The sequence below is a fragment of the Callionymus lyra genome, chromosome 19 (assembly GCF_982586985.1).
Source record: "Callionymus lyra chromosome 19, fCalLyr1.hap1.1, whole genome shotgun sequence".
In the NCBI taxonomy this organism is placed as follows: domain Eukaryota; kingdom Metazoa; phylum Chordata; class Actinopteri; order Syngnathiformes; family Callionymidae; genus Callionymus; species Callionymus lyra.
In genome coordinates, this window is record NC_141836.1 from 14,654,781 (window position 1) to 14,795,057 (window position 140,277).

The window sequence follows — 140,277 nt, forward strand, 5'->3', positions numbered from 1 at the left end:
ATGTTCAAGCCCGATGTAAGACAAAAAAAAACAGCACTTGGGAATGAACTTCTCCGGCAGCGGCGGAGTGTCATGTTAGCAAGAGCGGCCATTAGTTTCCGGTGCAGCGGTGGCATGAGCGGGATTATCTTTGAGACCTAATTAGCAGAAGAAGCTATTACACAGGAGTGACCTTTGAAGACAGAACCATTAGCGCTGCAAGGATGAACTTGTAACACGCCCATGAATGCATGATGAACATGTCACGAGTCAGCATGTGGCATGTTCCAGATCTCACTTCCAAAACTCCAGGGTCATCGTAAACATGTCCTGCTGAGATATTATTGAATGGGATGTTTATAATATGTTATATGTTCATTTGTATACTCAAGAAGGATCTGTCTCGCCTGCAGTTGATACAAAACTCTGCAGCGAAGAATTCTGACTTGCTCTAGTAGGAGAACTCACATTTCCCCGATCCTTAAAACTCTTCACTTGCTGCCAGTTTCTTTCAGTATCAATTTTAAAATTATGGTTCTTATTTTCAGAGCTATTCATGGTCAGGCTCCACCTTTTTATTTGTGCAGGCTTTTTCCTAATTTTCTGGTAAAATGTGTTCTGTTTTTGATTGTTAAAGCTTAAAATGAATGTTTAATGTTTAAAATTACATGTATTTGTGAAGTAAATAATGATATGGTGTAAAAAAAAAGTGTAAGGAAATAAAAAATTGGTAAAGATAAGTGGTTAATTTCTTATTTCAATATCATTACTGTAAAATAAACCTGATATAGAAGTTACCTTAACCCTTGTGTTATCTCAGGGTCAAGGTTACCAGGAGGCAAAAAATAAATTTGTGTTCACCTTCACCCAGAGGCAACACAAGGGATACCACAATAACATTTGTTTTTCGAGTCCCCTTGACACTGAGGTAACACAAGGGTTTTTTCCGCCTCCGGGTCACCTTGACCCTCATGTTATAAAAGGGTTATGATGGCAAAAAACGACAAAAAATGATTTAGTATTTAGCATCACAATCGCTAGCTACTTGCGCTATTGAATTGTTCTATGTAAGCTCGTATCAAATTGCATTTATATACATTTTATTTGTTGTCTTATGTTGGAATCATGTGTAGTTTATTGTCAACTATGCTGGTGAGGTCCGTGAGAAACATCTTTAAGGGATGCAGATTATTTTTTTATTCTTAAATAAATCTGATCAAAAATGTGTGAATGTGTTTCTTGGATTAGGCTTCCATTTTTTAGATGGTGACAAAAATATTTTGAATAATTGATTTTAATGTTGACCATTATATTAATAATTATCGGTTTTGTTGGCCGTTTTTATTGGCAACATATTTGTTTGTCCTCAAGACAAATATCATCCCTAGAATAGAATAATCAGAAGCACCATTCGAGATCTTCTAGACATGTCTGCTGAGTCACAGCCATAAATAAAAGCCACAATCTCACAGATATTCTTCTGCTGGTTATTATGCAATAGAGAGATTAGAGTTTGTGACGCCAAAAAAACACTGGACTCTGCACTTAAAAGAGAAATAACAATAGACGGGGAGGCATGACAAACATCACTCTGACGCTCAAGCAGACGCCATCGTTGGAGTTTTTCACGGCGTCAAGGCCGAAGAATTCTCCCAGCGAACACGAAATAATCAGCAAGTCCATGTTCCGCCTTCCCCTCTTTTCTCACAACACACGTCTGCAGCTGCAGCCTGACAGACCTAGTCGAGCATTGCCGGTACAAACTGCCGTCCTCCTGAGAAGTGTTTCATGTGCACCCTGTAATTTGTGGCCGGGCCGGCTACAGCGGAATAATGATGTCTTTGGGAGATTTATCACATCGGTGGGCACGACTTCACTGGTGGCTGTTTTCAAGGAGCTTTTTTTCTAAATGGCTTTATTATAAGATAAGAAAAATGGCAAAAAATAAGAGAAACACACAACACTTAGATAAGTGAGTTATGACTTAGAAATAGATGATTTGAATTTAAATTATTTTTTCTAAAAACAACAGCTTTCGCCGAGGGGAATGTACGTGACTTTACTTTTTAAATAAACCTCAGGTTTGTTGAAGGCACAAGATGGAGGCTCACATTCTGGAACCACAATTTGTTCCACCCCCCAGTAAACACTTGTTGCAATTCCAGCTGGTTCGTAAACCTCAGGTGTAGATGGCTCCGTACGGCTTTATTAACAATCCAAATAGTCTCCTGATGCAAGTTCTCGTGGTCCACTCGGAGCTTGAAAGATTCCTAAAATATCTTTGTTAAAAAATCACCTGTGAGGTCATTCAACACTTCATCAAAAACCCTGTGCTTTGTCCCGAATCGTGCACTTCTCTAAGGGCACTGCTTCGTTGGAACACTATCGTTGACACATGCTTTTCGCCAATGATAACACATTATCAAGTTTTTGTTGTGGTCAAATAAGTGTTTTCTCGCTACATTTACGCCGGTATCTGCTCAAGGACGCGTCGCCAGTGACGCAGCTTCCATTTAGCGTCACCAATATGGCGGCCTTTAAGGGTGGAAAGTGTCCATCAATCCACACTCAATTCTCTGCCCAATTGAGTGCTCATTGCACACTACATTTTGGCACACTGCTCATTGGGCCGCACTTGTGCGCTCAAGATAAATGGCTCGAGTTATAAGCGCTTGACTATTTGTATTATCGCCTCACGGTGAAAGTTTCTCTCCAGAGCTTGACCTAGCATGACACGTATTGCACGTTTCTCACATGCAGTCTGCTATCGTGGTCCGATAAACGAGGCCCGTTGCCGTGGAGACCCGTGTTTGTTTGACCTCTTTGGGTCAACACGAGGGCACCTTAGAGTTGCACGACAACATGCCCGAAAAATTATAGCTGTCTTTTAATCCGGGGTTCTACTACGAGTCTCTCCTGGATGACCAAGCGTATCTGTATGATTGGTTAATGGTTGGGCATAAGCTCTCTTGGTAAACTTGAGAATGTTGTCAATAAAACATATTTACTTGTTGAATTTAGGGGATCTGTAACTTACAAATTGAACATGAAGCTGTTGAAATTGTTTTCCAGCTGTTTTTTTTGTTCAAAGCAAAATCATTTTGCATGGAAATAATTGAATATCATCTCATGGTCTTCAAATAATGAACCTCATGTTCAGAAGCCTGATCAATTCTAAGCAAAATTTGACTTCATTCTTTTGGGGTATTTTTTCCAGAGCATCAAGAAGGAATTGTAGGCGAAATGGATGATTGACCTGCAGAAGAAAGTGGTATATTTTTAGTAAAAAGGAGGAATTCGTAGTTGTTAAACTGATTATTGCAGTGCCACCTTCATCACTCTGGTGTTTCAGTGAATCATTTTTGATCATTCTGAGATTCATTTATCATTCTTCACCAAAAAAAAAAGAGCTAAAGATTTTAATTATGTAACAGCCTTTTAGGTTGTGGCGAACGTCCAAGAAAAAGGTAAACTCAGTGAACTTGAACGCCTCATCACGGGACACAATTCCCAGGATTTCACATTTAATCAGGAAAATCAAGTTGATTGGTTGCGAGTTAAAGAAATGAAAAAAAAGCAGTTGAGTGATATGAAAACCAGAGTGTTTCCGATCCTTTTGTGTTTTTTACACATCAGCACTTCTTTGCTTTCAATCCGTCACATCCCATGAGAAATCTCTCTCTCTCTCTCTTTTTTCTTTCTCACCTCAAACTCTGGCCGTCCTCCAAATCGGGATCGACCGAACTGTAAATCTAATTTCCATGATTCTCTGTTGGGCTTTTAGTTTTACAGCCTCGCAGCAAAGCAAACATGTCTGTTTGGGAGGGCACTCTGTAGCGCCGTGGCACTCAGAAAATGAAAACTCTCTCTGGGTCAAGACGGGAATGCTGCAGTGCCGAGCTTACTGCTTAATCAGAAAGAAATATAGTCGACAATGTGCTGACGCTGTAATCTGACGCGCGGTCTTGGGTTTCGATGCAACAAAGGAAGAGATATTAAAAGCTTGTGGAGAGTCTTTGTGCTCCCTTGACCCGATTCAGTTCCTATTGGCTCTCCTCAGTGATCGACAGCGGTCGTGTTGTTGGGTCACGGATGGATCAGCTTTTAGTTATACCATGAAAAAACAATTGAGAAAACAAGTTGTTTTAATTGTAGTCTAAATTATTCAGGGTATTTTGTTTTCGACTTGACCCTGATAACACAAGAGTTAAACAGAGTTTTATTTATTTTATTTTGGTCTTTATTCTCCGCCATCTCTGCCTTAACACTAAAATGTTTTCTCTCTACAAAAAGTAACTTTTATGTCATACATTAAGTGTTTTTTTTGGTACAATATAAACTTCAGATTAGTGTCAACTTTTCTGTCAAGCTCTCTGAGGCCATACAGAAGTCACACGGTAGTCTGGATTTGGCCCTCAGGCCATAGGTTTTGACATGCTAAGAAACTTAAAGAGACAGTTTGATTTATTGTTTTCATTTTTATTTCTCTCTTTTTTTGAAGACTCTGGTTTTAGTTAGTTAGTTGGATATAGGATTCATAGGGTTAATACATGCCAGTTTAGCTACCAATACCTATTCTTTTATGGAAACATTTTTGACATAAATGGTGTTAACCAGATCGAAAAGCAACCATTTTTGAAGAATTTGGCGTCACTGAATCCTAGCACTCGTCATCGGAACTCCCCCGAGAAAATCCCCTTTTTCATGTTTTCTCACGGACTATTTATCCTTAAACATATACTGACAGAACATAAGTTTCATTTTATTCTCTCAAAGTTTTAAGCACCTTTGCTGTTCCAAAGTTCCCAGTTTGAGCCCAGTATCAGATACAATCTATACAATAACCATCACTATTGAAGACCTGGAGGTTTGGCTTCACTGAAGCCGAATCCACTGTCACTTTTTTAGCACTTTGTTGCTATTTAGGCATTTTATTAAAACAAATAACAACTAAATAAACCCAACCCAAAAAAGAGATTATTTCTGCCTATCAGTATGTGAAATGATTTCATTAAAACTGACTCATGCACATGAAACTCATAATACTTTCTATTCGATTTTAACAGGTTGTCCCAGAGAGCCAGGGTCACAAGGTGACATACAGACAACATTCTGGAAAGTTTATAGCATCGTTAATGCTTTTATTTCCTTCCTCCTCATAAATATTTCGCATTAATTTGTAAGTTATCGCGATGACACACTATTCCCCCTCCCGCTTAATAATAGACTGCTTTTTATTGCTATCACAACAGCATATATATATATATATATATATATATATATATATATATATATATATATATATATATATATATATGTTATATATAACAGCACGTAATATTGCTACACAAAACAGTCATAAACAAGCGACAACAACTCAGGAAGACGTTTTGTAAAACACAAGTGAACACCGAGGTGGAAACAAAGAGGCATTCATTATTTATGAGGTCACTCGGGTGCCAACAATTCTTTACTCCTCGACAGTCATCTGACTGACATGTCTAGAAACAGTCCCCAAGTGACAGATCTAGGGGCTGCTGTTACCTCAACAGGTGTGAAAACAGAACCAGGTGAGTTATATATACTTCAACAAAATCCCGCTTTCATTTTGTTTTCATTTGTGGAGCATTGTTTCCTCCATAAAAAATCACTTTCCGCTCTTCTATAAAGTAATTAAAGGTTAGTTTTTGCAGGGGATTCCATTTGAAAGGAAAAATAATTGTTTTATTAGATGCCATTTTCACTTGACTTCACGTTGCTTTAACACTTTCCTTTATTTACGAGCTTTGTCTTGGAATCCCTTTCGCCCAACAAAACTTTAATTTGCCTCATAAAAGAGCAAAGGTGGGAAAGTACAGAGCGAGCGCTTTGGCAGAAATCGCTTTGGAAATAAAGGTGACTGTGATAAGTCACATGACCATCAGGTCTCCTGATTCAACCCTTCCAAACACAACACTTGTCAGATAAGGTATCAAAGTGTTACGTGCGTGACTTTTACTTTTCCTGGTTCCGTTACCTTCTTTATCTCGGCCTTTGTCCACCTCTTTCTATTGTTTGCAGAAATGGAAATAACTCCACTGTCGAGGACAAATCATAACTGACATGTTTTTCTCATAAAAATAGTTTCAAAAAATCTCTCCTTCTCTAGCTCAGCATTAAACCCGAAAAGCAAAAAATTCCAGTTGAAAATGTGATCAATATTGTTTCATCTACATACATTTAAATGTAAGAACAAATCATTCTAATTAATGTTATCTCAATTCATGTTCTTTTCATTCACGCAACTTTTGTTTTAATGCCAGTTATTGCATTTTATTCTTGGAGATTTTGTCAGATGGTTGGTTCCTTGAAAGTTCCTTGAACTGATGAATCATTTTAAGATTTTGCTGGTAATCGATTGATTCCTTGGTTGCCCGGATATCAAGACTGATCTTTATTCTGGTTCTTACTTTCATAGCTATTCATGGTCAGGCTCTATATAAATACAAATTACTTACTTACTTACTTATACACCGGGGGAAAAAATGACAGTTCAAAGTTTGATGAATCACATTTACTTCCACACTTCTTCCAGCCCAGCTTTGTTTATACAACGAGTCCCTTGGAGGTGGAGGATTCCGGTGAAGCGGAACCTTAAAGATTGACCAATCACAGCCGAGTGGGTTATAGTAAACGAGATTTCAACTCCAGAAGAACAAAGTGTGTTTAGTGGACGGGGCTCTAGTAGGAGAACTCACATTTCTCCGATCCTAAAATCTCTTCACTGGCTGCCAGTTTCTTTCAAGATCAATTTTAAAATTCTGGTTCTTACTTTCAGAGCTAATCATGGTCAGGCTCATCCATATATCAGTGATCTGATCCAGCCTTACACCCCTCTTGCAGGCTTTTCCTTAACTCTCTGAGACTCCTGTGTTGTTCTCAATGTTATCTTGATCTAATGTAAATATTTCAATTAAAAGTGAGTTTTGTAAAAAACAGACACATACTGATAAGTAGAATAGAGGTCCAACATCTATTTAAAAGAAACTTAAATAAACCAAATAGTTGCCCTTTAACCCTTGTGTTATCTCTGGGTCACAGTGACCCCCTGGCCTGGAAAAAAAAACGTTTTGAGGAATCCCAGAAGACAAGGGATACCACAATACACATTTTTATTTGTTCAGGCTTTTCCTTGATTTTCTGGAACTCCTTTTGTGTTATCAGTTTTATCTTGACCTTTAAAGTATATACTTTATTGAATATTGTTTTGATTGTTTAAGCGCTTTGTGACCCTGGTCTGGAAAAGCGCTCTATAAATAAAAATTACTTACTTACTTACTTACTTACACATTTGTTTTTGGGCCTTTGGGTCACCTTGACCCAGAGATAAGACAAGGGTTAACAAAGGTAATTCAAAATAATGTAAATTATAAAGAAAGGATTAAGATGAATAAGCCAATACTATTTAATAATTCCCATCTATTCAGGGTGTCCCCCCACTTTTATATTATGTTTTTAGTGTAAATGGATACATATCAGGACACGCTTTTTTCCAGTGCATCTAATAACCTGCTGGTGTCGATCCGAACACCCCATCTTTGTTTAAAAAACGGGGTGTATTCCCAGCAGAACTCCCCGGTGCAGCAGCAGCATGTGTGTGTGTGTGTGTGTGTGTGTTGCTCAGGCTGGGCTGTGATTGGCCGCGGGCTGCAGTCGCTTCCATGGGCGTGGAAGCCTCAGCGAGGCTGAATGAGACACATTTCTGAGCCACACCGGTGCGCGGACCTGGCGAAAGAGGAGAGGATGACGAGCTAAAAACCGGGTCGTCGACACAAACCAACGCCGTCCAGGAACACGTCGTTTTGAAAAAGCGTAGAGAGAGAGAGAGACGCCCGGCTGCAGGAGGGGATGCGAACCCTCCGGAGGAGGAACAACATTTTCACGTTTAATATCCTCAAGTATGCGGCTTTTCTGTCGATGAATATCGAGCAGACTGTGGTCTCAACGAGGTTTTATCGTCAGATAAGGGCGTTTTTTTTGTTTGTTTTTTAGAACTCACTGTTTGTCGTGAGCGGTAGCAGCGAGCTAGCGTTAGCGGGGTTCTCGAGCTGCCACTTCGGATTTTTATGTCGCAAGCGTCCGCTTCACCGGGCTCTTCTTTTCCATCGTCCTCGCCCACAGGTAAAGCGTGTTCGCACCGTTGTTTTAAACGCCATATTCCCCCTCGTTTTTTCAATGCGATAAGTTGGACAAAACGCATTTAAAATGTCAATGTAGCGCAAAGTTAACATTTAAGCTAACTTGTAACGTTAGCATCTCGCGTGCTAATAATAATATTGCTTAATTGTTTACATGCACCTGTTTTTTATGTATACTTTTTTATACCGTGTTCAACTTGTAACCAATCACTTGTTTAAGACCCCTTTAATAATATTTATTAATAGTTTATTAATTTCTTATATTTTACCCGCAGACCTTTTATAAATTGGAAACAACCTGGAGTCTAACATCCATGCCAGAGTTGTCGGAGGCCTCACTGCGTCACCTCGTGGACGAAGCGGGTATCGTTGTCTATTCTGGATGATGGAGCACATGACTTGGAAACCAAAGTGAGTGAACCTTTTTTTGCGGCGTCACCATGGAGGGCTGTGCAAACTCAGGAGAGACCCACGATCGTAAATCCACCCTGGCACCCAAGCCTCCGTGTGAACTGAGCGTCAGCATGAATGAGGTCGGGGGAGACGGGAACGCCGGCCTTCTGGAGCCGGTCGTCAGAGGCGGGAGCGATCCCAGTTCCTACCCGTCGTCCTCTAGTTATCAGAGGATCGTTCACCAGAGATTCATCCGGAGGAGCCTGTGGTTCTCGGAGAACGACGAGCAGACATTCGAAGTAGGCGAATGTGACGACAAGAGTAAGATCTTCAACATAAATCTGCGAACGATAGTCGACCGAACGCGGGAGACTGACTGTCGCCTGCAGGAAAGCTCCAGCACTGAAAGTCAAGGCGGGCAGAAGGATAGCGCTACTGAAAGTGTCGCTGCAGATGAAGAGAGGGGGAAAACTGGAGGTGCCTTAAATGTTACTTGCAACGATGGCGGGAAAGCCGCCGTCAAAGCCGTGAGCGAGGAGAACGAAGAGGAGGCCGAGATGAAGGCCGTGTCCACTTCTCCGGGAGGACGCTTTCTCAAGTTTGACATCGAGCTCGGGAGAGGATCTTTCAAGACGGTCTACAAGGGCCTGGATACAGAGACCTGGGTGGAGGTAGCCTGGTGCGAGTTGCAGGTAAATATGAGAAACCAAATGAATGACCAGATTTTATGTTATACTAAATTTGACTTTCAGTGTATTTAAAATGAACCATAAATTCACAACTTTATTTTAAAAATGTAGATATTCAATCCTCATGTATATTCCTCATTCATCAAGTAGCTTTCCACTAAAAAAACCCTACATTTATTTTAACTGTTTTTTATTGTGAATCAAGTTTAATCAGTTTTGTTACATGTTTCACTTTATTGAGCCAACCTTCAGAGAGAGTGGAAGACAAGAAGTCTAGTGTTGCTTAACTTTTAATCATAAACTAACCACATTTGTAGACATGTTTTTTTCCTTGCAGGCTGTTTAGCAGGAAGTTTATACGACTCTGCAGTAATTCTGTTCTCTAGTATCTAGATAAGCCTCTCAATAGACGTCATGTCTAGATAATTCACTTGTTGCTCGGTCATGCTATCAGTTCCATTTATGTAATACATGTAAATAATACAGTGAACATGCTCGTTATTAACCAAACAACAGTGACGTTTATTGGTGTATTAAAATGGTTTGGTAATGACCAGAAATATTTACCATTCTACCTAAAACTTGCTTCTCTAATGGGGATGTCTTCAGCTGTCCATCAAGTAGTCCCTGGAGGCAGTAGACCTGAGTCGGGAAAGGCAGTTTTTCTATAGCTTGACACTGGACAGAATACCAGACAGTAGTGGTGTCAACAAAAAAAAATTGTAATGACCAGAAACTTCCCCAGTCTGTATTTTGTACGGCGCTACACATACGCATGAACCTCATCAGCTTAGACGGCGCGAAAGGAATTAACTAATTATTTTCGTCCGTTTGAGACTACAGCAGGGATTATCTGTCTCTCTCTCTCTCCCAGGAAGCTTAAGGGGGACCACAGTCAGCATGACTGGCCCTCTTTGAAATTGAGAAAAATCTGCGCTCTGATTCCTTCATGATTCAGATGAAAGTGTTCCTGCATTCTTTAGTCACTCGCTCAGCTGATTCTCAAGTGACGGTGAGGAGATTTATCGGGCCGGGCAGGAGATCTTTGCGTGTTTTTTTTTTTTCTCGCAGTATTCGTGTACGTTCTGAGACCCCCCCTTCCTGTGCAACAGGAGGTTGCCTGACAGGAAGCAGCTGAATTGCTCTGTCGCCTGCTGGGAGCCGTGTGGCTGTCCTCGAGATTCAATGATGCTTAATCTGGGCAACCGAACCAGTGAGCCAAGAAAATTCAGATACCACCCACGGCATGTTTTTTATGTTGCCACGTCACATTTTTCATAGCACAAAATCGCATTAGAACTACCACTCGTGTGCCTGACGCTCACTGGATGACTTCATGGGTATGATGATGTCATGCTGAGTGATAGTAGTGATGAGCAGTCCCGTGTCTGTCAGCATAATAACGCTGAGCTCCAATTGAACTCAGAAGATGAAAGCATGTAATGCAGGAAGCAATTTACTGTCTTTTATTCTTCCCCTGTGGCCCGTGGTGAAACTCCCTCTAGTGGACTGCCAATAATGGATGTTAATCACAACTCAACTGGTCCTTTTGGAGTTTTGACAAATGGTAGATGGTAAAGTAACATCAGCTAGTTTATTGGGTTGGGCCCCAATCAATATGTTTTTTTAACCTATAAAACGAATATCTAGTTTTACAATAAAATATGTAATTTATATATTTTTATTTAACAGTAAGCGTAAAGCTTTTCTCTGTAAAACTACTTTATTCGTCAAAATATTGTCCTAATAAAACGTCTTTTTAGTTGCGTTAATAGATGATTCAATAAAGAGTGAGATTTAAAGGTCTTGAAAGTAAAACTCTGTTTGTTCTTAATCCTGTTAACTAAATTGAACCCTGGTAAACAGCATATATTTAGGTGGTGGAATTCCCGGAGCTTAAATTAATTAAATGTTTGGAATCAAAGCAAGATAAAAGGGTTGTTTTTGAGGCATCTTGTGTCGTCGTCTTGTTCTCACAATTCTCATTTGAATTCTTTGGCCATAAATATAATCCCTTTACCTATAATCCAATATCTTGTATAATTGAAATCAAATGTTTAGTGAATTATTCAAGGTAGAATCCACATCAATAAGGGCCTATTACGACAGAATATTTTTCACTATAATGGTTCCAAATAATGGTATCTTATTTTTTTCAACTTAATGTGGCTTTATTAATTATAAGCCTGTTACAGCTTTGCTCCAAAATGAATCCTGAAGCCTATTTGTCTAAAAATAGCATGTGATCAATAGGGCTGGTTATCCAACGGCTGTTCTTTTGTGGCACAAAAAACAAAATTCTAGTAATATCGAAACATGCTTTATCTTTTGGTGCCAAGTTTCAACACTTTAAGGATATGACAACTTTACTGTAATCAATCATCTAGATATAACACTCATTTCAAAACGGAAAACCCCCACAATACCCATGCATGATCAAACATGATAACAAATTTAGAAGCAAAGGCGATAACTGACAACTGACTGAGAGTGAACATAAGATTCATTTGTTTCTTTTGCAATGTCAATTATTTTTCATTTGTTTTTTTCTTCAAGAAAACGGCTTGGAGTGGAACTTTACCAAAGATTTAACATGTAACTCAAGATTTGTACTAGGTGTAGTATGATTTTCCTTTTGTTAGAAAACGGTTGGGGAAAAAAGAATGCTATTAAAAAATGTACCATTCAGTAACCGGTATGTAATAAAGTAATATCAGTTTTTGATCAATACCCAGCCCTTTGGACCATAGATCAATTTGAAGGCAGGAGACTCAAGGTGTAAACTACAATCTTTGGTTAGATACATCAAAGGATAACATTTTTATTGTACTTAGTCCCTTTACATACAAGCAAACAAATAAAAGAAATAAGCTTTTGAAAATGTTTTTGAAGCCTCTAGTTTAGCAGATTAGGTTAAAAATGTGATTTATGTCAGTTACTGTAAAGAACTGTTCCTTCCTTCTTGCAACAGACTAGGAAGTTTGTTTTTAGTGTAGTCACATTTAAAGCTGGTTAATTTAAGATGTTTGTTTATAAAGAAGCGGTATAAGCTTGTTTTCTCTTGTTTATTGTGAAAATCAATTGTGTAATTCAAAGGTTATGGCCTCATTAACCAAACTTTAAGATTCCTCGCCTCGATCCTAATGGTGTGGAAGTAAATTGGAAGATTTTAATTGTTTTAATTTGAATCGATTTGCAACTTGTTCTCGCACTTCCTTTACATGCAGCTGTGTTTATGTTTAAGTATTTTATTGATCGAGTTTAAGAGATATGCTGAAGCTCGATGGCTGCCCTGGGATTAATTAGATTGCTCAACGTTGAATGTAAGATGTGGTTGTAAAACACTATTGTAGTTGTATACACTGATCAATAATTTCAGTCGGAGTAGAACCACCTGGCAGGGTGGGTGGATGATGATCGGATGAAAAAGCACTCGGTTGTTAAAATGGCTACTCCCTCTGCTTTGTGGTCTCATAGGCTGCTATCATGATGTTTTCATACTTTGAGGATCTTTGTGTGCCAACTGTTGATTCTAATCTTGCGATGGAGGCCTTCTGTCTACTGTCTTGTTAAAGGGCTGGCTTACTGTGCTGACTTTGTTATGATGTTTTGTGGGCAGGCTTAAATTCAGGTTTCAGCCTGCGTACCTATTTGACAAAGGATTCCTGACGGCCAGATTTTCAGGAAGCTCTCTGGAATATGGTCAATGTTAACAAATACAAATGATACAAAATGTAACAAACAATATTGGCACTTAATTATTGAAATGGGAAAGTCTTATTTCTAGAAAAAAGGTAACAAACAAACCAAAATTCACATACAGTACAATTTGCTTGAAAAAGCTAAAATGGTACGACCAAATTTCCAGGTATGTTTACAATTGGCTCTTATTTAAAACTACAAGGATTAAGATGCATACAAAATAATGGTGAAAAGGCCCCAATCTGTACTTTTTAACATTTTATAAATGTAAAGTAGGGACAACTGCTCAGGTGGCTCTTGGTGAAAAAAAAAAATGCTTACCAACAGAAGCTGCCTAAGAATGCAACTATAGAAGTTTCAAAGTAACTTGAATTCCACTTTGATTCTTTCTGAAAGAAGCATGTTGTTTCCTACTGAACGGGAGCTGATCGGCTTCCAGTAAGACCGCCATTTACTACAAAGTGACTTAAAGTATCTCAAAGTGCTGTGAATCAACAAGGCTGCAGCTTTTTAAAAATAATGTATTTTCGGTCCAACGAGCAGTAAATTGAATTGGCCCCGGATTTAATTGCCTTTCATGGCCAACCGTGTTTTCCTCTTTGATTTCATTGAAGAACAATCCCGACTTGAGCTTTTGTCAATGAGGATGAGACAATGCTTATCAATATTCAATTTGGCTTGAAGTGTCGTCACCTCAAGAAATGGATCAATATAAGATAACCTTTTGGAACTAACTAATAACAGAGAGGGGTAATCTCCTTGTTAAATGGATGGTTCAAACCCATCTATTACTGTTGTCGGTAAAAGTCTGTTAGTCCAATAAAAGGACAACAGTTTCATGATTACTTATTCTTTCATTTTGGTGAATTTAATAAATATAATGTATAAATAAAGCTGCTCTTAAATTCGATTTTGTTGGACCACTTATGAAGAGCCTGAATCCTTTTTCTGACACTCGCAAATACAATAATTGGTAACTCTAACTCATGGATGACAAACTCAATCACACAGAAAGTCTTTAACAGGAAATCTCTTTTCTAAGCTAATCCTAGCATAAACCAACTCGTGTTTAGTTCCACAAAATATCAATGTCCTCATGATCTTCTCCTCTAATCTCTGTGGATTACTTAAGCGATATGAACTGAAGGTGATCTGCAATTGGCAATGAGTTTGTTGACCAGATTTAGCCCCCAGCCTTTTATGTTTGAAACATGTACAACTTTTTTTTATAATAAGTATCACCTGTAGCCGATTTAATATGAGGATAAAGCATATGTTGTTGTTGCAGATCTTTCCTTTCACTGGTCATTTTTAAACGGTGACTCATTTCGGAAAGTGGAACACATAATAATTTTTCATTCTGTGTTTGATTTCATGGCAGCTTTTAACCACCGAATGAACAAGATTTTCCATCAGTGGGTGAAGTTCTCCGTGCACACTATTGTCTTTTTCCTCAATCTTATCCCCATTGCTGCTCCTAAAATAATCCTCATTATATAATTGATTTCCTAAGCTACTGTTTTCACATTTTCTCTGATGGTATGAGAGTTCAGTCGACACCCTCCGGAGTTGTTCTTTATCCAATTTTCCAAATAGCTTCTTTCTTTCAAAGTCTTTTTTTTCCCCCCCCAACAATAGCAGTGTCACAACATCTCATTAGCAGCCGTAATCCTTCTTGGAATTCAAAAAGGTAATTTGTAAATGAACTTTCAGCACCTCGGCTTCCTGCTTAAACCTTTTGGTATGAGGTTTCCTTCTCGTAAACATTCAGTTGTTATCTTCGTTACTAATCTAGTTAAGCAACGGTGAGTGAAAATGGGAACATTAGTTTACCTTAACCTGTTTTTCAAATTATGTTGATGCCTCATGCTGTTGTTGCACAGGTTTTCTCTTGGTTCCTGTAAAAAGACAGAACACAAACTGGCATGGCTGCTTTTTAGATCCTTTTTTTTTTTCTCTCATGGACTTTTTCTGCAGAGTCACTGTTGGGCTGAATGCACCTTTACTTTCTTGTAACAACCACTACCGGAATAATGATGGGCTGGCAGTGAATCCTGGATCACAGTGTTCCTAACTTTTATGCTAAATCTTCCGTGTTCACGTGGAGGAAATCTGAAGTTGCATTTTAAATCCCTTCAATCTTGGAAAAGTGGAAAACAAACTCTTCTCTCCCCTGTGTTTGGTTGGTCAGAGTATTTTGCTGAATAAGGTCTGTCTCTGGCTCGGTGCCCCCACTGCAGCAGCTGATGAAGTGGTCGCAAGAGGAATGACCAGCCTGCAGAGTTCAGGTCGGGACATTGGTTTCCCCCCCCGAATATTTGCTTTTGAAATAAGTTGTAAATCTTGATTGATATCAGGGAAATTATTGTTATTGATGGGTTTATCTGTAAGGGTATAATTGCTGAATCATGATTAAATCATAACCATTGGCAAACAATCGAGTTCATTTTAAATGAATGACTTTCCAGTTGACTGGAGGGTATGAATAAGATTGTTCCTCTGGAAGGTTGTTTGATCTTTATCCATATTCAACAGATGAACAGTAAATGTGGAACAAATTTCTATAGAGGGAAATTAGAATTGTTTTTTTCTGCCGTCCCATTGAGCTCATTTGCCTCTTGTTGAGGTCATTTCTTAAAGAGGACTTGTTTGTTGTTTTTTTTACATGAAATTAATGTTGTCCAATAATATTGGGTTAAAATGAGGGCTGTGTATTGGAAAGAATCTGGCGCAACAATACGTATTACGATCCAGGAACAAAAGATAGAACATTGCGATACTGTAGGAACAAGAATATATTTGCAGTACTGCTCAAGTACTTAATTCTAGTTTGACAGCATGTGTCTTGACACAGTTTTAACTGCCTTCATTTGTTTTGGAACCAGAATATGTCCAAACGTCAGCTGTAAATGACTGTATCCTCTCGTCCTCAGTCATTGCCGGGAACTCGCTGGATTTCATTGTTGCTCTAGCTGCAGAGCCACTTGATGGCAGTCACTGGAAATTTAATTGCAACACAAAAAAAGGAACAAACACATTGAATGTTTCCGTGTTAATTTTAATTAACCAATCAAATGATTTAATTTTAAACCAATAATGTACTGAGGTGAACAATACAATAATATGTTAAGCCAAAAAACTTTTAAAACACTTTTTTGATGCAGTGCTGTCGAATATCGATTCAAATAATCTGATCTTTTCCCTTTGATGAATTAAAAGATTTAAACTATTTTGTAGCCACAAGTTTAGTTTATAATGAAATTGATTTTTTTTTTTTTTTACCATGTCATGTCTAGGGCTGTAGACCTGTTCTTCCTAAACCTAAAATATTTTTTTTTAACTTGGGATCTCTTATTTTAAGAAAATCAAAACATGTTTTTGCTATGCATTTTGTTTTAAATATGGTTTTGAAAAGGTTTGAAAATGTAAACTTTGCTATGTTACACTTAAAGATAATAATATTCTGATAAATTATGTTTGTGAGCTGTCGCTGGTAATAAATTAAATTCAAAATGTTTTAATGTGTTTTAAATAAAGTGGGTGTGTGTGTGTATATATATACTGTGTGTATATATATATATATATATATATATATATATATATATATATACTCCGCATTCTCAAGGTGCACCATTTTCCTAGAATACACACATTATAGTGTTTAAATCTTTTTGAAAAATGTATGCCATCTGTTGTAATACTATACTCCAGGAAAGTTGCTGGACTAGCCAAAGTCTACTTGTGTAAACAATATAATACAGAATCTTAACCTTGAGCAGCTGCACTAGTCTGTCGTCTGTTGCATAATAAGAATTAGTCTGAAGCAACAAGTTTTTGTTTCTTGTATCTGTGTCACTGAAAGATTTGTTTGCTTGCATTTTAAGACTTTGAAAGAAAAGAGGTTTACAAGAGGTTTACATGCTTTAATGTTTAATCCATGTTGGCTGACTAGCGGTCACAGTCAGCCAGACACATTACAGACGACAAGCGCACCTTTATTCAGTTTAACTAGGTCAACCTGGCATCTGACATGTCTAGTGATAAGATATTACTTTACCTCTGACAACTGGACTGTCTCAGATTGTATTTCCTCCTCCTGGAGTCCAAATTCATAGTCACAACATTTTATTTATTTTCATACTTTTCCTTTCAAGCTTTATGCTGCTGCTCATACCAAGCAGTTCCACCGTTTCTTTTTTAAGAACATGACGTCAACTGTACTTCAATTATTCATTAAGAATTTGAACATGAAATCTGAGATTGTCATTGTTAAACTTTTTTTTTTCAGCTTTTAAACACTGTTTAAATCCTCATGGGATTTGAGCACACATGAATGAACTTGTCACATCTGGAAAGTAGGTCAAGCTCGTGAGGATGAGTAGTACCTGCATCCATCTTTAGCATTGTCTGCCTTGACCATTCGGGGGAAAATATAGCTGCATTGTTGGGTGGCAAAACAAAGAGATAGAATATGCTCTTTTACAATGTATATAATAATAATAATAATAATACATTTTATTTGTATGGCGGCGCCTTTCAGGTCACCCAAGGTCACCTTACAAAACAGGAGTGACAGATCGTATCATCAATAAAAACAAAACAGAACAGGTCCTTCAACGTTAAGCAGATTACTTATTTACATGCTTGATGAACAACATCCAGAGAATGGTTAAAATTTCTATATAATTTGGACTATTGCTTTTTAATCTGTTTTTTTCAAGTAGGACTGTTCGTTGACCTTTAAGGCTTATTCAATTTAATTAATTAAATACTCCCCTCCCCCCCATCATTTGTTGACTCTTTTCTTACCCTACCAAACACCTTTTTGATCTAGTATTCTACAAATGTATTTTAGTAATCAAATAATCAGTAATGGTGTATCTTTAGAAGGCAAATTACACATATAAAATGAAAGACCTTGCACTTCATAATAAATGACCAACTGGTTACCCTTTACAGATACAGCTTTAGTACACAACATTTGAACTAAAAGTTAAAAAGAAAAGAAAAAGATTAACACGATAGCGCCAAGTATTAAATAGCACAAGACATTTTGTAAGAAGAAAAGCAAAGTGACTTAAACCTTTTAAGCAATATAGTAGAAGTGTTCCAGGGAAAGGAAATCTAACAATTTGAAAATCGAAATTAGAATTTTAACCTTTAATTACTGAAGGCAGATTTTTCTTTTCTTTGTGATGCTTATGAAATGCAGCTAAAATAATTTGAACCGGCTGAATGTGGATGAATAAATCCTCTGCCTTGGCTATTGAAAAAGGAATAATATCTTTATCTCGACGGACATCCAGGTGGCTAATATTGGTGCCTAAACTATCTATAATCAGTTGTGACACGTTTGTTTGGCTTAGCAGTCTAGGATTTTATGCTCGACTGATATGTGTTGAAATGTTGTTTGAGTCGTAATCTCTTCCACATCATTGTTGCCAAACACTATTGGCACTAATATGCACATTGTTGACTTGGATCAAGGAAACAAAGGGCTGAAAGGGTCACTCAATGTAAAGGATTTTGAAGAATGTGAAGTAGTTTTTTTTTTTTTAAAACCATTTATGCAATCATGGTACATTCAGTCATGAAGTTTTAAATAAACCTGTTATTTTGGTGATTAAAATAATACTTAATCATGGCCTTGCTTGGTCTCTATGGTAAACAATCACAAAGACACAGGGATCTCCTATAGGAGATACTGCTGGAGGAAAAAAAGCAAAAGGGCGCTTAAAAAAATATTGGCCACTTGTAGAGTCCAGTCTGTTTAAGGCTAACATACATTGTTGGTTGTTTGCAAAATGTATTACTCAAAGGACATTAATAGTGCAGTACAAGTGGTACATTTAAAGGGGTAAAACATTCTCTAATAGTCTAAAAAAGGTTATTGTTCCTTGATATTTCTGTCTGAAACCATTTCTTGTTCTACTTGAACACAGTTCCTGGAAATTGTTCCCCTCAGAATGTCTGTTCTGAGGTGGTTGACAGTTTTAGTTCACAGGTCAGGCACCAGGGCAAGACGAGCAACAGAACAGAAGGTACTTGTACATCCAGAATAAGGCCTTACAAAGGCAGGTTTAAAAGAAGACTGGCCTTTCAAAATGATCATCTTGCAGTACATACTGTATGCGATAATAAATGCATAAATGTTGAATTATTTTGTTTTGTTACATTCACTTTCAAGCTCTACTTTTCCTTTTAAAATCTTAAACATTGAATTTCTCATTCAAGAGTAATACATTCTTTTAGGTTTGTGGGTATGGTTGTTTTTCTCCAAAAAAACTATAATTTAAATCCAGTTTGTGTCGCACAAGAGATTCTCAGTGTTGATATTTGTGATTTCTATGTTTTGGAAGTACAGCTAATAAAGTAGAGATCTTGATATTTGGCTACTGACCTCTGCAAGTTACAAAAAGTCGCAATATTTAGCGTTCTAATATTGTCAATGTTTATTTTCTTGTCACTTCATGTCCCAATAGCCACCCCACCTTTTGAGTGCACTGTGATAAATGCAAGCTGCAGTCCTTTCCTGTTTGCATTGCAACTCACTTTCAATCATCAAGTCTTGCCCGCAGAAGGTTACCTGATATTCTTGTCGTGTGCCTGTCTGGAGGTGACTTTCCTCTGGCGTTTTCCTGATGTTTTAGCTCTGGTGCGATCCCAGAAAGCCTTAAAATATACGAAATTAAACTGTTGCTCTACCTACATCTTTCAACAGTCTTCAACAGTCCAGTGTTGCCTGTGATCTGCAGAGAGCAAGTGGGGATAACCCTGAACTACTTGGGCGGGCTCTGCCTTTCACTGCCGCTTGTCTCAGAAAAGGTTCACTGCAGAAGTGAATAATTCATGGGACTTCAGAAGAGTGCTGCGAAATTCCCCACCCCCCACACATACTTGCACAGAAAACCTGATATGCCACAGTCACGTGCACACGGCAAACGTTGCCATCATCACCACACAGTAATGACCGGACACAGTGTAACATTTTTTACCCTTTTCTATGTATCCCTCTTTGGCCAAAACCCAAATGGTGAAATAATCCAATTTTTGAAATCTGATTAGTTTGTTTTCAACAAGTCATGAGCTTCTTATTAATGTGATTTCCCCTATCGAAGCACTTTTCTGGTGGTAAACTGTTGCAACCAACATCTCTTACTCTGAAGTGGAGGAAAATTTGGCTCCACACATGGGAAGTGAATTGTCAGCGATGTCGGCAACAGAAGTGCATCTTTTGTGCAGGGGGGTTAGCCTGGTGATGGAGAAGGGAGTGGTCGGCTTGAGGGGTGCAAAGAGCGAGATAGTTGCAGATGTGGGGGATGGGGAGGAAGTGCAAAAGGAAGGAGGAAGAGAGGGCGAGGGAGAGGAAGATGGATGTGTGCGATCGATGACATGTAGCGTTTAGCTGCAGCGTGTAAAGGGTGTGACCATGGTAATGTCTGGCATCTCTCTCCCCACTGGCTTTGCGGATGAGATGTGGAGGTTATTGCTTATTAATTACACATGATAAATTTATTTCCTGATTTAGAAAGCTACCCATCTGGATCCGACCGTTGCCGCCTCATCCTTCTGGCTGTACACTAATTGTCAGTTTTTATAGACACATGTCCTTATAAAACATTGCAGCTTGGACACATTCTTCCTTCAGTAAAACTGCTGCTAAATCGATACTCTTCATAAAGTCGGGGTCAACTTATTCAATACTAAATGCTTCTGGCTGTAAATGGAGGCGTCCTAATAAAGAATGATATAATGTAGTTATAAGCAAATATTTATACTTTGCATGGTGTCCTTAAGTTGTGTACTTGTAGATATATTTTGTGACAGTACTGGGTCAGAAAGTCCAGAGCGACCTAAAGAATACACTCGCCTTGAAGACGCGGCTATAAATAAGTGAGATTAAAGTGTTTTTCTTTTTTACTCGGGGCACAGTTTGTTCCAAGCGGAACAAAATTCAAACAAACCAACATATTTCAACACACCTGAATCCAACCACTTCACTGCTTAATCCCCACAGAATACCAAGATATAACCTATATGCCCTACTTTTATCATTTCATGTTCCAACCTTCACTGACAGACACCCCCGATCCAGAGCGTTAAGTGTTGAGGTGCTCCAAGTTATTCCCACTGCAGTGGTATCATCGTCTGTTCTTGACTCTCCTTGAAGGTTGAAATATTCCTAGTACTACAGGTGGCAGACATGTTCTTTGTCTGTAGATGGAAATGGCGGTTATGACTATAAATCGCACCATCTTTACAGGGTTCCCAGCCACCAATCTAGTAAAACTTTAATCATTTATTTTCAATATTTGTTTAGTTTTATCAACCTCTATACAGAAGCACAACATATCTTGGCTACAATAATGAAAATGCACACGCACACAAAAAAGAAATTGTAAAAGTGTATAGTGTACATACAAAAGAAAAAGACAAAAAAAAATTCTCCATAAACCAATTTATTTCCATATCCACTTTTTGTTGACCCCCAAACCCTTTTTCAAAAGGTCCAGGGGTCATTGCTTCTCAGGGAAAAGTCAGATGCTCGTAACACAATAAAAATAAATATTTCTGTCTTTGCCAGGATCGCAAACTGTCCAAAGTGGAACGCCAGCGATTCAAAGAAGAGGCTGAGATGTTAAAAGGTCTTCAACATCCAAATATCGTCCGTTTCTATGACTTCTGGGAGTCGCCTCTTAAGGGAAAGAAGTGCATCGTGTTGGTGACGGAGCTAATGACGTCCGGAACGCTCAAAACGTGAATAACAATAAGATTCCGTGTACTTTATAAAATGTGCAACGTAGTTCAACATTTTCTTTCCTTCTGCTTGCGCAGCTATTTGAAGCGCTTCAAAGTAATGAAGCCTAAGGTCCTGAGAAGCTGGTGCAGACAGATCTTGAAAGGCCTTCACTTTCTGCACACAAGGACACCTCCAATCATCCACAGAGACCTTAAATGTGATAACATCTTCATCACTGGACCAACTGGGTCAGTAAAGATCGGGGATTTAGGCCTGGCAACGCTTAAGGCCGCCTCGTTTGCTAAAAGTGTCATCGGTAAGAATGCATTTCTGCCCAGTTGTGTGTGTGAAAATATTTAACTGTAGCCTTCCTTTGTTCGCAGGGACCCCGGAGTTCATGGCTCCGGAGATGTATGAGGAGCACTACGATGAAGCAGTAGATGTCTATGCTTTTGGCATGTGTATGCTTGAGATGGCCACGTCAGAGTATCCTTATGCGGAGTGTCAAAATGCCGCTCAAATTTACCGTAAAGTCACAAGTGTAAGTAAATATAAAATTGGATTAACTACAACGTACATTTTGTTTAGTAGGTAATTGGTACTGACCAATCATTATGACCTTAATGTTTGCTTTATTTAATATTTTATTTAAATATAGTAACAAATACAAGCCAAATGTTCAATTCCGTTTGTTGGCAATAAATATTCCTAGAATAGAATCTCTTTAATCCAGGTAAACCTATGAGACAATTTTGGGAGAGTGGTCCGACATTCATCTTGACAGCTCATTAATCCTGCGTAACGTTTTTTCAACGGCTAACATTTGCCTTCCTTGCTGCTACAAGAAGATTCTCCTCTGTGAAACAAGATTCTAATGAGCCATATGGCAGCCATGAGGGAGTCCAACGCTTCATGTTAGTTAGAATAAAGCCTGCAGGCTTCACTCCATCCTGCTTGAATTACATCTTTACTGCTTGATAATGTTGGACGTGACGATTGTTTTAGCTCTAAAGGAAAGCAATCCTACCCAGTAGCCTCTCTGGATGTAATTCTCAACACATGTGTATCTATTCAAACGCACCGAGGGGACCACTGCGGATATTAATAGGATATTGATCAAAGCCAAATAAGTTATTCCCTGTGCGTGTATTTCAGTTGCATAATAAGATCTCTGTAGGATGTTTGTATTTTTAACTGCTGGGTGCAGAGTGTCTCTGCTCACACGCCAGTGAATCTCTCAGCCTGTGTATATGTATAGAAGTGTGGCACAGTAGTGAGGAAATGTCAAGGAAAAGAAAGAAAGAACCTTGGAAAGTAGGTCATGTGAAAAAGTGCCGTTACTGCTGTAGAATCTCTTGTGAATTCAGAACTAAAGTTACATTATTCATGTTAAGCTTGTATTTTTTTTCTTAGCGAGAATCCCAAAATATTTGGAAACGGTCTGTTTAATGCGTCTTTTCTGTATTTGTTGTAGGGAGTCAAGCCAGCCAGCTACAACAAAGTTGTAGATCCTGAAATCAAGGAAATCATTGGCGAGTGTATTTGTCAAAAGAAAGAGGAGCGGTGAGTGTCTGTCAATCAAGAGATTTTTTTTAAATGTTTTTATAGATGACGCAAGTTCTGATTTAGATACTGTAATTGTGGAACAAGCACCACATTTTTCACACTATAAGACCCACTTAAAATACTTTAACTTTTAAAAAATTGACAGTGCACCTTATAATCCAGTGCTCCTTATTTATAAATTATAAATTTATAAGTTGTGCTTACTGACCTCAAAGTAATTTTATTTGGTACACGGTGCTCAAAATCTCTAAAAGTTTTGGTACGATTCTGTTAAGCATCAAAAGCCACAACCGCCAGACTGTTCTATTGCCATGTTACCACACAGCACTTAATGCTGTAACGCCCATTTATCGGTTGGCCAAAACAATAATCAAATGAGGATGAAGCAACTGAAAAAATGTTTTCAAATCACTTGATTGTCATGCTGTTGGATACGTGACTCACAAGAAGCACAACTGGAAATGCATTTTCTTGAACCTTTATTTGCTATAATACTGAATATCATGCTGAGGAAGGAAACGCCTTATAAATTCTCCCCTGATTTAGGTAATTTATATTACTTAACGTTCCGGAAACTCATCCAAAATGTTTAACCGCTATAAATGAAACGCACCAAATATCTCCTCTTAAGTCTGTTGTCAATCTTTAAAGCCATATCAGTCGCACACTTTTAGGTGTTGTCTCCGTATGTTATTGCATAAATGGATCAGCGGCAGAACAAGGTCAATCCATCACTTTATTAGCATCCGTCTATTCCCCGGCATGGATAAGCTTGCTGTCACAAGGTGATTATAGAATACATGCTTCAACTTGGCTGATCCCCTCCTCCAGGTACACCATCAAGGACCTCCTCAATCATGCCTTCTTCGCGGAGGACACGGGCGTACGAGTGGAGCTAGCCGAGGAGGACGATGGCAAGAAGTCATCGATAGCTCTTAAACTGTGGGTGGAGGACCACAAGAAATTAAAGGGGAAGTACAAGGAGACCGGAGCCATCGAGTTCATGTTCGACCTGGAAAAGGACGTTCCAGAGGTGGTGGCACAAGAGATGGTGAGCATAAAGACGGTGACCTTGACCCCTGGTGCTATAACTCTACATCCATAAAAGTGACATAATGAGTTTAGTGCCTTTTAAAAGTTGTTGTCAGTCATTTATTCTTAGAAATTGAATCAATATATCAACTGATGCTATAAGTCTTATTTTTTGATGGCGCACATTTAGAGGAATAATGGATGCAGTTTTTTTTTAATACCCTCTTAGTCATGCTCTCTTTTCATATTCTCAGGTGGAGTCTGGATTCTTCCATGACAGTGACACCAAAACCGTGGGGAAGTCTATCAAGGACCGTGTGGCACTGATCAAGTGGAGGCGGGAGAGAAATGTGTCGGCTACAATCACAGCAGATCAGGGGGAAGTGGGGCACGGCGTCCAGATGGCAGGATCTCAGGTCGTCGCCGCTGGGGGCACGCAAATACGACCGCCTCTCCTGCCCGAACCGGATGAGTTGGAGGCTGACCAGAGCAATCGTCTGCATCACCTCCCCACTAGTACCACGTCCGTGACATGTAAGAGCATCTGCTGCGTTCAAAGCTGCTGGAATCTTTATTTTTGTAACAAGAGTGCGGTTTGTGTGTCTCTGCAGCAGACTGCACTGTTGACAGTGGTGTGGGCTCCACGGTGTACTCCGACTCCCACAGCAGTCAGCATAGTGTCCTTTACCAGTCCCTCTTGGAGCCTATTACCATGGCAACACAGCAGGTCTGTATTCTGGTGTTAACCATGCAAATTTGTCTTCAATGAAACGTTGACCTTGAGGCTGATCTTTGGCTTCTTTGTGTAGCGAGAGAACATGCAAGATCACCCCAATACATTTCCAGTGGCAATAACAAATGTTTTTTTTTTTTCTTTGCTCCTCGATTAGTCGTGCGATCAGAGAAGTAGCCAGTCTCATACTGATCAGCCTCACTCCTGTGAAAAGGGGGAAGTTTGGGGGGCGGTGCTGGGCCAAGAGCTCAGGTCCGCCGCGGGAGCCGCTGCTCGGAGAGGAAGTGCTCCCGTTATTGACACCCACAGGGCGAAGCACATCGCCCAACTCCACGCTCTCATTCAGTCACGGCGGTCGATCACCCCCACCCCTGTAATACAGGAGAACCAGGGGGAGCTCAGTGCCTCAGAAGACGATTCCGAGACCATGGACAGCTTTTTCTCTCAGAGCACCTCGTTTCAAGAATCCTCTCAAACTCATGAATCCGCCCACCAAACCAGCAGCAAATCTTCATTAGGGGTACCTGGTGACTTGCCTCTCCCGCCACAAGGTGGACGCCGACACTCGGACCTGTACGGTCTTCCAAGTCTAACCAGTCATCATAACCACCATGTTTCTATGCACCGAGGCCAGATGTGCCAGGCCTGCCTCTCCATGGTTCTTCTTAAGTCGCTGGAAGGAAGCCACCGCGCTCCTTCTCACACACCCCACTGTCCCTGCCACTTCAGGTACCAGCGGGCTTCAGGGGGGACCTTGACACCTCCTGGTTACGGCCGACAGAAGGGGTCAAGCGATTGTTCGGATTTCTCAGTGCTGCAGAAGTCTCTGCTGGATATAATCAACGGCAAAGCGGCACCGTATCACAGCACTTCCACCCCACTGCTGTACTCCGCGGCGGAACACAGGGCTGGAGACGGTAGCGTGAAGAGCCACGTCCTGGACAAACAAATCAGCCAAGATCATGAAGATTGTCTAAATATCAGAGGGCAGCAAGTAACCGGTGCTGCTGGAGTGGTAGGTGACATCAGTTGACGAGTAATCCTCTTTGACGCCAATCCTGCTTCACTGATAACACCAAGCCTGTAGAAATGAAAGTGTTTCTGCATGGAGACGACCAAAAATAACCACCTCTTGTTTTTCCGAATCCTGCGCTTGCTTCTCCTGGAGGGTAGTGGGGCACTCTGCTGCTGATCATGTTTCCCTGCTGATTTTCCTTCGCCAACCTTCTGGAATCAATTCAAGATTTCAAACATCTTCCTCTCTGCTCCAGAGTTCCAGTTGCTAGTAGATGAGGAGTAGCTCCCAGTGGTTGAGGGATGATGATTTAATCCTCATCATTTATATCTTTAAATGATCTGGTAACAATTCAAATAATCATGCTTTTAACCTGCCTCTCTTGATTAGGACGCTACACTCACCCTTTAAGTCGTGGTGTTTCTCCTTTATTTAACTCGTTGTTTTGTTCCCTTAGGTCACTTCTTCAGGTCACCCAGGTCAATCGACCAGTACAACAATCCACACGCCGCTGCACTATCTGCAACCTGGACACGGCCTAACGGCAGCACAATACGCTTCCCAGTCCAATCCTGCTGCAGCACCTCTCATGGCCAACATCACAGAGGCCAGCATGGAGGGTCACCTGCACAACTACCAAGCTCTGGGTGAACAGCAGCAACAACAACAACAACAACAACAGCTGCCAAGTTCAACATTTCCCCTGCAAGTTCTGCAGAACCACGTGACCCTTAATCAACACGCCCCAAACTACCCCCTTACTTCAATGGCCCCGACCATGGACCAATGTTATCCAGACCAAAGCTCAATGGCCCCAGGACAAACTGAACTGTCGAGTCAGCAGATTGGTCTGAGCTCCTCCGCGTCATCAGCACTTTACGGCCAACAGAATACCTTTCAAGACCAGCAGAACTCCGTCATGCACAACGTACAATCCAGCATCCAACAAAATACTTCGTACGGTCACCCTCAGCTCCAGCAAGACGCAGTGCATGCCAGTCACCAACAACATGCCTCCTACCAAGCTGCTCTCCTGCCCGACACGTATGCAGCGATTCTCCAACAGAGCCATGAAGTGTGTTTCTCTAAGGGACCACAGGGTGATACTGCAGTCATCCAGGGTAGTCACTCCTTGACCCCGAAAGGACAAGTTGTGAATCATTCGGCCACAAACATCCTGCACCAACAGGCTTTGGCTGCACAGGGCCAGTCGGTCAACCCGACGACTTACACCGGGGCCACTCCTCAGAGCTTCCCAGCATCTCCACTCCACAATCAAGCTCCTCATGCCTCCAAACAGGTAAGTTGATCTAAGTCATACTTTATTTCAGATTTATCTCAAGGTTTCCTCTCTACTACATTAAAACAAACCAATTTAAAAGGTAAAATCGAATTTATAAGATGTTTTAACCTTATTTAAGAAAGTTGATCCATTTCAGACTTAACATTAAGTTGTTGTTTTTTATAATCACACAGCAAAAATAACCTAAAATGTAAATATTAAATAAAGTACTTTTTATTTCATTCCGGCACTTAATTTTTATATATATTTAATTATTTGCTCACATTTCCTTGAATTACTGGTTTAACAGTCGTGGCTCATGTTGTTAAAGGGAAATATTAAACTCCAACGAGATAAATTATTGTTTACCATAATCACGCCAACTCTGGTGATGTTTGTCAAGCAGGGTCGTCAATCATGAAAGTCTCCATCTACTAGGGACTTGTTGTATAAACAAAGCTGGGTGTGATTACAGCTGGCTGGAGGAGGGGTGAAGGCATTATTACGTCATAATGGGCTCCGCTTGTAACCTCTTGTTGCCTGAGATTTTAGACGGATGGAAACTTTCTAAAGTAATAACTTCAAAATATGGTCATGATGAGGAACTTGCTTGTTTCAAATGTTGAAGTCTTTCTTTCAAAGATGCGTTGAGTAAGTCAGGAGAGTTGAGTTTCCACATAATTTGCCCTTTACGCAAGTATAAATGCACTGTGGCCCCTAAGGAAATTATAAAATCAAACGAAGCATTAAGTAATGATAAAATGCAACGGTAAAAGCTGACATGTTTGCAAAGAAGTTTATGTGCATCTTAGATAAGTAAAGTATCATAAATAATGAAGGTTGCATTACACATATTATATTTATTGTCATCACATGTGTTTTGGAACGGTCTTCAGTCATGTCCTAAATACTTATTGGTTTGATGCTTTGAATTTAAAGTACCGGGGTCAATGTTTGCATCATTGCTGCTGTGCCACGACTGAACAGAGAGTTCTTGCTGCAGAATTGAAAACATCTGCGTTTGTTGACATTACTCAAAATATCTAATATAAACAAACTAATGAAAAACAATAAGAGTGGGTTTAGCTGCTCCTCTCTGCATTACACTCTCCTCCTCCTCCACGCAGCTGAGTGACTCCAGAGCTTCAGCAAAGAAAGGTGACCTTCCTGACCTGACTCGATGACAAGAATACATGATAAAATAAGACTTTCTTCCTTTTTGTGTTTCCTTGTAGGAAGCCCAGATGTCGCAGCTGGGCAGAGAGCATCTAAGTCAGACATTGTCCAGTTTCCCAGCACAGTCACTTCCTCCTCAGCAAACAGCTGTCCACCCGCAGCAGTCCGTCACCTCTCTTCCACCATCCCAGGTATTGTCCGTTTTAATCTGAAAAAAATATCTCACCAGCTCGCTCCTTTTATTTGGGTTACAATGCTCTTCCTGTTCCTCTTGATTATTCCTTTTTTTGTCTGCTTTTCCTTTTCCCCCTTTCGTCTCAGTTCCCCTCACAGTATCCCACAGTCCAGGTGGTGGCAGCTGTGACGGACTGTGAATCCTCCTACTCTCAGTCCTGCACTGCCTCTCACCCAGCCTCCTCTTCTCTTAACACTATTTACCTTTCGCCTGGACCGGCATCCTCTGCACCCCACTCTGTCTCACCTCTCTCCCCGATTCGTATTGACAGTTTCTTGGTTTCACCGATCGCTTGTGCTGCAGCTTTTAAAATGGGAGCCACGTCCCCACTTAATCAGCCCACTTTGCTTATCAGAACCGACACTACTCTCACTCAAACTGCAGCTACACGCCCCTTGCACACACACACAAATGGCAGCCAGCAGCCCCTGACACAGGTAACTAGAGGGTCTGTTGAATGGGTTTGTGTGAACTATAATGCTTTATAAAGATGGAGAAAAGGTCTGACATTTTTTTCCAGCCTTCATTGTGAAACTTTTTTTTGTTGCAGGATACGTTCAGTCACCCAGAGCTCCCACCCTCCTCTCAGCTCTCCCAGTCTGCAGGTTTTTCCTCACCTCTACACGGCCCATCTCAGCACGAGCACACAAAAGGTCTGGATCAGAACCAGGTGGCTGCTCCGCCACCCTCTGACTCTCAGAAACCCACACCCGGATCTGCTGGTGTGACGCAGCAGAAACCACTTACAGGAGCAGCTGGTCCACATGATGCCATTGTTGAGGTATTAGACCTTTTTTTAATTTTATTATTTATGATTCTCTTAACTAGACATGCTCATTAATTTGTAATTTGATCCTTAAGTGTGCAGGTTCAACTACTTAAGGTTAAGCTTTCAGTTTAGGTAATGATTTTGTTCTGTGTGTAGGATCATGTTGCAGAAAAACACACAAGTGGACAAAGCTATGACAGGTACTCGAGCGCTTTTATTCAAACCTGAATGCACAGATTTAATTTGGATTCATCAAACATGTGTTTCTGTCATAAAATCCATGTCTAAAATATGTTGATGACTGTTTTGCCCAAGGAGCCTTTATCCCTGTGCAAATTAGCAATTTTGAGCTCATTTATAATTTCAGAAATCTCATTTGTTTCCTGATAAGACTTCTAATCCCCCTCTTATTTATATCCTTATTAAGATCATAATGAGTTTAGTGTGGCCCGAGCTCACAAATCAGGCTTTAATATGCATTCCAGACCCCGATAAACTTCAAATCCTTCGCTGCCTTCCGATTCTTACAACTATAAGCCTCTATTAGTTTGGAACCTGTCAATCATTTATTTGACATGACCTATCTCTCCACTATTTAAAAAAAATGTCTTTATTTCCTCCCTCGAAACCAGTGTCAACTCTGATGCTACATCTGGGAAAGAAATGAGTGACGGCTATGAAGGCACCCACGGAGCCAAAGGTGAAGCGAAAATTCGCAAACACCACCGCAGGTCAACGCGAACCCGGTCTCGGCAGGAGAAGATCAGCAGACCAAAGCTGAGCATGCTAAATGTGGGTACTTGTTAGCTTTTGCCATCACTTGATGTCTAACTACATGGTTTTGTTGACAGGTTTGCAACACCGGGGACAAGATGGTGGAGTGCCAGTTGGAAACTCACAATCACAAAATGGTCACTTTCAAGTTTGACCTGGACGGAGATGCTCCTGAGGAGATCGCAACATACATGGTACTGGGAGACATTTCATGAATGCAAGTCAAAATCTCTGTAAAAACAGGTGTTCAAAATAAAAGTCAGCCCAATTTGAGGTTAATAAAAAAACATTAGTGAGTCATAATAACCAGATAAGTGAAGGATTCATCTAACAGTCTTATTTATTTCATGCTATGGACAATTGACAATTAAAAATGAGAGGAAATAAGAGTTTTTAATAGAAAACAATTGCAGAAAACTCCATATTGTAGCTTTAAAGTTATATCAACTGAAAAAATGGGGGGTAAATCTTTTCTGGTTATTACCATCAGTCATTTCCAAGGTTTGCGGGAGGCAGGTTCTTGAGTGCCGCTTCAATTAAGTGAGGTTTTCTTTGGCTTAGTGGACTTTACGTTGTATCTTCTGGCAGTTTTCCAGACATGGCTTCAAAACATGCAAGACATCAGTGTGTGTGAGGTCACCATCTTGATTCTCTCTCAGGTGGAAAATGACTTCATCTTGACTCTAGAGAGGGAAATGTTCATCGAGCAACTCAAAGACATCGTGGACAAAGCGGAGGACATGCTGAGCGAAGACACCGAGGGCGAGAAGGACTCGGCTCAGGGCTGCAGTCCCAAAAAGTGCGACGGAGCGAATGCCCCAGGAGCGGAGGTGAGAACACGGCTGGTGACGGCGTCAATGGAGCAAATTGGCTTTGAGTGCTTTGTCATCCTGGCAATACTTTTGGGTGACTGTGCAGTTTTTATTGCCAAGTAAACCTTTATTGCTGAGGTTCTGCAAAAGATGCCCTCTTGTGATTTATAATCGTATCTATTAACCTTGTGTTTTTTAGGGAACAAAAGGCTCAACCCCCAGCACCCCACAGCTCGTCTACCAGCAAAATGGTATGAAACCTAATAATAGTGTTAAATATAATGTAGATAATTAAGTGTTTAACATCTGTAAAAAGAGTAAAATGACCAACAATTTTAATTGTATCATGTATTTATTAAATATAAACACAAACAAACAGTTTTAATAAGTGTATCCTTATTTCAGGTTAATTGCAGATTCAAATGTTCTTATTTTGGGTGATGTGTATCGGGATGTTACACACACTGAATGATTGTATGTGTGTGACCGGTGTTCCTCTCGTGTGCTTTGTCCTTTCACCAGCTGGTGTATACGTGATTGACAGTAGACTGCTGCCAGTAATCCACTCACCAGACTGTGGCTGCCCTGCTAAATGACCTTAGACCTGTAGAACACATGAGACTTACCTGTCTGAATGTAAATCCATGTGGAAACTAGAAACTCTCTCCCACCCTTTGTTGTGATTCGTTTCTTCATTAAATATTTGGGCGTTACAATTATGTTATCTGTATGATTTTATATAATGTGCTTAATGAAGAACTGGCTCGCACAACACTCTCTGCAGCTCCTTATCGAGAGTGATAGAATGTATTCTCCTGTGCATTGTTGGATTTCCCCAAAAATCTAAATGGAATCTATAACCCGAAAAACAAAGACAATCCCATAATCCTCATTGAGTTAACACGTGGGGATTAAGAGTTTCGAAACGCTTTTTTTTTTTTTAATGCTTTTATTTCCATTTTTTTGTTTTCACTCTGGGGGTTTTCTTTATTTTTATTTTTTTTAATTATTTTCGTTACGATTTTAATAATTATTTATCTTTATAATTGTTTCCTTAATTTCTGCTGCTATTCCATCTAAATGTTTTCATAACTTTAGTTTCATTATACTTTAATTGCAATATCACTATGCAAATTATAATCAATACCGGATAAAAATCAAAATAAATAAGAAATTCACGACACCCACAAATAATTAATAGACTTTTTAGTAGAATAAATACATTTAACAATGAGTTTAAAGTCGATATGTGTTATAATAAATCCTCCTTTGTTGTATGTTTGGCAGTTCTCCACACAGGCAAGCGCTGGTTCATCATCTGCCCTGTGGCTGAGACACCCATACAAGATGAGGAGAAGACTGGCCCTGACTCCTCCACATCACTGGGTATGTTTATGGACTCCTCAATGCAGAAGCATAAATTATTATAATCATTAAAAGTGAAGTCTCTTTAACCCTAGTTTGTACTTGCAGTTGTGCACTTCATTGTGGTTCAAGCTCTGCTGATGTTTGTACGGAAGCAGCTTTCGCAAATGCAATAAAAACATGTCTGTGTGGTCGATCTATTGGTCAGTTATATAATGGCTGCAGTTGTTCCCGGCACAAACGAGGGGCAGGATTTATCCTCCCGCCCTAATGGGCGACAAATGATACCAAACTGAGACGCCAACGTTCCACCACTTTTGTTGTTGTTACTCTGGTTTCTCATTTTCACAGAACCTGAAAAGGCACATTCAAGCAGAACTGACGGCACAGCTGCACTGGACGTGTTTGTCTCTACACCACCCCCGGCTCAGACCACACCACAACCTCAAGAACCCTCAATCGGCAAAGCCAAAATACAGCAGGCAGATCCCGGCTTGTCCAGCAAGCCTCCTTCAGCCGCGAGCATTCCCAACTCCCTCCTTGTGGAAGAGCCCTGCATCCCGGCTGTCTCCATGGTTACAGACATGCCTTGCTGTGCGATTGTGCCACCCGCCGCCCTGGATGTGAATCTCTTGGAAAGGAGGAAGGCCTGTGACCTGGGTCCCCTGCCAAAGAGCCAGTCTTATCAAATAGCCAGTCCGACCGGAGAGTTGCCCCCCCAGCTGGGCTCGCACCCCCCCGTGGTTCTCCAACAACCGTATCCCATGTCCATGCAACATGGCGCGGTCTCTTCCCAGCCACAGAGCCCGGCTCATCTTCCATCGCAGGGCCATCCTCAGCCTGCAGCCGGCGGGGTCCCGGGGGAGTCGGACAGCGAGGGCCCACGGAGGGTGGAGTTTGTGGACCGGACCATCAAGACGCTGGACGAGAAGCTGAGAAACCTTTTGTACCAGGAGCACGCCCCGTCCCAGCCCTCCAGTACCGGAGCAGATGCTCTCGGCTCGGGCACAGAGGGAGTTGGATCTCCACAAGTGTCGGACGGCCAGAGCGAGGGGCCACTTTCAAAGAAGAAGGGAGAGACGCTGGTAATGAAAAACATCTTCCAAATGCTTAAAAACGACATACTAATCTTTTCTTTTTTTTCTCTTTCAGCCTCTGATCCCTGAAAGTGCTGATTGTTTAGGTGAACAAAGAGATTCTGCTGGTAAGCTTCCTTCATCCCAGTCCCTCAATGTTGAACATGTTAACCCTTGTTATCTCAGGGTCAAGGTGACCCGAAGGGCCAAAAACAAATGTGTTTGAGGTATCCTTACTGTTGTCTCTGGTTCAAAATGAAGCACCTCCACAACTGCATATGTATTGATGGAAGCCAGGAAGGTTGTTCAACCCCATGGATACCACAAACACATTTGTTTGGGGACTTCAGGTCACCTTGACCCTGAGATAACACAATATATATATCTCGCCTAATAATGCATTTATTTTCTGACAGCCAAAAGAGATTTATCTGCCAGCTCTGCATCAACTGGTTCAAAAGGCCGTTTTCAAGTAAGACAAAAACAAAAACTTATTCCAAGAACACTTATCTCAGTTTAATATGTGCAGGAAAAACTGCATGAATAACATTTAAATTTTGGATAAAAACACGGAAATTCCACTGAGCTCATGCATGGCACACAGACATTAGAAAGGATCCTCCAGTTCCTCGAGGTAATGTTAACCAACTTTATTTCTTCCAGATTGTACCAACGTCGTCAGACGTGATCTGTAGTTTGGAAAAAGGCAAAACCAACTACAACACAAGCAGCTCCACGGCACCCTCTAGTGGTTCCGGAGGGTCCTGCATCTGGACTCAGAGCCTCACTAATAAGGATGTTGCAACGGTGGGCAATTCCTCCGAAGCCAATGTAGACAACACAAGTAAACCCCACAGTAGAAATCGCTACTCGGCTCCTCCAAATTTCTACAAATCAACCCCGACTTCCAGCACTGACGTCACCCCCAAACACATCCCAAGGGCCCGAACAATGGACACTCCGACCCATCTTCAGTACCAACACTCCGCTCAGCAGTACTCCGACTCGGCTGACGATGACAGCAGCAGCTTCGCCCCCCCGCCGTCCCAGAAAGCTCTGTCGGAGCACAGCGGGGGCGACTTCATGAAGAGGGCAGTGGCGTTTCTGCGGCGCTCGGGTCGCAGCAAAAGTGAGCAGAGCTCTGACTCGACCAGCCGCCCCCCTGTGGCAATGAACGGCCACATTCCCTCGCCCCCCGCCGGACAGGCGCTCTCCTCCTACATCAGCAGCGACAACGACTCCGAGTTTGAGGACGGGGATATGAAGAAGGAGCTGCAGAAACTGAGAGAGAAGTAAACGACTAAACTAACCTTCACAGAAAATATGATGTCATCTGACCTTTTGTTCTTGAACAGACATATGAAGGAGATCTCTGAGCTGCAGGCGTTTCAGCGGAGTGAGATCGAGCATCTGTACAAAGAACTGGGGAAAACGCTTCCTCCGAATGTTGGCCTTCTACACGCAGCCCCTCCCAGCGGCCGCAGGCGGCGGGCCAGCAAACACAAGCTGAAGCCTGGGAAACTGCTCAATCCAATGGTGCAGCAACTGAAAAACAACCTCAACTCCTCAGCTGAGAGAAAAGGTGTGTGGGCTGCCATCGTGAGACCACAAGTGGGTTCGTGTGATGATTCTTTGTGAGAGGAGATTCGCATGGTCCTCTTTTTTTAAAGCAAATACAGGAATAGTACAGAAAAAGCACCAAAAAAAAGTATTAGTCACCAGACCTATTTTTCATATTTCACTCTCTTCCTGTAGGCGAGAGCGCCCCCAGCTCTTCAGGGTCTCCGGCTAAAAGTTCACTTCTGTCGGATGGCTCCGTCTTCTCCAGCGGTGGCTCCACCTCCGGGAGTCAGACCAACACGGGCCCAGAGCAGGTTCACACACAACAGCCGTGCTCACTGAAGGGCTCTTTTTCCTCAGACAACATCTATGCTGGTCAACACAGTGACGGGACGGCCCGACAAGGAGGTCCTGCTCAAGGTAGACGAGAACGCTGATTCGGTTTCATTGTCTGTTGTATGCTGTGTTCATGAATACTTTAGGATGCCACTAGCTCTTAGTGTGGACTTAAAAGGATAGTTCCCCCCCAAAATTCAAACTTCACTCATTTTCTACTCACCCTCATGTGTAAATAAGGGTTGGGATTATTTTTGAGTAATTTGTTCCTTTTTAGAGTTATTGACAAAAATGTTCATTCAGCGACTGGAGCTCAGTTTGTCACTTAAAAACATCCAAATAACTCCATAAACATCCAAATACCGCCATACTGCTTGTCTGTAACATCTATTTTGTATTGAAGCCTCAACTTAATAACCTTTCTAAAAAAGAAAAAAAAATCTATATTTTAAGATTATTTTTTGGCGGAATCTCGGACACCGTCAATGTGTTCCAATGCTTAGAGACTGAAGCATCTAAAGCTGATATCCTGGGATCTTGTGCTAAAAACAAGCTTAAAATATACACTTATTTGAATTTTTTTGGAACAATTCCTTGTGTCGAGGCTTCAATACAAGAGGGACGTTACAGACAGGCAGTATGGAGATATTTGGATGTTTTAAATCTTTCTTTTTGGACGAAAACAAAGACAACTGATCTTCAATTGCTACATTAAAATGAACAAACATTTTTGTGTATAATTCTAAAAAGGAACAGATTAATCCCAACCTTTAGTTGACACGAGGGTGAATAGTATATGAGCGAAACGTGGGTGAACTATCGATTTAGGAGATGATACAAACATAATTTAATGCTCAATGTATTTAAGTGTTTCGTATGAATTTAGCTTTAAATGACACACCAACGGAGAACAACACATCATCGTCATATCAGGCACATGTGTCTCAGATCTATAACTGACATATTTCCATCTCATCGCCACCACATAATCTCTCCTGTACAGTCCTTTTTCTGATGCTTTTGTTGGTTGGGGGTTTTCTCATCTCAGTGGCTGTGCCCTTTTTGAAAGTGTCTCTCTTTGTTTCTTCTCTTCTTTCCTCCTATATTCACTTTCGCAGGCTGGACGGTTTACCACCAAACGTCAGAGAGAGTCACCTATAAATCTAGTAGCAAACCACGCACTAGATTCCTCAGTGGGCCTGTGTCTCTGTCCATCTGTTTGTATTTGTTCTTTCTATTTCCATTTACTCATTCCCATGTTTGTTTTGACTTCCCTCTCTTTACCTTGCTTAGTGGTTTTATGCCCCCCCCCTTTCAACTTACTACTTTACTTTCATCTATATCAGTTTTTACTCGCATTTTCTTTCCAAAATGAAAATTCAAACCAATGTTCTATGAAAGTATGCTTTGTTTCATCTTCAGGCCACTATAAGATCACAGTTAAATTGTGAAACAAGTGATCTGCTTTATCACTTTAGCTGGATAAGAAATAGTTTCTCTAAATCGTATGAGCTTACAGGAAGTGATGCCAGAGTAAGAACATTCTCTGAGCACAAGTTAAAGTTTATTGATGTTGTTAGTTCCATGGTGGCGGTTATTTTCATCTCCTACTGATGCACCATCTGAGCCTGGAGATGAAACATCTTCCGTCCGTGTGAGCACACGAGTGAACAGTTCTTCATTATCATCTCATAAACGCACTCCAAGCGACGCCGCTGGCTTTATAAACCTTAGAAGCTCAGTGAGTTCTTTCCAAACATGGGCCTGAGGATACTTTGTCCATAGACCTTTTGAGATGCTAATTAACAATTTTATATTCCTTTTCTTTTATTATTATTGTGCGTTTCCATTCACAGTTTTTGTAGAGACCCTCACTCTCTTTTCCCAAGTCCTCCCCGAGTCATTTGTGTGACAGAGATGCTCACTGTGTCTCATGTTTGGATGGAGAAGAAGGTGCATGGTGCAGCAGCCAGGCACAGCACTGCGGGACGCTTGCTCCACCATACGAAGGGCTGTATCATCACAATTACTTTTACCTTTGTCTTCCTGCGTAACCTGCATGTTTTGACAAGTCTTCCAAATCCTTATATTCTCTCGCTTTTATCTTCAGCAGCTCACATTCAAAATTAGGGAAGTTTTAGAGAAGTTTAATTGTGATTTTTTTTTTTTCTTGACGTTTTCTACTCTAAGTAGATGACGGGCGCCTTCCTTCAGTCTTCCAGAATACTCCACACCCCCTCTGTCTTCCTTTCCTCGTCCTCCCTGACAAATGTTTTGATAGTTGAATGTGCTTTTGAAGCAGCCAGTCCTCATTCATGTAGCGTTGTCTGGCCTAACTCTCTCTGTCTTGTGCTGTTCTACCTCTCTATAGGGTCCACTCTGAAACGACTTTGTCTAGGCAAAGAGCGCAGTCGTAGTAGTAACTATCTCATTTACTTTCCTACACTCTGTCTCTTCTGTCCTCACAAGTCTTACTGTACACGTGTCTTGATTTGATGGCTTGAAAAAGTGTCACAATTGTGAACTGTTGTTTTGTGTTTTTGGCATGACGTTGTGTGACCTCATTCGCTGAAAGTCGTCACTGCTTGCAAAACATTTTTATCTTCAATAAGTCACACGTTTAAATTGATAGTGTCATGTGATAGTGTTAACTTCCAGAGCCATTGTGTCAGTGAGGCTTTCGTAGGTGTGAAACTCATGGTCAACTCTGGAGTTTTTCTAAATCCTCCTCCTGCTCTCCAGGGTCGTCTCTGGCCACCGCCGCCGCTCAGACTCCCTCCAGCCAAGCACAGCCCGCCGTCACCTCGTCCTCGCCGGCGCCCTCTTCTAACCTCATCCCGAGACTGGCTCAGGTCCAAACCAACAACAGCAACAACAAGAGAGGCACGTTCACCGACGACCTACACAAGCTGGTCGACGACTGGGCCAAGGAGACCGTGGCGGCACAGCAGTCGCGTCCCTCCCTCAACCAGATCAAACAGGAAAAACGACAACAGGATCTGGCATGTGGTGCTAAAACGACTCGAGCAAGTACAAATGTGAGTATAAAAGTTTAGTGTTGATCAGTTAGCTGTAGCTGCTTGCGTTTTTTGATTCGGGGAGAACATAGGACTTCAGACCTCAAACCAGGACTTGCAGGGGCAACAGAGGAAAGATGAGATTTCTTGCTGTTTCTAAGAGACATGTCGCAATACCTCAGCTGCACCTGTTGTCATCAGTGGCAACAATTGGTGCTTCATCAGCAGATGTACAGACAACCACACAATGACCCTTAAAGCGGTAGAGGTAGAACATGTAAATATAAATAAATGCATTTTACAGATGAGTATGCTTCAGGTTTAGTTTGACACTTTTGAAACGTGCTGTTGCTCAGACGGTGTTTAAAGAATGTAAGACAAGTAAACTTTGCCCTGAAACAGACTGCATGGACAAAAAATGTGTTAAAAGCTATGTTCTGTCAGAATTATTTAGGGGCTAAACTGTCTTGAATATCTAAAACTGAGCTGTAATGCAATAGCAAAACCTGTGCTGCTATATTTTGTTTTAATGTGAATGTTCAAGTCATCCATCCTTCATTTTTTGCTAAAAAGGAAACTGCAACGATAATGGAACTTACTGATGCTGCCGATAGTAGATTCATCTCAGCGTCTATCCAGAAGACAGTTGAAATAAAATGTATTCTTTCACATTATTCAGGTCTAAACTAAACTAAATTAAACTTTTATTTCATTGGTTATTGCTGCAATGTTGGAGTAAGTTTAGAATCAGTAAAACGATACTAAATTGTCATTGTTAGAAAGATGGATAGTTACTTTATTCATCCCTTGAAGGAGAAATTCCATACAAACCTCCACAAATGCATGTAAGGACAATCAAAATAAATGCAATAAATGCATACAAAACGTACAGAAATACATAGTTCTTAAGTTACCAACAAATTATAAAACCCCCCAAAAAAATCTGAATTAAAAGCGGACGTAGGAGGGATTTGTAGGAGCAGCTGTTTCTTGGATTTAACTTTATTTAACATGTATTAAAACACAAAATCATATTTTCTTGATTTTGTAAATAGTTTCCAGAAGATTTCTAATGATTGATTTTTCAATTGCCCTATATTTTATTTTTGACATCTGCTCAATATTTTAAGTTTTAATTGTTATTCTATATTTTGTGCACCGTCCTGTTTAATGAGGCCATTTTGTTGACTTCAGGTGTCTTTTGTTTTTTTTAGGTTAAATGTCAAGGTGGACGCAGTCGTTTCCAGCTGCCTATTCCTTGTCCCCTTACCGCTCCTTATAACCCTTCTATTTCCCCCAAGAGTGGTCCGAGCTCATCTCCAGCACCCCCGCCTGGATATCTGACGCCCGCGGGCTCGTACAGCAGGATGCCTCCCGGGGCCGTCTATCCTCAGCAGTGGTCCGGTTTACAGAGCCAAGTTGCATCTCTGGGCCCGAGCGGTGCGGCGAGAATGATGCCCACGGCCAAACGGGGGATCCAAAGGATTCCTATGCACAACACGGAACATGGCCCGAAACCCTCTCGGACTTCGTTTTCCGATCACTGATCTGTCGTGGCACTTGAAGCGAGATGTACATAGTTGATACTGTAAATAAGGCAAACTGTTGATATTCTTATATCTGTGTGTGTACGTCCGAGCGTTTCCAGTCTTGAGTGAATTCAGCCATACGAGGCAGTTTGGTCCCCCCCGCCCCCCCCCCAAGAGATTCTCTCACGTTCAGCCTTATTTGATCGTCATTCTTCCCACAAACACTACATCGGATTTCAAACACTAGTGGCTTTTGAGAAACTGTGACATGGCCGTGATTAGCGGCGAATGCCGTTGAAGGAATGTAGTGCCTTAAACATTGTCTATATAGTTTTCTTTCTTTCTGTGGAAGACATTCTTTTTTGCATCGACATCGTTTTATTTGATGCTGGCTTGAGTGCAGTCGATACGTTTTAATGAAGCATTACAGACACTTTAGTTTTTTTTTGGTTTACATACAAATGCACTTGCAGTACTGCACTATAAACATTTTACTAATAAACTTGTTTTAACCCCTTAATTACTTTCCCAGCTCCGCGGCGAGCGGAATGCCATAGTGGTGTGAGCTATTGTTGCCTTGCAGAAGCAAACGGCTGCTGTACGACCGGACGAAAAAGCATAAACGCCATCAGCCAAAATCCCCTCTTTCAGGTCACATGGTTCAGGTGGATGCAGCCTCTTTAGCGAAAGCAGATTTTGCTGGGCAGCCCAAGACTCTCTTGTGCCCCGGTTGAAAGTGTCCAGAGTCCGGTACTAAGCTACCGCTCTGACTAGAATGTAGCAACTAATATGAACGCTTGAGGCTTCAAAGTGCAATTTCTTTCCACAAAAGCTTTTTGACGGTGGCCTTTGCCACAAGCCTTATCTCTCATGTGCGCAAGTTAAGAGAGTCCATTGACCAGTTTTCACAACAAACGTTTAATAACCTACAAGATCATCTTCCAGCTTTGCTGACTTGTTACTAACCCGAGTTTTGATGTTTTTTGACGCTGCTATCTTTGTTGTGATTTCACTGTACAGTTTCCGCTTCTAGACACTTGACAAGGTATGTTAAAAGTACAGCTCAGTTTCAGTTCCGAGCGCAGTGTTATTGGCCTTGATCACTCGTTGATTCCGTTCCATGTCTTTAGATATCGGCAAAACTTGATGTAGGGGATTTGCACAACATATTTTCTCCTATCGTTCTGCTTTATTGTGGCGTTTACAACACTGTACATAGTTGGCTTGACCGTTTTATTTCTGACCAGCATGGCCAACGTTTAGTTTTTGCACAACTAAAAAAAGATCTCACTTGCTTCACGTTTGAAAGGTTTTTTTTTGTTTCGTTTTTTTCGCACCCCAAAAATCTTACCAAGCTGTGAATTGTACAGTTTTCTCGTGGTCTAAATTTGTATGTTTGTTGACTGACGGGTTGCAGAGGGGTCGCTTTAATGTACATTATTCCGTCAATTCGGTTTGAATTGGACTTTTCTAGGATATTATGCAGAGTCTTCTGCTTGGGTGAAATACTTCCTATAGTAAGAGATTTCTGTTCTCTGTCACAAACAACAGGTGTTTTTATTTTAATTTTATCTGCCTCCCCTTCTGACGCTATCTAATGGTCAGCTCAGCCGGGGAGACGTCTATTTCTGACATAGTCCTACGGATGCTGTGAGTCGTACGGGGATGAAATTTGACGTTTTCTCACCTAGTGATGTCTGGACAACATTGCCCCCCCTTTGTGAAGTCTGTGGTGACTCATTGGAGATCTGGTGTTCAGTTTGTGTGGGATTGCTTCTGCCTGCTGTTTGTCATGGTGCAATTCCCCTGCACTGCCCTGCTGCACTCAACCACTGTTGACCAATAAATATTATTTTGTGCTTGAAGCGTTTGTCTCTTTGTTTTTATTACGTTGAAATCACACTCGGATTAAATGATAATAATCTCGGCAATCCAATTATAGGATGGAGAGTAGTGGCTGCTACTGTTTACTATATTAAAGTGTGCAAGTTAAATTAATCTTTGTTTGTGGTATAAAATAAACTAGCAATTTAACTGAATATTTTAGTGTAAATTGGTCTTTGATTTATAGTGTTTGTTTTAAAGGGGCCCACTCTCTGTTACTCAAAGCAAGGACAAAAATAAAACATTTTATTAAATCAGAAGAGCTTGTGGGAACCACTAGAACAGCCAAAAAAAGCCAGTGAAATAGGCCTATTATTGGGTTTTCCCCCATTTGGTTGAGAGGTAATCCGTGAGAGGCTCGGAGTTGAGCCATACTTTCTCTATAGAGCCCTCTTGTGTATAATTTAAGGAAGAACATGTGACTATGTGAAAGTTATGTTGTGGAACTATGTTTTATTAAATGATCCGTCTAATAATAAAAGTGTGTAAAAGTATAGCACATACTCTAAGAATGTGTTGTTCATTCCTACTGTTTGTTGCCCACACTTTTGCATATTGTTTAGCTAGCCGATTCGACACAACGTGAACCGTAAATTAAAATCGAAATATGTATATAATAATTAAGTTTAGTAACACATACTAGTTGAAGCGGTGAAGATTTCCAAGGGTCTTAGTATTTTTTTTTTTAAATAAACGACGTTGATTTGCGTTTTGGTTCGTGTGGCGAAAGTGCCGCAACCGTGTCCCGGGCTCCAGCGTTTCCCCAACAATGGTTGTCTCTTTTGTTCAAAAGAGTTCCCGAATAACGCCAAACACGCTGAAATGGTCTGGATATTAGAATGCGTATTAAAACCATCACTCTCTCAACAGCCCCCTTTGTCGGATTGTTTTCATGAATTGAGCTCGAGCTGCAGGCGTTAGGATCCCGCCGAGCGGTGAAGAATCTTGAGGAACGTGGAGTAGTAAGTGTTTATTAGCAGATCTTGTTGTGTTTCCACTGGCGATTCGTTTGGAAAATGGATGTCGAGGATTAAATCGGGGGGTGTAACTTTTCTCACGTTAAGTTTGCTTCTGAACTACAAATGTTGTTTTTTCCCCCCCTTCAGTCTTTTTAAAAAAGAGTCGAACCCATCATTTCTGTTGAGAGCAGGTTGAGCTAATGTGGAGGGAAACACCGCAGAGTGTTGTGTTTCTACAACCGCCTGCTAATACCTTTTTATTTTCGCCTCTAAACTCGCTTATTCTTTGGGAAAAATGTCGCATTCGTTGATGTTTTAATCGCGAGAGCTAACCTCTGTTTACCCGTTTTTATTTTAGCGCTGCGTGTAAATTAAGCGTTAAAACGGTGGATAAATAACTGGGGAAAATCGGCGAAACGTGTGTCAAAAGGCGGGAGATAAAACCAAGAACATGTTGCGTTTGTAAGTATTTGTTGTGTTTGTGTAATTTAGAAAAAAAGGGGTGTGTTGTTGTTTGCTAGCTATAGCTAGTGTTAGCATGCAGGCTCGTAGCGCCAGACTCGAACCCTCTCTCATCGTTTCAGCAACTCTGGACCAACATGATAAATAATTCACTCAGTGGCTGTAAATATAGATCTTAAATTCTAAATAATATCCGTAAATGCTTTGGTTTAGATGTAAACAACGTGTGTGTCTCAATATACTGAGGAATATGTGATAAATCATGAGTTAGCTTTGTGTATATGTTATTTCAGAACCTTATTTATAGGTATGTGTGTAAAAATGTAAATATTATTTGGTTTGTATGAAGCCAAAATTGCCTGGGATAAATATTAAGAAAGTTATGGATTATTAAAACGGGTGAAAATGCACTAACTTCTCAGTCAATAGGGTGCATTATTTAAGGTGGCCTTTTTTTGTTAAGTCCAGCTTTCAAAATAACTTAAAATGTTACTTTTTTAAAAGGTTATCATTGGAAGGTTTGCTAGACAAAGAATCAGAAACATATGTTTCATTATGTAATAAAGATGTTAATCATTTTAAATCAAATTTATGTTTATTAAAATGTTTATGTACAAACTTCGATATTCTCGATAAACTAGGACATGTGTGTCTGCTTCATCGGTAATGTTGTACTACTGTATGACCAATGTAGATTTCCAACAAGTGGTAAATGCACACATACCTATTAATAACAGTTTGTTCAAAACTATAGGCGTAAGTTACGTTGTTGTCCAGCATAACAAACAAGCATGGTCAAAGCGGGAGGTTGTCATCAATGAGTCAGGTTCCGCTCGAGGTTTCTATCTTCTAAAAGGAAGTTTTTCCTCGCCATAGCTCACTGTTCAGCTCACTGTACAGTGTTTCACTTCTTGCTCTTTGTTGAATTGCTGGGATCTATTTTTCCTTAATCAACTATAGTCTTACTTCAACTGTATAGTGTCTTGAGATAACTTTGTTATGATAAGACACTTTAAATAAAATTGAATTGAACAGGGGCTGGCATATTATCATGACCTTTTTGATTTTGTTGTGTTTCAGATGTAAGCCCCAAAAGTATCTCTCCCAGCCCTTGGCACAATGGGGCTGGACTTTGACGTTAAGACGTACTGTCACAATTTGAGGGCCACCAAGCCCCCGTACGAGTGTCCCGTGGAGACGTGTGGAAAGGTTTACAAGAGCTACAGTGGCATCGAGTACCACCTATACCACTACGACCATGACAACCCCACTCCGGCGCCGGCTTTGCCTCAGAAGAAGAAGAAGGGAAGGCCGCCCCGTGCGTCTCTAGCTGGTTCCGGAGATACAGACGATGGTGGTAACGGCGGGACGATGGGGAACGAGGACAACACGCCCGGCAGCCCGGCACGATCGGACGTCTCTCAGTCTCCCACCCGAGACACAATGACTTATGCACAGGCACAGCGCATGGTGGAGTTGGACATTCAAGGCCGGATACACCGCATTAACATTTTCGAGAGCATCGACGTCGTGTCAGAGGAGGACAGCGACGTGGAGGACGCTCCTCAGTCGGGGGCTGCCGGCGGCGGCGCGGGGGTGTGCAACGGCAGCGACAGCGGCGCCGGCGGAGGCGAGCTGGGCGGGAGCTGCAAGGATCGGACTGATATCTCTTCATCTAATGGTGGGAAATCGACGCCAAAGTCCGGGAAGCATAAGAGTAAAGAAAAGAAAAAGGATGGTTCGTCACACTATCACAGCAGTCAGGGGCCGGCAGTCAAACTGCCAGAGGTGGTTTTCAGAGAGCTGGACCAGGACAGACCTGATGCTCCACCACGGCCGTCGTCTTACTACAGGTGAGATTGTTAAAAGGCGAAAAAACTTATTATGTATATTAAAAATGGTTTTGTGTGGGAAAATACATGTAAGTAATTTTTATTTGTATAGCGCTTTTCCAGGCCAGGGTCACAAAGCGCTTAAACAATCAAAACAATATTCAATAAAGTATATACTTTAAAGATCAAGATAAAAACTGATAACATAACAGGAGTTCCAGAAAATCAAGGAAAAGCCTGAACAAATAAAGATGTTTCTTGAAGGAGTCATTAGTGCATTTTTTATGATGAAGACCGAAAGCAGGGAGTGACTTGATGAGATAAAGTATGTTTATTACATTAACTTGTATAACATTATTGTATCAAATTTATCACTGCATGTGTGATGAATTTATCTGAGGATTAGATATGTCTTCGTGCCAGGAACCGGTCTTTGAAATGGGTAAGCGCCACCTCCAACCTTGAGGGTAATAATCCAAGTTTATTTTTGGTGGAAACCTTTGAAGTAAGATAATTTATGGCTTGTGAAATGGCGACAGAGATATAACAGGGAACTAACAGCTCTGTGCTTCCGAAAGGATTCAGACATGCAAACTGTGTTGTTCTACTTTCTCACTATATACAAGTGAAATGTTTGTTTTTAAACCAGATCTGATTACTATTCTTTGTTTAATTAAATTGTGAGTACGATCCTTAACCTCTGATTTTATGTTAAAATAAAAAGGGCTACACAAACCTTAGATTGTTAAATTCAAATTATTTATGTGGTAAAGATATCATGGGTGACTTTTTATCTTCTCAACCTCACTTCAGGTACATTGATAAGTCCGTGGAGGAGCTGGACGAGGAGGTGGAGTACGACATCGACGAGGAAGACTACATCTGGCTGGACATCATGAACGACAAGAGGCGACGCGACGGTGTGACGCCCATCCCTCAGGAGGTCTTTGAGTACCTCATGGACCGTTTGGAAAAGGAGTCCTACTTTGAGAGTCACAACAAGGTAACAAATAAGTTTTGACAGGGGTTTTCTGAAAGGAGCACCACAGTATTTAGTTGCAATTCTATTCAAATAAAGGTTTTGGAATCCTCCGTCAGCACTTTTACTTTTTCAGTTTGTTTTCGTGAGACAATAAACAAAACGAAAGCATTAAAATGAACATTAGTGTATTTTAAAAGATGACTAAATAACAGTATGTAATATATTAACAAGGTGTAACAATATGTCACAGCGAGGTATAAGGTAAGGTAAGGTAAAACTTTATTGAAATTGTTTTTTTCCAATAGCCACAGAAAATACAGCAATTTTTATATAAAGAGAAAGAACAAGATGACACAATCTAAGAATGTATGTAGTATGGGGTTTTAAATAAAATGTTTTTAATATACTAATACTGAACAAAATAATAAAGAATATAGTAAATATAAAAACTTTCCTTTTTTTTTTTTTAAACAGAGGGGATTTAATGGGCGTTTATAAATATATTAGGATACAATTAAATTAAGCTGAAGTTATTTAATTATTCATTAATATTCATTTAATTGTTAAGAATCAGTGTTTATTTCTAATAATCCTCAATATAAATGACAAAAGAAAATAGACCAAACTATAGGTTTTCCATCACTTTGTTTGATGTGGCCATCGGTGCATCTCGTAACTACTTTTGTTAAGTCTCCCTCTGACTCTTCCAGGCCGACCCCAGCACGCTGATCGATGAAGACGCAGTCTGCTGCATCTGTAACGACGGCGAGTGTCAGAACAGCAACGTCATCTTGTTCTGCGACATGTGCAACTTGGCAGTCCACCAGGAGTGCTACGGCGTCCCCTACATCCCGGAGGGACAGTGGCTGTGTCGCCGCTGCCTGCAGTCGCCGAGTCGAGCCGTGGACTGTGCGCTGTGTCCCAACAAGGGAGGCGCCTTCAAGCAGACGGACGACTCGCGCTGGGCTCACGTGGTGTGTGCACTCTGGATCCCAGAGGTGAGTAGAAAAACATCTAGGAGTGTGTGTTGGGAAGAGTCTAGTGATATGATGCGTATCACGATACAGGGGCAACGATACAATATATTGTGATACTGTAGGAACGTTTTATATACACGTTTTAATATCTTTGTAGTATTGTCGAGTACTTGATTCTGGTTTTGCAGAATTTACAGACCACATGACTCTTGACCAAGTCGTAAATGCTTTGATTTGTTTTAAGCTTTAAAAACAGGTGGAATGGACTGTATCATCTCGTCCTCAGTCATTGCCGGGATCTTACGGGATGAATATTTTCCTGTTATTGTAAAATAAAAAATAGACTGATTTATTTAACACACACTTAATTGAAATATAAACCATGAAACAACTATGCTAAAAGTAAAATGTGATAAATAAAAACAATTAATTTATTTTTATATTTATTTATATATATATATATATATATATATATATATATATATATATATATATATTTAAACTTTTCTTTTTTTTTCCCGGTACAATCATTTGAACAAAACTAAATATTGGGATGTTGATCTATCATTATTTTCTCACAGTCCTATCAGAACTAGTTCAAAACACATATTCTAAAATTGAAGGTCTGTTTTGAATCATGATAAGTGAAATCATACTCCGTCGGTTTGCTTCTTTTCCTCACTCTTAGGTCTGTTTTGCAAACACGGTGTTCCTGGAGCCCATCGACAGCATCGAGCACATCCCCCCCGCCCGCTGGAAACTCACCTGCTACATCTGCAAGCAGCGCGGCTCCGGCGCCTGCATCCAGTGTCACAAGGCCAACTGCTACACGGCCTTCCACGTCACGTGCGCCCAGCAGGCCGGCCTCTACATGAAGATGGAGCCCGTGAGGGAGACCGGGGCCAACGGGACCTCCTTCAGCGTACGCAAGACGGCCTACTGCGACATCCACACGCCGCCGGGCTCCGCCAGACCCCTGGCCGGAGTCGGCGGCGCGAGCATGGGTTCGTCGAACAGCGAGGGGGAGCTGGAGGAAGACGACGAGCCCAGTATTTGTCAGGACGAAGACTCCAAAGGCTGGAGCTCCGAGCGCTCCAAGAGAGCCAAGGCCAAGTCCAGGCTGAAGATGAAGAGGGCGAGGAAGATTTTAGCGGAGAGGAGAGCAGCGGCTCCGGTGGTGTCTGTCCCGTGCATACCTCCACACAAGTGAGCACTATTTTCTACCATTTAAAAATGAATTCAATTGATGGTTTTGTTGTGATGATTTGTCACCAGGTTGAGCAAAATCACCAGTAACCTGACGGTGCCCAGAAAGAGTCAGTTCATGCAGCGACTGCACAGCTACTGGACGCTGAAGAGGCAAAGTCGTAACGGCGTTCCTTTGCTGCGGCGACTGCAAACACACCTGCAGTCGCAGAGACACGTCGACCCGCTTCCATCGACACCCACCGCCCAGGTCCCTCCGGTAACTTTAATGATTATTACCTCTCACCTGCATTTTCAGACTCTCGCTTCTGTATTCCCGTTGTGTTAATGTTTTATTGTTCAGTTAGTAACGTGCAGGCTGGATTTAAAAGATGAAAATGAAGAAGTCTTTAGCCTTTCTATGGAGGTAAATCAAAAATATTTAATAGTTCAATTAAACCTTTTCAAATGTTGAAACTTTGTTTTTATTATCTTTACTTGAGCTACATGAATGTGTGCTTCTATCTCGTCACAAGATTTTATATTGTATATAAAAAGAATTGTTTTTTTTTTTTAATCTGATTTTTTTTTTAAGTTTCTAAAGTTTTTTTTTTTCAATACTGTTTATATTCAAAATTGAATAAGCCAAAGAAACGACCTTCAACCTTTCAATATAATAATAAGTGAATTCAATTATTTTAAAACAATAATGAATCAATACTTATTATTGTTAAGATTTTAGAAACGTAGCTTTTTTAATGAAATAAAAGGTGTATTTTTGTATTTTTTGGGGTTGAAAGTTGAGCCAAATTATGAAGCATTTTGTGAAATCTGATCAGGGGCTAAGATTGGCTTAGGACATGCTTGGTCTAGCTTCTCTACTTTACCCGGATGTGTGTTTTTCCGCTATGCTGGTACTGCAGAGGGACAGCGAGGAGAAACAGAGTGCTCTGAAGGAGCAGCTGAAGGCCTGGCAAAGACTAAGACATGACCTGGAGCGGGCCCGGCTGCTGGTGGAGCTGATTCGCAAGAGGGAGAAACTCAAGAGAGAGACGGTACAACTCACTTCAAAACTTGCCTTTTTTGTTTTAAATTATGTTCATGCTTGACGTTGTCTTCTCTATGGGAACTACTTATGAATCTTTTCATAAACAGTTTCAACATGTGTGCTGGATTCATTTCAAAACCTCCTTTGTGTTGTAGATCAAAGTGCAGCAGATGACGATGGAGATGCAGCTGACGCCTCTGCTGGTTCTACTAAGGTCTACGCTGGAGCAGCTGCAAGAAAGAGACGTCAATAACTTCTTCACGGAGCCAGTGCCCCTGGCAGAGGTAGACAAACAACCTTATACAACATTTAGAAATATATTTTTCCTTATTTACTGTGGCGATTGATTTTATATTCAACAATCAAGTGCTGTCTCTAGCTACTATTTCAGTGATGCCCCTCTACGCTTGTTTCCACCTTGTTGCTTTTAATCACTGTTTTAACTCAAAATTCACATTAATGACATGGTAATTACACTTTTCTAACTCTAGGCGGAGCAGAATAGTATGTAGGGACACTTTAAGTCTCTGTCAGGTATTTTTAATGGTGTTTTGAATTTGTCCTCATGATCTGTTCCCACTTTAGGTGCCAGACTACCTGGACCACATTGACACTCCGATGGACTTCCAGACCATGTGGAACCTGTTGAAGTCCCACCGCTACCTCACGTTCGAGGCCTTCGAGTCCGATTTCGGCCTCATCGTCAACAACTGCCTCAAGTACAACGCCAAGGACACCGTCTTCTACAGGGCCGCGCTGCGACTCCGGGAAATGGGCAGCGTTGTCTTGAAGGCGGCCCGGCGCCAAGCCGAGCGGATCGGCTTCGACTACGAGTCCGGCCTGCACCTGCCGCGAGAAACCAGCCCTGAGTCCAGACGCGAGCAAGAGAGGGACAGAGACCGTGACAGAGAGCGGGAGCGAGAAAGAGAGCGCCATTTGTCTTCTAATGAAGAAGGTGAGTCGTTTACAGAAAATATTATTATTATATTAAAACTCTCTTTGATATCGTATATTGTTCCCTCAGAGCTGGTCATGCCAGAAAACCGACGTCGGCTCCCCCTGCAGGAGCAGCTGCACTACATGCAGGTGTGTCTGGACGAGGTCAACGCCGGGAAGCACAGCATCGGCCAGTCGCGGCGAGCCAAAGCTCTACGGAAGGAGATCAGCATCCTCAAGAGGAAACTGGCCCACCAGAGGGAAGGGGGGTCGGGGATGGGCGGATCCAGGGAATCCCTGGGAGGCTTGGATCGAAACATGTCCCTGTCACATCACCAGTCGTCTTCAGGACACCATGACGAGGGAGGGGAGAGCAGCAGCCAGGAGACCGGGGGCAAAGGTCAGGCCAGTTGAACACATTATTTTAATGATTTGGTCTCTAGTCTTAATTATGTCAACATTCAACATCACTGTATGGATTTTATGTCGGCTTTCAAATTATTTTATTTTCATAAATATTGTTAATTTTTGTGTTGTATTAAACCTCTGGCCACTAGATGGCAGTCATTATGTCCTCTGCAGCTAAAGTTACAATGAAATACCCAGAGACCCTCGTGATGACTGAGAACGAGAGGATACAGTCGGCTCGATTTTGAAGCTGATGTTTTGGTTTCAAAACAAATGAAAGTAGTTACGACTTTGTCAAGAGTTTAGTGGTCTGTCAATTCTAAAAACCAGAGTCAAGTACTCGACAATACTACAAATATATCCTTGTTCCTACAGTATCGCTTTATATTGTATCGTTGACCCTGTATCTAGCTAACACAAAATCCGTACTTGTTTTAATGCAAATCTGCTGTGACAGTCATTTACCAGTAGGGGGGAACATTCATGTAATTAGAATCAGAATCATAAACTTTTATTGCCAGTGTTGTAAACGCAACATATGATTTCCTGTGGTGTCGGTACAGAATAAAAGAATGAAACGAAACAACACACAAAATAAGTAATAAGAAAAACAGGACGAGGCAAAAAAGGTAGTCATTCTGCAGTCGTTTTATTTTTCCCAACTTCCTCTTTCAATTTAGTTCCAACATCTTCTCTCCTTCCTCCCACACAGACATGAGTGTGTCGTCGTCGGCTCTGGCACCGGAGGTCGGTCGACGCACTTCTGTTCTCTTCTCTAAGAAGAACCAGAAAATGGCCGGTCCGCCCAAAAGACCCGGGCGACCGCCAAAAAACCGCGACGCGGCCTACGCCGGCACGAGAGTGAGTCCGAGTCCGATCGGCCCCCCGCAGCTGCCCCTGATGTCCCCGTCCAGGCAGCGGAAGAGACCCCGGAGCCCCCACACCAGCTCCAGCTCCGACAGCGACAGCGACAATGAAGACATGCTGCCAGGTACAGTTCCAGCGTTAGGCTGCTTTTACCTTCTGCTCTACAACCATCCGTCTCATCCGCTCAGGGTTGCCTAGCAACGGCTTTGACGGGGGAAACCAGCCTGTGACGGAGAGCTTTCGCGTCTACAGAAACGACGCACGTCTTCCTCGCTCCAGCTCCGACTCCGAGTCCACGACCAGCAGCAGCAGCAGCGCCGCGTCCGACCGAACCAGGTGAGCGTCTCCGCGCTCAGGCGAGCCGTTTACGAAGACACTTTTGATGACGACGGTTCGTTTGCAGCACGACGCCGTCGAAACAGAGCAGAGGAAAGGCGTCGTTCCCTCGCTCTACTTTTCAGGAGGACAGCAGCGAGGAAACATCCGGGACCGAGAACGATTCCTACTCGGTCGGAGGGTCACGAGGAGTGTCACACTGTACGTAAATACACACACACACACACATCAGTGCATAAAGGGTTGCATATGTGTGACTCTCTGTTTTCCCCAGCAGTCCGGAGTCGTTCCCGGTCGGGATGCTGGATGTCCTCTGATGACTACTCGTCGCTGGACGCTCTAGACCTGGTGTGGGCCAAGTGCAGAGGATACCCATCGTATCCAGCCTTGGTAAGACCCCAGCCCAAGCGAGTTCTCGACCATGGAGCCCTAATGACATCCCCCCGACAACAGATCATCGACCCCAAAATGCCAAGAGAGGGAGTGTTCCACCGCGGGGTCCCCATCCCTGTACCCCCTTTAGATGTGCTGAAACTTGGAGAGCAGATGACCCAGGAGGCGAGAGAGCACCTGTTCCTGGTTCTGTTCTTCGACAACAAGAGAACGTGGTGAGTGATTTGAGTTTGAATCTAAAAGTCAACCTCAGTCTCGATAATTTGCTCTTAAAACTGAAATAAAAAGACTATAAAGTGGATCTTATGTATAGATTGTTGTGACACAACATTGATTTTGTGTCATGAGTGAAGGAAAAATGCATTGAAATGATGAAACTGGGCTTTCATTGTACACGTGGTCAATAGGTGGTTCTGCGGCGGCAGCTTTATGATCTTTCAACATGTCTTATCTCTGATCTACTTCTTTTTGCTGACGTCAATCATGAGTCATCTTGAGTCTTTCCAAACTTGATCATGACTTGATAATTGAAAGTAAATGTCAAGAAGTGCACTTGAAAAACATTTATCAGAGACTTCTTCCACTGATAGTTGTGAAAATGAAGAAGGAAACTCTCGTGAGGTTAGATTGTGTGATAAGAAGGTTCAGTAAAAGTAGGACAAGTGTGTTTTTTAAGGAAATGACTGAGAAGAGAAAAAAAACCACTTGTGGTTTCTCATTGCTGCGTGGTCGTTATTCGAGCTGTCATTCTTTAAGACTTGAACCCGTTTGAACAACTTCTTTTCACATGATAAACCAAGAAAATGGATTTTGTTACTTCTGTTGTTGATCTCACCACCTTATCTATATTATCTGTTTTTCTTTACGTAAAATGTTAGAAAATGTATTTTAATTTGAAATGTAGATGAACATTTTAGTGATGGTCGAATGAAGCTTCATGAAGCAATGTCATGTTCTTTAGAGGTCAGTAGGTGGCGCCATCAGAACAGTTGTTTAAAACAAAGGAAAATGGTGTAGAGACTGCCATCTAGTGCACTCTGAAAATAGTGACACAGCTTCATGAAGCTTCATCAGACCATAACTAGCTGATGAAGCTTCATAAAAACGGTGTCATGTTGTTTAGAGGTCAGCAGGTGGCGCCATCAGTTTAAAAATAATGTGACGTTTCATAAGAACAGTTCAAAACAAACGAGAATAGTACAGATACCGCCATCTAGTGGCTCTGAAAATAATGACACTGCCTCATGAAGCTTCATCAAACCAGCACTAGCTGATGGAGCTTTATAAAAACAGTGTCATGTTGTTTAGAGATCAGTAGGTGGCGCCATCAGTTTAATAATTATGTGATGCGTCATTGGAACAGTTGTTTAAAACAAAGGGAAATGGTGTAGAGACCGCCATCTAGTGGACTCTGAACATAATGACAGTTTCATGAAGCTTTTACAGACCATCACTAGCTGATAAAGATTCATGAAACAGTGTCATGTTGTTTAGAGGTCAGTAGGTGGCGCCATCAGTTTAAAAATGATGTTTCATTAGAACAGTTGTTCAAAACAAATGGTGTAGAGACCGCCATCTAGTGTCTCTGAAAATAATGACACTGTTACATGAAGCTTCATCAGACCATCACTAAAAAAAATATTTAACGGCAAGAATAATTTCTGAAACTTTGACGCCCTAAACTTTAATTTGTTTTTAATCTGTGTTGGATTATGTTCTTGCAGGCAGTGGTTGCCGCGCTCTAAGCTGGTGCCCCTCGGGGTGGACCAGGAGCTGGACAAGGAGAAAATGCTGGAGGGACGGAAATCCAACATCCGCAAGTCGGTCCAGGTGGCCTATCACAGAGCGATGCAGCACCGCAGCAAAGTGCAGGGAGACCCCAGCAGCGAGACCAGCGACAGCGATTGAGCCCCTCCACTCTCTCTCTCTCACACACACACACACACACACACACACACATAAAAAAAGGCACTTCTCACATCATGGATCCCAAGTTGACGATCCAAAACAAGTGGCCCCAATCATGAAACTGTATTTAATCTGACATGTGAAAAAAAAATTGTATTTAAGTCAAACAGAACTGTTTTGTATTATTGCAGGAAGCTAATATTGAAGAAATTATTCCTCGTCTGTGCGTCTAGATGTTTAAATGAGAGGACGGTTTACATGTGGGAGAAACGCTCGAGAAAGATCATTCATACGCCTGTTTTTTTAACCTGACAAATGCATGCTGACACACACACTTTGGGAGCAGCTGCGAAACGCCAAAACACCCCCCAAACAGATCATGTCCGGAAGCAGAAACTGCTTGAACCTAAAAACGTGGGTGAAATGTTGTTTGTTTTTATTTATTCCGGTTAGTTTCGATCCACACTCATCATCGATGACTTCTCTTCACTCTGTAGTCGACCATCTATCAGGTCGGTCAGTTCTTAACGCGCCACGCAGACTCTGTGGGTCATAAACTTGAACACTGTCTTTTTAGTTTCAGACTGGTGGCTGTAGAATGTTTTTATATCAACAGATTGCATAAAGATAGAACTTTAATAAAAAAAAAAAATGGAGGTTTTTTTTTGTACCATTCTCGTGCTTTTGTCAGTTTGTTGTGTGGATGTGGCAATGATAACTATCTCCTTCTGATGATCTCAAATATCTAGAACTATCTGGGTTACTACGTTTGTCTCCAACACAAGCTTCGTCAATAACCTACACAACCCATCTGACTAATTTCCTGTTTGTGACTGAAAACCTTTGTCAGTAGTTTCTTCTTTGTGGTAACCTCATTTTTTTTAAGTAAAAAAAAACACTTTTTCTATGCTTTAAATATAGGATCCTTGTGCTAGTTTTGAGTGCTTATGTCAGTACTTTTTGAGTACTGTTAGCAAACAAACAAACCTCAGCCACGTGTGAGAATAATATTAAAAGTCGTTTTTGAACGTCCTGATAGTATCAGATGAGAAACTTGTGTTATAAACACAATTTTATTTTGGTGGCATTGCAGGATGTAAAAAGGAATAATACGAATAAAATATAAATAAATCAATACAATTAAAAATAATACATCAAAATAAAAGATTGAATACCTTTAGTGACATATATATTGATAGTTAATAATAAAAAAAGTAGGTTAAGTAGAAACACTACCGGAAGTCATTCTAAATTTTGGGATTTTACCGGAAGTCATTGTAAACATTGGGATTTTACAGGAAGTCATTTTAAACCTCGGGATTTTACAGGAAGTCAATGTAAACATTGGGATTTTACAGGAAGTCTAGTGAAGTCGCTGCGGGGTGTTTTATTTTTCTTTCAGTGATTCTGTAGTTCTCACTCCTTTTTGGACGCCCTCGTCAAAAAAAAACTTTTTTTTCATCTCACTTAATATGACCGGAGGAAACTATTGCGTCACTGCTGTGCCCCGCTTCTCTCCACGAAGATCGCGCTCAGGATGGTTCAGTGAATCGAATTTTCGAACGTGAAACGTGCGGAAGAAATAGTTTTTTAGAAAATGTTTCTCGTCATCGGACTGATATTTGCGGCATTTTTGTCGCCTCTGGATTCCACTAAGAACACCTGCAAGGTAGGCTTCATGTTCCGCGCCATAAGTATATACAACACTTTTAGCTTAATATTTATTATTTATTCATTTTTGTTGGGTCGGTTAAGAATTTCTTTACTGTTTTTAAAGAAGAACTTAAGGAAAACATAATTTAAAACGTGATAATAAAAATATAATACTAAAAGCACTGACATTATTATTATTATTATATTCACATGTGTGTGTGTTTGTGTTTCTTCTGAATTTACTAATATATTATTGAAAAGCTTATGAATATTTTTAATTAAATGAAATCTATTTTTATTTATTTATAAATTATTTATTTATATGCCATTTTATAGCTATGTCTCTTATTTGAATTTAATGTATTCTATGTAATTGTAATTTATTATTTTCAACTCTTTTCATTTCATTCACATCGTTTAATCTTTATATCCAGTAATGCCACCACAACCCATTCCTGCATTGTGATGTTATTTTAATACATTTTCTTGTGTAGCTATAGATCGGACACAATAACATGTTTTTAATCGTTTTGTTCCCTTTGATCTCCTGCATCTAGAGGCGGAAAACTTATGGTGAGTTTCACAATTTCGCAGAGGTTCCCTCGGGTTTATGTAACTGTCTGTCTCCCGACAGAATTTAAGGAGGGTCAGTGCCCCGTCAGATTTTCCCCCTGTAAAGATACAGATCCTTTTTATTTGGATTGTGTCACGGTCAGTGTGTGGATCACAGGTAAGAACGCACCATCAGGATGAACGACCTCTTTGTTCTATCAAAAAATAGTTGACATTTTAACTGTTTTCCTTTTTGCAGACTTAAGTCAAGCTCCGGTGATTGACATAAACAAAGGACTGACACTGCAGCCGACTCTCAGGGGAAATAAAAGGGTGTGACCTCTGGTCAGCTGGGAACTAAACTGAGGTCATTTCATTCTGAGTCTTCCTTGTTCCTTCACAGGGCAGGCGTGACATTCATCTAAGTAAAAGAATCAGCTGTAAAGGCTCCGCTGATAACAGCAGCTCCAGCGTGGTGAGAGCTCTGCACTCCTGGTTATTGATCTGGACTCTGTAACCGTGGGTCTTGCAGTGGGAGGTGAAGACCGTGCCTATGAAGTTGAAAAGGTCGGAGGTCATCAGCGTCTTCTTTAAAACGAACGCCACCAGCTGCAGTTTCAACTACACAAGTCCAGGTGTGTTTACATGCCAGCTTTTACTCGGCGGAATACCCAAAAAGGATTTAACTATTTATAATTCCCAGATCCCGTTCCGAATTTCCATCTGTCAATCGATCGCACGTCCAAATCCGTCTTTGTCTCCGTGGAGATGGATGGACCGGTGATTATACGTTGGTGCTACAAACTCGGTGAAACCATCAGGACTAGGACTGTAAGTATTTTTTTTTTTGACTGATTTAAAGGTCATTTGGATTAAAGAGTATAAATCTGTGCTTTTTTTTTCTCCAGCTAGATCCGGGTCAGAACACGTCGGTCCAGGTCACGCTGCCCCACATGCTGCCCTGCGTCTGTGTGGAGGTACTTTTCGGTGTGTCCACCAGTGTGTCCGAAATGTGTTCAAGTAAGATGTGTTCTCGCAGGTCTACTACACCTTCCCTGATGCCAGGAGGAATATCAAGTGTCCCTTTGAGAACGACACCGTCTCTGGTGATATGTCATTTGTTGTTATGGAATAATAACAGATTTACTGCGATGTTAAATGTTTTTACGATATTTTGCTCCACCTTTATAGCTGCCAGAGATGTTCTGCTCAGCTCTGAGTTCACACCGTTTCACTTCGGGTTGCAGTGGAACTCAAAGTGTCCGACTGCAAACCTGGAGATCTCTGCCTCCCTCTGCTGGAGGAATGGCGCAGGACTCTGCATACTTTCCTCAGACTCGACTCTGAAAGGGACCAAAAGGAATAAAACCATCGTAAGTGTGGAAGATTGCTGGTGCAGGAAAAAGACTCGAGGGTGCCTGATGACTTTTTTTGGTCCCCACAGATGTACGGCACCTCCACTGTGGACAAACACCCTCAGATGTGTCTGCAGGTGAGGACTCCACCGGGTTTCTTGGAATAACATGGGTTTGATTCTTATGTCCTCATCTGCAGTTGTCGCTTCACCAGAACAACAAAATCTCTTGCCACTTCAAAGCAGGTAAACAAAAGCCTAGTTGCTTTATTTATTCATGTTTGTATTGTTGTTGGTTGTAGTAGTGTTTATAAAAACGTGGTACCCCACAGATGCACCATCCTGGGAGGCTTCCATCGAACCGAGCAGGCGGAGCATGATGGTGCATCTCACACCGTCTACCTCAGCAAACTTCTCGGCACAGTTGTGTGTGCTCAAGGGTCGTGTCTGTGAGGCGAGAGGACCCATCGTCTCAGCAAGACTGGTACGTTTCTTTAGGAGCTTCAGTCTTTTTTTTTTTTTTTTTAAAGTCACAATTTCACTTTTTTTGTAGGAAGTAAACGGAAGTGTTAGCAGACTCGTAGTCTCTCTCCATGACATTTCGGAGCAGCCATGTGTGCAGGTGAGATTCTCATCACCACAATGTGCAATACAGGTAATTTGACCATTTTCTTGAACCTCTCAAGGTGTGGCAGTCAGATCCCGCCCTCCTGGGGAGACGCATTCTGTGTCCGAACTGTGAGTCTTAAATCCTTTAACCCTTTGAATACTTGAATTATATCCATGATCCACTGTTTTATTTAAGCATTTGCAAACATTTTCGGTCCTTTTTAACGATTTATATGGTAAAACCTAATGTTTTAGCTGCTGTTAAAGGACTTGAAACAGTTCCTAAACTAAAACAAATATATTTTTATGTGTAGGTTTGAGTCACACTTACATTTAAATGCTTATTCACTTGTACACTTGATAAAAATTCAAACATCTGGATAAAAATGAAGTAACAACTGTTGCTGATATTATGTAAAGCTAAATAAATATCTTATTTTCTAAACAAAACTCTGATGTAATATTGACGCTAGTATAAAGTGGATTTGTTTAGGACGTGTGTTTGAGTATGACGTCACTGATATTAACTAGAAATAAAGGAGACAAAGCAAACTCCATCAATCTTATAAACCCAAAGTTCATTACCTAGTACACTGCCCCCTGCTGGCCGTCCCTATTTACTACAAATAGAAGAAAAAAGTAAAAGTACTTTAAGAAACTGCTCTGGAAATAGGAATAATGAGTCATAATATTAATGTTAAATGTTAAATTATTACATCACCATTTTAATCAAAAGTTAAGCCTCTGTTACTGTCTACGCAGATGATCCCTCTGGAGGTCTCTTTCGGGAAAACGTTTAGTGTCAAATCTCGTCAAATAAGCCGTTGTTTGACGTTATCAAAACAGCTAAATATAAATTATTTTGCAGACTCAGCCAGCAAAAGTGGTCTTGTAGCAGTGGCAGCTCTTTTTGTGGTCACTTTACTGATCCTCGTGGTGATCTGGTGCCACTCTTCTGCCAAGAACAGCAGCACAGCAGGTCAGTCTTCTGGACTACAAAGGTTTTTTTTTATACATGTACTTTTAATAGTACAAGTGTCTCCTCTAGATTGGTTGCTGGTCCAGAAGCCCGTGTTGCTGGTGTGTTCATCGGATCAGGCGCCACACGTCTCTGCCGCCTGCGCTCTGGCCTCCATCCTGCAGGGGGAGCTGAGAGCCGCAGTGCACATGACACTGTGGACCCAAAATTCAGGAAGCTGGTCTGGCATCGGACCCGGAGTGGCCGATCTGGGTCCTATTCCCTGGTTGTACGGGCAGTGGGATGCGGTTCAGGAAGCCGACGGGAGGATCTTGATCATCTGGAGTCCAGAGGCCAAACAGTCGTACAGAAAGTGGAAGCAGCTGAAGAAGAAGAGGGACGTAATAAATCCCGAGATCAAAGAAGAAGAAGAAGAAGTTCACGAAAGGCAGAGCGAGGCTGAGTGTCACGACACTGCTGTGATACAGCCCGTGTTTACCGCTGCCCTCTCCTGCCTCAAGGGGGCGCTGCAGGAGGGTAATTCCCAAGGAGTTTCCATCGTCTACTTCGAAGGCCTCGGACACAGCAGGGACATCCCCAAAGCTTTCCGGAGTTTCCCGAGTTACTGCATACCCCAACATTTCAGGGGTTTACTGCAGGAGCTCGGAGGAACGAGAAGGCCCTCGGACAGCAGGTGGCGCTGTTGGACGGGACTGGTCATAAAGATGCTGTCTTTTTGGCTCTCGCGTCAGCTGGAAAGAAAATTAAAGACACTGTTGTCTCAAACCAAAGATGAGAAAACAAAGGAAAAGTGCCCTCTAGTGGCCAAACGGGCACCTGCAGAACATGTGACACTTTAGAAGCACCTGTAGTGTCAGATGTCTCAGGTGTAGAAACATGAGCGTTCTGCTCACTCCAAGTCTGTATCTGACACCTGAAAAAAAAGCATGTTTGTGAGTTGAACCCACGTGTAGATACAATTTTAAATAGTATTTATTACAATGTATTTATTAAGTATTTATTGTTGTTATGTTTAGTTTAGATTTTAAATAAAGTGTTTCATGCAAATGTTTCTCTCGCACTATCTGCAATAATTCAAGCACGGGTTCAAATCTAAATGAATAACTAAAATCTTAAAGTTTTCAGTCTAAACAGGTTACATTTGAACCAGGAATACGCATCGAGCAAGTTTTGACTAAAGGTTATACATTGTTGTCTCATTTATGAATCATAGATGGGATATTGTAAAATGATTTTCCACAGTTATATTTAAAATATATAAATATGAAATTCAGTTTTAGATTCCAATGTTTATAATGTTACAGGGAGTTGAATTTTCATGTCAGAATCACTACAGCTAGTTATTGGTTAACTAAGCTAACAAGTATAGCATCTAGTTTAATACCTATTTATATAATTTTTTCTTGTGTCATGTTAAGTTTAAGGATCAACTAATGTGTTAATTAAATTGGGTCTTAAATAGATGTTGGACTCTATTGTACTCATCAGTATGTGTCTGTTTGTACAAAACTTTATTTTAATTGAAATATTTACATTAGAAAATCTTTTTAAGCTCCGCCCACTAAAAATACTTTTTCTTGAGATTAAATCTTGTTTACCATAACCACACCCACTCTGCTGTGATTGGTCAAGCACTGAGGTTCGTCACCACGTGTCATCAATCCCAGAAGTCTCCACCTCCAAGGGACTCATTGTATAAACAAAGCGTGCGTGATAACATCTTCCTGGAGGAGGAGTGAAGCATTTATTACGTTATAATGTACTCCACTCTTGTAACCTCTCGTTCGCCAAGATTTCAGACGGGGGGGGGGGGGCCTTTATAAAGTAATAAGTTCAAATCATGGTCATGATGAGGGACTGACTGCATCTTGGAGAGGAAGACTTCAACATTTGAAACATTTAAGTCAGGAGAGTTGGGTTTTGACATTGGTTGCCCTTTAACTGACCTTGGCTCCTGCTAGGGTTTGAGTGATGTCATCTGCTACAAGTGATGTCGCTGACATCTTTGTAATAATCACAACGCGACAGCGTTACTTAAGTTGTTGTTTCAATGATGAAGATATGGTTAATTTATTAATATATTTATATATATTATATTTAATTTATTTTGGTAAAAATATATTTTATATTTACATGGACATGGAAACGATTGGTTCATCGCTCTTAAATAAACAGTTTATCAGTTTAAAAACATAATTAAAAAAGACGCATCAGTTGGTTCCTGACATGTCCTGCCAGGTCAGGTAAGCCAAGTTTAACAAGAAAAACTTGGGCTTATCATCTATCGCTTCAGGCTGAAATATGTCGCGGTGGTTGGCAGCGATTCAACGTCTCACATCATGCATAAGAAGATTCCTCAAACGAGAGTGGTTGTCGGCCTGAATGACAAACATAAATCGCTGATGTCTTTGACCTAGATTCAGCCGGACGCTAGTTGATGATAAACTAGTGACCAATCGGTTCATAAAAGTGTTGCCGACGACATACCATAAGAACTCCCACATGAACATGTCACTCTCGCACCTGCTTGTCTTCTGACTAGATAAACACGGTAGGCGGGCGGTTGGTTGAGCTGAAACATGAGCTGATCTCACCTGAGCATGTTTGGTCACATCCACCCCGTGAGTGGAACTAAGTAATCAGTCAGAGCCGGGATCCTGTCCCTCCATCCACGTGTCCGCCGGCCTGCTTCTCATGAGGACCGGCGAGGGGTCTCCGTCCACCTGGAGATGGATTTCAGGGTCCTGCAGGTGTTAGTCCTGGTGCTGCTGGCGGCCAGTGGAGTCCTCATCGACCGAGACCCTCGGGAACTCACCTGTAGTGAGGTAAGTGTTGTTGACTACTCAGATATATAGTCGGTAAAATGAGTTAGTATTGACTTTTACTGCATTTATTGTATTTATTCATGTGCAGCTTCTACAAAAGTACAACACAATCAGATCGTTTGTTTTATTGCTGGTTGCGAAATTTTAAAAAAACAACCTCCAACCTTAAAAACACATCAATAAAAATCTTAACATGCAGAAACAAAATCTACCTTTTAAAACCTCTCAACAAATCACTCAAGCATTTGTTGTTAGTTTAACCTCCTCTCACACGTTAAACTCTCGCTAACGTAATTTTAAAACCTCTCGCGAATGGAAATGATACGTGAAAATCTCTCGCTAACTCAAGTGAAACGTTAACAATAATATAAACCTCTCACTGAAAATCTTGTCACTCACCACACACACACTGATAACGACGTCTTTTTCAAAACAGGTGAGAACCTCCCACGTGAATTTGAACCTCTCGACGAAACCGCTTGAACACAACAAACCTCACAACGTTCCACGCTCTTCTGTGGAAGTAATAAAATGTGTTTGCATTCATATGGGACTCGACTCTTAAACCTCTCGTTCAGTTCAAGGATAACATGCATTTAGGCAATGAATTGAGCCACAAATGAAAACCTCTCATTCATAAAATGTAAGTCCTCATACGAGTACGAACTACATTTTCGTTCAGTGGAATAAATGTGCTCTTAAAGAGGATTTAAGAAGCATTTTCACTCAAACCTCTTGATGTATTATTAATGGTGCAATAAGAGAATAACTCAGTCAAACATTTAAACTCAATTAAGGTTAAGATGTTGCTTTTAATTGTTTTATAGTTATAGCGAGTCCTCCCGTTTTATTGCATTCTAATGCCTTCTTATCTCATCAGGGTTTGACCGACTGCAACGTGAGCTCAGGTACATCAACAATTTATCGCGCTAACCTTTACAGCCGCCTAGAGTAACCTCGGTTCCGTCTACAGTATTCATGCACGGCGTGGCGCCGGAGGATTCGGTGGACGTTACGCAACTGAGGCTGAGTTTCGTCCTGCGCTGCCCGGCCGGACGCAAGTGCGAGCCGAGCCTGAGGACCAGCATCACGGTGCGAGGTACGAACAAATGCTTCTGATTTGCACATGATTTTTGTTTATTCAAATGATGATTTGCAGAACTGGAAAACACTCCTGATGTTTCTGAGGAATCTGGGGGTGATGATGAAGGTCAAAGGTCAGGCGGGAGCGGTGATTCGGCGCCCTCTGAACTGAGAGGTATCAATGTGAAGGAGCCTCCATGCTCGGGTTTCCTCGTCTCTTACGTAAACCTCTTCTCGTTGCCCAGTGAAAGTTTGTCGCAGCTCTCCGGGCGCCGGTGAATGGTGCAGGATTCTGGGATTCAAACCCAGCGACTCGGGGTCGCGGCGACCGCGCACTCATCTGGTGAAGGATCCGACCTCACTCTATCACTTCTATGTTCCAGTCGTGTTTATTTTATTTTAATTTTTAAAAACATTTCAGCTGCACCTCACGGAGACGGTGAGTCTCGGCGATCCTGTCGTGGTTCACACGAGCTCCAGGAGAACGTCACTCGTTCGAAATGTCACGATCCCGTCCTTAGAAAAAGGTGAGGCTTCATGGATGATGCTAGCATGATGCTAACTCAATGCTAATTGGTAATATATGCTACTTTTTTAGCTCAACAACATTAAACACTAAATACATGTATACACTGTAAATGTTATCCCTAACATCTTCATTTACAAATTAATTGAAACTGGTTAATTTTAAACTTTTTAAACTGGTTAAAACGAGTTTTAAAGGAGTTTTTCTTAATTTAGCTTTAGCGTGAGCCGCTGCTATCGATAGTACTTTATCTTTGCAGTTTCGATCTGCCAAAGAAAACGACAAAAGTTATACAATAACATTTCTTTGACATGCTTTTACGAATATGGTGGCTGGGAAATTAAAAATTAACTAAATACAATCTTAAAACAAACTCATAAATATATGAATATATAAAAGTATTTGCAGTTAACTAAAATAAAAAATGCTTTGTTAGTTTGTACATTTGTGTTGTACTTCAGAAAAAAAAAGCTAATATCATTTAAAAAATAAAGGAATTTCATCTGTTTTTACTTAAGTTAAAATTGTTTCAAGTACAAAATAAATATGTTCTGAGCCCCCCACATTAAAGAAAATCTGCGAATTAGCAAATTTTCACTTTAGTTAACAACTAACAATTGATCTACAAACATTTATTTGAACTTGCAAACTCAATCCTCTCAGATACGTTGACCTAAACAGCGCCCGTAATGCTTTGCCGCCCAGTCAACCGACCACAGCCTTCGATCACGTTTGATGCAGCTACGTATACTTTGAATTTAAACACAGTATTGTAGCGTCCAAAAAGTCGTCACATGACTGGTGTGTATAAAGTTCACTGGCACTTTAAAACTAAGGTTGGTGAGGTAATTAAATCTGTAGATGTGTTAATGATTATCTACTGTTCAAATAGGCAGCTGTTTGTAACACACACACACACACACACACACACACACACACACACACACACGATTGTATATATAAATAGATTGAAGAGTGTGTAGTTCAAGTTTTTGGGAATGTGTAGTACTTCAAGAGATAAGACTGGCGGCTACACACATGAAGTGGGAATATGAAGTGTCAGGATCAGAGTTGACAATTTTGTAATAATAATTCACATGTAAGTCAAGTTCCATTGTGTACTTTGAATTATTTTAGGATCTTAAAATAATCTCTTTCTTCACAGTTTGCACTAAGAACCTACAGGTGGTGGTGGAGGGTTGTGAAGGTGAGTCAACACAGTCTAAAGGTTAACCCTCTTGTTTTAGTTTCACTTTTTAAATACTTGTTATTTAGTCCCAAGAATTCACGTGGTGATGGATCCACAGAGGAATGTGGCTCGGCTGCAGGTGGAGAACATGGCCGACAGCAACAAAGAGCTGATGTATCTGATGGTTTGGAATGAGATACCAGGAAATGTTTCAAAATGGGTGAGTGGAAAAAAAAAAAAATGAAATGATATTTAATAAAAATAAAAAATGACACGTGTTGTATCTTGCAGCCTGAAGAGGAGTCGGAAATCGTCATCTCCTTGGATCTGGTCGCACCATGTCTGTGTTTCCAGGTAACGTGTCGTAATGAATCATCGAAAAGACTGGTTTTAACAAAGTTTATCTCGCACTGACAGGCGTGGTGGAAGGGACAAGGCATCAGGAGTCAGTTGTGTCCGTTTAAAAAGCTTCAAGGTGAGTTCTGGAGAACTCAAAAGTTAAAGTAGACATTAAAAATGTTTCTTGATTTAGTGGCTCTCGAGAGAATGCAGAGCAAGGTGTCAGTGTCTGTGGTGGAGGCTCAGGTGTTAAATGGGGATATGATCCTCATTTGGAACATGAGCGCCCCCTGCAGGCTGGAGGCTGAGCTGTGGCTGTGTAAGAAAGATCTTTCGGGCGGGGGGTGCGAGGAGGTCGCCGGCTCCAAGCGAAAGCTCGACAACCGTGAGCACTGGGGCGCCACACGCAGTGGACACTGGGTAAAAAAAGTCACATGATATGGATCTATTTTTATAGGTTTATTAATTTAACTTTTTATTCTTTAGATGTCTGGAACATTCAATGCGTCCTCTCATCCTCAGCTCTGTGTTCAGGTAACTGGGTTGGATATTTATATTGATTATCACTTAAGCCGCTTTTCAATTTTAGTTAAAGGTGGGAGGTATGCAGTCGTATATGGAACCACTGTGTCCTTTTGAAGGTATAGATTTTACTTTAATGCTCATTTTGAGACGATCGTTTTCTTGATGGTTGCATTTTTTCAGCCCCTCGGTGGAGATGGAGTCTACTAATCTTGGCGGGATTATTCCTGATATGCCTGGTTGGACTGGCGGCCTATTTCATACGAGTTATCCTGAAAGGTCAGTGTGTGATCTTTATGAGATTAAAATGCATTTATTAAGAATTTGACAGTTAATAACTACATATTTTTGTGTGATTTTACACAGATTACGTGTGTCGTTGGCTGAAAGACAATGATGTTAAAGGTAAGAATTTATTTACAGTAGGAAGAAAATTCAGAATTTTTAATTGTTGATTGATTCTGGAAGTAAATGTTTATTAGATTATTGAATGGAAATTTTTTTTTTAATGTTGAAACTTTGAACATTCTTTATTGAAAGGCATTGAATTTTAATATTTGAGTAATTTAATATGTAATTAATAAATTAAAACGTTGCATTTTTTATATAATTATATATATATATATATATATATATAATTTTCGAATATTTTCAAAACAAATAATTTCTTTACACTTAGTGTTGGATATTCAAATTTCAACAATTAAAAAATAAATGTATTTAATTTGATGTCTCTTGAATTCAATATAAAAGGTCACCATGGTACTTGAACTTCTACGTGTCCCATCAAGTTACTCTTTTTGTATTGTCTGAACATTTTTATACTGAATCAATAAAGCTAAGAGTTAAAAAAAACCCATTGAATTTAGAAAAGTATTTTTGAATTATTGGAATAAGAACATCAAACTCAAAGTGAATCAAACTCTAAATAAATTAATTCATTTTAAAATATTCCATGTTTTTAAATTTCAAGTAGAAAAACAATTCAAATATAGAATATATATATATATATATAAATATAGAAATTATTGAATTTAATTATTTCAATGTTTTAACAACAACCTTACAATTAATAAATACAAAGTGTCAACATTTCATGTTCTGCTGTCGCTCAAATACTTCTATAAACTTCCATCCATCCAGGAGCTGTGGGCGGTTGTCACGTGATCTTGCTGTACCCCACCGCCAACGACCAGACGTTGTGTGAGCTGGTGTGTCATCTGGGCTCGTCCCTCCAGACCCTGGGCTTCAGCGTGTCTCTGGATCTGTGGTGTCGGAGGGAGCTCAGTGAACTGGGGCCGGTCCCGTGGCTGCACTCTCGACTGGACCGCCTGCGGAGACAGGGAGGCAAGGTGGTGGTGGTCCTCTCTAAAGCGGCCTGGGCGAGGGCTGAGGAGTGGGGAGCAGGAAGCTGGGAGAAGAACACCCCCAAGGAGATCAGGAGCAGCTCGGACAGGGTGGACTCCCCAGATGTTTTCAGCGCCTCCCTGAGCTGCATCCTGGCCGACTACCTCCAAGGCCGGGCGGGCGAGCGCTTCATGTTGGTGCAGTTCGAATCCCTGCCGGTGGAGCCGCCCGGAGGCTGCAAGATGGTTCCAGAACTTTTCCGCGGCCTCCACGTCTACAGCCTTCCCTCGCAGAGCTTGGGTTTCCTGACCGAGCTGGCCGGAGCCCGACAAACCTCCACCGGGACCACCAGACGGAGGAGAGCGGGGGGGATCAGGAGGGCGTCCCAAGCGCTCGCACGTGGGCTGTTGGGGTTCACGGCGGGGGGCCCCGTGTTACAGACTTGTGTCGGGGTGGAAATGGAAGACGTTGGAGAATCGGTTCCGCTGCAGCCGGGTCCAGTTTCAACCTCCTTCGTACCTGAACCACACCTTTAGGATCTGATGATGAAATGTTACAGCTTTGAGTGGAAAGACAAACAGCTTTTGTTTGTGCAGACATATTTAAATCTGGATTAAATCTGCAATTCTTCCTGTTCACTTAATTTCCTGTTTGGTATCTACGTGACGGTAATGTAAGCACAATGTGCAAAGTCAACGTGAATGAAGTATATGTGCAACAAATGTATTGTATATATTTTGTTATCTTTAAATAAATCATTTAAAAATACAATTTCTATGATTTTTTTTTTTTTTTCCTCCCTGGAACAACGTTGATGCATTTGAGTACGTCACAGGATAATATAATAATAATAATAATAATAATAGATAAATAAGCCGTTTCCCGGATGCGGTCCAGGGATGAGCTCGAGGTCAGCAGGTTGTGGGCGGAGCCTAACATCCCAGATTCAGAGAAACCACTGGGACTCCTCCATTCATCCTTTCGTCCCCACACCCATAACCCCGGCGTCGTATCTTCGTTCGTCGCTCATTTTTTTTTGTGGTGAATCGCTGAACCAGAATGGCGCAGAGTTAAGTTAAAAAAAACAAACCGAAATATGAAACTCTGTCTGCGGAGCCAGGACAGGTCAACATCAAAGGAGCGGCGGCTAGGCAACAAGGTAATGCTAGGCTAACCGTTAGCTTTACGCTCAAGGCGCAAAAACCTCGATTTCTATGCGCTTATTAAGTAGATTATGTTGTGTATAGGTCGTCGTTGAAAGTACACTCGAAAGCTACGCCAAATATGGTCGCTTTAGATCCAAACATTAACCCAGGCTACATGCTAACTGTGGCAACCTTGCTCAGCTAAACTAAACCTGGTGCTGATGCTGCGAAGGCTACGATGCATCCACGTTAGCTTTTAAACAACACTGAATTTATCAAATACTACTATAGGAATTAATTATAATTTGATGAGATTCCCTTTTAAGAATCATTTAAATGCAGTCTTAACGTAAATCTTGCATTTGTTATTCCATTCTTTTTTTTATTATTTATAACTCATTTTATTTGTTCAGGCTTTTCCTTTATTTTCTGGAACTCTTGTGTTGTTCTCAGTATTATCTTGACCTTTAAAGTATGTATTTTACTGGGTATTGTTTTGATTGTTTAAGCACTTTGTCACCCTGGTCTGGAAAAGCACTATATAAATACAAATTACTTACTTACATTCTCTACAAGTCATTCCTAAAGGTTATAAATACATATTATGACAATTCTCCTTTTGTGTCATCAATAGCAACATGTGGTGGACTGTCCCCACCTTGGTTCTCCTTCTGGCTGTGATGAACATCCAGGCGGCTCCATGCCAGACCTGCAAGAAACTCACTGAGAGTTTTCTCCAGGTGCTGCATATATTTTCCTCTGGTTCAGTCTCGGTTCAAAGTGTATTTATTAATTTTTGGCTGATTCCACAACATTTAGGGTCTGGAGAAAACCTCCAGCAAGGACTTTGGTGGCGGTAACACTGCCTGGGAGGAGGACAAGCTTGCAAAGTATGCCAGAAGGTGAGAGTTTTTCCAAATTGGCCGTTAAGATCAGTTGTTTCCATCTATAAGAAATAGGATGTAAATATAGTCAAAGTGGTAAATGTGAGTAAACAGTGAATTTGCAACACATATTGCAACTATATTATAAGACTTCAAACCAATTTTAACATGTCGTTATTATTTAATATTAAGATATATATTGAGGAATATTGAATGTTGATTTAATGTTGATTATTTAATATACTGTCCAATATAAAGTGGATATTTTTTACTCCTTTTAAAGATCAAGATGGGAATATTGGGTAGTTGTGTGTGTAAATAAAGATGCTGCTTCACCATCTGTGTGGAAATTAAACAACGACATCAATGTGTGTTTCAGTGAAACTCGTCTGCTTGAGATTGTGGAGTCAGCGTGTGAGAAAACCAATTTTGAATGCAATCGTCTGCTGGAGCAGATAGAAGATCAGGTGGAGACTTGGTGGTTCCACAGGTAATGTCTTCACCAGTAAATCTTATAACATGAATATGAACATGTAAAAAAACATGATTGCTCACTAAATTAATTAAAAAACAACATCATTGGTCATGTGACGTTATATAACCAAATTTTACACACACAAACAGGCAGCAGGAGGCTCCGGACCTGTTTGAGTGGCTCTGCATCGAGGAGCTGAGACTATGTTGTCCACCTGGACGCTTTGGACCTGAATGCAAAGGTGTGTAATTATAGCGAACCCCCTTTATTTTTATCTTCATACTAATCATAAGACAAACACGATATTGCATCCACAGACTGTCCGTCCGGTGCTGCCGGTATCTGCGGGGGTCTCGGCCGGTGTGAAGGAGAAGGGACTCGTCTCGGTGACGGCGACTGCATCTGCGATCCGGGTTACTCGGGCGAGCTATGCCGGAACTGTGCTGATGGATACTACAGAGAGAAGAGTGTGAATAACTCTGCCGGAGTTTGTTCGGGTACATCTTGCACCAGCCATGTGTCAACAACTCGGACCTTTTAACTGATATCATCTTCTGCAGCTTGTTATCACGCGTGTAAAAAATGCTCCGGACCAGAGGACTACAAATGCCTGGAATGCAAGCCAGGTTGGCTCTTTCACGACAACAAATGTTTCGGTAAGAATGTTATCAACTCTTATCCTTTTATGCAGAATTTAGTGTCACATGTTTTTTCAATGTTTATCATGTGTCTTTCAGATGTAGATGAGTGTGGGACAGAATTGGCTCGCTGTCATTCTAATACCTACTGTCACAACACTGTTGGGTCATATGAATGCAAAGGTAAATATTGATAATATTTAGTATATTTGTGAGTGTGTGGTGAGTTACAGTGAGACGGCATCTTACATTTTGGGACTCTTGAATAATAATAAAAAATAGACAAAATCACATAAACATATTGTCAATAATTATTCCTTAAAATTATACAGATAAAACCCATTAGTTAATAAAAGATAAACATAAAAGCTAGTATAATGTGGGTCATCTATACATATATATTATTAATAAAAAATATAAATAAATGCATAAAATCCAAATTGATTCCAGCCATTTTGCATTTATTGTTATAAAAAAACAGAGTTAAAAAGTAGTTGTGTGAAGGTAAATATTATTATCTTAAAAAAAAGCCATAGTAAAATGTACCTGCTTCATTTGACTTATAACTAATTATAAAAAACTTAAAATGGAATAGAAAAGAACAGTAAATATATTCCTTATAAGGGAGATTCAAATGATTCAAATTTCTAAAAATAGTTTTAACGGTTAAATAAAACAAATTGAATCATACTGCAATTAGAAATGTAAAATAATCAATAGGCGATGTTCTAATAAACACAATCAGACGTTTGTACGTTTCCCTCGGGCTACACTTATTTAATCATTATTATTATTATTTAATTTATTCAAACAATTTACCCAATATACCGAAGGAGACCTCCTGAGGGATCAATAAAGTTTTACCTTACCTTACTTTATGTACGCTGTGTGTAACCATTTGTGTGTGTTTGCAGGCTGTGACCAGGCGTGTGTGGGCTGCATGGGTAGTGGTCCTGCCCGCTGTAAGAAATGTGCACGTGGTTATAAGCTAAAAGGAGCAAAGTGTCTTGGTAAGTGTTTCTCTCTTTGTATTGGTGCAACGGATTTTAATACTTGACTCCTCCTGCAGATGTGGATGAATGTAACGAACGTTCCATAGCTTGCCCGGGACTCAACGAGGCGTGCATCAACGAGGTGGGCTCCTTCCACTGCGACTGTGCCGACGGCTTCATCCGAAGAGACAGCATTTGTGTGGAAAACAAACCTCCAGGTGAGAAGCAAACCTCGTCTTATCTGCGAGGATCAACGACTTAAATTGACACCTTGTCGTCTCTCAGCTGGTCCAGAGAAGGGCCTGTTCGACGACATGACGGACGACGAGGTCCTGGTACTGCAGCAGATGTTCTTCGGCGTCGTCATCTGCGCTTTGGCTACTCTGGCGGCGAAAGGGGACATGGTTTTTACCGCCATTTTTATCGGCGGAGTAGCAGCTATGGCGGGATACTGGCTGACGGAGAAAGGGGAAGCCATGTTCGATGGAGTCTTGAAGGGACAATAATGACGACTTTTAGAATCTCAGTCTATCAGGGATTTGACTTGAAGGGCTTCGATAATGTCATTTTTATTTCAAAGGTATGCTGCACTGACTTGAAAGGACTACTGATTGTTTAAATCTATTATGCATTTAAATTATTATGCTCCAGAAAAGATGTCTCACAATCAAAAACTTTGCCTTTATGTCCCTTGTTTTTCAAAGCTAAGTGTGAGTTTTCCATCCATCTCTAATGAGCATTTTTACATCCCTCCATATTTATATTTTAATTTAAAGCATGTCACGTGACCTAGCATGGAAGACGGTTATCATATCACCGCTATTTATTATTTATGTGTGTCATATAGTTGTGGAAAAACAAGCCATTTTTTTTTCTGTCTAGCATTTATTTATCATTATTTAAAGTCGTCTTCTGAATTGAAGACGAGTGATCCGCAATAAAAAAAAAAAAGTCAGACACTTTAAAGAATCTTTTCTGGGATGTTATTTCAGCGTTCCGCTCCAGTTAATGGGGTTGAGGTGAAGCAGCTCTCGCTCCTTCAGGACCTCCTGGGAGCGTGTGAGTGCTCTGCTCCTCCAGCTCTGCTCCATTAGCTGAAGACACCACAGAGATGAAAATGGGAAAAAAAAATCCCCCACTTATTCTGATCATGTGATGATGAGGCTCATTTTTTAACCTTCTTGTTTTCATCCCTGTAGACCAACATTGCTCCTTTTTGCTTGACTTTCTGTTCTCGGTCGCTGGACAGATGGAGGTGGTCAACCTCCCGCAGGTACTCTGCCTCTTTGACGCCGCTTGTCAGCTGCAGCTTGAGAGCAGCACATTTTTCCTCCATCTGTCGCTTCAAATGCTCGCGCAGCTCTTTTCTACAACGGAAGAAAAAACGATTTGTTCGCACAAACTGACTTAAGAGAGCTCATCATTACCTGTACTCTTCTCTTTCACTGCTGCTCCCGTAAAAGGGTTTCCGCCACACTTGATGATACCTAAAGTCACCTGGTTTAAGCAGATCTTAAATTGACTTAACAACTCAAAAGGTTTCTATCAACCTGTTGTACTCTCTGTTCTGCATAAATAGCGTCCTCTGGTGGTTGTAGTGGTGAACAGCAGGAGTCTCCAGACAGACCGTGCGTTTAGGGACTGAAGGTGGATGTAAAGGATCCAGTCTGGGGATGATCTGGAACAGAATTACCTGAGTAAGTAAAACGATAATCATGTGTCCATCTTTGTACCTGTGTGGGAATCAGGGGGAACCTGATGGGAGTGACACAAAGGTATCGTCGTTTTTGGGGAGTGCGTACAGATGAAGCAGCTGGAGAAATGGCAGCTGTGATATAAAAAAAAAAGAAGTGAAATTAAGAATCTCAAAATAAATGCAATGAAGTACAGAGGGGTTTACTCACGGAGTATCATTTTGGCAGCTCCTTCTCTTTAAAGTTAATCCTGTAAATATTTTTCTTATCTTTATCTGTATAGTTAATTATTACTTACTTTATAATTGATAAAAGTTCCGGTCAAAGTCGTGAGAAGTTCCCGGATTTGTTTAGTCTGTGTTTAGCAACAGTTGCCCTGGGAGTCGCGTTTCCAAAAGAACAGTGTCACGCATCAGTGCACTCAAAAGAGGAGACCAGTGGGCTGAGACCATGGAAGGACCAGTCTGGACGACTACTTTGTGTGGGCAGACTAACGTCAGAGAGGTGTCTTGAATAATTGAAATCATCTGTGGGGATAACAAATTGGTTCTCTATTTAAACTTATATTATTAACTCGTGAAAAAAGGGTATTTGACAAAGATATGTGTGGTTCCAAGATGTTTCAAATACACTGTTGCCAGGAACAATGTTTTAAATCTTGAATGAAAACAAAATTCAGGTTTTTTGTATGTAACACAAAAACATTTCTGAGCTAAAGGTTTATTAATCAATCAATCTGTGACACATAAATTATCTAATTATTTCCAACATGCCCAAATAACACACACAGTTGTTTGTTAAATACTTTTTATTACAAAAACAACTTCATGCAACAGCGGCATTGTTAAAGTATACAACTATTCATGTAAAATCTGAAACATTACACGTTGGATTCACTTCATCAGATTCCTAGCGTCTCATGGTTCTCCCAAAGCCAGGCATGGTATTTGTTCAACTTGTGATCCTGTGGCGTCACCTTGAACCAGATAAAGGATGTTAAAACTACCATCATGTGAGGAGTTGCCACTGACTCACCTCTCTCCATTCTTCCACGCAGAAGATCCGGTAAGAGTCGTTACCGTACTTCCCGATTCCGTGAAGGTCCGCTGGGTAACGCCACTGTTTGGTCAGATATTCATCTGTCCATTAAAAAAGTAAGCTGTTCATCTAACAATGTGGAACAAAGAATGTGTTTGAGAAACTAACCAGAGAATTTGATGATGGTTTTGGCTCTAAGCTTATAAAGACCTAAAGGCTTCATGAGTTCAGACATGGGCTTCCAGTCCGCCAGCCGGGTCACCTCTGCAGATGGGTATCTGTCGAAAAACTGCCAAAGCACTGGGATAGCCATCCTTCCTGTAGAAATATTAAAAATATATATGTTGTTGAAGAAGTTTTCTATTATGACTACCACTCACCGTTGGTCTTGTTGAGAAATATAGTCGCCACCAGAAGCTTCCAGGTGTCATGGAACAGAGTTTCCTGGACGAGGTTGAAGGGAGAGCGTGGTGGGGTCCACTTCTTGAAGACTTTTCTTCTGGGTGGGCTCAGACCTAAAAACATGGCCTATTTAATAGCACCTAAATAATAATAGCGAGGTTTGCCATCATTAATGTGGCGTTTAACTACCATCTTGGAGAGCCTTCCTGCAGAAGTATGGGCTCGTTTTCCGCATGTTATTCAGACCCTTGGACTCTGTACACAAATTAAAAGTAGATTATTGCAGATAAACATTACATTTTATCATTTATCTGTTGTTCTGAAAAGGTTTGTCACTGCAGCATTTATTCTTAATTATTTTTGAAATATACAAAAGACTTTACGTCTGTCAAACACTATCCTCATCACAACAGTGTTGTGACTGAATTTGGACTTAAAAAAAACAGGACTAAACAAAACAAATTAAATTGTATTAAATTAAATTAGCTTGAAGATATATCGCTCTCTTAAGAGGCCTGTGGCCACTTTATGGGCTGTGTATGAAAGTTGTGGAACGCTACTGCCACCTACTGTCCAAATTAGTTAATTACAAGCAGTTATAGTTTAATAATTACAAGTTAGTATATTGTAAATAGAATGATCTAAAAATAATATTGGGTAAATAATTGCAAACGAGTGTAAATAACTAGCTATGTTCTAAGTGCTTCTTAGTTACATTAGTGGTAGTTATTTTTTACCTTAAACAAAATAAAACGTTATTAAAACTAAAGCATCCTAGATGACGAGAGGCGATAAAGTAAGAGCGGAGACATTTTTTTTACTTTGAAAAGCTGTCAAGATATCACACTTACTACTCTGGGGGGTTCTCGCCAGTGTCCCATCAGTGATGTCAGGTACTGCTGCCTCCTCGTCCAGATGGTGGCGGCTGTCAGCACCAGCCTCCGGATCAGAATTGTTGTTTCCTACAGTGTGAATCTGGATCTCACCTCCTTCACGCTCGCTCTCACACGTGGCTACAACATTCCGCTCTGAGTCTTGACACAAAGGGTTTGGTAGTGTTGCAGATTCTGTCAGTTTTAGAAGTTTTTCTTTGAGCTGCCCCGCCCTCTGAGGGCTCCTTCGCAGCTTGAGATCATCCTCCGTTGACTTGAGTGCATCTTGAACGCCATGTGTTAGTGTGGAGTTTGTCGTATCTCGGCTCATGTCTAAAACATCTGTAAACCTTTTATCACCAGACGCATCACTTTCATTCGGCTCCGTGCCAGTGATGTTATCTCCACTGATACGAAATGATGGTATGGAAGCTGGATGCAGTTTCTCTGACCCTTCATCATTGACAAGTCGTTTCTTCCTCCTCTGGTTCTTTTGCGTTGACTTTAACTCCACGGATGTTCTCTTTATTGCCCGTGTGGTGAAATTAAAAAGGCTAATGTCGATATTTCCATCCTCTTGTTTAGAGAGAAATGATTGGAGCGATGCTTTGGATCTGAACTTCTGTCCATTTGGACTAAAAAAAAAAAAATAGACACACAAATGCATGAGTTAATGAGTTGTTTTCACGCCAACATGGATCATGCATCACACAGTCAGTCAATTAAATACAGAGTTGAATATTTACAGATGTTCCACCCATCTTCTCCTCTTAGTCTTCATGAACTGACAACAATAGCATCTCCACAATTTGAAGTTTACAATTGTGACTCATTTTAAAACTTCTCAGATAAGAAAATGTAGTTGTAGAAAAAGTCATCATCACTTTGGAGTGCGCAAATGAAAACAACTTGTCTAGCAATGTTACATTGTAATGATGCGAGACTCACCTTATAATATAGATATCCAGTTTGCCAGCAGTCGTTCCTGATTTTCTTTGCTTCACCTCTCGAGTCCAGCCAGGTGGCATCTGTGAAGGATGTATTTGGACTGTTTTATTCTCATTCTCGACAAGATGCTCTTCTTTTGCTCGACTCATTTCCACGAATTTCTTTACAAAAATCCACACCAGCATCCATTAAAATAATCTTCCTTCGAAATGAGACTTACTTATAGTTAAAATAAAAAATCAAACCATTTAATACAACCTGATTGGTGTTGGATAAGTCGCGGGTTAATACAGTCGCAGAACATAAACACTGGAACATGGCGGAAGTGCTACAGGAAGTGAGCCTGTTGGAGTCTGCGCAGTAGGTGCGCGTCCTGTCCGCCCTGCTGGCTGCACTATGAGCAACTTGTTGATGTAAATGTCACTTTATATCTGTTGCTGAACAGGGGAGATGAGAGCTGTCCTGTCATGGAAGGAGACAATTCGGGATCAGTGGTGAGACGCATGTTCTCGCTCAGTTTGTCCGCCGTCACGCGTCGCTAGTCGGCTAGCAACGGCGGTTGCTATGCAAACTACCACGGAGACGGCTAGCAACCGTTAGCATCACACAACATTACACATTATTTCATTCATAAAACAAATCTCAGGACGTTTTTCTTTTAATTAATCTGCGGATTTTGAAACGTTAAAGAGTATTGATCGTTTTGTTGAGTTGTTTGCTCTCACGTTGTTTCTTTCTTTTTAGCGGATATTTACTCTTTTTCTTACTGAATCTTAACTTATTGTTAACTCGATTTAGAACATGCAAATTCTGCTTCATTAATGCATAACATCCAGAAAATGGTGTCGTTTGGTTTTGTGTCCTGACCCGACGCATTTACTTTTCAGTAACTTGCATCGTTCATGTAAACCTCATACAACGACCCCCTGTATTAACCACTAAACCTTTTTTATTTTCAGCGTCTATGACCTTGCCTTCAAGCCAGATGGCAGCCAACTTATCATCGCAGCCGGCCTTCGGGTTCTGGTAAGACTTTCCCTGTTGTTGCTCATTTTAACAGGGTTCAGATGTTTTTGTATTTGTTTGTTTCAGGTGTACAATACATCAGATGGATCCATGGTTTATCCTCTAAAGGGGCACAAAGACGTTGTGTACTGTGTGGCATATGCCAAAGATGGTGAATATTTATTCGCATTTACAACTCTCTGTTTATCTCTATGGATTATATTAAAAGAACATATTTTCTGCTAGGTAAACGGTTTGCATCAGGTTCTGCAGACAAAAGCATTATTATATGGACTTCAAATTTGGAGGGAATTTTGAAGTACACGTAAGTAATGTTAACAACTTAATTTCATCGATTAACAATAAAGTCGGTCACTTTACTACACCTTTATGTTTCAAAAGTTTCATCTTTCATCAAGGTGAATTATTTTTGGTGTTTAACTAATTTTGTTCCTCAATTTTCTCTAGTCATAATGACTCTATCCAGTGTGTTGCCTATAACCCAGTCACTCATCAACTTGCCTCATGTTCTTCTGGTGACTTTGGTAAGCATCTGTAGTAGTTTCTCATTTCTACTTATTAAAAATCACATGTGCAAAACAAACATGTGCCACTTTTACACCAGGTCTGTTTGTGTTTCAGGTCTGTGGTCGCCAGAACAAAAGTCAGTGAATAAACATAAAGTTAACAGCAAAATAACATGTTGCGGGTGAGTAACACTTATTTTTAACTTTTTATATGTTTAATTTTTGATGTGCTCAACCTCTTTTTTAATTTTAGGTGGACAAACGATGGCCAGTATCTTGCCCTCGGCATGATGAATGGAGTAGTCAGCATCCGAAATAAAAATGGAGAGGAGAAAGTTAAGATAGAACGACCAGGAGGTTCTTCATCACCCATCTGGTCCATAGCCTGGAACCCCTCGAAGTTAGTCCATGGTTCCTCCTTCTGTATATATATAAATATATATGTGTTAAATTGTATCCATTTTTCTTGTGTTGTGTTAAAGAAATGCAAAAAAATGTGTCAAAGACACAAAGGAAAATGCAAAATTAATTAATAAAAAGTTTTTGTAATTCCCAATGCTGTGACAATAATATAAGAAAATAAAAAAAATCAAGATACAAACCGTAAATGACAAATATTTTAGGTAATTTATTCAATGTTCTCGTATAATTTAGAAACCTTTTTTTAAACAAGGGCCATTTGTCAGATTTTCAAGCTTAAACTTTAAATGCAGTAGGAATAAAATCTATTGAACATTTTATGTGCTCTACAAAATATCCTTTTTTTGCTGTGATAGAATTTGTTTCCCTGTGAAGTCATTAATGATTTTCATTTAATCAACTGATTTATTTTAAATATTATCAAGTGCTTTTGTAATTCTAAAGAAAACCATCCCTATTGCTTCATTTTTAAATGTATACAAAATGGCAACAATAAAAAAAGAGGTCACTGTCACCGAAACTTTTATGGTATGTTAAATTAAAAAAATGACATTAGTTGTGCTTCATGATTGCAAATGGCCGAACATGGGCAGCAGGTGGCGCAATTTCACTGGCTACAGCGTCGACGGGACTATAATAGAAGAGTGAATATCATTATAGCCATTATTATGCCTTGGAGCATCTCTGTCTGTTCTTTGATGCCTCTGTCGGACAAACTCGTGCGCTCAGCTGTTGCAATACACAATTGAATGATTTCTCAGGTACGTTGATCCAGAAAATACGTCATAAATCTGTGATTTTGTGGTTATGTCATTGAACTATCCTACACCACAAAGCATTTATGATTCTCCTTAGCACCGACATGTTATATGAATAAATGATGGCGCTGGTTGTAAAGAGAAATATTAAAGTGTAATTTACTCCCTGAGTTGAAGGATTCCTAGTCATGTACTGTCCCCCCTTTTTTTCTGCTTTATCATCCCAGAGACGAACACAATGACATCCTGGCAGTGGCAGACTGGGGTCAGAAGCTGTCCTTCTACCAGCTCAGTGGAAAGCAGGTGACAACACCGGGGCTTTGAAGCCATCATTCAAATCTGAAGCTTGATATTCTGATCTAGTCTCCTTCAAAGGGAGTTCGTGAAACCTTTCTTCACTAGTGTCTGGAACCTCACTTGAACAATGGCATCTATACATGAAGTTTGAAACAATAACAGTTGTGCACTTGAGAGTTTAAGTGCGCCAGTGATGACCGTTTTAAATTAAACTATCTTTGCATGAAATATGAAAAACTAATGAGGATCAGCTCCTCATTGTTTGAGGTGATATGCATGACAAGTAAAGGGTAAATGAGACGCTCAATATGAGCGTTCGTGTTTTCCCCCCGTGAAAATAATTAGCCATTTTTCTCATTACATATATTACTGTGCAATGTTGTTTGTGACATCGTCGTCCTTGGATCGTGTGGCACATGTCGAGTAACTCGCCCGTCATCCGTGCTGCGTGTCCTGTCATGAAACTGATTTAAATGTTTTGTTTGAGGATCTGTTTGTGATCAGGACTTGGTGACCCAGTCTCAACCCCCCCCCCCAACAATCCCGCCCCCCTCCCTTCTTAATTCCCCGTGAGCTGTTTTGTAATTAAACACAAATATACGGCTTTCATTACTCGGCCATCACAGCGGAGCCTCGAATGCTGTTGTCAGCCGGTTTATCTTTTTTAATTGAACATTCTCTTTTGATTATAATGCCATAATGTGTTTGCTATGAAGGAGCGATTACAGTCCGTTGTCAGGCGCTGAAGGAAAACAGATGCAGAAAGTTTTCGGGAAGCAGTATGATGCTGTCCATGTGGACTTAAAACGCCTCCTAATAAAGAACATTTCTCAAACAAATAACCCTTTCATGCACATAAAGGGATGTTTGAATGTGCTCAGACTTTTTGAAGTGTCTCCGTGCAGACAGAACCCGGGGGTTATGTGAGGAATTCCTGATCTAATCTCGGGACCACTTATTTTTCATTTCCAGATTGGCAAGGACAGAACCCTCACCTATGACCCCTGTTGCGTCAGCTACTTCTCTAAAGGCGAGTACATCGTCATGGGCGGCTCTGACAAGCAGGCCTCGCTCTACACCAAAGACGGGGTCCGACTCGGGACCATTGGGGAGCAGAATTCCTGGGTGTGGACATGCCGGGTGAAGCCCGACTCCAACTTTGTGGTGAGGCGTCAAATGTATCACCTTAAACTGATAACTAAATACAACTACAAATGGTAACTTTTATTTCATTTTATTGGTACTGTATCACTTTTAGATCCCCTTTTAGCCTCCAGCGTGTAAATGCTGTGAAATCACTTGCTCCCACACTCACCTGCTTTTCTTAGAGGTGCTAATGGGATGTGCTGTCGTCGTATCTTATCTTAGGTGCTGGGCTGCCAGGACGGGACCCTCTCCTGCTACCAACTTATCTTCAGCACGGTTCACGGCCTCTACAAGGACCGCTACGCCTACAGAGACAGCATGACCGATGTCATCGTCCAGCATCTCATCACGGAACAAAAAGGTGGAACGTTAGGCTAATTAAACACGTTTTCATCATCTCTAATTACTCAAATTCACTTTTTTTTTTTTTTGGTGAATTCCATCTGTTGCCAATCTCACTTCACAAACCCCCTTTTTTTTCGCTTTTCCCACTCTCCTGGCATTTGAGGTGTTCTGTCCGTCAGGGTGTCAAGGAGTGAACCGAGCTTCCTACTGTTACATGGCATTGAGGAATTACTTGACAGCTCGTCACAAAGCTTCACAGGGTTCAGCCAGAACCACAAGCTCTATGACCTGATGAAGCGAGTCAAGACTCTGAGCAGGAATACAATTAAAATAGTGACATCTTGGATGTCGATTTCTTTTTTTTTAAGGACACCATTGACTTAGAGAGATCGTGTGTCTTTTTAGACTAAGTTGAGCTGTGGTAATGAAAGTTCCGTAATCAGATTATAAAAGCCAAAGCTCCTTTTTGTGCTTCAGATCACACCTGAAACAAATCCTGAACAGATATTCTGTAGTATTAAGTTGGTAGAAACCTCCCTTTATTTCCAACACGCTCTTTCCATATTTAACCATTGTGTTCTCTGGGTCAAGGTGACCCGTAGGCCCGAAAACAAATGTTTGAGGTATCCCTTGTGTTGCCTCTGGATCAAGGTGAACAACCTCCACTATTGCTTAAGTATTTATGGAAGCCAGGGAGGTCATTCACCTTGACGCAGAGGCAACAAATGGGATAAAACAATTGCATTTGTTTTCGGGCATTTGGGTCACCTTGACCCAGAGGCAACGCAAAGATTAAAGAGCCTTAAAACTTGAAAAATAAAGCTCTAATAAGTAAAATTACTTACATTTTTTTTTTAAAGTGTGAACACATGATAATCATTTTGTTATTTCAAATCTCAAAATATTTTGTAGCTTTTATTTATCTTTTAGTTATTGATGAGCGAACACAATAGTAGAATGAACAAAGCGAAGTGAAAGTGAGGCTGTTGCAGCAGATGCACGTCTCTGTTTAATATCAATAAGAATTGCTCGTCCAACCAACATTTTGGCTCATGGCCCCGGACTTGGCGCCAGGAACGAGTTGCAGTGTAATTTTTGGACTTAACGGTCATGTTCCGTTGTAAGCCGAGTTGGTCTGTAATTTAATTTCAAATGGACTCCGCTCCTTATCTTAAACACAAGCATATTTATAGGTAATAAAATTAATATTAAAATTCATTTAATTTGAGTAAACCGACCGGCCGGCCTCATGAAATGACTGGCTGTATTTTGCCCCCAGGCCTTGAGTTTTTAAACGTGTGTTCTAGTGTAATTTTAATGTTGTATATTCTCTGTTTCTCTGCTAATATTCCGCTCGTACAATTGTTTACAAAACAGAATGAAGGTTCTTATGTCAGTGTAAAGGAGTTTGGTGGTCCAGGAAAAGAAACATAGTCAAGAGCATTTAAAAAAAAAAAGCAACTATTACAGAAAGTGTGAAAAAATATTGAGTAACGAAAAAATGTTACATACTGTTGCTTTAATTCTCTCAATCTTTTTTTCGACTGAACTGGTTTTTATATTTTCTTAGTGAGGATCAAGTGTCGAGAGCTGGTGAAAAAGATCGCCATCTACAGGAACCGTCTGGCCATCCAGCTGCCCGAGAAGATCCTCATCTACGAGCTGTACTCGGACGACTCCTCGGACATGCACTACCGGGTCAAGGAGAAGATCTGCAGGAGGTTTGAATGCAACCTGCTGGTGGTTTGCTCTCAACACATCATCCTGTGTCAGGTGTGGGACGACTCAACGACCTGTTTGATGATAATATTTATACTTCCTTGATCCCCGCAGACCATTTGTAAACATGTTTCCTATTATCTTTGATTGCAAAGAGTGTGCTGTGCTTGACTGCAGTCCTTTCTCAACTGATAAACTGAGCCTTAAATGAAGGGGAGAGGACCAGTGTGTGTTGAACCACGGGGTGTCTCTCGGGTTTTCTCTCTGGATCTTGTCTGCCTGGGCTTTGACAGACGGTGTACGGGAGGAGCAGCAGCCATAACACCAGGGTTATTTCCTTTTTTAAATCTGTCTGTGTGTGACAGAGGTGTTTCAGATCTCTTTGTAACATGCGTGCTCACGCTTCAAGCCTCAGACGGCATTTATACGAATGAGCTGTGCTTGTATGGGCGCCGTATGCCTGTGTCAAATCAAACCATTGCTCTTCCTAATAGCTTTGCACTCTTCTTTTGTGCCACACTGCATATCAAGTAGGAAGTTTTTTCTTTTCTTCACAAAGAGTTAAAGGTTTTTACAGAATACATCAGCTGGTCCTCGTGTGACATTATACTAGTCATGGCTGATTCAGGACCTAAAGGTACTACTTGACATTTATCTCTGACCGAGGAAACTAGAGTTGAGATGTTCTCCCTCAATTCACTCATGGGTTTGCTAAAGGCCTGCTCTTGGCTGTAAAATTAAATTAGCATTTAAAATACTGTCCTCTCAGTGGGGGTCATTATCATGACTCTAAACCATATTTAAGTCTTGGAGATTTCAACTACTTTTGTTAAAAAATTAAATGGCTGTGATTTCAATGACATTCATATTATGATTTCATAATGTCACCCCCTCTCTCCTCAGAGTTAATTTGTTTTTAAAAATGTATTTTGTATATCATTGTTTCCCCGTTTCTTCGGACTCTTACTAAAAGCAAACCTGCGTACCTGACTTACCTACCTGACTATTCTTCTCTCTGAATATTTAACAAAAACTTCCTTGGGTCATAACTTAAGTCTGACTTTAATGCTTTTTAAAGGGAAACTAATTTGTAGATTTAAGTATCTTTTAAATTTGTGGATCTCTATTGTACTCATCAGTATGTTTCTGTTTGTACAAAACTCTCTTTACATTGACGTATGTACGTTAGAGAATGTACTTAAGCCCCTCCCACTGAAAACACTCTTCTTTCTAGAGATTGAATCTTGTTTACCAAAACCACGCTCACTCTGCTATGATTGGTCAAACATCAAGGTTTGTCACCGCGCGTCCATCGATCCCAGGTCTCCACCTTCAAGGGACTTGTTGTATAAACAAAAGGGGCTTAAATACAGCTGGCTCGAGAAGTATTGAATACCGTTATTACATCATAATGGACTCCGCTCTCGAAACCTCTTGTTCGCCTACATTTCAGACTGGGGAGAACTTAATAAAGTAATAACTTGAAAACATGCTCATGATGAGGGACTTCAACATTTGAAACCTCTGAGTAAGTCAGGAGAGTTGAAGTTTGACATTAGTTGCCCTTTGAGACAATACCCTTCACTTAAAGCAGTGATGTCAAACTCAATTTCATAAGGAGCCATAATATTCAAACCATTTGGTAAATATTAAATGGTTTTGGGCCCAAGACTTACACTGTCTGACATATGGTATCCATCTTGATTTTCTCTGTATTTCTTCTCAGTTTCCCTCTTACTTGAAGTATGTATTACTTATTTATCTTGAACACTAGCATCTTCATAGGTCACTTGAACATTCATTTAATTTGACATAACCATCCAGCAGGCCACGTAAATTGGCTTTGTGGGCATTAGTTTTATGGGTATCACACTTTTAAAACCATTGAATGGATAAATTAAAAAAAATCTCTGGCTTCTTCTGAAATAGTAATCAATGATTGTGTTGCACCATGTGTTTACCAGCTTATTTCATCCTTCTAATAGGAATTAGTTTGCGTTAATTTACGTATTTGTCTCCCCCTGCAGGAGAAGAGGCTTCAGAGCCTCTCGTTCAACAGCGTCAAAGAGAAGGAATGGGTGATGGAGTCTCTCATCCGTTATATCAAAGTGATCGGCGGCCCACAGGGCAGAGAGGGGCTCCTGGTCGGCCTGAAGAACGGAGCTGTGAGTATTCCAAGAAACCACTTTTTCCCACGAACTTAGAAAAACACTCCCTTCCGCTCCGATGGGTATGGTGGGAAAATACCAAACGTTTCGCAATCACCCGGTGCTTATCCAAGTGTTTTGTTTTTTAGATTCTGAAAATATTCGTGGACAACCCCTTCCCTATCACGCTGCTGAAGCTGTCCACGTCGGTGCGCTGCCTGGACATGAGCGCCTCGCGCAATAAACTGGCCGTGGTGGACGAACACAATACCCTGCTGGTCTATGACATCAACAGTAAAGAACTGCTTTTTCAGGTCAGCGACCAGTAGATTATGTTTTTTGGGGTGAGGTTAAGGAGCTGCTCCTATTAAAGCGAACAAAACACAGTAGTAGATTCCGGCAGCCGTTTCCTCCCTGCTATACTTCATCTCTTTCCTACAGAGGTTATTATTTCCTCTTGTTGGGTCTATTTTCCCAGCAGTCACCTCTGGACCTTGTTCCTCATCCACACTTCTTTATCCGCCTCCACTCCTCTGCTCTCCCCGTAGGAGCCCAATGCTAACAGCGTGGCCTGGAACACCCAGTGTGAGGACATGCTGTGCTTCTCCGGCAATGGCTACCTTAATATCAAGGCCAGCAATTTCCCCGTTCATCAGCAGAAGATGCAGGGCTTTATGGTCGGATACAACGGCTCCAAGATCTTCTGTCTGCACGTCTACTCCATGTCTGCAGTCGAGGTTCCTCAGGTGGGCGTCGAAAGAAAATGGTCTCTTAAAATGTTATTCAAGTAGATTTGTCACCACGATGCTGCTGCTCTTCCCAGTCGGCTCCCATGTACCAGTACCTGGAAAAGAAGATGTTCCGGGAGGCCTATCAGATCGCCTGCCTGGGTGTGACCGACGGCAACTGGAGGGATTTGGCGACGGAAGCCCTGGAGGGACTGGACTTTGACACGGCGAAGAAGGCCAGTAGACGGATGATGATGATGATATCCGGTGGTGATGTGTCTCGAGCTGTTAGATTCTGATTGAAAATGTGTCATTTCAGGCGTTCACTCGAATAAGAGACCTGCGCTACTTGGAACTCATCAACAGCATCGAGGTAAACCGTCATTTGTTCGATGCTGATTGTAACTGTTGTGATTTTAAATGATAGGACTCTTCACTGTATAATTTTATATCAGGTTTGCAGATGAATAGTTTGATTTTGTGTTTACATTTTATGATTTCTTCCCTGTTCCCTTGCAACAAGTATACGAGTGATTTTAAGTAAAGACGTTTCATTGATATAATAATGCAAAATGAATCAAATCTTATTCCTCATTTTCATATTGATTGATTCGTTGATTATTGCATTTAAAATCGCTGCAATACAAAAAACACTGTTTAAAAAAAAAAGTCTGACTATGCAGTGTGGCTCAAAAGAAGCCGACTAAGCGGCCTCCACAGTTATTAATTTATTAACCCTTGTGTCTCAGGGTCAAGGTGACCCGAAGTCCTGGAAACAAATGTGTTTGTGCTATCCCTTGTGTTGCCTCTGGGTCAGGGTAAACAGCCTCCCTGGCTGCCAGAAATGCATATACAGTGGTAGAGGTTGTTGACCTTGACCCAGAGACAACACAAGGGTTACCACAAACACATTTGTAGTTCGGCCTCCGGGTCACCTTGACCCAGAGATAACGCGAGGGTTAGGCTGCCTAAGATCATAAGCGAGTAGAAAAGCAAAGAAGCAGCGTGTCAGTAAGAAGTCTTTTCACTTTTTGATCAGTTAATTCTTGTAATATTTGTCATTTAATGCAATTCAAATGGCAGTTAAAGCTGTTTACACATTCATGTGTTGTACGCAATAAATAAAAAACATTTGTTTTCCCTAAAATAATGTATTATTGCGATAGATAATCGTGATTTTTCCATCAAAAATCATTGTGATTGTAATTTTTCCTATTATTAAGCAGGACTAAATAATATTATAGATGGTCTTTATAAGCGACTTTTTCCCAAAATAAAATAAAAAAATCTTGTCAAACTTTGCTCTGCTAACATGCTAATTTGAATTATGGCTTATAATCAAGTGGGTTTTCAAAGCTTTAAAAATAAAAATTATGTGATTTGATTGTGTACTGCATTTTGAAATATTTGGGGGGTTTTAGAGGAGCTACAACTCGTACAAGTGTATATCAAAACCTTTCCTTATCCTAGAATCAAAGCACTTTTAATTAAAAAAAAAAAGATTCAAGAAAATCCAGTCACAACTTTAATGCCAATGATTTTCGTTTATAAACGTTAAATGTTATTACTGAATAAAAAAAAAATTTACGATATTACAATAGCGAACGGATTCAATTAATTAAAAGGAAAAAAAAAATAGCTTTCATAAATTCAATCTGTTAGACCGGAACACTTTTGCTTGATCAGACTCTTCTCAGCACATTATTGTCATTTGACCCACAATATGACATCTGCAGCACTCACTGTTTGTGTCTGAAGTGCAAACGTTTGACACTGTTTACTGGAGATGAGAGACCAGTCCTCCTCCTCCTCCTGGGATCACCTTCGCTCCACTTCCTCCCAAGCTTAACGTCAAACACAAACACACTTAAGAAAAACCTCAAGTAGCATCTTCCCTTCTTTTTTTTTTCCCCTCCTCAGGTATAATGTTTTGGCAAAGATATCGCGATGAACCAGAACTTTCTGTTGGTGATTTTTCCTCGACTCGGCTTCACAGTACGTGCGACCGCTCAAGTGCGAGTGATTGTGTTGATTGATTTGCAGGAGAGGAAGAAGCGAGGCGAGAGCAACAATGAGCTGTTCCTGGCAGACGTCTATGCCTACCAGGGGAAATTCCACGAGGCAGCCAAGCTCTACAAGCGCACCGGCGAGGAGTCCAGGGCCTTGAGCATGTACACCGACCTCCGCATGTTCGAGTACGCCAAGGTGACTGGCCGCTGACACAATCACACACGCACTAATATCGACTGCAAAAAAAAACCCCTTGGATTGAGGGAGCATGTGTTTTTCTTCATCGTGTGCTCTCGTGCCAAGTTGAGTTCCTCAAAACAGCCGCTCCTCGCCGTCTGACTTTCATCTGGAGTGGAATCTCCACATAGATCACCCCATCAGGAACGTTTGCGATGCGCCTTCATGCACATGTTCTTTAGCTACGCGGCGGTTTCGTGTAGGAACTGAGCGCGAGCGGAGAGAAAAGCGTTTTGCATTTAACCGAACACTTTGATGAGGAGGTCAGCCAGAGTTGAGACGCCGTTTTGTTTACAAGTGGAGGGACACTTTGATCGTCCGCAGCTTGTTCGCGTTTCCTGAAGCAGATGAGACGTCCATGACTTTTAAAAAAGTAAATCTGTGACTGTGTTTGTTTGATGTGGACATCTGGTCTACATGGATTCTTTTCTCTTAAGATGGACACTGCGGAAGATCTTCTGCCCTCCCCCCCCCCCCCCCCCTCCTCGTTCATGTTTTGAGTTATGGAGAAGTTATTTCACCTGGTTGCATGCGAGTAGCTTTGTCGTGCTAGAGAGACTCACAATAGAGCAGCTGCTCCTCGGCCCCCGGTGGTCCTCGATTGTGGCAACAAGTCTTGTTTCCGCTCCACCGGTTTTCTTCCCCCGTTAAATGAGATCCTAACGACTGATTTACGCCTTTGCAACTTTTTCGCAGGACTTCGTCGGCGCCACTGACCCGAAGAGCACCCGGATCCTGATGACGAAGCAGGCGGACTGGGCCAAGAGCAGCAAGGAGCCCCGGGCGGCGGCGGAGATGTACCTGTCAGCCGGGGAGCATCTCAAGGCCATCGACATCATAGGGGAGCACGGCTGGGTCGACATGTAGGTCCCACTCTGTAGTTTAGGAAGTCCAAGTAAAGTATACCTTTACCCGGCAAATACGACGATAATAGCTCTAAAAATGAGCAGCTTTGCATCCCATAACCCCGGTGAGCTAACTCTGCTGGATGATGCACGATTACAACAATTACCGCTCGAAACTAAACACCATCCAGCAAATGAAAATGATTTAAATACAGCTCCGGCGTCACAGTTTGGCTCGACAAAAGAACGCCGAAAAAAAAGAAAAAAAGAAAGATAAAAGCTGATTCTTTAAAAGATCTGAAGGCTGGAGTGATAAATAGAAGCGAGTAATTTATGCTGAAAACGGATGGGTTGTATTCTGCGAGCTGTTGTTGTATTGAGGGCTAAAAGTAGGAAGTTTTCAACTATTGTGAGTCTTTATTGAGTCGGAATGTTCTCTTCACTGCTTGCGGTTTTTTTTTTTTCCCCCAAAAGCACACAGAGGCTTAATTGATGACTCAAAAGCAGCTGTGAGTGTCTTTTGGACTCGGCTCCTATGAGCCATGTGACCAATCGACCCCTTCCTGCTTTCTGAAGCTGGTGATGAGTTCATGAAAATATGTGACAGGTGTAGTAGGAAGACATCTGCTTTTCATGAGGAGTGTTTATCGGTACGAGTCTGGCAGTACGATACGTGTCACGATACAAAGCAACGATACGATATATTGCGATGCTGTAGGAAATGGGTTATATTTGTAGTATTGTCTGATTACTTGACTCAGAATGTACAGACCAAATAACTCAAAAATGGTGTAACTGCTTTAATTTGTTTTCATACCAAAATATGTCCTAACATCATCTTTAAAAGTAGCTGGAGTCTATTGTATCCTCTCGTCCTCAGGCACCACTGGGATCTCATGGGATTTAATTGTTCTTTTAGCTGCAGAGGAAGTAATGACTGCTGCCATCTAGCATACGGAATTTAAATTGCAACAAAACATTTAATTAATGGTGACATTAATTAATAAAGGAATATCAAATTATTTTGACCCACACACTCTTAACCGAAATTTAAACAACAAAATAACTCTGATAAAAATAATTTTTTTTCAAAGCCAAAAAAACTCATTACAGTATCTTCTCATATTTTTTCGCTATATATACTGTAGGTGTATTAATAATTTGTCATCGAGAGCTAAAAGTAGGATTAGACTGTATCCTCTCGTCCTCAGTCATCACTGGGATCTTGCAGGATTTTATTGTTCCTTTATCTACGGAGGAAGAGATGACTGCCGTCATCTAGCGGCAGTTTAATTGCATCAAAAAGGAAAAAAAACACTGTGAATATTTGCTAATTAAGGCAAATATTAATTGTAAAAAAAAACCCTAATTATTTTGATTTTGCAAAACACTTTATTGAAATTTAAAACATATACAAATAATGAAATAATAAAATAATAAATGTATTTATATTTTCTCGCAACCCTACTTTTCCTGTATTGAGAGTTAAAAGTAGGAATTGACTGTATCCTCTCGTCCTCAGTCATCACTGGGATTTTACTGTTTCTTTAGCAGCAGAGGAACTAATGACTGCTGCTATCTACCGCTACCTGCTAAGTTTAATTTTCAAAAAGTTGCAAAAACGCTGTGAATATTTTATGGTAATTGTAAACATTTTTTGTATTTTATTTTACACTTTAAACACTTTATTAAAAATGTAACCATAAAAGAACTTTACTAAAAAATATAACGTGAAAGACAAAACAAATCAACGCACTGCTGTTCAATATCCAATAAGTATATTGAAAAAAATTTCACAAATCCAATCAATCGTTTTTAAATCTAAAAGTTCCATCATGCAATGACCGGCGAGGATCTGCTGCTGATCGCTTGAACTCGAATCAATGTGACCAGACACTTTGAAACGCTGCTGGTGTGACAGCATGACAGGCCGGAACAACCCAGGGGTTATTCTGGCAGCTTTCTATAACGGTCAGGGTTCAGCGTTCCCCGCCACACAGCTGGAAATCCACCCGAGCTGTGAACACGAATCCAACACTTGACGCTTCAGCATTCGCAACGAGCCCCGGTGAACAAGAGCGTGCATTCGTTCCCGCTCGTCGGACAAACCAGGATGTTTCAGAAAAAATCTAAACGACATCATGATCCGCACTAATTGAGCAACGCTAATTACGGCTCGGCATCCATCAAGCCGTGGCGGGCAGATTTCAGTTGTCCATTAGCTCTGGTTCACGCCGGCATGTCCGTGACGAGGAAATGACTTGAAGAAACCTGTCAAATTGATGAATAACCCTCCCGTTTTAGTGCCATTCTCAGACGCCGTCCTGCTACTTTTGTGGTGGAAGAACACCGAGTCGTGATTCTCACCCTTCCTCTCCTCACCCTTCAGGCTGATTGACATCGCCCGCAAGCTGGACAAGGCTGAACGTGAGCTGCTGGCCAAGTGCGCGTCCTACTTTAAGAAGCTGGAGCACCACGGCTACGCCTCGGAGACCTACTCCAAGATGGGCGACCTGCTGGCGCTGGCGCAGCTGCACGTGCAGACCCGGCACTGGGAAGAGGTGTGACACATTTACACGCCTTCGAAATCACACCTGCACGGCGCTGCACGGCGTATATATAGCAGGTCGTTAGACAATAACATATCACCAGCCAGGTGTGGGATCGGGTGCGAAACAAACTGCAGGCGTGCACAAGTGCCACAAAAAGTTTTTTAAGGCTGGTTTCTTTTTCTAAAGGCTATGTTCCGTTTGCTGAAGGAGGCGCAGCTGAACACTAACAATGGCACAATAGAAACACACTTGTGTATCCTCTCATCCTCAGTCAAGGCAGGGATCTCACAGGGTTTCATTGTTACGTTAGCTGAGGAGGATGTAATAACGGCTGCCAAGAACAAGTGACAAACCGTGAATATTTGCATGTTAATTGCAAATTAAAATCGCTAATTATTTTCTTTTACACACTCTTTAATAAAACATAAACCATTAAAGAACTTTGGTGAAAACTAAAATATTATTGGTGAAAGCCTAAGAAATAAAGACAATTAGATAGTTTCAATATTTTCTCACAACCATTTTCTTTTTAACAGTCCAATTAATACGTCATTAGCCAAGATAAATCATGATTAATCACAATTTAAAGATAAGATTTCCTTGTTAATGTACAGTTAAGTTCACATTAAACTAATTTGAGAAAATATTTTTTGGAAAACAAACTGCTGCTATATATATATCTTTAATGGCTGGTTATTATTCTAAAGGTTATATTGTGTTTGCTGAAAGCGGCGCAGCTAGACAATGGCACAATGCAACACACTTGTGTATCCTCTCATCCTCAGTTAATGCCCGCTTCTCCCAGGATATCATTGTTACTTTAATGACGGATCCGAAAAGAACAAATGCTGTAAATATTGGCAGGGTAATTGCTACTTAAAATGTCAAAAGATTAAATTATAAAATATACACCATAAAATAACTATGGTAAAATTAAAATGTGATTTGAAAGGCAAAAAAAAAATAATAGTGAGTATCGATACAGTACCTATATTTTCTCACAACCATCACCAGTTTTCAAGTGCATATTAAATTAGTTTAGACTTTAAGAAATATTTTTTGGGAAACAAACTGCTGGCGTACTAAAAAAAATAAAAAATCTTGGTTATTTTTCTAAAGGCTATATTGTGTTTGCTGAAGGAGGCGCAGCTGAACCCTAACAATGGCACAAATGCATCACACGCACGCACACACACACACACACACACACTTCTGAGCTAATCATCCGGCTTTACAATCCCACACGAGCAAAAAAAGATGCTCAGAAACTTGGAGCACGCTCCGGCCCGCCAATCAAATCCCTCCATCGGAGCAGATCCGGCTGCTGAGACCTGAAGAAAAATATTGCGTTTATTTAATCCGTCCGCAGCCTCTGATCCAGTTAGCGACGTTTCAGAGATGGTTTCTCCGAAACATGGCGTTAAATCACGATAACGTTCTTAACCTGTTATTTGAAAGAGTGTTTCCAGGATTTTTGTCTGAAGGAGAAAAGGGGAGGGTTTTAGGGTCTGACCTACACTGAGGATCACCATGTTTATGTCACACCGGCTTTTCCCCCTTTAAGGCTGACGAGCATTTTTTTTTTATTCAATGGCGTTTTTGCTGCTTGTCATTTGCATGAATCAGTGCCTGTGACAGCAGATACGTGTCCTCTGGGCACATCAGTTCTGTCATTGAAACGGCACAAATGGAGCTTTTAATTACGTGTAAAATTAACCGAGCGCTCCATTTTTTTTCTTTTTTTTTTGTTGGGCCTCACAAGTAATTAATAATGCCGCGCCATGTTGTGACTGGAGGAAAACACGTGTCTCTCTGAATAATGAATGCCAACCCTGGACTCCCTGAAGTTCGCCCAGGGCACTCGGATGCCGTTACAAACTACACCGAAGTAGCGATGTCAGCATGTCACTTTTTTTTTTGTCTTGAAATTGCCTTGGTTCTGTTTTTTCCTATAGGCGTTCTCGCTGGTGGACAAGCACCCGCAGTTCAGGAATGACGTCTTCGTGCCGTACGCCCAGTGGCTGGCGGAGAACGACCGCTTCGAGGAGGCGCAGAAGGGTGAGATCCGTGGAGCGCACCTTCACCTCCCATTTATTCCGACGCGAGGCCCTATGTTGTCGTTGTGCGTCCGAAGCTGTTCTTGTCAACGCCGGGTCTGGCGGTATTTACATCTGGAAGCGATACAACCAGAGCAAGAGCTGGACTCTTCGAACAAAACACCTCCTCAACGTCTATTGTAAAAACCTGATCCTCTTTGCGGAGATGCCTGCTATACGCGCCCGCCTCTAATCACCGCGACTACAAGCGGCTCTGATGATGATTACCAACTGTAACCGTGGTTCTAATCAGCTCATAGATTTATAATTATGATCGCAGCAGGCATATTTCCTCCGCTACATAATCTACCCTCTGCCTGTTCTCAACGTGTGATACATGACTGCACAGGCCTGATTGTTTTGGAACTTGCTGGTGGTCATGTGTTTTTTTTTTTTGCTGATTGTGCGTTTTACCAGACAGCGGTTGAATTGTTTTTTAATATTCTCGGGTGGTGTCACAGTCGATATCCTGCTGTTGACACCATTTGTAGCAGAAATAATTTATAATTAAACATCGTATTTAGATACGTTCATATTTAAAATAGGGATCTCAATGTATTCGATTCATTGTGATTAATAACTGTCATAATTGGTGATTCATTTTATTTTTTATCGCACCCATTTCACCGTTTCAGTTTTCAAGTTACTTTTATTTCTTTATTTTCAATTATTATTTTGTATTTGTCGACTTGTGTAAACTTACAGCGCCTTATATATTTCTGACGTTTCTTCTGGTGATTAAACCAACACGCAAAATCCAGCCCTGCTGGTGAAACCAAGTATTGCATGCGACATTAGTCTAATATAATGAGTTTAAATTGTAAAAAAATACAACTTTAGATCTTACTAGTAGTTAAGGCTACTTAGATCTAACTTAAGAAATTTTAGGTGAAATTCAAAGAGAGATTAATTGTAGAAAACAAACTGAACAAAACAAATAATTGTTACAAACGCACTTCAGCTTTAATTCAAGATAATGCGACTTTTATAATCCAAGTATTGAGGCAATACGTGCGAGACTGTTATGTGTCAACCAGTTCGCACTTCAGCGATTGATTCAACTATTCACACATAAGATAAAGTGCCAACCAAGTCATATTTGATTCAAGCGCTTGTCACTTTAAATCAGGAGTGTCACTCACAAGAGGCGAGAAAATCTTTTATTATTTAAAGGCATCTGTATCATTGTTGACATTGATGGTTCCTCGTCTTAAACACTGGGATCTTTATAGATCAATATTAATCCACTTGGATTGAATTAACACAATTTCAAATGCTAAAAAAGGTATACAATTAAATTAATTTAACATAATTCTGGTCTGTTCTAGTAGATTAATTATAATTTTACACTTTTATTTTGAAGGATTCGCTGCCTAACGTCAGGATGTTGCGAGACGTTTCTTTAAATGGAAGGGCGTCTACTATCTAAGGTTAAAATCAGTTTCCCATCATGATGTATTGCCAGAACTATTAAAAAATTACGTTGACCGCACATGGAACATTTTTTTTCATTATTTTCGACCCCGTCCTGGGCAGTTGATAATTTTATTTTCACTAATACGTTTTGACCTCCGCTGTGGTTTCGAGGTCGAGCCGCTGCCGCTTTCCTGCTCCTTTAAAGCTGTTTCCAATTATGGTCTGATAACATAAAGAATGGCGCTCATGTCCATTAAGGCATTTAAAGTTGATGCGCTTTGTTGTGGCTTCGGATGCGAAAGGATGCAGTCGCTCTGGATTAACTGTACGTTTAGCTTATTGATTTTTAAGGCTTCGGAAATAAAAAAAAAGCTTGTGCAGTAGAAACAGGAAGTGTTGGATGTTTCTTAGACGATGGGTCGTTTTAATGCTGTAAACCAAAAATTCAGTGCGCCAGTTTTAAAATGAACTAATTCAAAGTTCAGGTCACCAATGTCAAAATGAACTACTTAAAAGTTCAGTTCACTAATTTTAAAATGAACTAGTTCACAGTTCAGTCACCAATTTAAAAATGAATTGGTTCAAAGTTCAGGTCACCAATGTCAAAATGAACTAGTTAAAAGTTCAGTTCACCAATTTTAAAATGAACTAGTTCACAGTTCAGTCACCAATTTCAAAATTAACTAGTTCAAAGTTCAATTTATCAGTTTTAAAATTAACTACTTAAAAGTTCAGTGCACCAATTTCAAAATGCACTAGTTCAAAGTTCATTTCACCAATTTTGAAGTGAACTAGATCAGTTAATAGTTCATAATTCAACATTTTCTTAAGTTCACCGCTCCAAGAATGAACTAGTTCATGATTCTTTTTTTCTTTATGCTGCTACGAGCTCTTCTTGTTGGTAAATTATTGCCAAATCCCATATAGAACCAAAGTCAGTGACTATTATATCTGTTTCAACATTAAAATATGCGTCAGATTTCCTCGTCATATCTGACACAATTGAACATTTTTTGTCAGTTTTGTAAAAAACAACACAGGAATTTTATGTGGAATACAAAATAGAATGAATTAAACAGGAAGTGTTATATGTTTCTTCGAAGATGGGTCGTTTTAATGCTGTAAATATGTTTAATAATGTCTAATATTTGTGTTCTAGTGGCATTAATCGAGGAATAAAAGACTCCAAGATGGAGTATTAGGCGACTTCTTTAAAGCTATTATAAGAAACAAAAGACTCTGCGACCATTTTTTTGTTCGATTCCTCGAAGGCGTCGTGAATTTATCTTTTTAGTTCGTTTCCCCCGCCAAGTGTGAAACAATATCTTGGCACGTGGCATCAGCTGCATAAAGAAATACCAAAATAATTCACAGTGTCGCCAATTTAAATTCAGTATCACAACATGACAGCTTTTATCATCACCGTCCCCCCCCTCCTTCTCCTCTCACTCCTCAGCTTTTCACAAAGCCGGGCGGCAAACCGAGGCTGTGAAAGTCTTGGAACAGCTTACCCACAATGCCGTGGTGGAGAACAGGTTCAACGATGCGGGCTATTATTATTGGATGCTGTCTATGCAGTGTCTGGACATCGCCAGAGGTGAGAAAACGTCGATCGCTTCTCAAGTCGCTCGTGTCGCTTCTTCATTCTTGGTGTTTCTTCTTCTTTTGAGCAGAGAGCGACGAGCAGAGAGACGAGATGTTGAAGAAGTTCCAGCGTTTCCAGCATCTGGCCGAACTCTACCATGTCTACAGATCCATCCAGCGCTACACCGTGAGCAAGTCTAACAACGCTTGATGGAATACATGTTGAATACAGTCACCAGTGCTGGGGAAGTTCGCCTTCTATGTGAACTGGTTCAAATTCAGTTCGCCAATTTTAAAATGAGCTAGTTCAAATTCAGTTCACCAATTTTAAAATAAACTAGTTAAAATTCAGTACGCCAATTTTAAAATGAACTAGTTAAATGTTCATTTCGCCAATTTTATAATGAGCTAGTTCAAATTCAGTTCACCAATTTTAAAATGAGCTAGTTCAAATTCAGTACGCCAATTTTAAAATGAGCTAGTTCAAATTCAGTTCACCAATTTTAAAATAAACTAGTTAAAATTCAGTACGCCAATTTTAAAATGAACTAGTTAAATGTTCAGTTCGCCAATTTTATAATGAGCTAGTTCAAATTCAGTTCACCAATTTTAAAATGAGCTAGTTCAAATTCAGTACGCCAATTTTAAAATGAGCTAGTTCAAATTCAGTTCGCCAATTTTAAAATGAGCTAGTTCAAATTCAGTTCACCAATTTTAAAATGAGCTAGTTCAAAGTTTAGTTTACCAATTTTAAATTGAACAAGTTAAATGTTCAGTTCTCCAATTTTAAAATGAGCTAGTTCAAAGTTCAGTTTACCAATTCTAAAATAATCTAGTTTAAGTTCAGTTTACCAAAAATTCAGTATGCCAGTTTTAAAATGAACTAGTTAAAAGTTCAGGTCACCAATGTCAAAATGAACTAGTTAAAAATTCAGTTCACAATTTTAAAATGAAACTAGTTCACAGTTCAGTGCACCAATTTCAAAATGCACTAGTTCAAAGTTCATTTCACCAATTTTGAAGTGAACTAGATCAGTTAATAGTTCATAATTAACATTAACAAAATAAGAAAATGTTATTTGTCTGGAAAAGCACTATACAAATAAAAATTACTTGCTTAAGTTCACCGCTCCATGAATGAACTAGTTCATGATTCTTTTTTTTTATTCTGCTACAAGCTCTTCCTGTTGGTAAATTATTGCGAAATCCCATTTAGAACCAAAGTCAGTGACTATTATATCTGTTTCAACATTAAAATATATAAACAACACAGGAATTTTATGTGGAATACAAAATAGAATGAATTAAATAAATAAATAAAGTAAGTAAGATGATTAAATACATTAATGTGGGCAGATAAAAATTAAATAAATATTAATTTTGAACCCTTAAGATAAATGGTTTACATCAGTGCAACATTACTGTCTATTCACACGCGTTCATTAAACATTAATTAACCGCATTCAGTTCACGTTCATCCAAAATTTGAACTAGTTCATGAACTATCGTTGAACAAACTTGTTCAGCCACAACAAGAAACGCAGACGCACAAACGGCGCATCAATCGTACGAGCTGGTGTACATGAATCCGAGCGAACACACAGAACTTATTTTGATAAACGGCTCCTCCTCAATGAAGTCATTGTACGAGCTGCCAAGTCAGCAGTTTTTTAAGAACCCTCTCTTTCGTCAGTCGGCGTCCTTGTTGTGCACATATGTGCGTCAGGCGCTCCATATCGACCGCCTCTCATTATATTTCCGCTGCGATTTCTACGGAGCACTTCTGTCGCCACATAGGAAACGTAATGTGACAGAACAAAAGACTTCCTCATCCGCCTGATAAACCCGAGGAGTTTATTCGATGTATGCTAATAGTTGCAGACATTCAATGGCTTGTTTGTCACAAGAGACGACGTGAAAACACACGAGGCTCATGTTGACGTCTGTGCATGTTTTTAATTGAATCCTGACGCCTTCTTGGTGCCTCTTATATCTTGTAATCATATGTATAAAGCGTGTGTTTTAACACGGCGGGGAAGTTATTGTTTAAAAGGAGACGTTAAATTGTCTTCAAATCTGTGAACACGTCCACGAGCGCCTGTTGCTGATCTTGATCTGGATCCTGCGCAGCTGTGGTCGTGTGACCGGAGCGTTTCCCTCGCTTCCAAATGATGTGTTTCTGTTGACTTTACTGGTCTGCGTCAGTCGACTCGCCCTCCATCTTCGGCCTGGCAAAAACGCTGGAGTCAGCACCTCCGACTCTTAAATCTGTCACAGGGAACTCAAATAAAGAAAGATTATGGGATTTCTTTCCTTCTTAATGGGACCTGAAGCGAGGTTAATCTGGATGTTTATCTATCGTCTCACTCACCTTTAGTCGACACTAGCACCTTAAAAACACTTTGGTGTCGGAAAAAGTAGAAGATCAGATTAGGAAGTGTGTGTCTCAGTTGTGCGTGGAGCAAGAGTTGTGTGTTTTTAAACTTCTGACACTCGCTGTTCCTCGTTTGAGAGGAAATAGTTTGAATCTGGGTCAACAGTAGGTGTAGAGGAGGTGCAACAAATACAGATCTTGACCTCTTTCCTTAACTTATGAGACACATAAGAATAAACCCAAACTTCAATAGTGATTTTCACTCAATATTGTTTTGTTTTTTTTCTTAACATTTTTATTTTTATATTTTATTCAGGCAGATTTTGTAACAAAAACACACAAAGAATAACAACAACCGGAGACGTAAAGATTACAGAAAACTACAACAAAAAAACCCCGAAAAATAAAAAACAGCTGCTGTTAAAAATATTCAGTGAATAATAAATAATAATTTCATAACTGTCTACACTATTTTAGTGGCGACTACAGGCTTACATTTTCTAAAAATACGCCTTTCATTCAAAAAGATTCGGCACATAAAACCTGGTGAATAAACTGAAATGATTACTTCAGTTTAACATATAACTTTTAATAAGTTATTTACTGTTTTATGTTTTGAATAAACATTTTAATTTAATGGTTTATCGACTTTTTCATAAAAAAAAACAAGTTGTTCCTCAAAATAAATACATTCATTTTTCATATTGCTGTTTTTCAAGGATATTTATTGCTTTAATTTAAAACATTTTCACATGTATTTATTGTGGGAATCTTAAAACAAAAGCAGTAAAATTAGGTTTTATGGTTTAATTTTTTTAAATTATTTTTAACAAAATGAGCCCATTTATTTTACTTGTTTTTATGTGTATTAAAAGCTTCTTTTCTAGTTGTGTTGCATATTTCTTTGACAGCCTTTAAAATTAACTAGTTCAAAGTTCAGTTCACCAATTTTAAGTTGAACTAGTTCAAAGTTCAGTTCACCAATGTTAAAATGATCCTAGTTAAAAGTTCAGTTCACTAATTTCAAAATGAACTAGTTCAGTTCACCAATTTCAAAATGAACTGTTCAAAGTTTAGTTCACCAATTTCAAAATGAGACTAGTTCAAAGTTCAGTCCACTCATTTCGAAATGAGACTAGTTCAAAATTCAGTTCACCGACTTTAAATGATCCTAGTTAAAAGTTCAGTTCACTAATTTCAAAATGAACTAGTTCAGTTCACCGATTTCAAAATGAGCCTAGTTCGAGGTTTAGTCAACTCATTTCAAAATGAACTAGTTCAGTTCACCAATTTCAAAATGAACTGTTCAAAGTTCAGTTCACCGATTTTAAGTTGAACTAGTTCAAAGTTCAGTTCACCAATGTTAAAATGATCCAAGTTAAAAGTTCAGTTCACTAATTTCAAAATGAACTAGTTCAGTTCACCAATTTCAAAATGAGACTAGTTCAAAGTTCAGTCCACTCATTTCGAAATGAGACTAGTTCAAAGTTCAGTTCACCGACTTTAAAATGATCCTAGTTAAAAGTTCAGTTCACTAATTTTAAAATGAACTAGTTCAGTTCACCGATTTCAAAATGAGCCTAGTTCGAGGTTCAGTCAACTAATTTCAAAATGAACTAGTTCAAAGTTCAGTTCACTAATTTCAAAATGAACTAGTTCAGTTCACAAATTTCAAAATGAACTGTTCAAAGTTCAGTTCACCGATTTCAAAATGAGCCTAGTTCGAGGTTCAGTCAACTCATTTCAAAATGAACTAGTTCAAAGTTCAGTTCACCGATTTCAAAATGAGACTAGTTCATAGTTCAGTCCACTAATTTCAAAATAAACTAGTTCAAAGTCCACATCACCGATTTCAAAATGAACTAGTTGTGATGACTCTACCAATCTACTAACTAATGACTATACTTTGTCCACATCTTTGACGAAGTGTTCTGAACCCCTCGTTCTTCCCCTTCCTGGTGTATTTGACCCTTGACGACCTCTACCACACTCAGCGCTGCAACTGGTCAACTTCAAGTGTGTTTGTGTGTGCTATCGTTCATTTGCAAGTCAAAATGTCCCCTTTTTTTTAATCCCAAATCCATTCTGGCCCTCTGTCACTATGGCAACCAGCTGCTTAATTGATCGCCGGCGTTTCAATGGCGGCTCTATATCGCAAAGCTTTATGAAAACAAGCAGCTGCCTTTTGGGAGCACGTTCAGGGGTGAGCTGGCGTGCGTCAGGGTCTCGTGTTTGTTGTTGCGCCGATAGCGGCGTCGCCTTGTGACACAAGCCAGAGCAGCACCCTAACATATTTCACTTAAGTTTGGGTCGAACTGCGGAATTTAACCTTTTTTTTTTGTGTCTTCAGGACGAGCCTTTCAGCTCCCACATGCCGGAGACACTGTTCAACATCTGCAGGTTCCTCCTGAATAATCTGACCAAGGACGTTCCGCCAGGAATCTCCAAAGTGTATCCTTTCCACGCTCTGAATGTATGAATGTGCTCGCAGCACGTGTGCTGGATGTAGATGGACGTGTTAGAGAAGAAAAAAAAAAAAAAAGGGTGTTAGAATTGTTCTCCACTCCTCACAAAGTCAACCTCGCCCGCCACGGCCCGGGACGCCCTGCAGGCGGCGCTCTGAACTTTGTCCGGATCTGACATGTATCCTGGCGTGTGTGGATTTATTAGCCGTGCTACATTGCTAAAAACAATTAAACACAATGTCACTGGGATAAAAAAAAAAAGCTTCGCTAAACAAGTTTCACAATGAGAGGACACGCATTCATCACCAGAACTGGGTGTGTGGGAGGAGCTGAAGAGGAGCTGAGTCGAGAGGAACACAAGAGATCACTTCTTTTTTCTTTTTTTTTTTTTTCTCCTCTCGCTCTCCGAGTGCCAGAACAGAGCGTCTGCAGCTGCAAATCATGGACCTGTCACTGCCAATAACAGAGCGGCGCTCTTAACAATCTGTTGCCAAATAAATACAAATAAGCAGCAATTTTCTGCAATTGACTCATCGCTGAAGGAACGCAGATGCAGGAAGTGCTTCCGAAAGAATGGAGCCCGTCGTACTCCACAGAAGAAAACTGGGATCTCCACCATACGCTTCTTGTTCAACTCAATCAAACTAGGGGCCAAAAAATGAATATTTACAAAACGGCCTGTAAAAAAAAGTAAGAATCTGATCTAGTAATCTCCGAGAAAAACTCTTCGGCGAGAATTCTGACATGCTCTCGTAGAAGAACTCGCATTACATCACTGATCTGATCCAGCCTTACACCCCAGCTCGGGCTCTGAGGTCTGTGGATCAGAATCTACTTATGGTTCCACGCACACGGTTCAGGACCAGAGGAGAGAAATCTTTCCAGACGGTTGCTCCTAAGCTTTGGAACGATCTTCCTCTCTCTTTGTGTTTGATGATCTACTGACTCCTTTAAGAAACATCTTAAGACGTTTTTATTTGTTCAGGCTTTTCCTTGATTTTCTGGAACTCCTGTTGTGTTATCAGTTTTATCTTGACCTTTAAAATATATACTTTATTGAATATTGTTTTGATTGTTTAAGCGCTTTGTGACCCTGGTCTGGAAAAGCTATACAAATAAAAATTACTTACTTACTTACTTACATTTCCCCGATCCTTAAAACTCTTCACTGGGTCACTTACTTAAACACTAGTTTATTAACAAGTCACAATATCAACATTAAATTACTTTGATTTCGAACCAACAATCCTGTTATTCTGCTTCATCCCCCGAGTTCCCCCGTGACATTCCTTGACCAGAGGATCAGGAACACCTTGTACGCGCTGGCCAAGCAGAGTGGGAAGCTGAGGGCCTATAAACTGGCCCGGTACTCCTACGAGAAGCTTCAAGAGCTGCACGTTCCCTCGCGCTTCCAGGAATCCATCGAGCTGGGAAGCCTCAGCATTCGCTCCAAACCCTTCCACGACAGCGAGGTTAGTGACCAGTGAATGTATCGGGGTGACACGGATGTGTCGCTCAAGCAGAGGGTCGACGAAACCATCCAGGTTTCATTTTAAAATTTGTAAATCATAGTCTTTTTTGGATGTTGCTTTTTGATTCTTTGAGGATGAACTTATCTTTACCAAACCAATTACTATCCTTCATTTTTGCTGTTATTGTTGACATACAATTCAAATCAAATCAATTTTATTTAAAGTATCTTATAATATAAGTTATCTCAAGACCCTTTACAGTTTAACTAAGACTATATTGGAGAAAAGAAAAACCGATCCGAGCAACTCTACAATGAGTGAATCACAGCGTGAGAGTGGCGAGGAAAAACTTCCTTTTAGAAGGCAGAAACCTCAAGCAGAACCAGACTCCTGGGAGGGAGTCTTCATTGGTTACCATGTCAACAAGTGTATTAACATACTATAATTTTGAGTAAACCATCCATCGGGCCACATCACAGAACTTGTCGGGCCGGACTTGAGTTACTATTCCATTGTTTGCTTTATATTCAAAATGAGATTGAATTTTAATATTCTATGACCATGAACCCCAACATGATCTTGTAACCCCTGATTCATCACCTTCTGTTCCAAGGACCTGATCGACGGCATGATGTGCTACCGCTGCTCCACCAACAACCCGTTGCTCAACAACCAGGGCAGCATGTGCATCAACTGTCGGCAGCCCTTCATCTACTCGGCCTCGTCGTACGGTCAGTGTCAACGCACACGTCTGTCCGTCCGTCTGTCCGTCCGTCCCCCCTCGCGCTCAGCTGGTCGTCCCCCCGTGTGCGCAGAAGTGCTTCCTCTGGTCCAGTTCTACCTGGAGGACGGCGTGGGCGACGAGGAGGCGGTGTCGCTGATTGATCTGGAAGTCCCTCCCGAGGATGAGAGGCGCTGGCAGAATACGGACAATGGCGGTATCCTTTGATCACGGCGGCGCGTCGCTCGGATTCATAGGCGGGCGGATGAATTATTAACGAAGCCGTCTGCCGGTCTCACCTCGCGGGCCGGTGGAAAAATGAAGCCCCCCTTTACCCCCCTTGCCTTGTGACAGGTCTAAGATGTTTAGTCTGCTTGGCCTGGATTCAGAGCTGCTGGTAAAGCTGTCAGAGCTAAGTCATCTTAGCACTCCAGATAATAGGGTTAGAGAAGCTCTCCTGTCTCTGCTTAATGACACCAACACAGCCAGGGATTAACCTGCATAAGTCTCCAGAATTTCAAGGGCGTCCCGGTCCGGGCTCATTTGATTGACAACTGCGGGTGATTGACACTTTAAACATATCGACTCATCTTCAACAATCGGGGGGGGTTAAGAAATAATGAAGGATTTAAAAAAAAAAAAAAGTGCGTCATGTTATCTTAATCTAAGTGGAGCAGAGCTGCAGGCGCTGAGGATGGACGAGGATCCGGACCCGGGCGAGGACGACCCCTTCACCGCCAAAATGAGCTTCGAGGTAAGAAGTGGGGAAAAAGGACAGATGAGGGCGAGGCGATTAGCAGCGCCGGCAGCTGGAGCGGGGGTCAGAGGACGGAGGGGGGGGACGGGGACGGTAATAGAATTGAGAATTTGTCGGTGTCTGGTCCCCAACAGCAGGGCGGCTCCACCTTTGTCCCCGTCAAGGTGAGCCGGGCGGCGCTGCGCTCCATGAGCCGCCGGGACGTCCTGATCAAGCGCTGGCCCGGCCCGCTCAAGTGGGAGTACTTCCGCTCGCTGCTGCCCGACGTCAGCATCACCATGTGTCCCACCTGCTTCAAGGTAAGAACCCATTCAACTCGGACAAAGTCAAAAATTCACCTTTTTTTTTCAAATTTTTGTCTATGGTTGCAGATGTTCCACAGCGAGGACTACGAGCTGCTGGTTCTGCAGCACAACTGCTGCCCGTACTGCAGGCGACCCATCGACGAACCCAACTGAACCACGCCGCCACGGCTTTTATTCGCCGCTAATGGAAGGAGTTTTCGAAGTGGTGCGGCGGCGGGTGTTTGTGCTGACATCGGCACAGAAAAAAACCACCCGGCTGGATTATTGGGATCAGATTACCTCACGCCGTCAGCGGATTAAACGGTTAAAAAAAGAACAACTCAAAGAAATGACGAGTATATTAAGACCTTTTTTAACCTTTAGTCTGTTTGCATTATTTGAATGTTTACAGGATCATTACACAATCAAGAGTGTTTTTTTAGTGTTTGTTTAGATTGACATGTTAGCCGTGAATCATCGTGATCTTCTTGTAAAGGTCATTTTTAACCGTTTTTAAAAACCCTTAAAATAAACTATTTGTACTTCTCTGTCAAACTTGGTCCGAGTTGAAACTTTGGGGATTTGTGTCGCGGGATGGCTCAGCGGTTCTGATTACATTTAAGGGTATAAATGGAGCTCTTCATTATGTTGGGTTTTTCTTTTTTTTTTTTTTTTTTTTTGAGGGATTAAGCTTCATGGATGCAAATAAGTGGAATTGCGGCAGAATTTCATTTGCAGTGCGTCGGCGCTTGAATCGGCCGTCGCTCCCTCTTCATCTGCTGCTGATGATGCATCGCGTGACAGCGATGATGGGCTCGAGCCTCGGACCCTGAAAATGCTGAACGTATTGTAGCTATTCCTGGAGTTTGTTAATTCCATCTCGGCCGCTCCTCCTTAATCCCGCCGGACTCTTAAAAAGGTGCTCCCCCCTCCTGAGGGGGCTGCAGTCTCGCATCCATCACCGCATCTCCTCCCGTTCTCTCAAGAGGATAAAAAAAAAAAGCCATGAATGGAACCGAAGGACCCAACTTTTACGTCCCCATGTCCAACAAGACCGGGGTGGTCCGGAGCCCCTTCCTGTACCCTCAGTACTACCTGGCGCAGCCGTGGAAGTACTCTCTGGTGGCGGCCTACATGCTCTTCCTCATCCTCACCGCCTTCCCCGTCAACTTCCTCACGCTCTACGTCACGGCCCAGCACAAGAAGCTGAGGACGCCGCTCAACTACGTCCTGCTCAACCTGGCCGTGGCTGATCTCTTCATGGTGGTGGGCGGCTTCACCGTCACCCTGTACACGGCCCTGCACGGCTACTTCAAGCTGGGGGTCACCGGCTGCAACATCGAGGGGTTCTTCGCCACGTTGGGAGGTAAGAGATCTTTTTATTCCATCCCTGATGTTCCTCCTCAACCTCCCGTTTTTTTTTGTCGGACAGGAGAGATCGGCCTCTGGTCTCTGGTGGTTTTGGCCATCGAGCGCTTCGTGGTGGTTTGTAAACCCATGAGCAACTTCCGCTTCGGAGAGAAGCACGCCATCGCAGGGCTGGCGTTCACCTGGATCATGGCCTTGACCTGTGCTGTCCCCCCTCTCTTGGGGTGGTCCCGGTACTTGTGTTTGTGCGGTTGTGAATGTAGAGGTTCTAGTTTCATGTGTCCCAAGATGGTCTACATCTAAGTATATTAATGTTGACCTTTTGACCTTGAAAGATGTTGAGCAACATTGATTATATCTCAACAATTACAGAGTTTTTATATTTGTAGGTATTTTTAAATGTGTATTGCAAAGCAAATAACTATTGTTTAATTACTTGCATAAAAGTGAAACTGATTTCCGAGGAAATTTGTTTGTGGTATGAAATCTGAGATAATCTAGCCTTCAAGAATAAAATGACAAAAATGCAATCTGACAGATTCATAATGAAACTCAGAGTCGATGTCACGTCTAAAGAAACAATTGGAGCCATAAGCAACTTCGTCCCGATAATTATTATTTGTCTTCAATTTCGGAAAATTTTAACTTTCCACTAACTTTAGACCCTCTCCCTGTTAGATTAACCTGATTTAAAGATGCAACCTTGAAGACTGCAGGAATTGGTGTCCAAATATATACTGTTTAGATTTTTTTTTTCATTCTTTTTTACTACAATTCTTGTCACCAATCCGCCATTTTGACTTTCCACTAAATTTAGACCCACTCCCTGTAAACTGACCTGCTTCTAAAGATGCCTCTGTAGAGACTGCAGAACTTGGTATCCAAATATAAATATTTTATTTGTCCATTTTTCTTTTCCTAGACGTATTGTCACCAATCCACCATTTTGACTTTCCAATAACTTTAGACCCACTCCCTGTGGACTGACCTACTTTTAAAGATGTGACTTGAGAGGCCGGAAGTTGCTGTCCAAATATATATTGTAATTCTTTTTATTCTTTTTGCTACAATTCTTGTCACCAATCCACCCAAATTTAACTTCCCACTAACTTTAGACCCCCCCCCCCCAGCAGCAGATTGACCTACTTCTAAAGATTCCACTGTAGAGACTGCAGACCTTGGTATCCAAATATAAATATTTTAATTTTCCATTTTTTCTTTTGCTAGACTTATTGTCACCAATCCAACATTACTTTGCCACAATAATTATTCTCCGTCTTAAATTGTGGAAATTTTGACTTTCCACTAACTTTAGACCAACTCCCTGTGGACTGACTTAAAGATGCGACTTAAGAGGCAGCTAGTTGTTGTCCAAATATATATTTTATTTTTATTCCAGTCGTTTTTCGCTACAATTCTTGTCACCAGTCCCCCATTTTGACTTTCCACTAACTTTAGACCCCCCCGCCCCCCCAACATATTTATCTGTATTTTTAAGATGCAAATTTTGAAAAAGCAGGTAGATGTTCAGTCACTTGTGACCACTTTTTTATGGCTCAATAGCTGAGCTTACGTGAGTGGAAATCTTCTTGTGTTCTTGTTCTCTTGTTGTTTTCAAGACTATTTTCTTCACTGCTGTGTCTGCAGGTACATCCCGGAGGGGATGCAGTGCTCCTGTGGAATAGACTACTACACCCCCAAACCCGAGATCCACAACACCTCGTTCGTCATCTATATGTTCGTCCTCCACTTCTCCATCCCCCTCTTCATCATCTTCTTCTGCTACGGCCGGCTGCTCTGCACCGTGCGAGCGGTAAGACGGCGTTAAAGCAGAACCTTGTTTATCTTTGGAAAGATATAGACTGTATATCACGTCGGAGGGAGGGGTGGTTCGGAGGGGGGGGGCAGTCTCGGGAGACGGGAGGGATTTAGAGGCTCAAGGACACTTGGGGAGGGCAGATCTGTGCCAACATGGCGGCTCCCGACCTCCAGCTGGAGACAGACTGTCGACTCACCGAGTCGCCCTGTGACCTCATTAATAATGGATCTCGCATCATTTATTAACATGAGGAGATTTAAACGCCGCTGCATCTATTAGGTTCCTTTTTTAGCAACGCCGGTCCGAAGGTGTCGCCGGACCTCACCACGACGATTGGAACCGGATTAATAGGGCTTTTTTTTTTTTAAAAAAGTGCAGCCAGAGTCAACTTTGGGGTGTTAGTCAGCTGATTAGAAGGTTTATTCGCCGGTAATCCCGGTTTACATTCCCGTGTCACATTGACTCGTGTGTTTGCGTTGGGATCACAGATTAGTTTTTTTGGTTCATGCAGGCGGCGGCTCAGCAGCACGAGTCTGAGTCGACCCAGCGGGCCGAGCGCGAGGTGACCCGCATGGTCGTCGTCATGGTGATCTCCTTCCTGGTGTGCTGGGTGCCGTACACCACCGTGGCCTGGTACATCTTCGCCAACCAGGGGACGCAGTTCGGGCCCGAGTTCATGACGGCGCCGGCGTTCTTCGCCAAGAGTTCGGCGCTGTACAACCCCATCATCTACATCCTGTTCAACAAGCAGGTGTGTGTGTGTGTGTGTGTGTGTGTCGTCTGACTGTGTGTTGACCCGTTCATCTACCTCTAGTTCCGGAACTGCATGATCACGACCGTCTGCTGCGGGAAGAACCCGTTCGCCGAGGAGGACGCCACGACCGTGTCCAAAACCCAAACCTCCTCGGTCTCGTCAGGCCGGGTGGCTCCGGCTTGATCTCACCTTTGACCCTTTCCCTCCTTGTCAGCGTCCATCTGTGAATCGGCAGGTAAAAAAAAAAAAGCACGAGTGAGAGTCGCCCCGAAGAGATGTTTTTTTTTTTTTTGTTGTTTTTTTTTCCTCTCTTGATCAAAAGGAATATCATCACAGCACTCGCTGGAGTAAACAAGACGAACAACAAAAGCTGGAAGAGAAACAGACACGGTTTTTATTTTTCGCTCATTATGTTTTCTCTCCTGTGTGTAGCATCACATGAATATTCATGAGCGTACAACTCTTGTACAAACCATTGTCGTTCTTTCGAAGTAAAGCAAATAGTGTGTTTGAGTCTCTTTGTTATAGCAAAGCATTTTCTTCACGTGATTTCTTTGTCATTCATTAGTGTTTTCAGAGCCATTATTTTTCGACTGATTCGTAGATAATTTAATAAAACTTGAATTAAACTAGAAATTAAGGAAATGTATTCACAAAAATACAGGGGGTGGCCAAGTATAAAGGTTGCCACAAAAGTCTCACTCTTATTACTAATATTATTTGACATTAATATACTTAATAATCACAAGAACCCATTTAGAAAAATGTGTTTATTAGCGTCAACATTTTCTCAAGGATAGACTTGTACAACAGAGTGACCACCATTGCTAACATTGAGTGTGTCTTTTTTTTTACTAGGTAACTCAAAGAACATTGTAGCATTCTTATCCAGTAAACTGAAATATATCCGTTCACTTCAATGCTAAACAAACTGTACCCGCAAATAAAAAGTTTATACAGCATAAAGTACAGACTTCATTCACAAAATAACATGATTTAATCTGATCAAAGTGAATAATCACAGTAAATAAGAAGAGATTTAGTCTATGATCTTTGCTGAAAAGGACGTACACAACGAGTCTGGTTCTGTTCGAGGTTTCTGCCTGTTAAAAGGAAACTTTCCATTTGCCGCTGTCGATCATTTTGATGCGCTGGGATCAGTTTTTCCTTTTCTGTTATGTCGTGTTATTTAAACTGTAAACCGTCGTGAGTTGTGATTTGACCCTTTAAATAAAATTATACGTTTATCAAAGCTGTCATTTTTTAAATTCATCTTTGGGATCCACGTTTCAAACTGTCAAAACAGCTTTTCTCCTTATGTACATATAATCATTCATTTTATACTTCCCTTTAGAAAGCTTAATATTAAAAATGTTCGTCAACACATTTATTTTATGTATTTACCATAATATGAAAAAAACATGCAGCAGATGTGTCAAAATTCCAGCTACAGAAATATTTATATAGCTACATAATTCGCTTTGGCGCTAACACAGAAGCTAAAATGCACACTTTTTAACTTTAAAAACAGTAAACCTTCAAATATAAAATGCTGTCTGTAATATAAGGATTTTTTTTTATGGTATTGTAGATATAAAATGTAAATGCAGGAACCATTTCTCCTTTTTTACTTATTATTATTTATATGTTTACTAGTTTTCAAAGTTAGTAAGTAAAGGTTGTTTGTGAAGTGCTTTAACAAACAGTTAGCATTTAAAATGTAATATTACAACAGTTTATTGTTGCATTATAAAAATAAACTGCCAAAAAAGAATAAAAAAGGTCAAATAATGCTAGCATAATTTTCTCTGGCGGTAATGAGAAGCTAATTGCTAACAGGTACTACTTTTGTTTTTTAAGCAAAAATGTTTAAACGTTGCATTATTTTCCTAAATATTATGATTCGATTTGTATTGGTATCTTAATTTAAACATTCCTTAATGTTAACAATTTGCTTTGTAATGATTGTTTGATTGTTTGTTTGATTTTGTAGGTTAGCCTTTAGCTTTAGTTACTGCCTCCCATAATAATTTCACTCAGTAGCTTTTTAATCTTTTTAGATTTTTGCAAAACTAAAGTTAATTAAAAAAAAAATCTAATGGCAGACGGTGAAAAAACGGTGTTGTAACAGTATTTAGTACAGAAAAGAAGAATAAATGAACATTTTCTGGTGATGAATTAAACATCGATAGAAGGAAACGTGAAAGCACATGGAGACGGTAATAAAAGACAAATGAAGTGACCTTCGTGCAGAATGCCAGAGTCTGGTAAAGTCATGAATCATTGAGGAACATGAATTATGTGACGTGACGTCTTCAATCATACATGTTCGACATGCGACGTCATGTTCCGAGCGGCACATGTCGTTCTTCATTTTTATGTCTTCCTCTAATTCGAGAGTGTTTGCTGATGACATAGTGATGTGCTGTCAGTGAAGAGGAGCAACAAAGTGAAGTTTATATGCGTGTAAACGACAGAGACTGAAGAAAGAAATGAATTTAAAGACAAGCTGTAAAACATTTTAAGTCAGTTTAATTGTCTAACTCACTATCTGACCTGATACTCGACACAAAAATGAATCGTCAATGCAGGACACTTGACTAATAGTCGAACAAATGCTCATTTTTTTCACTATTTTCAAGATTGGGGGGAACTATACATCCTTTATTACACGCATATGTCGTATTTTTCAGGGCTGTAAAGTCTCACATTAAAATAATAAAAAATAATTTAATTTGATCTCACTGCCTATAGTCCAGTAAAAAAAGTAATTCATTTTTTATTCAAATTATCATGAGCTGAGTTCAAAACATATGAAAGCGAGTGGGGTTAAAGAAAAAAATGTAGATTCACATGATGAATTGACATGTTTTACGGTGTAAAAAGTACATCATAATACAAAGAATAATATATATCAGTGACTTCTGGTGAATTTGTTACGCTGATGTACGTAAACAATAAATTCATTACGTAAATTAAAATGTGACATAAGGAGCTAGAGTTATTGTTGCGTCAGAGCTCAAAGATCCTTGAAAAGCTTTTATGTTGAAAGGTTTGACGACGTCTTGGAAAAGAAATGTAAGCGATTGACTCACATCAGTTGCTTTCATCCAGTGCAGGCCTAGAAAAAAGGATGTTAGCAATATTCCGATGTTTAGATGTAGAAGCGGCAGCATGAGTTAGTAACATGGAAAGGTTATGGGGGCCACATACCGAACCTTGTTGAACTCCTAATGTTCACAAAAACAGAGACAACTTTCTTTAGGGTTGATAGTTGTTCAGATGAAACACCTGGTCATTGTATAAAATAAGTCAAGACGGTAATTATTTTCCAATAGTAACTAATTCCTCAAAGTCACAATTGTAGTTTCACAAGGAAACCCAAATACAGATGTTCTGGACAGAAGGAGGCGTGAGAGGAGTGGCAGGTGTTGCCACGACTGGATGACAGTTCAATAACATTCAAGTATAGTGAGACATAGATCATTAGTTTAGTGAAAGTAGATCTTCTTACCCTTAACCGCCAGTTTTCCAACCTTTATTTCCTCTTGACGATGGCGACTAAAAAATTGTGCGGGAAGCTCAGCAGCGACACAGGTGATTTATTCATGTTCAGTTGAAAGGAGAACCAGCAGATGAAGTCCTTCGAGATACCATCAGAGACAGCTGTTCCACAGGAGAGCTACAAGTTCACCAGAGAAGTGATGCTGTTGTTGACTTTAAGTGATAGTTAACCCAAACTTCACTCATTTTCTACTCACCCTGACGTCAACAAAGTGTTATTTTCAGAGTAATCTGTTCCTTTTTAGAAAAATAAACAAAAATGTTCATTTTAATGTAGTGAGTGGTGTTTTCTTCGTCTTCATCTTCGTCCAAAAATACACTTAAAAACATCTAAATACCTCTGTACTGCTCGTCTTTAACGTTCGTCTTCGCCTGGACATTAGGGATTTTCCCAAAAAAAGTCTGTATTTTAAGCTTGTTTTAGCAGAAGCTACTAGACTACTTTAACAGAAGCAATAATATGAAATAATTTTAAGTATACTACCAGCTCCGCCATTTGTTACAGATGTTACGTTAGAGTTCTGGAGAAGTCGGAACATTCTCCTGAGAGTGTCTGTCTTGAATGGTCAGAGCAGTAGGAGAACAAGTTGTCCAAATACAAACCACAATTCTGGACTGGTGTTATTGCAGAGAGGTCAGTGCAAAGAGACCAATTTGGTCAGATTTTTGTAGTTCTTTTAAAATGTACGACAACAGTTTTGTTGTCATTTCCTCCAGGTTTTACTGGTGTTTCTTGATCCCTCGAGGATGACTGCAGCTCCGATCTTGCCTTTGAGCAACAACCAAAATGGAGGTGTGAGAAACAACCTTCTGTCGGGTTCAGAGGCTTCTAAGTGGTGTGAAGCCACCGTCAGTCCCGTCACTTTGGTCCACCAGAGTTCCATTACTGAGGCTTGTTGGAGATAAAATATTACCGGCAATGAATTCCTTATCTTGCCTCACTAAGAACTAAACCCGAAAACGATGAACGCTCAAATCAGTAATGATATAAAATCACTTGTATGCAAATCTTTTTGTTTAAAAATTATAAATTGGTAAATTCATGTACAGTATAATATATTCAAATATCTGTATGAAATCCCTCGGTTGGGTTAGTCATGGGTTCAAGTCCCACTCTCTCCGTCACTAACTGAAACAAACTGAGTGGGACATGGAGAGCCAAGTGTCAAAGTTTTAAAGTGTTTGTCCTCAATATGTATGCTAAATACGCCCGGAGCACAGGTCCAAATGTTAAAGTTCTGTGGTGGAGTGAATAGAGAAAGTGCCTCTGAAACCCTTCGGTTGGATTAATTTTGGGTTCGATTCCCACTCACTTGATCACTAACTGACTGGTACATGTATAGCCCAGAGGTTAAGTTTTAACGTGTTTGTCCTCAATATGTATGATAAATACGCCTGGAGCAAACATCCAAATGTCAAAGTTCTGTGGTGGAGTGGATAGAGCAAGTGCCTCTGAAACCCTTCAGTTGGGTTAAGCATGGGTTCGATTCCCACTCCTTCCACCACAAACTGACTGTTTGTATTGCCCAAAGCCTAAGTTTTAACGTGTTTGTCCTCAATATGTATGATAAATACGCCCGGAGCAAATGTCCAAATGTCAAAGTTCTGTGGTGGAGTGGATAGAGCAAGTGCCTCTGAAACCCTTCAGTTGGTTTAAGCATGGGTTCGATTCCCACTCCTTCCACCACAAACTGACTGTTTGTATTGCCCAGAGCCTAAGTTTTAACGTGTTTGTCCTCAATATGTATGATAAATACAACCGGAGCACAGGTACACATGTCAAAGTTCTGTGGTGGATTGGATAGAGCGAGTCACTCTGAAACCCTTTCGGCTGGGTTGGTCGTGGGTTCGATTCCCACTCCTGCCATCACTAACTGAAACAAACTATGTGGGACAGGGCAGAGCCCTGTGGCAAAGTTTTAGTGTGTTTGTCCTCAATATGTATGATAAATACGCCCGGAGCACAGGTCCAAATGTGAAAGTTCTGTGGAGGAGTGAATAGAGCAAGTCGCTCTGAGACCCGTTCGGTTGGGTTAGTCGTGGGTTCGAGTCCCACTCACTCCATCAGTAACTGAAACAAACTGTGTGGGACATGGAGAGCCCAGTGATGCGTGAAGCCCCCCGGATAAAGTGATGTGGTGGAGTGACAAGAGCAAGTGGCTCTGAGACCCGTTCGGTTGGGTTAGTCGTGGGTTTGAGTCCCACTCACTCCATCAGTAACTGAAACAAACTGTGTGGGACATGGAGAGCCCAGTGATGCGTCAAGCCCCCCGGATAAAGTGATGTGGTGGAGTGACAAGAGCAAGTGGCTCTGAGACCCGTTCGGTTGGGTTAGTCGTGGGTTCGAGTCCCACTCACTCCATCAGTAACTGAAACAAACTGTGTGGGACATGGAGAGCCCAGTGATGCGTGAAGCCCCCCTGGAAAAAGTGACCTGGTGGAGTGACAAGAGCAAGTGGCTCTGAGACCCGTTCGGTTGGGTTAGTCGTGGGTTTGAGTCCCACTCACTCCATCAGTAACTGAAACAAACTATGTGGGACATGGAGAGCCCAGTGATGCGTGAAGCCCCTGGAAAAAGTGACGTGGTGGAGTGACAAGAGCAAGTGGCTCTGAGACCCGTTCGGTTGGGTTAGTCGTGGGTTCGAGTCCCACTCACTCCATCAATAAACTGTGTGGGACATGGTGATGCGTGAACCCCCTGGAAAAAGTGACCTGGTGGAGTGACTAGAGCAAGTGGCTCTGAGACCCGTTCGGTTGGGTTAGTCGTGGGTTTGAGTCCCACTCACTCCATCAGTAACTGAAACAAACTATGTGGGACATGGAGAGCCCAGTGATGCGTGAAGCCCCTGGAAAAAGTGACGTGGTGGAGTGACAAGAGCAAGTGGCTCTGAGACCCGTTCGGTTGGGTTAGTCGTGGGTTCGAGTCCCACTCACTCCATCAATAAACTGTGTGGGACATGGTGATGCGTGAACCCCCTGGAAAAAGTGACCTGGTGGAGTGACTAGAGCAAGTGGCTCTGAGACCCGTTCGGTTGGGTTAGTCGTGGGTTTGAGTCCCACTCACTCCATCAGTAACTGAAACAAACTATGTGGGACATGGAGAGCCCAGTGATGCGTGAAGCCCCTGGAAAAAGTGACGTGGTGGAGTGACAAGAGCAAGTGGCTCTGAGACCCGTTCGGTTGGGTTAGTCGTGGGTTCGAGTCCCACTCCATCAATAAACTGTGTGGGACATGGTGATGCGTGAACCCCCTGGAAAAAGTGACCTGGTGGAGTGACTAGAGCAAGTGGCTCTGAGACCCGTACGGTTGGGTTGGTGGTGGGTTCGAGTCCCACTCCATCAATGAACTATGTGGGACATGGAGAGCCCGGTGATGCGTGAAGCCACTAGACCAACCGAACGGGTCTCTATTCACTCCACCGGGGGCTTCACAAACCCACGACTAACCCAACCGAACCGAACGGGTCTCAGAGCCACTTGCTCTTGTCACTCCACCAGGGGGCTTCACGCATCACTGGGCTCTCCATGTCCCACACAGTTTATTGATGGAGTGAGTGGGACTCGAACCCACGACTAACCCAACCGAACGGGTCTCAGAGCTACTTGCTCTAGTCACTCCACCAAGTCACTTTTTCCAGGGGGCTTCATGCATCACTGGGCTCTCCATGTCCCACACAGTTTATTGATGGAGTGAGTGGGACTCGAACCCACGACGAACCCAACCGGTCTCAGAGCCACTTGCTCTTGTCACTCCACCAGGTCACTTTTTCCAGGGGCTTCACGCATCACTGGGCTCTCCACGTCCCACACAGTTTGTTTCAGTTATTGATGGAGTGAGTGGGACTCGAACCCACGACTAACCCAACCGAACGGGTCTCAGAGCCACTTGCTCTTGTCACTCCACCAGGTCATTTTTTCCAGGGGGCTTCACGCATCACTGGGCTCTCCATGTCCCACACAGTTTATTGATGGAGTGAGTGGGACTCGAACCCACGACTAACCCAACCGAACCGAACGGGTCTCAGAGCCACTTGCTCTTGTCACTCCACCAGGGGGCTTCACGCATCACTGGGCTCTCCATGTCCCACACAGTTTATTGATGGAGTGAGTGGGACTCGAACCCACGACTAACCCAACCGAACGGGTCTCAGAGCAACTTGCTCTTGTCACTCCACCAGGTCACTTTTTCCAGGGGGCTTCACGCATCACTGGGCTCTCCATGTCCCACAAAGTTTGTTTCAGTTATTGATGGAGTGAGTGGGACTCGAACCCATGACTAACCCAACCGAATGGGTTTCAGAGCCACTTGCTCTATTCACTCCACCACAGAACTTTCACATTTGGACCTGTGCTCCGGGCGTATTTAGCATACATATTGAGGACAAACACGTTAAAACTTTACCGCAGGGCTCTCCATGTCCCACACAGTTTGTTTCAGTTAGAGATGGAAGGAGTGGGAATCGAACCTATGTCTAACCCAAGCGAATGGGTATCAGAGCCACTTACTCTATTCACTCCACCACAGAACTTTCACATTTGGACCTGTGCTCCGGGCGTATTTAGCATACATATTGAGGACAAACACGTTAAAAATTAACCACTTGGCTCTCCATGTCCCACTCAGTTTGTTTCAGTTAGTGATGGAGTGAGTGGGAATCGAACCCATGACTAACCCAAGCGAACGGGTCTCAGAGCCACTTGCTCTATTCACTCCACCACAGAACTTTGACATTTGGATCTGTGCTGCGGGCGTATTAAGCATACATATTGAGGACAAACACTTTAAAACTTTACCGCAGGGCTCTCCATGTCCCACACAGTTTGTTTCAGTTAGAGATGGAAGGAGTGGGAATCGAACCGACACTTAACCCAACCGAAAGGGTTTCAGAGGCACTTGCTCTATTCACTCCACCACAGAACTTTGACACTTGGACATTTGCTCCGGGCGTATTTATCATACATATTGAGGAGAAACACTTTAAAACTTAAGCTCTGGGCAATACAAACAGTCAGTTTGTGGTGGAAGGAGTGGGAATCGAACCCATGCTTAACCCAACTGAAGGGTTTCAGAGGCACTTGCTCTATTCACTCCACCACAGAACTTTGACATTTGGACCTTTGCTCCGGGCGTATTTAGCATCCATATTGAGGACAAACACTTTAAAAGTTTACCTGGTATGTCTAAGGTTTATACGCTTAGGTGATCTCGCTCAGGTTCAACGACAGCCGTCTGGCTGTCCAAGTTCGCCTCCACTAGACCACGACCAACTCACAGCAGGACTTGTGCTTAGGTCGCATTTATGATCCACATTAAGGTTTAAAGTCCAAAAAAAGTACAAGTGAAATGTCACCTAGTTAGTGGAGGTGGGAATTGAACACATGCCTCAGCCAACTGAGTGTCTGAGGCACTTGCTCTATCCACTCCACCACAGAACGTTCACATTTGGACCTGTGCTCCGGGCACTTTTATAATAAACAAAGAGCAAAAAGTGAATAACAAACCATCAATAATTTGGATAACATTATCTTTCCCTGCATATTTGAACAGGGTTCTTTGCATACTATTGTATATTGTCATAGTGTTGTCTGTTTCTTGAATTGCTTTGTTGCTATTTGTCTGCAACTCTCTACAGTTTAGACAGATGGTAATGCCCAAATACTGGATTCTGGTCCTCCTGGATCCACTCTAGAGCCAAAACCCCATTGATCGATGTTACTGTAGACGAAATTAGAGGTGATAAAAGAGTACTACGGGATGTATGATACAGATACCAGTAAGCTGATTTGAATGGTCTTTTGAACGACGTTGAAATCTCCGACTTACAAGATTATCTTGATCTTCCTGCAAATGGATTTCACAGCACAAGCATCACGGCAGTGATTGACAACCAAAATGATGCATGAAGGTCAAGTCTTATCTGGTGTGGTCAGGGCTTCAGGTCTGGTTTTCTAAAGGAGTTTAACATAGACAGTCTGTAGTTTGTCAATCCTCACCAATGCAGCATGGCAGTGAGGTTGAAATTGAAATGAATTGAAAGAGTTCAATGGAATAGTGGACCTTCTCACCAACAAGTGGAAACTCTGAATTTTAAGGCCCTGGCTGTTAATCCAAGACTAACTGGAGAACTGCAGTAGAGTCCATCACAAGAGGTTCTGATCAGATACTAGACTCCAGCACTTAAGACATCAGTGTCCGGGAAAATAAGTACTCTGACTTCTTTCACCTGGAAGTATGCAGTCATAAAAGGATGTCATGTTTTAGTGACTGTGTGTGCGAGACAAATATCTCTTAAACACATTAAACTTTTGGCCACTGTGTGCAGCTCACTGTTTTCCCTAAACTCTCACTTGCCCTCGGGCCTGAATGTTGAAGGGAACTTGCATCATAAACAACTTTCTAAAAACAATTTCTCAATGCAGTGACTAAACTTGATGCGGAGAACAGATTATTTTTCTATTTGCTGGTTCAATTTTGAGATTTCCGTTCACCACATGTCAATATGGGAAAATGATCTTGATGATGAGCCGGGAGGGACTTGCCCATGAGAACTTTGGCACTTTCCGGGGTTTCTTTGGGTATTCTCCTGATTCTTTCTAGGATTGGGAAGACACGGCCCTTGGACTTCACTCCCAGGTTATCCCTGTGTATCAAGGTAACAAGCGACACCGACGTGAAAGCGTCAGATCCAGTTGGTTTGTCTATAGACTTTGGACTGGGTAAAGGATTATATCCAATTGGGTTTGTGAAGGAAAAGTAGGACCCAGCATAGACCCTTGGGGGATGCCAATGGACCCAGAAATGGATGTTGGTGTGAGATGATGTTGATATTAAAAGACAATCTGGGTTTGGTGCTTTGCGTGAGTTGGACAGGTATTTATGGAAGTTATTGTCTTGAATTCGACCCAAAAAAAGTGAAAGTGTCCCTGCAAGTGAGGAGGGGAAGAAGTTATAGTAAATGATGACTCAGTGGATGTGAAGAAAGAGTGTGAAATATTGGAGCCGTTGACTCCTGGAAGGAGGACCCAGAGGGCAATAGATAACGGCATGGATCGGCTTCACAGGAAGAGTCGGTGTGAAATTGATTATATTCTAGAATGAAACTGGGAAGAGAAAATGTCAAGTGGGTCGACTGGTCTTTCCACCTCTTCCTGTCGGTGAAGGAGCTACAGATGAAGAGATGTGTCTGCATCATATTTGGATGTTTTAAGTGTCTTTTTGGATGAAGGTAAAGAAGAAGACAACTAAGCTCCAGTTTGATCCTGGCTGACTTGGACCCATGTGTGTCTTCAGACGCCTCCTTGATAACTGATCTTCGTGGAGGCCTCTTGAACAGACATGTGTCCTGGAATCAAAACAGAACCAGAAGTGATTCCTGCCTCACTCTGCTCCACTGGTTTGTTTAGTCGTGAGGCTCCTTAACGATGAGAAGTTCCAGATGGAAGCTGTTGTTTCAGAACTTAATGGCTCTCCGGTGCTGCTGGAACATCTACGCTGTAAATCACTTGAGAAGGAGACTCAGGAATATTTAAAGAGAACCATTCTTGGAGCCTGGAGTGCATGTGGCTTCATAATGAGCTCACAGCTGATAGGTTCCTTCACGAGCTGCTTCCTGGATACATACAACATAACTCAACGTCTTATTTTGTGAGTAGTTTTTTTAAAATTTATTATTATGATTTTTTTAATTTTTTTTCACTCTATCTTGATATTTCAACATCAGATTTGATTTATTTTGTAAATGTACAACTGGTCCTGTTAATCGTTTCCATTTCTCTAGGTTTGGAATGTTAAAATATATTTTACAATGATTACTTGCCCCAGACATGGTTAAAATGGCCTCGACTTAGTATTTCATGGCCTCGACTTAGTATTTCATAGCCACGATTTAGGATTCATTGGCCATGACTCAGTATTTCATGGTCAAGATTTAGTATTTATTGGCCAAGACTTAATATTTAGTGGCCACGACTTAGTATTTAGTGGCCAAAACTTAATATTTCTTGGCCACGACTTAGTATTTAATGGCAACGACTTAGTATTCTATGGCCTCGACTTAGTATTTAGTGGCCACGACTTAATATTTCATGACCAAGACTTAGTATTTCATGGCCACGATTAAGTATTTTACAAAGTCGTGGCCAGGAATACATTTATTTTATCATGTCATGTCCGGGGCTCCGTAACATTCTGTACATTCTTGTGTTTGTTTTTTTCACAATACATTATATTATTGAAAATAAAGATCTCTCATACACCTGATGCCATAGAAAAAAACAAGCTTTTATTTAAAGTCTTATTTTTGGTTAGTTATTCTGCCGAGTTTCTCATGTGAGGAATCCATCTCTGAATTATTCATTCCAGGCAGCTGCCCGTGACGAGACCCATGCGAGGAAGTGATGAGATCATCGTTGCGAAAACCACCGTGAGAAGTTGTACTTTTACAACCTTTTTTTAATAGAAAACTAATAGTGACATCATTTGAATTGTTTAAAATTCTAAATACTGTCATTTATTTCACAAACTCTGACACGTCATTTTGGCATCACAGGTACAGTCATGTCAGACACTAGATTATAGTGAGATCACATTGTTTAACTCAGCATGTTTCCCTCTTGTGTGGACCGTCCCCTCGGAGGATGGACGTGTGGAGCACGTTGAAGGGACGGAAGGTTCAAAAGCACCGACGGTGGTGAGTCACTTAATGGCAGCAGACACGCCTGCGGGTTTTTCTTTTCCGGGAGCCGCCTGGTCAACGGGTCCTCGTTATAACACATCTATAAATATTGCTATGGACATTATATTACAGTTCAGTGCATCGTTGGCTCGGCCCCGTTTTTTTTTTTTTCTGTGAAGGCTTCAGTGCGTTTCGACGGCCACCAGGGCTGCAGGTCCAGGAAAATAATCTCCAGTTTCCCTTTTGGCGTTGGAGCGAGTAGAGAGGAGGCGCTTCAGGCTTCGCTGCTGCACTGGTAGATGTCGTCTTCCACCAGAGCGATGACCTGCTCGAACTTGTGGTGCAGCTGAGTGCGCCGCGCGGTGGGGTTGTTCTCCAGAGCGGTGACCACCTGACCAGAAGGGGACGGAGAGAGAGAGTCGGTGAGGGCGACGCTCATGCACGGCCGGATTCCTTCTAAAGCTCTGCTGCAAACATCTGCCCGGGCTTTCTCACTAGTCGCCACCGTGTCGCCGGGATTTACCGCCTTCTTAGCTCCGGAGACGGAGAAGAAAAGACAGTTGGAGCGTTGAGGTTCGCGTCAGTAGCTGGAGGGGTTTAGTAACCATTAAGCCCCGCGGCAGAGGAGATGTTGGGGGTGCAGACCAGGGGTCACCATTATCGGAGAATTAGCAGCTTGGTTAGACGCGGCGACGCCGTTAACCAAGTGTCGGGAGTAAATTCTTTCCGCCGACGTTTAATCAATAGTTTCTACTCGATTGGCTTCTCCCGTGTTGTGTTGACCTGCCGAGGGGTTGTGTAATCGCTGGGATGTGAACCTGAGGTTCGCGCTCACCTGGTGTCGGTATCTTTTGGCATATTTGTAGATTTCCGTCAAAGCCAGGTGGGTGTTGAAGTCGTTTCTGTACTTCTGTCAATCAAACGTAAACAAAATGATTAGTTTGACATCGTGGGCTCGTGACGTTCAAGCTCCGCCCACTGACCCGCGACTCTTCGGCCAGGTGAGCGTTCATCTCCTGCTCGCTCAGCGGCGACATCTCCTGGATCTGCTTGTAGTAGCACTGCACCCTCTTCTTGTACTCGGGGATCTCCTTGGCGTACAGCAGCTTGTTGGTGGGAGAGTCCTGGGAAAGAAAGATCCAGGTGGTTCAGATTTGGGAACAGAGCATGAGAACATTTCTTGAAAAGTTGTTTTGGGCGGAACTATAGCAACAGGCTTTGGTAAATAACAGAGTCGTGCTTGTTAGCATAGTTGCTAGCATAGCTGCTGAGATCTCACCAGAACATACACAAACACGTCCAAAGACTAATTCGTTTTGTTTAATTTTATAAATCCGTTCCATCTTAACTAATTAATCAAATTTTTAATAAATATTGATTTATTTATTAAAGCTATATTTATTCATATATTTTTTCATTTTTTGTCCGAAAACTATATTTATAGTTTTAAATATATTTATTTATTTATTAAAGCTATATTTATTTATATTTTTAATTCAAAAACTACATTTATTTTATTTTTTTCATATACTCATTTATTTCTTGAAGCTACAATTAATCGTATTTTTCTGTAGATTTATTTATTTTTTGTTCGAAAACCATATGTATTAATAGTTTTTAATATATTTATTTATTTGTTAAAGCTATCATTTATAATAGTTTTTCGTATATTTATATTTTTTTATTTGAAAAGTATATTTATCTATAGTTATATGTATTTTACTTATTTCTTAAAGCTTTATTTAATCAAAGTTTTTTGTATATTTATATATTTTTTTAAATTCAAAAACTATATTTATTTATAGTTTTTCATATTTTATTTATTTTTTCAAGCTACATTTAATCATAGTTTTTTTTATATATATTTATTTATTTTTATTCAAAAACTATATAGATATATATTTTTTTCGTATTTTATTTGTTTATTTTTTAATAGTTTCATATCTATACAAGTCAATTTAATAAATGTTACATATGAATAGTTTCTTTAAATGTATTCTTGTACATCTTGAATCAAGTTCCACTAAACTTATAACGATAAGATGATATTAAATGATATCAAAGTTACTTTAACCAGACAAGCTGGTTTTATTTCTAAATTCATCCTCTGATAAACTTCTCGCTGCACTTTGAGTCCAAAAAAAAAGATGATTCTGTGCGGCTCAGTCTGGACTGTGAAAGCGTTTGTTTGCGGGAAGTGAGAAAAACGCCGGACTATAAAAACTATTTGCTCGACCTCCGGCGAGGCGCCGAGAACGGCACTAATTCAGCCTTAACTAACACTCGGCGGCTGGAGCCCAAAGTGAAATGAATAATTTAACACAGCGCTGCCGCACTTGATGAGGAAAATTGAGCTTCATTGTGCAGATTAAAGAAAGAAATGTATCAGTGAGCGCGACAGAGAGAGAGAGAGCGAGAGAGAGAGAGGGAGCTGCTCACTTCTCCGGGATGTTATTTGTTGAAAACTCGATTTGAAGCGAGGACGGTGAGGGAAGAGTTTCCTCTCCAACTCGGAGGGACATTCCAGTCAGAACAATGCTCGCCCCGGCGCTGGTGCTCGGTCAAGCAGGAGGTAAAGTTAAGAGGTTGTGCTGGAGTTTTAGTGGTTCGGAGCGCGAGGGAGGGACGGAGGGAAAAATGTAGGCCAGCGAGGCGGCCTCTCTCTCTCCGATGTGCTTACGATGCACCTGAATATTTCTGTCATCGCTTGTTTGTGTCACACGATGTTTGTGCAAAACATTCCACCGGCTTCAAGGTGTTGAGGGACGGACGGGTCTGACGGGGGAACCTTCGCTTCCTGTTCGCAAGGTCACTTCCTGCGGTTTGCCATCTGCCTGCCGACCCTTCCTGTGATCTCTCAGGCCTGTGTCTGGCCAGATAAGAGTTTTTTTTTTCCGTGGCTACCTACGTTTCTCTTTTCACCTTTTGCCGGGGCTCATCCGGACTCCACGACCCTCCCCCCCCCCACCGTCTGGCCTCCCGCACAAACAAACACCAGGGGGCGTGTCATTCAAGTCTCCTTCGCCTAATGGCGAACGCGGGTCCAAACTCGGGACGCCAGATGTAGAAGTCGACCGTGGACCGCGGACATAAATCACACACACACACACACACACACCGAGAGGGACTGAATCATTTGATGAGTCCTCGCGTCTCTCCGGGGAGGAAGCCAGTAAGAGACAGACAGGAAGTCGAGCGTGCTCAGGGTCAGGGAGTCGGAGGGATGAGACGAATCTGTGAGCAGCGAGGAGACATCACGCTCCAGAGAAGATTCCTGGACGCTCGTGACCTTGCAGCGGCCGACTGGGCCCGACAACGGCGAGGAGACGAGGTTGGACGGGAGCTGACAGACGGAAGCCTCGCGAGGGGGGACAGACTCGGACGCACAGATGAGCAAGAGATTGACGCGTGGATACGAACGGGTCCGAGACTGACGGGCGAAAAAAGCGTCACCTTGCCGAGCTGCAGGTCGGAGACGGAGCAGGCGTCGATGAAGGCCTGGGCGATGACGGACAGACAGGCGTCCATGTGGTCCGTCTTGTCAATGTCGAACACGAACTGAGGGTTCTTCAGGATGTTCACCCAGAAGCGGAGTGGTAGACTGTAGAGAAGAGAAATCACGTTTAGAATCAACACTAGATCATGTGAACGATGTCGCCCGGGTTTAAAAAAATAAAATTGAAAACCAAATAATCCCTTGTTTAGTATGAAAACCTCTGCATTAAAGGAAAAAGTAGTGATTACTTTACGTTTAACTTAACCCTTGTGTCGTATCTATACCACAAACATTCGTTTTCGGCCTTTCGGGTCACGTTGACCCTAAGCTATCACAAGGATTAACAACTTTTATCCCATCCCTCCTGCAAACCTCTCAGTAACGGTGACCTGAACTGCTTCCACAATGCTTTGCCGCCCAGCCAAACAAACAAAGCTGTCAATCCCTTTTGACATGTAGAATTTAGACACCGACGTGAAAGCATCAGATCCAGTTGGTTAGCCTATAGCAGTGGTTCTTAACCTGGGTTCGATCGAACCCTAGGGGTTCGGTGAGTCGGTCTCAGGGGTTCGGCAGAGCCTCCGCCGCTGAGGTCCGGACACACCCGAATTATCGTGTACCCGCAAAACTGAAGGAACACTTCTTGTAGCTGCGTGGAGATGGGGAATACAAGAAATCATATTTTATTTTTCACTAATTGAGGGGTTCGGTGAATGCACATATGAAACTGGTGGGGTTCGGTACCTCCAACGAGGTTAAGAACCACTGGTCTATAGACTTTGCACTGGTTAAAGGATGAGTAAGAGTCATTATATCCAACTGGGTTTGTGAAGGAAAAGTAGGACCCAGCATAGACCCTTGGGGGATGCCAGTGGACCCAGAAATGGATGTTGCTGTGAGATGATGTTGATATTAAAAGACAATCTGGGTGTAGAAAGGCAACATGGGAGTTCACCGTTTTGTTGGCACCACGAGTTAGATCGGTGGTTATGTTTAAGTTTATCTGCTGTTCAAATGAATCAAAGGTAGCTTTGATGTTCCTGGCTGCAGCTTGCAAAGATATATTTAAATATTCAGTACTGTGTGCAAAAAAAACAACAACTTCAAAATAGCACGACCACGGAAGGTGAACCGTGATGTGGCGAGGGACCACTGTGACCCCAAACACTCTGAAGTAAGATGTGGCGGAGAGAAGAGAGTGAGTTCCGGTGAAATATCTTTATATAAGGATTTGAAAGTCGGGAAATTATTATTATTATTATTATTATTATTATTAAAAAACAACCCACCTCCTCCTGATCTAAAGCTTTCTTTACATTATTGTAGTCAAATCTTCTGATCTTAGAACTGGGGTTACTTATCCTCACCACAGTGTCTTTCATCCCCCCCCCCAAAAAAAAACATCACTCTTGATGTTGTCATGGTACCTGTTGGTTTTCCAGATGTGCAGCGTATCCGGGTCGGTGATGCCACGTTTGTCAGCCTGCTCCTCCAGGAAGTCGAAGAAGTATTTGACGGCCAGCGGGGGGCGGTCTGGGGGGATGCTGAGGATGGCCTGGAAGAGGTCGTCCAAGAACTTCTGAAGAGTTCCCTGCGGAGGAGAAGACGGTGTTCAGTCGGGGGTCGAGGGGAGGCGGCGGAGCGCTCACCTTGGTGGACAGCAGGCGGGTCAGGTAGATCTCCGGCAGGACCTTCTTGCGGTGGCTCTGTCGGTGCGACCTCTTGGTCTCCGTCAGCTCGTCGTGAGGCGAGACCTGAGGCGAGAGCCGAGGTCAGAGGTCGGCGGGCTGCTCTCAGGTTAAAGCAATAAAGCCTCCCCGCCGGCGCTCTAATGAATGCTTCACTGTCGGAGGGGTTCTGCTCCATGCATTAGACACATGATCCACAAACCACATCGCGGTGTTTTGACTGAGCGCGAGAGGAAGAATTTGAGGAAGCTTTTTTTTCTTCCCTTCAGTCTGCTGTGTACACGATCAAACATCTGACTTGCTCATGCAGGTCAGAATTCAAATCCAGTCAGAAAAAGAGGGACGACAAAAAACGTCAGTAAAACTAACTATTCAGCCGGCAAATTGCATTCCGAGGAACTCATTATTCTAAAGTCAAAGGGCCCGTATCTTGGCTGACGTTTATAAAAGAGCTTAAGCTGCATTAGAGCTGTCATGTCCTCTCAGCAGCTTTCCTCTTCACCTCCTGTCACCCCCATTTCTGCCCGCGGTCCTCGGTGACTGTGGCGCACACGCAACACAAATCTCCAGATTTGAAGGACCCGGGGAATTATTTTCTAGTGGTTCTGGGAATGACTTCGGTGGGTTCTGGGTTGATGCTGCGCTGATTGGCTGGTTTACTAAGCCCCGCCCCCTTCAACAAGTCCAATTATTTACCCTTGTGTTATCTCAGGGTCATAGTGACCTACAGGCCTATTAAACAATGCGTTTGTGGTATCCCTTGTGTTATATCTGGGTCAAGGTGAACGACCTCAGACACTGCGTATGTATTTCTGGAAGCCAGGGAGGTCTATGACATATTTGTTTTCGGGCCCTCGGGTCACCTTGACCCAGAGATAACACAAGGGTTAAAGTTTAGATCGACCTGCTAGGAGGCAGAAAAAAAATGTGTTACTTGTTTGTTTTTGATTTGTCGCGTTTTATAATTTTTTAAAATTTATTTGGTTGACTTTTTTGGTCTTGCAATCCATTTAAAATTCAAAGTTCCCAGTTAGCAAGGGTGGTTAAGTAGATTAGCTCTGTCATCTGCTAAAGATTCAGTTAGTATTTGAGGATGCCGACCGATCATCTCAATATTGACCTCATTTTGTTGTCCTAAAAGGGTGTTGGGCGTGTCCCAGCTACTCGGGGTGAGACAAGAAGGACAACCTGAGTATGTCTTTTTCTCAAACAATCTCAATTAAGATGGGTTTTTTTTTTGGATGGTGGGAAAAAGGACGCTGGAATTGAACCCGGGATCTTCTTGCTGATGGGCACTATGGAACACTCATCGCAGGGGTGAAGGAGACGCAGGAGTCTTTCCCTTGAAAGCTCTGAGGAGAATCATTATTTCCTCAGAGCGTTGGCAGCAGCCCATTAGTCTCTCCAACAAACGACAGCCTGTTTCTCTCGACGTGGTTTAACAAGCAGCGTTTCCTTGACTCTACTGGAAGTTATTGTGGTTTCCTCTGCAGCACAAACACCGCAGTCGCCCATAAGCAATCTCGGTGACGGCTGTCCATCACTCACACATGACTCCTCACTCCACTGTCACAGCAGATTTCTCACACATACACACTGCTACCATGCGGCATGTTGATTCCCTCTCAAATCGGAAGCCGGGCGCTAGAAAGAGTGTAACATCCTACATCAACATTTCATGGACCAGAGATCCGTATTTAGAAAGTTCTCTCGTCCAGAAAAAGACGAGTGATTGCCGATGATTACATACTCACCAAATGCACATACTTCTCCGTGTCCAGATCTTTAACTAGAGAGGGAGAAAAAGAAAAAACACAGCATGAAACAATGTGCAATCAGCAAAAAAGGTAAAGAGCGAAGAGAATAAGAGCCGACAGGAGGGAGGGAGCACAGACGAGTGTGACAGCTCGCAGAGAGGAGGAAAAAAAACACATGAGGGACATTGACAGGAGAGCAAGAGAGATAGAGTACACACGAGTGGAGAGAGTGATTAAGGTGGACGGTGGGCCGGAAGAGGAGGGGATGCTGTCTGCGAGAATGAAAAAAGAAAGATTATGGGTTGGAAAGGGAAGGAGAAAAGAGTGAGATTAGGAGAGACAGACACACCGAGCCGCTGATTGGCCGTGGAGCCTGTGTAATGAGATGGTAATGCTGCTGCCGACGTCGGCGAGAGCGTTAAATCTAGCTGTTTATATATAGATCTGAACGTAGCTCATACACATGCATGAGTGCGTGGAACACACGCAGGGAAGTCAAGAAAAAGCTGTCAATTGTTGTGGCGTAAACACACGCTGAAGTCATTAGACGCCGACATCCGATATGTAAGTTTATATATATGTAGTCATCGAGTCATCCAGGGTTTACAAACTTTTTTTTTCAAAACGGAGCCACGGACGGATGTTTTCTGACAGTGTTTATTGAACATAAATGGTTGTTATGTAGCACCGACTGCTTATTCAGCACTTACACCATCCATTCACACGATGATGGCAGTAGGCTGCGATGCAGCTCACAATCTGCAGCAAAAGTTTCTTGCTCGGGGAACAAGACACAATCTAGTCTACACAATGACAAACTATTTACAGTGAAGGTGTTTGCCAGATTAGAGAGCTGTCATAACATGGTAATAACAAAGTAATAACATTTTATTTTTTAAAAAGTATGTGGTATTTTAATTTGTGTGATAAACTATTGTTTTCATTTTAAAATCCAAAGCTTTTCTAACTACAACCAAAAAATATATATATAAATATATAAAAAAAGCTGATTATTTTACATACAGTATATATTTTAGATATAAATATTAATTTATATTAGTGTAAATATATCTTTCAATCAAACCAACTTTTTTAGTATTGAATAATTAAGACACAAGTGTCCTATGCATATCATGGCCCAAACTTCAATCAAAGAAAAAAGTTTGAATAAAAAAATTAAATGAAATAAATATTTTAGTGTTAATATATTTTTGATGAAAAAAACTTTTTAAAAAATAATCAAGAAACGAAATTACATGTGAACATCTTAGAAGTTAAAAAAAATGAATATTGTTTGTGTCTCACCAGGATTTTAGAAACTATATTAATAATGGGCTACAAATGGCCCTAGTTTTGACTTTGGACTTTGAAAACCCACTTGACAGTTTGATTCAACAATCTGATATGAATCTTGTTCTCGAGTGAGTCCCCCTCAAACCTGTCCTCTCAGCTGAGGAGTCAACAAGATAAAGATGTTGACTCGTCCTTCTACCTATTTTCTGCTCAAGTGAAGTATTTCATTCTCGTGTGTTTTCCTGCCGCCGCAGATGCTTTGGCGAGTGTGTTCTGCAAGCTCCGCCAGAGATGCTCCAGCCTGGTGGGCTCCGGTCCAGACCCTCAACACTGATCACAGGCAGGCAGGACAGCGTTTTATATTAGCCAGGGAGCACTACACACTCATAACCCCCCCCCCCTGTGATGCTTTGAAGTGCGAGCCAGGTTTGTCCACATAAGCCTATTTTTGGCCAGCTGTGAATGCAGAGGAGAGGCTTTGATGGGCAGGACACGAGCAGAACCCGAGCTCTGGTCTGGTGCTGATTATGTGAGGTGGACTCTCGGACGCTGAACCCGGACAAGCTCATTGTGGACCGAATGTAATACCATCTGTCATACGGCTGGGACGGTTATTATATTCCTGGACAATGAGCCAACCTCCCTTCTTACAGGCTGACATTTTGCTAATGGAATACGGTGAGCGGCGGCACCGGCGCTGGACGCCGCTGCGCAGATCAACGACGTGTCGTGATTTATTAGCCGCCGAGTGTGTTTGGATGTGTCTTCAGAGGACGCTGGGTATGTGGTTTCACCAGTGTTTACAAGGGCGGATCGCGTTCCCGTGATTTACCGAAGACTCCCCCCCCCCGTGAGTGAGGGGGTGTTTGTCTAAGAGTGGGTGGTGGAGTAACGGGGGTGTGTTTTGAAGGGTGACGTACCTCTCCCCAGGGTGTTCTCTTTCTTGTCTTTCATGCTCATGGCCAGCGACGCCCCCTCTGGGACCTGGAGAGGAAGGAAAGAGAAGAGAGAGAGGTCAGAGGGTCAAAGGGTGAGCTGGGGTGGCATCATTAGGTGTGGCCTCCAGGGGGGGATCTTGTGCTGAGAGGTGTGCGTCAGTGTGTGTGTGTGTGTGTGTGTGTGGCTGGGCTCATTAAAGTCGACCTGTGGTGAAATGGATTGAGCAGCTTTTGTCGATGAACCCGGACTGTTAGTACAAGCCGCGGCTCGCTGCCTTCGCGGCTCGGAACTAAACAACACTTAGCAAGTACAGGCGGGGTCAGAGGTCAACGAGGGAGTGTTTACTCAAGTGCAAATGAACTTAAGAGATTAAACAAACACTTGGAGTTGATCAGCTTTGGTCGCCTCATCTTTTTTATTTAGGGGGAAACAAAAGGTAATTCAATTAATCATATAATTAACTGCCTCGCTGGCTATATATCGTTTAAATGTGCAGGTATTTTATTACGACGTTTACACATGTCGGTTTAAGAATCAGATTTAAGTCTGTGACAAGAGACATCAGTGGAATCGGTTTAAACACACAGCAATTTTACTTGCAAGGAGAGTTTAATACAGAACCTACTCACCGCATGACCCATTTTCACTCCGAAGTGAGAGCTGTTTCGATCGCAACTTTATACTACACCGTAAGTTATTGATTATCCAAGAGGCAAGAACAAAGGAAAACCACAGAGTAGAATTGATTACAGATGGTCTTCATTGAAGCATGAATGGTTATTTTTCTTCTTGTTTGATGATCTAAATAAACAAGGTTTGTGTACTTTTGAGACACATTGATTCCAAACTCAGACCAAGCCAGGCTCTAAACAAAACCAATGATTAACATGTAAATACCTTTAATTCACTCAGCTCGGCATTTATACATTTGCTTCAACGTTGACAGCAAAGTTGGCTTTTTTTCTTAAAAAATCTCAATTTTATTACATTTTTGTATTGTTTTTTAATCACATTTTGTTAATGAATCAATTTCTATTCAATAGCTGCCGCTCTACTTTCATCGAAAGTCTTCCACTTTTATAGCGTGAACTTGTGGCGAGTTAAAAAGGAAGTGGAAAAACCCAGAAGGAAAACACTTCAGTTGGTTAAATGAAGGGAAAATTGCGACACTAAGTCCCGCCATGATTTCTCAACAATTGCCTAATTCTGCTGCGGCTGCATTTGTTCAAATCCGAAGCCTGGACTTTTCACTGCAGAAGGACGTCCACGAACAAAAGCAAAGTCAGACGTGTGAGTGAAATACAGATTGAAGAGTTGTGAGGTGGCGGCTCAGTTAGCAAACAAAGATTTTCGTAGAAGTTTGTTTTGCGTTGTTATCTCCTTGTTTCAGTGCGGCGGGTTTTGTTCTGAATGAAATGAGATTATGGTTGACGGAGATAAAATATGAATGGAGGTTATTTCTCATCAATTTCTTAACAATGACCTATTTTTTTCTTGAGCTAAGGCGGGTTTTTGACGGAGTACGGCATCAGAGGGCTGGACTGAGATCCTGAGTAATGGAGTTTGGAGACAATCGGAATTGACTTTTCCGTCGCAGATGGAACTCCCGTCGCTCCGATGAGAAAAATATGCCTCCAATTCCACATTAAAGACTAGGATAGGAGAGATTTTCTGACTACTTTAGCTGTCGGTTTTCCAAAAGCAAGCCTCCAAAAGGTCAGCGGGATCATGTGGTAAATGTTCTGTACATTAGCTACGGACTCACAGACAGCCCTGAATCTCACCCGTGGGCGTCACATGACACCAATTACATGGGGTTTTCACCTCAGACGCCTTTCGCTTCAGCCATTACCGCTTCATTCAGACACAGAAAAAAGAGCAGGTTCACATCCGCACACCTTATAATGAAAGACCGTGTTGAGCTTCTTGCGGCCGTCCTCCATCAAGGAGGAGTTGTCCAGGTCCTGCAGGAGCTTGCTGTTGCTCCCCGAGTCGAACCACTCTGCGGGATTGAGAGAATTAGTCGCCGAAAAAAATCTTGAGGCGGCGTCACCAAAACAATCTGGCGTCATTAATCAAATCGGCTCTGCGGGGCGAGCGCAATAAGTCTCCGTGATTATGAGCGTCCACTCTTCTCGATGCGTCCTGTCGTTTATTATATTGCGCCCCCAGGTTAGCCGGGGCTTCACGATATGAATTGACCTTTAGCGACGGAGATGACTTTATCTTAGCGGGGTGATGAAAGCGAAGGTTTTTTTTTTTTCTTACCGAGGTCCACGTCCTCCGCTCTCGGCCACTGGGAGAACGGCAGGTTTTTGTAAAAGGCCTCGAGGATTTTCTCCTTCACCTGGCAGATGGTGTCTGTGTTCATAACCCTGACGGACAGCGAGTCCATGCCGCACCCCTGGAAGGACACGTTGATGTTCTGCGCAAACAAACATGCATTGAAAAACTTCCTGATTCACTATAAATGCTCCGCTTTCACTACCTGTGGTTTGGCCTCGATGTTCTCTCGGAGGAGCCACTCCTCGTTGAGTGTGTAGCGGGCCTTCCCCGTGATGGCGTCTATGGAGCCCTTGTTGATCTGCTGCTTGATCGCACACAGCAGCAGGAAGAAGGGCTCGCCCACTGTTTCCTGCAAAGCCACACAGTCAAGAACTAAAGCCCGGGGTCTCCCTCCTCGCTCTCTCACCTTGAGGTAGCTGTACATGCAGATGGACATCCAGTTGGTGAGCATCTTCTCCACCACGGACTCCGTGCGCCGCAGCATCAGCTTCGGGTTTTTAGCGGCCGACGCGTCGATCAGATCCACCAGCAGGTCCTTCATGATGCTGGTGTAGTACTCGAGCTTGCCATGGAGGGCGATGGTGAGCAGCGACGCCAGGCTGCATCTGAATTCAGAGAATACGACTTCAAGGTTGTGGAAAGAACAACATTAGTCCTTCTCGACGGCACCTGTGAAACCACAGAAGGGCTGAAGCAGATCTAGTGCAGCCGGGTTTGCGGCCGAGTCGGTTCCACAAGTGGCGGGGATTTCCCGGACAAAGACCCATAAGTCCGGCAGAACGCGGCGACATCAGAAAGTAAATGCTGACGCTAAGCTGGGACAGGGATGTGGCCTTTCCTCTGGAATTTCTCAGCGATTATCCACAATGACAGGAAGGTTTTAGGAGAGAAAAACAGCTGCAGGCGAAGATGATGAAACCGTGTCGAGAAATTTCAGATCTTTGCAACGGGCGAGTGAAATACTAAAAAGCCAGATAAGCACAGAGATGGTGCATACCTCTGCCAGGGAGCTCATTTATCATTACATGAACACAGCTATCAAATCAGGGACCTGCCAGAATTCATGAGTAGTGGCTAAAAGCGGGTAAGATCTTCGTTGAAAAGCCACTACTGTTCAGAATTACACCCATAATGCATCAGAAGCTGGGAGGGGAGGGTCAATAAGTCATTTCATAGCATCTGGATTCACTTGCTTATTTTGGGGGTTATAAGCGTTTTTTTTAACAATATAGTAAGAAGTTATTCAGGGTAGAGATTTAAGTACCACTTTTAAAAAAATAACAAGGTAACTAGCATTAGTTTCAATAACAACAAACATGTTTTAACCCATTTTAAAGACTTGATTGCACGCCATTTGTTTAGAAGCTAGAAAAGTGACTTGCAAATCCTTCCTAAAGCCAGATGGAGCAACAGGTCACCACCACAATCCAGTCATCAAAAAACAAAACCACCTTGGTTAAGTATTTATCTCGACTAAAAACTGTAATCACGACCTAAGCACGACGTAGACCTCGGTCATTACCTGTCTCGCACGGCGAAGTCCTTCTGCTGCTCCATGGCGTGCACGAAGGTGACGAGGAAGTGCTTGTTGTTGAGCAGGGTGGAGAACATGGTGATGCCCTCCTCCACGTTGGGCCTGGTCGTGTTGTTGGCCTGGCGGCAGACAATGAGACAATTATTTCACCACATGACTTCACCTAAACCGCATCACACACCTGCTGCTCCCTCCCTGATGCATTCCACCAGCGCTCGTCTCCTGAGGCTGTCTGAACCCCCCCGCCCGCCGCCCCCCTCCACACACACAGTGTGATCCAATCGTTTTCTGGTCCTATCTACGCCATCTTGGTTGCCTGACTTTGTTCGATTGCCTCCGAAATGTGCCGAGTCGACTTAATGAGTGTGGCCTATCTACGGGTGCGACTAAGCAGCGGTGTGATGAAGTCTTCCCTCTGGACTGCAGCCATATGGTGTGGTTTCGCCGGCTGACAGAAGGAGAACGGGGGTGTCCATTAAGATAAATGCCCGCCCGCGAGATTTATTTGCTGTGACCTGGAAAACACTTCCTGGTTAGACGATGTGGATCCCAGGCACTTCATCACTGCGAGACAGGCTCCCTCGGCAGCCGACCCAAAACTCGACGCCGCAATCGTTACTTTCGCTCGTCCGAAACACGCGCTTTCCCATTCATGGCGGAGAGGGTCTCTCACTCACTGTATCTCCGGGGTCCCGACCGGGCCCTTCGTTATACACACAAACAAGCCGGGGTGCAGTTCTATTTAAAGTCTATTGTTGAGGCGTTCCCCGACACGCCGGGGCGGTGAGTCATCAGGCGGACATCAACTTATTGGACAGTCCACTCGTTAAGAGCCTTCAAAGGTCTGCGCGCACACACACACACACCTATTGTTCGAACGTGGTGTGGATCACTCACCGGGATTCTCACGACCCCCGTCATCACTCACGACTCACAAAGTCTCAAAGTTTTCGCAGTAATTGCGGAGCGACAACTTTTCTTCAAACTTTAAACAATACAACTAGAAAAGCACTGACACAAGGTATACCTGTGCCAAGGGGCTACATTTGACATGTTCTTCTAAAAACACAGCATCCAGTGAAATAAATGAAACAACTTACATGATATGTTCTAAGATTAATGAGAAGGAATTGGACCTGAAAGAATCTCATCTTAAACTAGATTCAGTCACTGGGGTTCTCAAAGTATAACCTCATATATATATATATATATATATCAGCGGTGAGAAGCCATACGAGTGAATGACGAAACCTTCCAGATGGAACGACAAAAAACGTAACGTTTTGGAACATGAATAGAAAAAAAACCTTACACAGCATAGCGTAACAAATGCTACTTTTTAGACAACAATTATGCTTCTTTAAAAAATAGAAAGAACCATGGTCTGCCATTTTGTAAAGTTGATGCTACATAATAACATCTACTTCAATTCAATATTCAATTCAAATTAAGATACATTTTTGTTTTATTTTCTCGTCACATTCTCTCCTGCACAAAAAAGGCTTCAGTAAATTCGCCAACTCTCTTTATTTTCCAGTTAAATAAAAAAATATAAAAGCATTTTGTCCATAAATCGAATCAGACATTGGTTGTTGTTTACCGATACCAAATTTTCATTAACAACAAATCAAACAACTACTCAAGGGTTTCTCCAACTTAAGGACATTTTTTTCCATAGCATTTGAATTAAATTGAAGATCAACTGGACAATAAACTGAAAAATGAGGTCAATTTCACTCTTTTAGTTCTACTATTGTGATTGTCACTCTTTAAATTGTTAAAAAAACGAAATTTTAACCTGATATTTTGAGTTTGACACCAACATAAAAACGTACTTATCATGAGTTCACAAGCTTAAGACTTTTGACAATTTAATTGAAGACATTTGAATGCCAAAGGAGATTCATGGATTTAAGGCACGGGAACCCCTGTACAAAATATATCTTGAAGCTACCTTTGCTCTCTATTCCCATTTTTCTGTGTCGCTCTATCAATCAAAAGATAATTGATCAGCGACAATCCAATAAAACTAGTGAGAAAAGTCTATTCCCGGGATATTTCTGTGAAAAAGTATCAAACCGACTCGCAGTTGCACACAATGCCTTCCTTTACTCTTCATCAACGACTTCTCTATAAACCTTAATAAGCCTCGGCGTGACCTACTTTCAGGACAAGGGAGGAAGAAAGGGCTCAGATGGAGGCGCTCTGGCAAAAGCCAACATGGTAATGGCTTAACCCCTCACCTTCCAGTCCTGCAGCAGAGGATGGGTCTCCGGGAGAGCCCGGGGACCCAGAGCGTCGTTCTCGTAGATGGGCTGGACCAGGCTCCTCTCGTAATCGGAGCACATCTGAAAACGAGGACGGCGGGTGAAGGCGGGAAGACAAAAGGGAAACAGAAATAGCTGCCCTTGAGACTCTGTTCATGCAAATATGTAAACTGGAACGAAAGCAGCACATTTGCTGGCGAAGTCCTTGACGAAGCATGAAGAGGAGACTTTAGTGACACATGGGAGTCTCGGGGAGGATGATGCAGCCGTTCAGAGCCCAATGTTTGAAAAACAAAGATGCAACAGGCTAAACTAGAACCTAACGGTCCACTCTTGGGCAGATTATGTTCTCCAAGCTTCAGGAGTATTGATCGATTTATTGGTCGATTGAATCAGCGGTTCAGTCCAGCGACAGAAGGGGGAACGATGTGTTCTCAGCTGTGGTATCAGTAACAACTCCTCAGACAAATATGTGAAATAAATTATCCACTCCAGTGCCAACAAACACAGGCAAGAGTTGAGAGCTGGGATTGGAATGTGACTACATCTCTGACTCTGAGGCTAACTAACTATTATCCATCAGTATTTATACACTTACACACAATTTTAAAGTTATAGAACTTTTTAAACTGTATTTTCACATCATTAATGAATCATTTTTGTTTATAAATGTATTTAACATTAAATAATATATAAGTTTATCCTCTCCAATATTTATTGATTAATATATTTCAAAAATATTATAGTAAAAAATGTCTTATTCTACATTAAATACTTGCTTTTAAGCTTTCTAAAAGTGTGTTTTTACGTATAAATTTGTGAACCTAAATATTTTTCGATTTTAAATTGATACTAAAAAATGTTTTATAATGTTTAAATCAAGACTTTTTCTTAATCTTGTGTTACTCTCTCTAGAACATCGTTCATCTTTATTCTGTCACAATAATAATAAAAAATGCAGACTCAGTTTCAGCGCCTGTATGTTTTTTTTTTTTTTATAAATGATTGCTTGTTTTGTGTACATATTCAAAGCGATGATATTCCAACTAAATTATGGACATTTTCTGTGATCACTTACCCATTAACTAATTCTCATCTTCATTCATTTCTCAAGCTTTTATTCCTTTTCTATTTTGATTTTCTGTCCTATAAAATAACCATTTTGATCATATGCATTTATTTCCTGATATTGAATAAAATATATATCTTTTTTGTTTTTGATACTTTCTAGCAAGTACTTTTGAGGAGCTCTTATTTGAGTTCTCGAGTGTCCCTCCATAGACATCACGCTTCATATTCATCAACCTCTGAAAAAACAACAACTTTGTTTCATCTTGAGGGAAAGCTAGTGAGAGAGTCTTGTTTGGAGTCTGAGAGAAGAATAATGAAGGGACGGTTCTAAAAACACCTGAATAATGTTCTTTTTTTTAAAGCTTTTCTTCTCATCACACCCCCACAGGCTCTCAGCTCAGAGCCGTGTCCACTGCAACAAAACAGTGATGTGTACCAGCACATGCGGGGGTGAGTAAGTGAAGGCTGTATTTTGGGAAAATCGGGGGGAAAGTTTCCCTCGTCTGGATGCCTGCTATTGTTCTGTCTCCTTGAACGACCATGCCTGTGGTTGAGAGACAAAGCCTGCTGAGTTCTGTCTTCTGTTTTGCTCGAAAAACACCCAGACAGAGCCACAGTTTACCTTCAGGGTGGATACCACAACAGAAAAAAGTGCTTACCTATGGAGAACACATTAACTCTCCTCCAGGGAGGCAAACTGCCCTGTACTTCTCTAAAAAAAACTTTCAAGGTGATTTTCATCCAGCAATTTACAGGTAGTGGAAAATTGAACATGTTGTGTGGAAAAGTATGAAATCCCCTAGCTGGAGAAAACGGCACAATAAGTCTGCCGGCTTGAATCAGATAGCGGAGAGAAGTAATGTCTCTCACCTTGGGGAAGAATGTGCGCGTGACAAACTGTTTATACTCCAAAAAGGGGATGCCCTGGCTGCGATTCAGCTCCTTCGTCAGATCCGTCATGTCTGTCTGCAGCTCAGCAAAGCCTGAGAAGATAAAGAAGACGAGCCGAGAGGCCGGAAAATAAGGTCACAAATGCTGTTTCTTTGAATCCCATTAGGACTCCTCACACAGATACCGGGAGTCTCTGCTGATGTTAAAAGCATTAAAAGTCTTTCTGGCTCGGCCTAGTGGAAGAGATTTTTTTCGATCATCTAGATCTAGTGTTTAGCCTGACGAAAGGACAAACCTGGACTCAGCTGTTCAGCGGGCAACTGTTTAGCAAACTAACCCGAGCCGCCGGAATCCTCATCCGAAACACATGTGGAGGTCGAGATTTATGTGTCGCGGGAATCGTCTCGCCGCGTCGGGAATGCTAATATCGGACTTATTGTCGTCGCTTTATTGGGGGAGAAGTTATGAGAGCGGATAATGTTGCTCGGCTAATGAGAACACAAGATCCCTTTATGGAAAAAAAAAAAAAAACCCTCTCTTCCTGTTACGAGATGAGAGACGTTTTTGGGTTACGATGCTGGTTTCCACTGTTTGTGGAGGAAGAGGAGAGGTGAGGAGTTTGAGGCGAAACATAGATTGTGTTACTCTGCGATCATTTATCCGTCTGCTCTGTCACTTCTGCCCACCAACCCCTGGTCAGGGAGAAAAGCCCCCCCCGCCACAGTCGCCTTCAATAGCAACTCCTAAAATCTCCTCTTTCTATAGGGATATTTTCATCTTTCTTTCCCTGGACTTTTACCACGAATCCGTCGTCATTTTTCTGAACAAGAAACACACACCTTCCCTCCCTCGCTTCTGCCTTCTCCTCGGACTTACAACCCGAGTCCCGCTGCTATCTCCGTATCTGTTCCTCCCATCTCTTCACCATAAATCTGGGAGCTCAGATGTGGAGTGGCCTTCACACAGCTTTACTCCACACACACACACACACACACACACACACACACACAGACCTTGCTCCTGCGGTGCAGACAGAGTCGAGGCGATGTGGAGAGCTGTGTGTCTGAGTGTGACTGATCATTTGTCAGACGCTGGATTTTATGAGTCACGCTTACAAGACACAAATCTGTCAGCGGTCGTATCACCCTTTTGCGTCTCAGACAAGAGAAACACAGCTAATGCCATTTGTATAAACACAAACGTGTGCGGTCGATATTTCCGTCTCCTCGCCGCTCGGCTTTTGTTTTTCCTTCGGCCTCATCAGCACATTCACAAAAACAAATGGTACGCCAGGAATAGCCGTGGAAAAAGCACCTTTTCGGATTTCCTCCCGGATCTGCGACTCCATCTCCTCCATTTGGACCAGAGTTTTCTGCCAATAACGTTCCGCCCTTCGACTCTTTGTGCAGTAGACGACAAGTGCTGAGGAGACAAAAGTCTTGACTTGAGTGTGTGGATATAATCTGTCGGGGCATTGTTGCACATCACACACACAAACGAAGCGGCAGAACTAAATTTCCTGAAATCCAGCGAAGAGATGTAAGGCAGGAAGCGGTTTGAAGATCAACACTTCACAGAGGACAGTGCGCACACGGGCGGCGGAGAGTGATGGGAACAGAGGGGTCTTTGTGCTACGGGCGCTCATGAGGGATGAGGCAAGTGAAACTATAAACCCCAGATTCGTTTTATCTGCTCCACATCTGGAGCATCCATCCCTGTTGCCGACATCCATCATCCTGCTGAAAGGGGGGAAAGGCAAACACGACTTACCCACAGTGCACAGCAGCAGGAGGATGCAACACACCACAATGGACACCACAATGGCCAGCTCGCTGCCGCCCAGCTGCACTTTGGCGATGGTGTGACGGAAGTTCCCCACTTGGACCTTTAAAAAAATAAAATAAGCAAAATTAAATGGCCAATAAAGCTATAACTCACCTCTAAGATAGTTTCGCATTTATCGTCGCTACAAATAATCGACACTCGCATCAAATTTACTGTGGCAAATTATAATAAAATTCAGGAGGAGAAATGATATCAGTAGTAAAACATCACATTCAGGGTAATTTAGTTTAACTGGAGGGTGTAGATGAGCAACATAAAAATGTGATCTACGCCCGTGAAACACTCCCAAAGGAGGTAATGAAGCATTAAAGAGCTTTTCTGTGTGGAGTTTGTATGTTATCTCTGCGCTGGTGTGGGTTTCCTCCCTCGTCCAAAAACATACAGAGGTTGATTGATGACTAAATCTTTCGTACGTCCCTGATAACGTTCACCCCCGGCGGTGATGGAATGCACAGGAGGAGCTTCGGAGGAGGTGGGTTGTATATTGAGCACGAGCTTTGACAGTTGACAAAGTTTTAAGACAAAAGGAATTGTCAAAATTTAAACCATAAACAGAGAAACTGAATGTACTAATTGATTTTGCACTTTAAAGAGCGCAGACTTCTGCCAAACTGCTCATTTTATCTTTTTTAAAACCTAATCATATTTCCTTGTGTTTAATGTACCGATTAAATCTTGTTTAGTATTTGAAACACTAACAGCAATCTGCTCAATTAGACAGCAGGTGGTTGTTTTCGCTCTCAGCACACGGTAGGCGAAGAAATGTTGGTTGGATTTTGCCACCAAAGAGAGTCCATAAAACCTTTAAAAGATTAGTGGATACACTTCTAGCCTCGCTCTAGAAAAGCTTACATATGTTATTAATAAGAAAACATCTGACTTCCATCCTGTTCGGGAACTTTCTCTTGATTTCCTTGAACATGGTG

At 41.5% G+C, this 140,277-nt stretch overlaps 10 protein-coding genes across 17 annotated transcripts in view; 7 read left to right on the top strand and 3 right to left on the bottom strand.

Annotated features, from left to right (window-relative positions):
* Positions 1-7,751: 7,751 nt before the first annotated feature.
* On the top strand, positions 7,752-41,822 carry LOC148059650 (serine/threonine-protein kinase WNK2). 6 transcript variants are annotated; one of them, XM_087782446.1, is made up of 30 exons: positions 7,752-8,139; positions 8,432-9,241; positions 21,525-21,697; positions 21,776-21,996; positions 22,064-22,221; positions 23,155-23,243; positions 24,078-24,297; positions 24,533-24,812; positions 24,890-25,005; positions 25,169-26,026; positions 26,484-27,326; positions 28,544-28,675; positions 28,806-29,156; positions 29,270-29,500; positions 29,645-29,688; positions 30,121-30,280; positions 30,340-30,456; positions 30,922-31,092; positions 31,274-31,325; positions 32,362-32,460; positions 32,791-33,524; positions 33,592-33,643; positions 33,932-33,987; positions 34,179-34,807; positions 34,871-35,097; positions 35,271-35,495; positions 36,530-36,628; positions 37,783-37,830; positions 38,154-38,449; positions 39,643-41,822. In XM_087782446.1, exons 2-30 carry the CDS (start codon positions 8,597-8,599, stop codon positions 39,973-39,975), a joined length of 7,659 nt encoding a protein of 2,552 aa, XP_087638572.1. In that variant the 5' UTR covers positions 7,752-8,139; positions 8,432-8,596; the 3' UTR covers positions 39,976-41,822. The 6 variants fall into 6 exon arrangements, with proteins under 6 accessions (XP_087638572.1, XP_087638573.1, XP_087638574.1 ...); XM_087782447.1 differs by having other exon boundaries at positions 39,730-41,822; XM_087782448.1 differs by lacking the exon at positions 36,530-36,628.
* A 769-nt stretch (positions 41,823-42,591) lies between these two features.
* On the top strand, positions 42,592-54,809 carry brpf1 (bromodomain and PHD finger containing, 1). Its single transcript, XM_087781176.1, has 16 exons — positions 42,592-42,803; positions 44,343-45,115; positions 45,908-46,097; positions 46,787-47,074; positions 47,742-48,259; positions 48,329-48,522; positions 49,157-49,293; positions 49,442-49,570; positions 49,872-50,241; positions 50,311-50,622; positions 51,343-51,621; positions 51,686-51,833; positions 51,901-52,034; positions 52,111-52,223; positions 52,287-52,441; positions 53,951-54,809. Exons 2-16 carry the CDS (start codon positions 44,382-44,384, stop codon positions 54,132-54,134), a joined length of 3,885 nt encoding a protein of 1,294 aa, XP_087637302.1. The 5' UTR covers positions 42,592-42,803; positions 44,343-44,381; the 3' UTR covers positions 54,135-54,809.
* Positions 54,810-55,581: 772 nt separating this feature from the next.
* Positions 55,582-60,359, top strand: il17re (interleukin 17 receptor E). 2 transcript variants are annotated; one of them, XM_087781178.1, is made up of 17 exons: positions 55,582-55,803; positions 56,345-56,360; positions 56,422-56,517; positions 56,599-56,672; positions 56,743-56,814; positions 56,872-56,974; positions 57,043-57,170; positions 57,248-57,316; positions 57,379-57,445; positions 57,531-57,712; positions 57,784-57,831; positions 57,894-57,939; positions 58,026-58,177; positions 58,247-58,315; positions 58,380-58,431; positions 59,171-59,281; positions 59,351-60,359. In XM_087781178.1, the coding sequence occupies exons 1-17, from the start codon at positions 55,732-55,734 to the stop codon at positions 60,118-60,120; spliced, it is 2,127 nt and encodes a 708-aa protein (XP_087637304.1). In that variant the 5' UTR covers positions 55,582-55,731; the 3' UTR covers positions 60,121-60,359. The 2 variants fall into 2 exon arrangements, with proteins under 2 accessions (XP_087637304.1, XP_087637303.1); XM_087781177.1 differs by having other exon boundaries at positions 57,252-57,316; positions 57,379-57,712.
* A 1,525-nt stretch (positions 60,360-61,884) lies between these two features.
* LOC148059653 (interleukin-17 receptor C) lies at positions 61,885-67,883 on the top strand. The gene is made up of 16 exons (XM_087781179.1): positions 61,885-62,106; positions 62,987-63,014; positions 63,080-63,205; positions 63,266-63,364; positions 63,435-63,532; positions 63,611-63,716; positions 64,881-64,922; positions 64,991-65,124; positions 65,196-65,258; positions 65,322-65,379; positions 65,437-65,663; positions 65,730-65,777; positions 65,833-65,884; positions 65,949-66,044; positions 66,132-66,170; positions 66,909-67,883. The coding sequence occupies exons 1-16, from the start codon at positions 62,011-62,013 to the stop codon at positions 67,646-67,648; spliced, it is 2,052 nt and encodes a 683-aa protein (XP_087637305.1). The 5' UTR covers positions 61,885-62,010; the 3' UTR covers positions 67,649-67,883.
* Positions 67,884-68,891: 1,008 nt separating this feature from the next.
* Positions 68,892-72,159, top strand: creld1b (CRELD disulfide isomerase 1b). Its single transcript, XM_087781191.1, has 10 exons — positions 68,892-68,997; positions 69,077-69,159; positions 69,521-69,631; positions 69,766-69,857; positions 69,934-70,113; positions 70,177-70,272; positions 70,354-70,437; positions 71,169-71,264; positions 71,324-71,464; positions 71,532-72,159. The coding sequence occupies exons 1-10, from the start codon at positions 68,896-68,898 to the stop codon at positions 71,750-71,752; spliced, it is 1,206 nt and encodes a 401-aa protein (XP_087637317.1). The 5' UTR covers positions 68,892-68,895; the 3' UTR covers positions 71,753-72,159.
* Positions 72,160-72,189: 30 nt separating this feature from the next.
* Positions 72,190-73,178, bottom strand: LOC148059655 (uncharacterized). Its single transcript, XM_087781193.1, has 6 exons — positions 73,151-73,178; positions 72,980-73,074; positions 72,797-72,924; positions 72,674-72,733; positions 72,424-72,613; positions 72,190-72,340 (listed from the first exon to the last, which is right to left on the bottom strand). The coding sequence occupies exons 1-6, from the start codon at positions 73,158-73,160 to the stop codon at positions 72,230-72,232; spliced, it is 594 nt and encodes a 197-aa protein (XP_087637319.1). The 5' UTR covers positions 73,161-73,178; the 3' UTR covers positions 72,190-72,229.
* A 600-nt stretch (positions 73,179-73,778) lies between these two features.
* Positions 73,779-76,505, bottom strand: mbd4 (methyl-CpG binding domain protein 4). The gene is made up of 7 exons (XM_087781190.1): positions 76,201-76,505; positions 75,232-75,887; positions 74,570-74,635; positions 74,359-74,493; positions 74,147-74,296; positions 73,976-74,079; positions 73,779-73,916 (listed from the first exon to the last, which is right to left on the bottom strand). The coding sequence occupies exons 1-7, from the start codon at positions 76,383-76,385 to the stop codon at positions 73,842-73,844; spliced, it is 1,371 nt and encodes a 456-aa protein (XP_087637316.1). The 5' UTR covers positions 76,386-76,505; the 3' UTR covers positions 73,779-73,841.
* Positions 76,506-76,564: 59 nt separating this feature from the next.
* ift122 (intraflagellar transport 122 homolog (Chlamydomonas)) lies at positions 76,565-104,660 on the top strand. Its single transcript, XM_087781182.1, has 29 exons — positions 76,565-76,694; positions 77,160-77,226; positions 77,293-77,377; positions 77,452-77,530; positions 77,674-77,750; positions 77,848-77,914; positions 77,986-78,132; positions 79,138-79,213; positions 80,180-80,371; positions 80,576-80,714; positions 82,269-82,471; positions 84,445-84,582; positions 84,714-84,878; positions 85,113-85,310; positions 85,388-85,528; positions 85,612-85,665; positions 87,336-87,497; positions 88,236-88,402; positions 90,774-90,945; positions 92,892-92,994; positions 95,905-96,045; positions 96,122-96,219; positions 100,757-100,857; positions 102,178-102,343; positions 102,957-103,074; positions 103,159-103,281; positions 103,742-103,818; positions 103,956-104,120; positions 104,193-104,660. Exons 1-29 carry the CDS (start codon positions 76,651-76,653, stop codon positions 104,277-104,279), a joined length of 3,552 nt encoding a protein of 1,183 aa, XP_087637308.1. The 5' UTR covers positions 76,565-76,650; the 3' UTR covers positions 104,280-104,660.
* A 64-nt stretch (positions 104,661-104,724) lies between these two features.
* exorh (extra-ocular rhodopsin) lies at positions 104,725-108,328 on the top strand. Its single transcript, XM_087781192.1, has 5 exons — positions 104,725-105,471; positions 105,538-105,706; positions 107,121-107,286; positions 107,804-108,043; positions 108,107-108,328. Exons 1-5 carry the CDS (start codon positions 105,111-105,113, stop codon positions 108,227-108,229), a joined length of 1,059 nt encoding a protein of 352 aa, XP_087637318.1. The 5' UTR covers positions 104,725-105,110; the 3' UTR covers positions 108,230-108,328.
* Positions 108,329-120,093: 11,765 nt separating this feature from the next.
* plxnd1 (plexin D1) overlaps positions 120,094-140,277 on the bottom strand; it is a 78,144-nt gene continuing 57,960 nt past the window's right edge. For both annotated transcript variants that reach the window (XM_087781180.1, XM_087781181.1), the window contains 17 exons: positions 139,277-139,391; positions 138,821-138,928; positions 137,486-137,598; positions 135,521-135,625; positions 133,266-133,396; positions 132,150-132,348; positions 131,946-132,092; positions 131,726-131,882; positions 131,356-131,459; positions 129,439-129,502; positions 127,223-127,257; positions 125,430-125,534; positions 125,208-125,371; positions 123,738-123,885; positions 121,268-121,408; positions 121,120-121,194; positions 120,094-120,675 (listed from right to left, as the gene is read on the bottom strand). In XM_087781180.1, the coding sequence (XP_087637306.1) occupies positions 120,559-120,675; positions 121,120-121,194; positions 121,268-121,408; positions 123,738-123,885; positions 125,208-125,371; positions 125,430-125,534; positions 127,223-127,257; positions 129,439-129,502; positions 131,356-131,459; positions 131,726-131,882; positions 131,946-132,092; positions 132,150-132,348; positions 133,266-133,396; positions 135,521-135,625; positions 137,486-137,598; positions 138,821-138,928; positions 139,277-139,391 (2,028 nt within the window). In that variant the 3' untranslated portion in view covers positions 120,094-120,558. The remainder of the gene's footprint in view (positions 120,676-121,119; positions 121,195-121,267; positions 121,409-123,737; positions 123,886-125,207; positions 125,372-125,429; positions 125,535-127,222; positions 127,258-129,438; positions 129,503-131,355; positions 131,460-131,725; positions 131,883-131,945; positions 132,093-132,149; positions 132,349-133,265; positions 133,397-135,520; positions 135,626-137,485; positions 137,599-138,820; positions 138,929-139,276; positions 139,392-140,277) is intronic.

What these genes read in the sequence shown, in the direction of transcription:
- exorh (XM_087781192.1), top strand. Translation starts at nt 105,111, where the DNA reads ATGAATGGAACCGAAGGACCCAACTTTTACGTCCCCATGTCCAACAAG. An exon ending in TGCTCTGCACCGTGCGAGCG is followed by an intron (nt 107,287 to 107,803) that starts GTAAGACGGCGT and finishes TGGTTCATGCAG; the next exon opens with GCGGCGGCTCAGCAGCACGA. An exon ending in ACATCCTGTTCAACAAGCAG is followed by an intron (nt 108,044 to 108,106) that starts GTGTGTGTGTGT and finishes ATCTACCTCTAG; the next exon opens with TTCCGGAACTGCATGATCAC.
- LOC148059653 (XM_087781179.1), top strand. Translation starts at nt 62,011, where the DNA reads ATGGATTTCAGGGTCCTGCAGGTGTTAGTCCTGGTGCTGCTGGCGGCC. An exon ending in GGTGGTGGAGGGTTGTGAAG is followed by an intron (nt 64,923 to 64,990) that starts GTGAGTCAACAC and finishes CTTGTTATTTAG; the next exon opens with TCCCAAGAATTCACGTGGTG. An exon ending in CATACGAGTTATCCTGAAAG is followed by an intron (nt 66,045 to 66,131) that starts GTCAGTGTGTGA and finishes GATTTTACACAG; the next exon opens with ATTACGTGTGTCGTTGGCTG.
- LOC148059655 (XM_087781193.1), bottom strand. An exon ending in TCCCCCTGATTCCCACACAG is followed by an intron (nt 72,925 to 72,979) that starts GTACAAAGATGG and finishes ATTCTGTTCCAG; the next exon opens with ATCATCCCCAGACTGGATCC. An exon ending in CAGAACAGAGAGTACAACAG is followed by an intron (nt 72,734 to 72,796) that starts GTTGATAGAAAC and finishes AGGTGACTTTAG; the next exon opens with GTATCATCAAGTGTGGCGGA.
- brpf1 (XM_087781176.1), top strand. Translation starts at nt 44,382, where the DNA reads ATGGGGCTGGACTTTGACGTTAAGACGTACTGTCACAATTTGAGGGCC. An exon ending in CGGCCGTCGTCTTACTACAG is followed by an intron (nt 45,116 to 45,907) that starts GTGAGATTGTTA and finishes ACCTCACTTCAG; the next exon opens with GTACATTGATAAGTCCGTGG. An exon ending in CGCCCAGGTCCCTCCGGTAA is followed by an intron (nt 48,523 to 49,156) that starts CTTTAATGATTA and finishes CTATGCTGGTAC; the next exon opens with TGCAGAGGGACAGCGAGGAG.
- creld1b (XM_087781191.1), top strand. Translation starts at nt 68,896, where the DNA reads ATGTGGTGGACTGTCCCCACCTTGGTTCTCCTTCTGGCTGTGATGAAC. An exon ending in CTTGCAAAGTATGCCAGAAG is followed by an intron (nt 69,160 to 69,520) that starts GTGAGAGTTTTT and finishes TGTGTGTTTCAG; the next exon opens with TGAAACTCGTCTGCTTGAGA. An exon ending in TGTGGAAAACAAACCTCCAG is followed by an intron (nt 71,465 to 71,531) that starts GTGAGAAGCAAA and finishes GTCGTCTCTCAG; the next exon opens with CTGGTCCAGAGAAGGGCCTG.
- mbd4 (XM_087781190.1), bottom strand. Translation starts at nt 76,385, where the DNA reads ATGCTGGTGTGGATTTTTGTAAAGAAATTCGTGGAAATGAGTCGAGCA. An exon ending in GGCGAGAACCCCCCAGAGTA is followed by an intron (nt 74,636 to 75,231) that starts GTAAGTGTGATA and finishes ATTTGTGTACAG; the next exon opens with AGTCCAAGGGTCTGAATAAC. An exon ending in GCGTGGAAGAATGGAGAGAG is followed by an intron (nt 73,917 to 73,975) that starts GTGAGTCAGTGG and finishes ATCTGGTTCAAG; the next exon opens with GTGACGCCACAGGATCACAA.
- ift122 (XM_087781182.1), top strand. Translation starts at nt 76,651, where the DNA reads ATGAGAGCTGTCCTGTCATGGAAGGAGACAATTCGGGATCAGTG. An exon ending in GAGACAATTCGGGATCAGTG is followed by an intron (nt 76,695 to 77,159) that starts GTGAGACGCATG and finishes TTTTATTTTCAG; the next exon opens with CGTCTATGACCTTGCCTTCA. An exon ending in ATAGCCTGGAACCCCTCGAA is followed by an intron (nt 78,133 to 79,137) that starts GTTAGTCCATGG and finishes TTATCATCCCAG; the next exon opens with AGACGAACACAATGACATCC.
- LOC148059650 (XM_087782446.1), top strand. Translation starts at nt 8,597, where the DNA reads ATGGAGGGCTGTGCAAACTCAGGAGAGACCCACGATCGTAAATCCACC. An exon ending in TAACCGGTGCTGCTGGAGTG is followed by an intron (nt 26,027 to 26,483) that starts GTAGGTGACATC and finishes TTGTTCCCTTAG; the next exon opens with GTCACTTCTTCAGGTCACCC. An exon ending in AGAAGAAGGGAGAGACGCTG is followed by an intron (nt 33,525 to 33,591) that starts GTAATGAAAAAC and finishes TTTCTCTTTCAG; the next exon opens with CCTCTGATCCCTGAAAGTGC.
- il17re (XM_087781177.1), top strand. Translation starts at nt 55,732, where the DNA reads ATGTTTCTCGTCATCGGACTGATATTTGCGGCATTTTTGTCGCCTCTG. An exon ending in AAACCATCAGGACTAGGACT is followed by an intron (nt 57,171 to 57,251) that starts GTAAGTATTTTT and finishes TTCTCCAGCTAG; the next exon opens with ATCCGGGTCAGAACACGTCG. An exon ending in CAAGAACAGCAGCACAGCAG is followed by an intron (nt 59,282 to 59,350) that starts GTCAGTCTTCTG and finishes TGTCTCCTCTAG; the next exon opens with ATTGGTTGCTGGTCCAGAAG.